At 33.8% G+C, this 141,781-nt stretch overlaps 15 protein-coding genes across 22 annotated transcripts in view; 4 read left to right on the forward strand and 11 right to left on the reverse strand.

Annotated features, from left to right (window-relative positions):
• The first annotated feature begins 367 nt into the window (after positions 1-367).
• LOC130613837 (endoplasmic reticulum aminopeptidase 1-like) lies at positions 368-12,157 on the forward strand. Its single transcript, XM_057435184.1, has 19 exons — positions 368-1,186; positions 1,687-1,837; positions 2,608-2,733; positions 3,800-3,920; positions 4,137-4,291; positions 4,367-4,615; positions 4,727-4,792; positions 5,183-5,248; positions 5,746-5,882; positions 6,167-6,246; positions 7,457-7,584; positions 7,787-7,842; positions 8,343-8,490; positions 8,901-8,974; positions 9,594-9,698; positions 10,662-10,835; positions 11,071-11,211; positions 11,497-11,578; positions 11,800-12,157. The coding sequence occupies exons 1-19, from the start codon at positions 372-374 to the stop codon at positions 11,947-11,949; spliced, it is 3,024 nt and encodes a 1,007-aa protein (XP_057291167.1). The 5' UTR covers positions 368-371; the 3' UTR covers positions 11,950-12,157.
• A 5,563-nt stretch (positions 12,158-17,720) lies between these two features.
• LOC130614503 (uncharacterized) lies at positions 17,721-26,973 on the forward strand. Of its 2 annotated transcripts, none has more exons than XM_057435930.1 (14): positions 17,721-17,855; positions 18,280-18,348; positions 18,653-18,823; positions 19,639-19,753; positions 20,402-20,586; positions 20,966-21,184; positions 22,171-22,341; positions 23,239-23,418; positions 23,579-23,713; positions 24,012-24,283; positions 25,045-25,135; positions 25,401-25,550; positions 25,957-26,102; positions 26,773-26,973. In XM_057435930.1, the coding sequence occupies exons 1-14, from the start codon at positions 17,789-17,791 to the stop codon at positions 26,911-26,913; spliced, it is 2,112 nt and encodes a 703-aa protein (XP_057291913.1). In that variant the 5' UTR covers positions 17,721-17,788; the 3' UTR covers positions 26,914-26,973. The 2 variants fall into 2 exon arrangements, with proteins under 2 accessions (XP_057291913.1, XP_057291914.1); XM_057435931.1 differs by having other exon boundaries at positions 18,662-18,823.
• Positions 26,974-30,870: 3,897 nt separating this feature from the next.
• On the reverse strand, positions 30,871-34,149 carry LOC130614654 (uncharacterized). Its single transcript, XM_057436089.1, has 2 exons — positions 32,450-34,149; positions 30,871-31,529 (listed from the first exon to the last, which is right to left on the reverse strand). The coding sequence occupies exons 1-2, from the start codon at positions 32,922-32,924 to the stop codon at positions 31,447-31,449; spliced, it is 558 nt and encodes a 185-aa protein (XP_057292072.1). The 5' UTR covers positions 32,925-34,149; the 3' UTR covers positions 30,871-31,446.
• Positions 34,150-41,687: 7,538 nt separating this feature from the next.
• LOC130614657 (sorting nexin-20-like) lies at positions 41,688-52,752 on the reverse strand. The gene is made up of 3 exons (XM_057436093.1): positions 52,454-52,752; positions 46,281-46,423; positions 41,688-43,399 (listed from the first exon to the last, which is right to left on the reverse strand). The coding sequence occupies exons 1-3, from the start codon at positions 52,608-52,610 to the stop codon at positions 42,731-42,733; spliced, it is 969 nt and encodes a 322-aa protein (XP_057292076.1). The 5' UTR covers positions 52,611-52,752; the 3' UTR covers positions 41,688-42,730.
• A 294-nt stretch (positions 52,753-53,046) lies between these two features.
• Positions 53,047-55,612, forward strand: LOC130614659 (tumor protein p53-inducible nuclear protein 1-like). The gene is made up of 3 exons (XM_057436094.1): positions 53,047-53,203; positions 53,659-53,881; positions 54,493-55,612. Exons 2-3 carry the CDS (start codon positions 53,755-53,757, stop codon positions 54,987-54,989), a joined length of 624 nt encoding a protein of 207 aa, XP_057292077.1. The 5' UTR covers positions 53,047-53,203; positions 53,659-53,754; the 3' UTR covers positions 54,990-55,612.
• Positions 55,613-58,342: 2,730 nt separating this feature from the next.
• Positions 58,343-70,431, reverse strand: LOC130614660 (transcription factor E2F5-like). 2 transcript variants are annotated; one of them, XM_057436095.1, is made up of 10 exons: positions 70,245-70,431; positions 65,179-65,288; positions 63,697-63,967; positions 63,132-63,384; positions 62,673-62,723; positions 62,393-62,452; positions 62,234-62,281; positions 60,064-62,122; positions 59,455-59,498; positions 58,343-58,462 (listed from the first exon to the last, which is right to left on the reverse strand). In XM_057436095.1, exons 1-8 carry the CDS (start codon positions 70,365-70,367, stop codon positions 62,007-62,009), a joined length of 1,032 nt encoding a protein of 343 aa, XP_057292078.1. In that variant the 5' UTR covers positions 70,368-70,431; the 3' UTR covers positions 58,343-58,462; positions 59,455-59,498; positions 60,064-62,006. The 2 variants fall into 2 exon arrangements, with proteins under 2 accessions (XP_057292078.1, XP_057292079.1); XM_057436096.1 differs by lacking the exon at positions 62,673-62,723 and having other exon boundaries at positions 70,245-70,430.
• Positions 70,432-72,673: 2,242 nt separating this feature from the next.
• Positions 72,674-77,022, reverse strand: LOC130614661 (regulator of MON1-CCZ1 complex-like). Its single transcript, XM_057436097.1, has 2 exons — positions 76,899-77,022; positions 72,674-76,461 (listed from the first exon to the last, which is right to left on the reverse strand). Exon 2 carries the CDS (start codon positions 76,411-76,413, stop codon positions 74,401-74,403), a length of 2,013 nt encoding a protein of 670 aa, XP_057292080.1. The 5' UTR covers positions 76,414-76,461; positions 76,899-77,022; the 3' UTR covers positions 72,674-74,400.
• On the reverse strand, positions 76,939-87,744 carry LOC130613402 (ABC-type oligopeptide transporter ABCB9-like). Its single transcript, XM_057434752.1, has 3 exons — positions 87,625-87,744; positions 86,149-86,267; positions 76,939-80,685 (listed from the first exon to the last, which is right to left on the reverse strand). Exons 1-3 carry the CDS (start codon positions 87,742-87,744, stop codon positions 78,249-78,251), a joined length of 2,676 nt encoding a protein of 891 aa, XP_057290735.1. The 3' UTR covers positions 76,939-78,248.
• An 8,857-nt stretch (positions 87,745-96,601) lies between these two features.
• LOC130614032 (putative oxidoreductase YteT) lies at positions 96,602-105,639 on the reverse strand. Of its 4 annotated transcripts, XM_057435424.1 has the most exons (7): positions 104,915-105,638; positions 104,745-104,828; positions 103,970-104,038; positions 101,314-101,477; positions 99,366-99,529; positions 97,773-98,028; positions 96,602-97,576 (listed from the first exon to the last, which is right to left on the reverse strand). In XM_057435424.1, the coding sequence occupies exons 4-7, from the start codon at positions 101,468-101,470 to the stop codon at positions 96,756-96,758; spliced, it is 1,398 nt and encodes a 465-aa protein (XP_057291407.1). In that variant the 5' UTR covers positions 101,471-101,477; positions 103,970-104,038; positions 104,745-104,828; positions 104,915-105,638; the 3' UTR covers positions 96,602-96,755. The 4 variants fall into 4 exon arrangements, with proteins under 4 accessions (XP_057291407.1, XP_057291406.1, XP_057291408.1 ...); XM_057435423.1 differs by having other exon boundaries at positions 102,195-104,038; positions 104,745-105,639; XM_057435425.1 differs by having other exon boundaries at positions 99,366-99,517; positions 103,970-105,633.
• Positions 105,640-111,430: 5,791 nt separating this feature from the next.
• Positions 111,431-113,733, reverse strand: LOC130613403 (nuclear receptor coactivator 5-like). The gene is made up of 7 exons (XM_057434753.1): positions 113,727-113,733; positions 113,596-113,666; positions 113,211-113,294; positions 112,841-112,898; positions 112,348-112,641; positions 111,995-112,254; positions 111,431-111,796 (listed from the first exon to the last, which is right to left on the reverse strand). Exons 1-7 carry the CDS (start codon positions 113,731-113,733, stop codon positions 111,791-111,793), a joined length of 780 nt encoding a protein of 259 aa, XP_057290736.1. The 3' UTR covers positions 111,431-111,790.
• Positions 112,408-117,596, reverse strand: LOC130614036 (rhodopsin-like). 2 transcript variants are annotated; one of them, XM_057435431.1, is made up of 6 exons: positions 116,886-117,596; positions 115,842-116,799; positions 115,067-115,135; positions 114,132-114,354; positions 113,800-114,012; positions 112,408-112,547 (listed from the first exon to the last, which is right to left on the reverse strand). In XM_057435431.1, exons 4-5 carry the CDS (start codon positions 114,335-114,337, stop codon positions 113,853-113,855), a joined length of 366 nt encoding a protein of 121 aa, XP_057291414.1. In that variant the 5' UTR covers positions 114,338-114,354; positions 115,067-115,135; positions 115,842-116,799; positions 116,886-117,596; the 3' UTR covers positions 112,408-112,547; positions 113,800-113,852. The 2 variants fall into 2 exon arrangements, with proteins under 2 accessions (XP_057291414.1, XP_057291413.1); XM_057435430.1 differs by having other exon boundaries at positions 115,842-115,925; positions 116,012-117,596.
• A 151-nt stretch (positions 117,597-117,747) lies between these two features.
• On the reverse strand, positions 117,748-120,158 carry LOC130613404 (nuclear receptor coactivator 5-like). Its single transcript, XM_057434754.1, has 7 exons — positions 120,152-120,158; positions 120,021-120,091; positions 119,636-119,719; positions 119,266-119,323; positions 118,773-119,066; positions 118,420-118,679; positions 117,748-118,221 (listed from the first exon to the last, which is right to left on the reverse strand). The coding sequence occupies exons 1-7, from the start codon at positions 120,156-120,158 to the stop codon at positions 118,216-118,218; spliced, it is 780 nt and encodes a 259-aa protein (XP_057290737.1). The 3' UTR covers positions 117,748-118,215.
• LOC130614035 (rhodopsin-like) lies at positions 118,833-123,146 on the reverse strand. Its single transcript, XM_057435429.1, has 5 exons — positions 122,266-123,146; positions 121,491-121,559; positions 120,557-120,779; positions 120,225-120,437; positions 118,833-118,972 (listed from the first exon to the last, which is right to left on the reverse strand). The coding sequence occupies exons 3-4, from the start codon at positions 120,760-120,762 to the stop codon at positions 120,278-120,280; spliced, it is 366 nt and encodes a 121-aa protein (XP_057291412.1). The 5' UTR covers positions 120,763-120,779; positions 121,491-121,559; positions 122,266-123,146; the 3' UTR covers positions 118,833-118,972; positions 120,225-120,277.
• A 151-nt stretch (positions 123,147-123,297) lies between these two features.
• Positions 123,298-127,218, reverse strand: LOC130614033 (nuclear receptor coactivator 5-like). Its single transcript, XM_057435427.1, has 6 exons — positions 126,898-127,218; positions 126,093-126,315; positions 125,776-125,988; positions 124,324-124,523; positions 123,970-124,230; positions 123,298-123,771 (listed from the first exon to the last, which is right to left on the reverse strand). Exons 1-6 carry the CDS (start codon positions 127,187-127,189, stop codon positions 123,587-123,589), a joined length of 1,374 nt encoding a protein of 457 aa, XP_057291410.1. The 5' UTR covers positions 127,190-127,218; the 3' UTR covers positions 123,298-123,586.
• A 6,120-nt stretch (positions 127,219-133,338) lies between these two features.
• Positions 133,339-141,781, forward strand: part of LOC130614028 (apoptotic chromatin condensation inducer in the nucleus-like) — a 14,164-nt gene continuing 5,721 nt past the window's right edge. Inside the window, exons 1-11 of one of the 2 annotated variants that reach the window (XM_057435415.1) lie at positions 133,339-133,497; positions 135,616-135,658; positions 136,242-136,448; positions 136,623-136,913; positions 137,724-137,862; positions 138,703-138,833; positions 140,031-140,221; positions 140,299-140,344; positions 140,770-140,873; positions 141,132-141,231; positions 141,460-141,588. In XM_057435415.1, coding sequence (XP_057291398.1) covers positions 133,369-133,497; positions 135,616-135,658; positions 136,242-136,448; positions 136,623-136,913; positions 137,724-137,862; positions 138,703-138,833; positions 140,031-140,221; positions 140,299-140,344; positions 140,770-140,873; positions 141,132-141,231; positions 141,460-141,588 — 1,510 coding nt within the window. In that variant the 5' untranslated portion in view covers positions 133,339-133,368. Of the gene's footprint in view, positions 133,498-134,329; positions 134,600-135,615; positions 135,659-136,241; positions 136,449-136,622; positions 136,914-137,723; positions 137,863-138,702; positions 138,834-140,030; positions 140,222-140,298; positions 140,345-140,769; positions 140,874-141,131; positions 141,232-141,459; positions 141,589-141,781 lie in introns of those variants that run through there. The other variant, XM_057435416.1, reaches the window with a different exon arrangement.

Here is a 141,781-nt window from a genome sequence, read left to right on the forward strand (position 1 = left end):
ATAGGTGAAAACTTAAACTTTAAAATTCTTTAAAAAGAATTTTACGCGTGATCATTTTCAAAGGGTGTAACCTGTTAAACTGAAATTTTGTTTTCTTTAAATTCTGTTAAGGCATAATTCTTATATTTCTGCGTACTTGTGACGTGCAGTTGGAACCTAAACCGATTTTACAAAAATTCTGTCTTTTTTTTCTTTAGTAATCTTTTTTACTTTCTTTTTTAATTTTATTAATAAAAATAGCAATATCTTAGATGTCGTAGTGTTTATGTTTGCAAAGGTTAAGTGTTAATGTATTGTCTCTTTAAATATTTTATTTGCATCTAAGTATTTAGTTCTAATGCTATCAATAATTTAGGTAAATTTTGTTGTTGATGCAAATATTTTCTAGAGTACAACATCTAAATGAAAAAACAGTAAAACCCACCATGCCATTTGCTCCAATTGGCTCAAGATTGTTTATGGACGAAATAATATTTCATAAACTCTGGTTGGAGAAGCAACAGAGAGATGAGGAGAGCGACAGCAGTAGAGAAGAGTATTCCGAAGATGAAGATTCCGATGTGAGGCAGCTTTTCCCGAAGTCGAAGAAATCACCGGAACATAAAGAACATCGTGGAATAAATAAAGTTTCTAAGAACGAACCCCCGGAATGGTTAGCCGTCTTTGTTGGAGTGTTCTTTGTTGCAGGGGTTGCCGGGATAGCGTCCTACCAAGCTTACAGCTTAGATTACAAAGATCAACTTTCAAATGTTGACATTCAGCTGAAAGACATGGCGCATGACGCTCCTCCGTACGTGCCCGTTTACGACGGAATTAAACTGCCAACGAATTTGACACCAAAAGCTTATGTTTTGTATATATACCCGAACTTAAAAAAACGAACGTACAGGGGTCTGGTGAAGATATCTCTGTTCTGTCATAACAGCACGAACAACATTGTATTGCATTCAAACAAACATAGAATTAGCAAGGTGGAGTTAAAAGCGAGCGGCAATGATAACGCCGATGTAAAGTTAAAAGATACACTACGCAATCGAAAGCGCGAAATGTTGATTCTGCAGGTGGAGAAAACACTTCAAGCGGGGCAGTCCTATGATTTGTTTATTTCGTTTGAAAGCAAACTGACGTTCGATCTCGGCCATGGAATCTACTTAAGTTATTACAAGGATGGAAATGGCAAACAGCGGTAAGTCGCGAATTGTTGATACACTATTGCCGAGTGTTGACGATTTGTTTAAGGAGTGTGATGGGATGCCACTGCGATTTTCCATCGCTATAAATGGCTAAATTATTAGGAATTTTTTTTATTTGGAAACTTGTTTTTGTTTTTGTTGTTACTGTTGTTGGTTGTTTTTTTGTTGTTGCCCAATAGTCGACCTTATCCTTGTCGCTAATTTCAGTTTAATCATGTTTGTTTTGTGAAAAAGTTTTTTTCTTAATTTTTATCCAGTTTTTGTTTAAAATTTTAACTTGGGCGCAACTCAAAGTTATGTATTTTAATGTGACAAATTCTCGCCAATCGTTTAAAAAAATTATCATATTTCTCGAAAGTGAATGCCGTAAAAATCACCAAGTGGTGCCAGGTGTAGTGGCGAGTACCTGTAATCTTTTTAGTTAGAGGCTAAACTTGCAGATGACTGAGGATTAGGACCACAAACCTAACCATTCATATAATTCATTTTTAAGTTTGATGGTATCAACCAATTTCGAGCCGACGTCTGCAAGAAATGCATTTCCATGTTTTGATGAACCAGAACTAAAAGCCACCTTCAAAACCATCATTCTGCACCAAAAGGAGGGCTACGCGGCAGTGTCGAATATGCCAATGGAAAAAGTGGTAAGGATATGTTTATCTGTAGCCTTTGTTGTCCTCAAGTGAAGACTAAATCTTGGTTTTTGTCAGTCAGTTTAGTATCACAGGGAAATATCAGGGAATTTTTAAAATTGACCATTTCTTTGTCAGGAAATTCGGGGAGACGTAATGGTAATCCTTTTTCGATTCTCGCTGTTACTATGTTTCTATTGATTCATAAGATGTATACATAAATTCTATTTAAGAATTGCTCGAATGTCAGATCATTCAATTATGGAAAATTTTTGATTATTAGGGGTAGATGTCATTAACAAGGTGCCGGGTGCCTGGTCCCTTATATCAGTTGCATTATAAAGAGCACTAATTTAGCGATTTTGTCATCGCTTAACAAAATGCATGAGATGCGCGCTGATAATTTTCGCCTCAATGTGTCGTGGGTCAAGAACAATGAGGAACAAAATAACAACAACAGGCTAAAATTTCCCTGAAAAAACACAAACCGCTTCGAGGAATATATTTCACGGGAGAAATTTGTTGTCACGATTTTGTAAAAAAAAATAATAAAAAAAATAAAAAATGTAAGAACAGAATAAATAAATAGAATAATGCAGCCAAATTTTCTGGTTCTTCTAAAATAAGTGTATATTATGCAATTTGAACTACATTTCCGTAACTTGCTTAAAATAGCGACGATTCGCCATTAAAAGCATTTTTCCTCAAGTACTTTGAACTGAGGTTTAGTGTAAAATCCAACAAGTTATTGAAGTAGCCATTTTAATTTTATTCTTTCTCAGGTAACTTATGGCGATGACAAGGTGGAGACACATTTTAAAGTTACACCAGTCATGAGTACGTATTTGGTCGTATTCGCCGTGACCGAGTATAATTATAGAGAAGTCAGAACGTCCCGAAACTTACCAGTAAGTAGCTGTTGTCCCGAAACCTACCTGTAAATAGCTGATGTGTCACGTATGAGTTAACATTGGTTTCATATCTGTCCTGGTGTTTTTTTGTTTTTTTTCCAAACAAGAGATTGAAATTTTAGATATATTTACCTTAAAGAGTCCATAATTGGTCTTGAGAGTCTATAATTGGTCTTGAGAGTCTATAATTGGTCTTGAGAGTCCAATATTGGTCTCAAGAGTCCTTAATTGATCTTGGGAGTCCATAATTGGTTTGAGAGTCATAATTCGTTTGAAAGTCCATAATTGGTCTTGAGAGTCCATAATTGGTTTAGAGTCATAATTGGTTTGAGAGTCCATAATTGGTCTTGAGAGTTCATAATTGGTTTTGAGAGTCCATATTTGGTCTTTAGGGACCATAATTAGTCTTGAGGGTCCATAATTGGTCTTGAGAGTCTATATTTGGTCTTTAGGGTCCATAATTGGTCTTGAGAGTCCATAATAGGTCTTGAGAGTCCATATTTGGTCTTTAGGGTCCATAATTGGTCTTGAGAGTCCATAATAGGTCTTGAGAGTCTATATTTGGTCTTCAGAGTCCATAATTGGTCTTGAGAGTCCATAATAGGTCTTGAGAGTCTATATTTGGTCTTTAGAGTCCATAATTGGTCTTGAGAGTCCATAATTAGTCTTGAGAATCCAGAAGAGATATAGAGAGTATTAGGGAGTGTCCACAGGACTTCTTCCTACTGCTTTGTTTTACTTGGCAAGTCAGTTATTAGTGATATTTATGTGTAATTTAAAACAGAGCCGCTTACGCTTGTTTATTTAAAATTACTTTTTATGAGGGGTGATAATTTTCTTTTTTATTTATGTTAAGTTGGTGACTATTTAGGACGAAATATACCGACTTGGGACTAACCTCAGAGCTGGAATTGATTGTTTTTGTTTTTGTTTTCGGTGTTTTTAGTAAAATTGCAAAATATTGCCACTACCTGAAACAACAGTGAAGATATTGTTAACTGCAAGTTCGAAACTTGATTGTTCTTTGTTCTTCAAAGACATCACAAAATTGTATTTTTTTTAGATTCGAGTGTACGCTCCCAGTGGTCGTTTGGCTGAAACTACATTCGCTGCCACAGTGGCTCCGCTCTGTATTGATTATTACGAAGAAAAGTTCGGTGTTAAATTTTCGTTGCCTAAATTAGGTAATAATTTGTTTTTTAAATGGCTAAAACACGTACGTCTTTCTTTTTTGAGTTTATTTTGTAAAGATTTATGTGAAGATTTATTGTCATTCTACAACGTGAAAAGGCTTTACAGATTTTGATTTACTAACATGGTACCAGCATATAATCAACTGAAAATTAAAAGTAGAATTTCTTCTTCTTGACGTAACTCCCCCAACCCTATCTACTCTGTAGACGTGGTTCCTATCGCAACACTGTCAGCTGCCGCCGACGAGACGTGGGGTATGAACATCTTCGAGGAGACGTACTTACTTTATAACGAAAACACGACAACAGTTTCCACTCTTGAGTACATCGCCAAAACCATCGCACATGAATTTTCACACCAGGTAAAAATTAAGAATGCCTCGCTTTTCATAACTTCCTTGCAATTCCTCGTTTAACATGTCTTGCTTATTTTTTAGTGGTTTGGAGATCTAGTCACGATGAAATGGTGGAACGATCTATGGCTGAAGGAATCTTTTGCTGCCTATCTCGAATATCTTCCCATTCAAAAATATTATCCATCTTGGGACTTGCAAACATCTTTTTATTCCGATAATATCCACACTGCACTAAACTTCGACTCCAGCAAGTTCACGCATCCTATAAATTCCGATGCACTAGATCCTGACGAATTGAGAACCACCTACGACGCGATTACTTATCAGAAGGTTGGTATATTCCCAGGTTTCGAAGTTGATGTTACTTCGCATGAACTTGAAATTGTCGCAAGGATTACTGAAATGGATTGATTGAATGAATGGATTTTTTTATTTCATCAGGGTGCGTCCGTGGTAGCCATGCTGGGTGACTTTCTTGGTGAAAAAACATTTTTGAAAGGTGTCAATGTAAGTATCTGTTTTGGACGTCAAATTGTGTTTTAGATATTTTGAAGTATACTTCTATTTTTTATTGGTGCAGAACATCACGTGGTGCCACGCGTCTGATTGTTTAAACATGCTTGTCTAAAATTTTATCCGCCATGACCAGAAGTTTACTTCTCTTGTGAAACGGTGCAAGCAAAGAAGTTTAGAATTTTCTTTGTGCTAATTAGTTCTTAAAAAACTTTGGGCCTTATCTTTTAAGTGCGAAGATACCTTTGTTGGACATTTACCTTTTTTTCGGTATAGCGATTAAAAAAAGAAAAAGAAAAAAAAGGAAACTCTAAAACCTCTTTAATACCTTTAATTGAAGTGCCATGTTAATCAAAATTAATCAACGTGAATTTACCTGTTTAGATCTTTCTTACAAAATATCAGTACAGCAACGCAGATGCAAATCAGTTTTGGCAAACAATGACTGAGGTAAGATCTATCAAGACTTTCTTTAATCTAATTTGTAACGTTAGTTTTGTTGACTCACTCGATGTCTAGTTGCATTCTAAAGTTGCATTCTGATCTCTGCTTGTTTAAATAGTTCCTGGAACTTGAATGCAATGTTGTGCACAATCTCCTTTAATGGTTGTACACGTGATGTATTTCTCGCATTTTTATTAGCTGGAAAAAAATATTTAAATATTTAGAAAAATTTTGAAAAAAATTAAAAGATTTAAACTTTCGGAATTCCGTCTAATCCATGAAAAAATTTCCGGATAATGCTGTAAGCTTTATTTAATGCACGTGCCCATGTTAGAAACTTGTATTGTCCGAGACTTAACATTCATGAGTAGCCATCTAACCATTGTTTTTGAACTGGTTGTCGTGTATATACAGCTTCTGTAGTTCAAATAGAACTTTATATACACTAGGAATCCTTTGAAAAGACCAGTAGGAATTGAAGATATTGTATTAATTATTTTTAGGCGACCAATTATACTGTCGATGTCGTCAATTTCATGAATGCATGGGTAAAGCAAAGTGGATTTCCGTTAGTAACGGTCAATCGGGATAAACGTGCGGGGAGATTTTCGCAACATCGTTTTGCAAGCACGAACAGCACGTAAGAATTGTTCGTCTTTATTGAAAGCGTTACTGTTATATGCAAACTCATTTTTGCATTTTAAAATTTCCGTCTTAACCACGAAAAAGTTTAGTGTCCAGTATGTCGACCAAGTTACAGAGCAAACTATAGGTGTTTATACCCTGAAGTTGTTTATACCATGTCCGTATCCCATCCTGAAAAACATAATATACAAAACACCCGCGAAATTATGCAATGATTATATTTTCGTTTTAATCATGATGCGTATGTTCATTTAGATGTTTTTATTCGATTTTTTTTAGAACGTTGTGGCATATTCCGATCAAAATGAAATGTGCAGAGAATAATGATATTTTTACTTACACTTTGTCTACAAGCGAAGGTATGTCAACTTCTACCATTTGTTTATTCTATTCCTTCATTCATTCATTTATACACTCATTCATTCTTCCATTCGTTCATTAATTCATTTGTTTACTCTTCCATTTATTCATTTATTTTTCCATTCATTTAACATTCTTCCATTCATTTATTTTTCCATTTATTTATTAATTCATTAATTTATTCATTCATTCATTCATCCATTCATTAGTTCATTCATTCATCATTTATTATTACTAACTTAAGAGTTTGCCACAATAGCCATCTTCTTGTATCTGAAAATGTTGTATTGTATCTGAAAAAATTCTGCAAAGAGTCTTAAGGTGAATTTTTTCCCTAAAAAAACGAAATGGAACGGATCAGAAGGGACAACTGTCGTTTCTGGAATCTCATCGGTTAATAAACTCGTTCTTTCCAATACAAACTGAAGCAAACAGGAACGGAAATAATTTCGGAACGGAACAGGAACGGAAATAATTTAGCAGATAGCCAACGAAATTGAATATAAATCTTCCACTTCTTTTTTTCCTCTAAAGTAACTGCAAAGGCGTGTCTTGTGACAGTCTTTTTGACTGTTACCTTGAATTAAATGTGAGAATGAATTCCCTGCCAACCTGTGCTCATGTCATCCCAATATAATAACCGTGTCTGATTGGTCACTAGGGAAAACTAAATGCACGCAAAATATGCCTTAATGGTGTGTTTCGAGTTAACATTCTGCATATGAAACACTATTTATTACCGCGATATCTACATTTTACAGACCAGGCCAGATCTGGTCAGACCAGATGTTGCATACCAGATCTCTCTACCAATTGTTACAAATATATCGAAAAACATCTAGCTTATACATTTCATTATCTGATTGATATAAAATTAAAACACCATCTTGAAAATATGTAGTTTGATTGACCTTAATTTTTCCCAACCTGATAAAAATGAAAAAAACTCTCTAAACTTCTCATCATCGTGGCATAGATATTTGGTGAGTATACTACGATGCCAAATTTCAGATCTGTACCACATACCACGGCGGAAAAATAAGTCGCTCAGAAGAGACAAGCAAGTGAATGTGGCTTGCATAGAGTCAGGATAACTTTCTCCGAGGGAGTTATTCAAAAACAAAATGCATTGTTCTTTAATAAGAGTCATTATGACTCTAGTCCTTACTGGTTTCAAAAAAGTTATTTTGACAGGTTTTTTATTTCTAGATTCAGTTGTCATGTGTCAACCCGGGGCGTGGTATAAATTAAACTATGGTGCAAGTGGGTTTTATCGTGTGAATTACGACGAGAACAACTGGAACAGTCTGTTAAAGCTTTTAAATGATAATCACGAGGTATTGTTTGTTTGTCAAAATAGAGATTGGGGAGGAACTGGAGGATTATGGATGAATTGGTTAAGAGTCGACGGTGGACAACGATCTAGATATCTGGAAAATTAATTTCCGGGCATTTCCTGAAGCTCGACAAAGGTCTTTACCTTGCGTATTGGATACGCAGTTTTGTAACAAAATAATCTCATCTGATTTTTTTTCTTAGACCCTTCCTGCAATTGACCGTGCTAATGTGTTATCGGACATCATAGAGCTCGCCATGTGAGTTTAATATTTACAGCATTTTTAGATTTAATTGATTTACTTTTTGAATTACTGACTTATTTGTATCGTGCCAATTTTGATTCATGTTGAGTGGATTCGATTTCCGCTTCAACCCCATTTTCAACACACCTTCGTTTTGCAGAAATTGACTTGGAAGGAGCATTTTTTTGGATCGGAATTCAGAACCTTTCTACTAAACCAACAACATTTTAGTCTGTTATTTCAGTCTTCTTTTTGTCACTTTGGCTCTTCGTTCTAATTTTTGACAGTTAGTTTTACAGTAAAAATAAACTGCCGAACTAGACAAGTCAAAAAAAAATTGTAAGTTGTTATAATCATCTAGTCTTGAAAGTTAAATTTTCGTGCTTTTGGCAGCTAGCTTCAGAAACGCGTGCATGAGTAATTTATGCAAATTTTAGCTGCCCAATACCAATCTTTAACAAGTTAAAAATAAAATGAACTCGCAGAATAATGACTGTTTATTCGTCTTTTGATAGGTATCGGTACCATAACATCAGCACTGCCTTGGACTTCACCCTGTACCTAAATAAAGAACAACACTATATACCATGGGGTATAGGAGCATCGATATTGTTTCACATACGTTCGATGTTTTATGAAACTAAGTTGAAAGATTGTGTGGAGGTAACGTGTTTATAATTTTTTGGGTTTCGAGTACTAATAAAACTAATAGTCATTCGTAAACAATTCCTATAGTGAGGCTTTCATAAGTTCAGATTAAATCGAATTAAAAACAGGGTGTTTGAAATGTTGATCAAAAAACTAAAGAACGGACTTCTGTGGCTTATCTTATTTTTATTTCAAGATCATTTTTAGGCCTTGATATGTTAAAAACGTAAAGAACTTTTAAGATAATCATAGATGTCGCAATCATCATCTTTTTTTCACAATTCGCCACTTCAGCTCAGTATTTGCTGCAAGCATAAGTCAATAATTTATTTAACTTCGCGTATTTCAACATGTCATTAACCATTGCCCAAAGTTGATGTATAAAGACGACTTGCTAATTATTTTTAACTTCTCGTTCTTTTTAGAGCTATCTTTTGAAGCAGGTCTCAACACCACTGGAATTTTTGAACACACAGAAGAAACATACACATGTGCAGAAGTGAGTTTTATATTCAGAGTTAAATCCTTTTTGGGATATCGAGACAGGGTCACTATCACTGTTGCCTCACTTTGTCACTATTTTCTTGATACTCTACTTTTGCTAAAACCAAGCTTTTTTAAACGGTTTATTTAGGTTTGTTGCGTCATTTGTTCTACGCAAGCATTATATTGGTTAAGACAGTATTCTCTTTAATTAACGGACACTCCAAAAGGCGGACACCGCTGATTAACGGATATTAACATCAGACCGACCGAATTTTGGTCAAAGTCTCATAGAAAACTTTCCTAAAAGCGGATAAGGAATTAACAGACATTTTTTTATACTCGAAATGTTTTAAACTTTTTCTTTTTAATTAGTGCAGAAAATGATGCAACTTTTATTGCCGTTGTTTTTTTAAACATTTCGATATAGAAATTTTTTTGCCTTAATTGACTAAAATGGACTAAAATTATTGATATCTCTTTTTGTTTAGTACAATCCCATAATCCACCAAAACCCGGAAAAAGACAAAATTATACTTGATATATAGAAAATAAGCTTATCGGACACCTCTAATTAGCGGACAGATTTTTTTGCACCAATGGTCTGTATCTCTTTTTATTATTTTTGTTGCCAGGCATCTTATTCGACTTTTGCTGGATGTTGCCATTTCGTTTCACAAGGAACCAATCACGTCAGAGATAAACAATATGTTTTTAAAATGGGTGGTCAGCGGTGGAACGTAAGTAATTGTTTGTGTGCAATCTATTGGTTAGTTTCTGTTAAATATTTTCTCAATGGGGCGTTTCTTTAACGTAAGTAATTGTTTGCGTGCAATCTATTGGTTAGTTTCTGTTAAATATTTTCTCAATGGGGTGTTTCTTTAACGTAAGTAATTGTTTGCGTGCAATCTATTGGTTAGTTTCTAAACGGGATGTTTCTTTAACGTAAAATGCGAATACCGTGAATAAGGTATGAAGCTCCGGGTGGGGGTTTATTTGTCACTAAAAATTTTGATGACGGTGGATTATTGGAACTGAGGACTTGTTGAAAAAGAAAGCTTACTAAATTGGTAACATTTTTTAAGACCATAATTTGTGGTATTGGAAATTAAAATTAAAAACAAAAGTACCGTAATGCTCGATTAACCGCCCACTCTCGAATAAACACCCTCCCATTTTCGTAATTTTATAAGCGCCCCTCTCGAATAAGGGCGCAGAGGTCGTCATTGGAATTTAAAGAGCCAAAGGGGGGCGCAAAACGACCCTCTACACAAAAACAAACGACCCTCTACACAAAAACAAGCTTTCTTCTTAAAATTACCCACAGCATGAAGTTTTAATGTAAGTCTATCTTTCGGTTTAACCAGTTCACTATTAAGACCACTTTATCATTTCTTTATGCTTGGAGGAAAGAATACGGATTCTTTCCTCCAAGCTTTATGCAAGCATTTACGCTTAGAAACATGTTTTATACCTGCCACATATACACCTTCTGTTTTTTATATTTTACAACTATTATGTTTTGTAAACTCACACGCCAGACATTATTTTTAGGGTGGGAGCCTATTTAAAGAGAGGGGGTAGGAGTTCAAATATGCTGTGTTTTTCACGCAAGACGAAACATTCTGCAAACATTTTGATCAAAACATTCTGCTCAGTGTTTCTTCTCTCTGCGTTTTCACTAGTATCTCTTTCACGTTTAGCAACCAGTTATCCGGGTCAATCCGCGGAGTCGCATTTAAAGCTGGTATAAAGTACGGTCAAGTTTATGAATGGGACTATCTCTTTAAAAGATATCAACAAGCTCACTCGAGTGAAGAACAGTTCTTGATTTTGAGAAGCTTAGCGCTGACGAAAGATAAACATATTCTCCAAAGGTTTTGTGTGTTTTTTTAACTTAACAATTTGCGCTAGGAATTTACAGTGTTGTTTCATGACAATTTTACACGGTGGCAGACTGTATGAGAAAGATCAAATTTTTTCACTGCGAATGATGTGCCAGACGTTCTATTTTGCTGCAAAGAAGCAACCTGTGTGAGATATAATATACGAATGGGAGAGATAACATACGAATGAGAGAGACAAGTGTTCTAAATAGTGTCTGTTGTCTAGATATGTGAACTTCACCTCGAATGCGACATTAATCAACCCTGCACATAAAGCAAAAGTGTTAACATATGTTTGTGAAAGCAAAGAAGGACGAGACATTGCATGGAGCGTAGCTAAGCGTGAATGGCATAACATATCAGCGAGGTACGGACACTTCAGTTGAAAAAAATGGTTGCATATTTATATTACTCTGTGTGAATGTTTTCAATTTTAACGCTCAACTCAACTGGAGTGAAATCCTGAGAGGCTTAGAGCAACCCTCAAATAATGTGCGATTTGATCCACCGAGATGCAATATGCAACGCTTTAAAAGCGATTTAATAGATCGATACAGTCAACGTTATATGCTTCTGATCTCTCGTTTGAGCGGAAAACTGGATTTATATATCGATAAGAATTATTTCTTTATCTTATTTTTGTTTTTTTTAGTCATAGCACCGATTTATCCGCCCTCAAGTTTTTGTTAAATGCTTGCCTGTTGTCTTGCAACACTGAAGCTGAACTAAAAGAGGTATGAAAGATCTTTTATTTGGTCCAGTACTAAATTTGGTGCATCGTCGCATAGTTAGAAAGAGGTTTTTTGAAAGCACCTTATCTCGAGAACAAACTTTGAAAACAAGGAAGTCTCTCACTAAAAGATTGATTGGGGTATTTTTTGCGTGAAAATCTAATTCTACTAATCCAGTATTTATTTATTTATTTATTTATTTATTTGTTGCTTTCATGTTTTAGACAAAGACATTCTTTGAGAGTATAGACACAAGTAAGATTCGATCGATTACTGAACGGATTTTGGAGAAAATCGAACGAAACATTGACTTCGTAAAACGAAAAGCAAATATCGAAAATTGGTTCCAAAAACACGTCCCAAAATGTCTATAACTCTTAAAAATTCGAAGTAAATATTTAGTTGGTAAATTTAACTTTTAATATTTTTTTGGAAATGATATTTTTTACGTTTACCTATTCCGGGATCTTTTTAAAGTCCACGATTTTTATACAGTATCACCTTCAACTCTTTGTAACTTATCTGATAATATTTACATCATTATTTTCTTTTTGTACTGTTTTTTAAATCAGTTGAAAAACACGTTTTTGTCTTTCTTTATAAGAAATTAGTACTCGCTCTGTAGTACTGGATTTTATAGACACTGCGAAATAAGAGTAATTTTTAGTAGAGTAGTTTTTAAGAGTAGTTTTTCAACTTTTATCCACAATTTATGGCGTGAGAGTGATTTCATTAGCGCGTTTAGCAGTTCTCAGAGTTTAAACATTGGCCCTCAATATACTCCCTTTCCATTACATTCAAGATGACAGCGTTTTCTGTGTTTTTATTGGTTATTAAAAATATTGTACTTCTGCAAATGTTTGAAAGCTGCTAAAACAAAGAAAAATTTAATTCGTATGCCCAGATACTGAACGCTGGGAACTGGGACCGAGTACGCTGAAAAGCGGCCTCTACTGATAAACGCGTTTAAAATCCACAAAATGTTCCGTCTCTTATGTTTTCTTTTTGTTACTAAAGTATAAAAACTGAATTTAATAAAAATTTATTAGTACTGGGGCAATTCGAGACTTTTTTTCAGAAGTATAAAATTAAGCCTAGTGAGGATAGAGATTAAATAGTGACGAAAAACAAAAGTTGCAACATCGCGTTACCTTTTCTTTTTTTTTCTGTTTAATTTTTCAGCTATTATTCGTCTCACCAAGAAAAGGGAGTTAGCAAAAAGGATGACTGAGAGTGATGTCACAAAGAAAAAATGGCTATTTGAATGGCTATTTCATGTCATATCAGGAAAGCAGACCACCCCACCCCGCCAATTTATAGCCCTACAACTCAATCTGTCAAACCTCCCTCTAATTTTTTGTCCTCTCTCCTCCCTCAACATACATCAGATTTCAACTTGATTAACTACTATCCCCTTTTCCAACTTACTTCCTCGCTAACTTCCTTTCTGACTCACTCTCATCATACCATCATAAAATTATACTTTTTAATATGCATCCATGTACATTTAAATGTCTGTCTCATAAATGACACAATGTAGGTTTAGACGGTTAGCTAATTTTGTAAACTAGTCGTTAGCCCGTGGAAAATCCACGGGTTCGCCCGTCGCAGCAAGCTATCATTTTGCGTGACATACAGACGGACGGACGGACAGACGTATACGGGCATTATAATATAAACGATTGATTTTCGGGTCTTATATTTGAATTCGCGTTTAACCATTAGTACTGTACATAAAAGATCTAATCGACTTCAAGTTTATAAATTAACACCTTCGAAACCGAAAAGAAATCCACCCACCAATATTTTTGTATTTTTGATATTAAAGCCATTAAAGGAATTAACCTTTCTAGGATTCTCCACGACCCATCTATCAGCTGTGTTCTCTCTTCGATTGTTAACTCTGATTGGTTTAAAAACTAGCACATACCACTGGTAACAGAATGTAAAATATTTGGTGGTATATTTAGCATCACATTTCAAAACGATCCGTCTATTTTACCTTGTAATTGCAAAGTATCTCCATTTTTTGATAGACATCACGGCAATGATATCATTAGTAATAACAATTTATGGCAATTATTTGTAAATGGTCCCAAATATAGAGAGCTCAAGCTTATTGAAAGTAGCCAGAAAAAGCAATCTGGTGGTGGGAGATCTTTCTAGAGACTGGTGTGCCAAAAGCAGAAAAGTTGCAGCTATAAAATAGTTGGAAGTAGCCAGAAAAACCAATCTCAGTGGTGTGAGATCTTTTTAGAGACTGATGTACAAAAAGCAGACACAAACGAAGAGGAAATAACATAGTGCAGTTGTTCGACGACAGAATTCGAATTTTAAAACATGGCGACACTTGTAAACAAGTTCTAAAGGATGCTGGGTCTTTTGAAACTCTCAAAGAACTACATGCTAACTTTGTTGTGACGCTTATTGAGAAAGCAACTGGTTACATAGCCATAGTTTGTTCTCGCTATTATGCAGATGTTTTGACTGAAGAATAATGGGAAGGATTATAACCAAATACATTCTTTGCCAATAGATATTATAGTATACTGTAATAATGAACTCAACGATAATTATAACGTGAAAGTAACCAGTGAAAATGAATGTCTTCCCTAAAACGCATTAAACGTTAACAAAATTCAGGTTCATCATTGGGCATTGGTTTTTCGACTTTATTGACTTACACAAAAGTCGAGCTGATGACAGTGGAAAGATTTATGATAACCGAGGACAAAAACAACAACTTAAATCATCTTAAATATCATTTTGAGCATCTAAATATAATTAAAGATGGCAGAAAAGTTCCTTACATATTTGGATATCCATAATTTCTTCGATATAAGTACTTACCTTGCTTTTAACTTAAACTTTCTAATAAAATAAACTTCAAAACTTTTAAACTAGCTAGCTAGCTATATCCTTTGAAATTTTGCATAGAAACATAAGCAGTAACAATGACTTTAAAATCTTTTTGGAGGTATTAGGTACCTTCTTAAAGCTAGTAACATTGTTTTTTAACAAAAAACATTTCCTCGCCTTGCCTCTGTTCCCTCGTCAAGATTTACTGATATTTAATACATTTTACAGACCGTAGCTTATTTTACCGCCAAAAATCAATATAGAAAGTGTTGTGGAGAGGTTGCCAAGGCAACGGCATTAAGCACGGCAAGGAAATTAATCGGTCACCTTCATTTTTTGTAAACGATTATATACATGTTTGTTTTTATAAGAAACCGTTTTAAAAGAAACCCTAGGCTCTGAAAGACCAAATTTTTAGAAATCTCCAACATTAAGAAACTTTTATACATATAGCTAATGTACAACAGAAAAAATAAGTACAAACATAGCTAGCAAATGTTGTTCATATATATCAAAACCATACTCCAAACGGTTGAGATCGAGACTTGCCGACTCAGGTTTTTATTACCACAAGCGAGTCAGTCTGTGGACGTGAACATAACATATTTTTTATTGGCGGCCCTAAGAGGTGTGAGTAATCTTTTGAAGGCTTTGCATTAGCTAGGTAGAGGATAAAAAGGGGTTCACTGCACGTAAAAAATAATGATATACTAGCTAATACATAGATAGCAAGCTAGCTAGGTTGTTAGCTAGGTATTTAATTCAATGAAAAATTTTCTTCAGCTTTCTTTACATAGCTAGCTAGCTACGCTAGACAAAGTTTCCATATATAACGAAAAAAAGTTAATAACGTAGGATAAAATATATCTAATGAGAATTAAATAAGGATATTACTACCCGAGATTGATAGATATAAAAGGTAAACTTTACCAGTAAAATTCTCATGGTCTTTCTTCAGTAAAATTCTCGTGGTCGCTCTCCTTTCGTCGCCATATTTAAATAACAACAAAAACTCCCCCATTGCCGTTGTTTTAAATTCATGTTTTCTCGCTTAATCAAAAATTTACGGAAAAATGACCAGATTAAATTGCTGGGAAACAAAACCAAAATGGACGAAATTGAAGCCGTGGGGAAGAGTGCTTGGTAATTTTGATGTATAGGGGCGGGACGCGGAAACCCTATACAGCCTTTATTTGGTTTATTTAATGAGGAAATGGGCTCCGCTACGCTCCGTGCGCTGGCGTCCACTCCGCTACTCTCCGCAAAAATACAGAAGAAAAATTCTCTTCTTTTAGAAAATAAAAATAAAAAAGTAGCAAATTCATCATAAACTAGTATAGAAAGTGTTGCGGAGCGTGGGACTGAGTCCCCTAGGTTCGCAAGCAAAAAATTTTAGATGCCCCTCTCAATTGAATCGTATAACGAATCGTATAAAAAACAAAGTTTCCACGTGCTTCATGGTAATCGATCAAACGGTTTCATCTTCGATTTGATGAAACATTTCCTGGACGTGCATACAATATATATATAACTACAATCATCCACAAAAATATGGCTCTACATTTCCCTCATGTTTAACACTGACCTTTGTGGCTCAGCAAGGTAAACGATTACACGTGACATACCTTTATGAACGTACTATCTGCAAAATATCTAGCTAGCTAGCTATGTTCTTTTTTTGCTGACTTTCTAAACTTTTTAGTTCTTGGTTTTTGGAATAAAATTGCCAGCAGAGATAAGAAATTTTGTGGATGATTGTAGCTAGAACAAGCTATGTGATGGGACATTCCTACAGAGTAGAATTATCTCACTCACTGTGTAGTATATGTATAGTTAGAAAATCTGTCCAAAAGAATTTTTCTATGCTGCTATTATGTAGCTAGCTGATTTTATGCTAGCAAAAATAGCTAATTTTATGTTAGCTATATACATTGGTAGATTTATCCCAGTTAAGTAGTTAATTCTATGCTAGCTTTGTAGCTAGTGTATTATGGTAGCTATATGGCACTGTTTGATCTTTTTTATGCTAGCTAGTAAGCATAAAAATGAGCAAACAAGAAGTAGCTAGGTAGCTATAGATATATGCTATCTAAGTTCTATTATTCCAGCTAAGTCGGCAGTTTTATGTTAGCTAGCTTTAGGTGTGAGAAAGGCGAAGAAGGGATCATTACATGTAAAAAAATAGTGATATATTAGCTAGCTAAACATACCCTTTCTTCGTTTCTTGGAAATGCCCTTCCGTCCATTACGACCAACAAGCCAATATGGCCATATCAACGTAATTTTCATTTCAAGCGCTATGTATCTGGAGAAATGTCACGTGATATTAGTAAGAGTGACCGTGGCTAAAGCTCTGTGATGACCCAATCTCAACTGAAAACGAGGTGTCTCGATCAACCAGATTTTCACGGAAGAAATGACCGAAAAAATATTTGGGTAAGTGGGTCAAAAATCGGACATTTTCAAAATTTGATGTACTAGGGGAAAACGCGGAAATTCGTCACGCTCTAATATATTTATGGGAACGAGGAAAATAGCTCCGCTGCGCTCGGCTCGCTGGCGCTCCCCTTCACTACGCTCCGCAAAAATTAAATATTCACAAACATGTTGTCTACACGTCTATAAAGTGTGCATATTTTCTTGTACATTGACCTTTTGAGTGGTCCGTTTATTACACGCCATTCTTTGAAAATTGCAGGGATTGAGGTTATTGAATCGTCTGTTTAAAGTTAAGTCAGGTGAAGGCTAGTTGTATCTAAAACATTGAAGTAAACTTGTTTAATTCTCTTTCCAATGTGTTTTTTACGTAATCAGTGTATATTTTTCAATGTTTACAATTTTTAGTGTTTCCACAGCTGGAAATTTAACATCAAAAATTTAAAAAAACAGTAATTTCATTTATAATTTGAATCTATTTCTTATTAAAACAGATCATGATTTTTTGAGAGCGGGTTTATGTAGCAGTTTATATTCTTTTGGTTTTTCAAATTCCCGCCAACTTTGTGTTAAGAGGCTTAAAACTATTTTAATACTTAAATTGTATAATTGTTAAGTGCATTATAATACTTAGGCCATTAAAAACTTTATAAAAATTGTTAGTTTAATATAAAAAAGTTAAAAAATTCATATTACCTTCTCGTTGCAAATATTTTTACATCAAATAAACACCTCCGCAATGTAAATAACGTTTAAACACAGCCGCTACCTTTGAAAATATATCAACCTTGTTTTCAGGTGCTTTTGCCTTTTTACAGCGCTTGAAAGCAAAAAAGATCCTGGTAATGAGATTGGAGTCTTCATATACATGTGCATGTAAAATATATTTCATTTGGAAGACGAAGATGAAAATAAAAGATGGTACCATACTTCATCGTTATAATTTTGTTATTAATAAGTCGTGTTTTGGAATGCAGAACTATAGGTAAGATTTTAAACCAACGTCGATTTTTTTAAACCCCTTCTCTAACGTGGGAAAAACTCCAACCCACTAAGGCGTCTCACGAGAGTTAGCAAATCCAATGCAAGTGGTGACATTATGGTAAAGCGTTCGCCTCAAATGCGGAAGGTCTTGAGTTCAATGCCCAGTCGAGTCATGCCAGAGACCATAATAGTGTGAATCTATCTGTTTTGCTTAACCTTTAGAATTAGAGTAGGATTAACATCTTAGGTGGTTGTCTAGCATAGAGAGTGCTGTTCTTACCGACTTCTGGAACTCAAATAGTATCTTTTCTCATGTAAAAAAGGCAAAAAGTCCTGGGGAGAAGGGTGCTTGTCATTATATATGTATATATAGCATCCCGTCAAGCAGTAATTTTTACTAAATTTGTTTTATTAAATTTTTTTAGGTAATATAGACAGCAGAGAGACCTGGGTAGAAGAGAATGTTCTTGACAGTATTTTAGAAGTCAACAAAGGTTTTTGATTTTTTTAAAATTTGCAAGAATTGAAGGGCGGTGGGTTGGGTTGGTGCTAATTTAGCTTACTGTCCAAATAATTGCCGTCACTTTTTGTGTGTTTTTAGTTGCACCTTGACATTTTGTTACTTTTCTTAACTTTTATTTAGCCTAAATTTCCAGGAACATTTTTTGAATAATATGCTGCTATAGTGTTTCCATGAAAAGTCCCCAAATAATAATCCGACAGGCAACGCGGAGGAAAACGCTTTTTAAAATATTTTGGATTTGACGTTTAGCAGTAAAGATCTAAGCCTTATTTTAGGTGTGTTAGGATCGACGGAAGATTTACTGGAAGGTGACATATTCTTCAAAGATGACGACCCTCACAAAGAACTGCATTATACGCCTGGCAAGCAAAAACGAAATGCACGACGGGATCGAAATTATCTTTGGCATAATAAAATTGTACCATATGAAATTATTCCTGATTTAGGTAAACTTTTATACATTTACCCTCTTTGACGGTTTCCTCCAAAGAATTTGTAACATTTGATTCGAAAATACGCCAGTAGACGGAACCTTATTGCCCGGCATAAATCTTTGAGTGAGAATATAGGCGTAGATTGTTATAGCCAGGATATAGCCACTTCAGTGTTGGAAACACTGTTATCAATGTGGGTCCTGTGTTCCCTCACATGGCATGGGTTGACCCGTAGCTGTGGTAAAGGCATTTGCTAAACATGCCCGCGCTTTGAACCGGACCACGGACCTTGTGATTACGAAGCGAACTCCATAACCACAAGGCCACGCGCCATCTCGACAGGTGGTTACGCCAGCAAAAATGAAAGCTCACAATGTGTTAAATGTTGCGATATTCACTTTTCAGGAAAGCTTTAAGTGGTAAAACCTTATTTTTCAATATGATATTTGAGTAGCTAAAAAAATTTCCTTAAAAAATATAAACCTGCTTTCGTCGAAAAGGACAATGTTATATGCATATTTGACGAACAGTATTGCAAAGCTGCAGAATGGTAAGAAAGAGTCGTTGTTCATAAGTTTTTGCAACCTCGTTCACAATGAATTTTGCCTTCTGATGAATGTAAGCTCAGAGGTCAAGAAATCCTGGGGACAAGGATGATGTTTCTTATATTAACTATAAATGTTGCGTCAAATTCATAGTACTGAATTTGACTAAAGTGTAATTCAAATATTTTTAAGAGAAATAGAGAGGTTAGAACGCGTTGGTAACAAAAAGCTTCTTTTTAGAAGAAGTGTAGACTTCTTAATCGTGATTCTTATTCTTTCTAGAGTTCCAAAGATCCCTGATAGAAGAAGCTTTGAAAACAATCTCAAACCAGAGTTGTATTACGTTTAAAAATCATACAACAGAAAAAGATTGGATCAAGTTTGTAAAAAGGGACGGGTTAGTGCATTTTACCAATACTGAGATATAAACACATGTATTTTAAGTCTCCCTTCCATTATGGCATGTACAATTTTTTATTTAAAATATCTTACAAAGCAGGCGTGCCCATTGTGCAGAATAAGTTTAATTTGTGTGATATAGCTGGATTCTTGTTTCAAGTCCAACAACAAAGAATCATTGGGCGAATGAACACACAAGCATGGAAGTGATTGTAGATGGTCGTAATCCTTATGTAAATAGAAATAGTTGCGTGCTGAAAAAAATATAGAACTCACAAGGAAATCCAAAAAAATGCACCCAACCCAATCCAATTTATTTAAAAATTAAAAATTTAAATTCTTTAGAAGAAAACGTACATTTCGTTGTCTATTTTCGTATCTCAAAAGTTTATGTTTTTGGCTCTTCAACTTCAAGTTCAGAAATTTAATTTCGGAAAATATTTTTCCGTTTGTCAAAAAGAGAGAGAAAATTGTAATAGTCAGAAGAATAGTCGCAACAAAAATATATTACACTAAATTTTTCTGGTTTTTTGAAAAATAACATCCAAAAATATACTCATCCGAGTTAAATAAGTGTCATAAGAGCAGAATCAGAAACGAATCCGCCATTTTCTCCTAACCTGTCAATTATGCTTAATTATTTTAGCTGTTGGTCATCTGTTGGAAGAACATATTGGACATCAGGGTCTCAGGAAGTTAGTCTCGCTGCCGGCTGTCACAAAAAAGGAATTATCGTGCACGAGGTGTTACATGCTCTTGGTTTTTGGCACGAACAATCGAGACCAGATCGGAATAAGTATGTTGAAATATTTTGGGAAAATATCATACCAGGTGAGTTTCTTCTTCTATTTTGTGAACACGGTGAATGTGACCTGTTAAAGCACGTTACACGTTACACGATAAACTATTCTTCTTCTTCTTCTTCTTCTTCTTCTTCTTCTTCTTCTTCTTCTTCTTCTTCTTCTTCTTCTTCTTCTTCTTCTTCTTCTTCTTCTTCTTCTTCTTCTTCTTCTTCTTCTTCTTCTTCTTCTTCTTCTTCTTCTTCTTCTTCTTCTTCTTCTTCTTCTTCTTCTTCTTCTTCTTCTTCTTCTTCTTCTTCTTCTTCTTCTTCTTCTTCTTCTTCTTCTTCTTCTTCTTCTTCTTCTTCTTCTTCTTCTTCTTCTTCTTCTTCTTCTTCTTCTTTAAATAAAACTCTATCAATTCTTTTCAGGCAACGAAAACAATTTTGAAAGGCATAGCCACAAAGTCATCGACATTCAACGAATTAACTACGATTATAGTTCCATCATGCACTACGGTCGTCGTGCTTTCAGTAAAAATGGCGAAAACACTATAGTGCCAATCAGAAGCATCAACGCGACAATAGGAAGGCGAGATGCGTTGAGTCCAAAAGATGTTATTGAACTTAACTTATTATACGATTGCGGAAGTAAGTTTTAAAATCAAGGTCGCGCTTAAAATTTAATTTTATTTCTATCACCTGTGAAGGAGAGTTTGCGTAATGATTTAACGAATGTAACCTCGTTTTTTAAGCAGGAATAGTTAAGCCTGTGTCACACTTATGAAGCAGATGCAGAAGCAAGTGAAGTAAGCATGCGCAGTTAGTGTGAAGGAAGAGGTGAAGCAAGTAGCTCACACTAGCGCAAGAAGATGACTTGCATTCTTTTGATAAACATGGGTGAAGAAGAGTATTTAGTTATGGTTTTGGGATATTTGTTGTTGAAAAAACGACGGTGCAATGCTCACATTTTTTAAGTATATAAGCTATAAAAATAGGATTTCTCAACTTACCATTCTGTAAACCTAACTCGGTCGCAACATCATTCCAAGGTCAGAATCTTTTGTTTTTATCTTTGTGGTCTTTATCCGATTTATCATACAAAATTGTATATTTCCTGAAAACTTCGGCAAGTTTTTCATCTGCCATATTTGTTGTTATGATAAGTTCTGTTTTTTTGTTTTTGTTTTTTACCATTTGCTTCACTTGTGCACCTTGCATTACTTGCTCACACCATAAAAAATCATAAAGCAAGCGTGAAGCAGATGCAGCAATGAAGCAAGAATATCAAAATTTTTTGATATACTTGCTTCAACGGTGGCTTCATGCTTCACGCTTGCTTCACTTGCTTCAGCCATGCTCACTTTGGTGTGACACAGGCTTCACTTTTGAAATATTCGAAATGGTTAAGCAAAATGCATAATTATGCATCCTGCATAATTATATGCATTCCGGGTAGTCCATTAAAATCTGGCTTACCGTAATATAAGCAATATAAGAATAGAGGTTAATTTTGTACGAAAATGTCTTCGGAAAAAGCCCAATTTTTGCTCAAAAGAATGAAGTGAAACATACGGAGTTGAACTAGAAAGACTTACTGTGAATACTGAAAGCTTTTGACTTCCGTTCACTTTTAGGTAATGTTCGCAATTTTTGGAGTATTTGGAGTGAGTTTGGTCCTTGTGATGAGCACTGCAACAAGATTAGGCAAAGATTTTGCACGCATCACGATTCCAGCAAGTGTCCACATGCCGACAGATTTGGTGTTGAAGAGGAAAAAGTAAAATGTCCTCATGCAGAGTGCTATGGTGAGGTTCTTCGGATGTGTAGTTGGAAAAATTTGTGTTTTAGAATTTAAAACCTTTTTAAGCCTGATTAGTTTCAAAGATATTGGGAGGAATTACCTTATTGGGCATAAAAAAAGACGAAAAATGTTTTTCCTTGGACAAAATTTTTAACACCCTTGAAAATTTTGTCCCACATTTTTTATCCGGTAGCGTAGGTGTCGTAGAAGTACTCAACGATGTCAGAGAATTAATACGAACAGTCAACAATGGAAGTATGGTATTGATATCATGCCTTGAAGGCTCGCTTTGCAGAATTTTTTTAACTGAGGGTTGATGTTGCATACTTCCTTTCTAATTTGGTCGAGACAGAAAACCAGTAGAAGTAAAATTGTTTGAGATAGAGAGGGGGTCCATTGTAATCGCAAGCATAAGAGAAGAAACCTCTCAAAAAATGTTATAATCCGTCATCAACCGTGGTTGTCTCATCTGCTCTCAGAACATACAGGTTCTTTTGCATGTCACCGAAACAGGTTATAGAGAAAATTCATATTTCATTTCAGCAAAATACTGTTTGCAACGGTTTTTATCTTCACGTTATTTTTATATTAGTAGTTTTTAGTTTTTGCAGCTCACGCCCACTACTTCCGCTTCATACTCCATTATCAAAATCCCATGAAATTTTGCGAAGAGGAAAATGTTTTTGCGGAACTTATTTTGGCGATTGATCAATTTTGTCTACTTTTGAGGAATTATTTCTGACATTGCCTTTTTAAAGTTCAATTTTGCGTAATTTAATTTTGCGAATAAGGTCCGAAAATAAAAACCGCAAAAATTTCTTTGTTTTTAAGGTACAGAAATATTTAAAAAGCTGAGAATAGGCAAAAAACTGTGTTATCTTCTATATTGCATGTAATATAGCACCCATCGATGGCCATTGGGGTAGATGGAGCAGTTGGACGAAATGTTCAGCTACATGTAATTGGGGAACAAAGACACGTCACAGAGAATGCACGAATCCCATGCCCAAACATAGTGGAAAAAATTGTTTCGGAGACAAAGTTTCATCTAGCCCGTGTGAAGAAAAATCGTGCTATTTAGGTATAATAATTTCGCAAGTAGGTCCTAAATATATATATTTTTTTGGAATTTCTGTTTTTGTACTGCCTTTGGAATAAAAAGTCGTTAGGGCAAAGAATTAATCAACGACAATTTTACACTGGTATGTGATTCTGACACTATGCTGACGTTTTTCTTTCAGGTCCAAACGACTGCGAGTTCTCATTTGATTTTTGCGGCGTATGGGTCGATAAATCTACTTCAACGTATAAATGGATTCGACACAAAGGAAAAACACCTAGTTCGAGGACTGGACCTGAGGGTGATCATACAAACCGTATGTACAATCACTTTCTTTTTATTTGTCTACAAATCCCAATAAGTGCAAAGGACGGTTGCAAATTCAAAAAATTGTACCAAAATTTCTGTTTTTATCAATACTTTATAAAAAGCACACAACTTTAAATGACTATCATGTGGCTGGCTACAAGATTTTTTAGTTGTTTTTTTTATTATCGGTTTCTCACGACAGCAAGTAAGTATTAGTTCATCTCATGGAGGTATAAGATGGAGGTCTTCATGGTTAGATGCAACTTCTTTAGGCTTGCTTAAAAAATCAAATTATTTAAATATAGAAAAAGGATTTTACATATACGCTGAAGCTTCATTTGTTCCAAAAAAAGCCACAGCGGTATTGGAGACTGAGCACGAGTATGACGTCACAAACGGACGATGTTTATCTTTTTGGTACCACATGTACGGCACGGGAATAGGAGATTTATTTGTTTATCTGCAAGAACGCAACCAATCAGGTTACGTACAGCGCACTTTATCATCACTACAGGGGGAGCAAGGAATGAAATGGAAGCATATGAATGTCACGTACAATAGTGCGTATAAACATAAAGTGAGATTTCATTCGTACTGATGTTCGCCATGTGGTTATTTGTGTCGTTTTTTTTCGTTTATGATGTCGTTGTCATCGCTAGATTCTCGTTAAATTGTCGTTATGTTGTTTTCCACTTCCATTTGTTTTGATACTTTCACTGCAATTTTTGCTAAATACAAGCACAAAGGAAGTTTTCTTGCCATTTTACAAAGATAACTAGAAGTATTAACTCGCCAATAGTTGGCAGTCGACAGTCTGTGGAAGTGCGAGCGGAGAATAACATTTAAAAAGAATTTAGCGACAAACGTCTGCAACTTCGCTAGTCTGGTACACAAGGTTAAGCATGAGCTAATCATGTTTTCTGTCATACTGGAATTAGCTACAAATTGATTTACGTTATCACCCACGAGCGCCTAAGATATCGGGAAAATTGTCGTGCGTTGGCAACAATTAGCAAAGCTTGAGTTTGGATCTAACCAAATAATCTAAGATTCTAATTCCAACGTCCGTTGTAAACATTGACAAGTGAACTTTAACAGTTCCAATGTTTCGTGAATCTAATATAGAAACAGCCTAAATAATATTGTAAGAAATTCGAAGTTAGAAGTCCTGTGCCCACATTTCCCGGATTTTAGCTCAATTTTTTTGTACGCGCCATAAGTTCTTTCTACGCTTTAGAAATCTAAGCCATCTAATCGGTAAAAATTGTAACAAACGCAAAGCAAGTATAGGAAACAAGCCTGTACAAGATTTGAAAAACAAGCATGCTAATTCTTTAGATTGTCTTCGAAGCAAGAATGGGCACCAGTTTCCTTGCCGATATAGCCTTAGATGACGTTTACATCAAAAATGGCACATGTGATTCAAACAGTAAGTTAAAAGTTAATCAACTTTTACTCCTTGTTTTTTTATTTTTGTTGTTTTTAGGAATTATGTTCCATGGCCAGGTAGGGTCAGATAAGGCCCTTCTAGTAATTATTTTCCCGCGCTCGAAATTTTTATTTCTTTTTGTGGAGGATGTTTCTACGTTGAACATTTCGATTCAAGGTAATATTTTAGTAGATTCGTGTAATGATAAAAATACGAACTATTTTAAAGCTTTTCAGTGTTTTGAAAAAACATTTTATTTTCGTAGAACACACAACCGCTACACAAACCACAACACTGGCCACACAAACAACAACGCTAGCCACACCAATCACAACACTGGCCACACAAACCACAACACTGGCCACACCAACCACAACAATGGCCACGCAAACCACAACAAAGAAAAAAGTAAATTGTGAGTTTTATTTCGATAAGTTGTAGATCTGAATCCTGAGCTTCTTCCCGTGCTAGTCTCTGAAATCAAACCAATTATATCTTGATACGATGCAAAATCTCCTTTTATTAATATTCACTCTAAGAAAAATCAAAGAGGGTAGATCATTGTCTTTATGATGTAAATTTCCCTCCCTCATTAAGGAAAGAAAAAATATCAGCTTCTTACCTGATTGATGTGGGTGCGTTGCAGATTTGATGATTTTTTAATAGCAGACAAAGCATACAGTGACTTTGTTCACTTGCTTTAACATGTCAAAAACTCATCTCAATCAAATTCTTTCACTGGATCCTTACTGTCAGCGACAGGAGGAAGGACAAAAAAGTTATCCTTAGTCCTTAGTCAAAAAAATGTATTTTATTTTCAGTTCAACAAATTGGATGCTTTAACGACAACCACACCAGTCCACATCCATTTCCTCATCATGTTAACATGCGACCATTTATCGAATGGAAAAATATATCAAAAATTGTAGTGCGATGTGCCAACCATGTGCGTTCGTTAGGATACACCGTAAGAAAACTATTTTTAGAACTCAGTTCTTAGTCTTTTTACCTTTTCTTTTAACGTAATCAATCACATTGAAACTTTGTTACAACATGACTGTTTCTTAACACTTCGTCAACTCGACCTTAGTTTTAATTGGCCCACTGTAGAAAAGAAGTTTAATCGGCTTTTACTTTAATAGACCTTTTGTTTTGAAATTCAAATCTCAGCCTGATATTCTTGTAAACCGTGCTCTTTTATAAAAAAGCGTGTATTCCACCCAACCCTCACTACCTTTTGGCATTGCACAAATAAGAAGTCTGTCTGATGATAATGAAAGGAAAATATGAAATAAATTTCGACGAAGAATCGAGAAAATACGTAAAGTAGATTTCCGCGAAAATGGGATCTCTATCATATAAAATTATTCAATTCAACCCTAAATAGTGAAAAAATATCTCTCCAAGCAAGATAATGCACCAGATGAGCCCAACGCAAGTTATGCTGCTGGGGATTTTTTCCACCCCAAACCCCGCCCAATCCCTGCCCCACCCCTACCATCACCCCAACCCCACCCCTGCACTCCACTTGTCTCCCTACACCTCAGCCTGAATAAGATTTATTTACGCTGGGAGAAATACTGTACCTACAAATATTCTTCAAAACCACAGAATAAGAAAGATCTCTATTCTTTTAGTATTTCGGTATTCAATTCTACGGCGAATGCTGGTACGGCCCTACACAGCAAGTCAAATATGACATGGATGGTCATTCTGATAACTGCTGGAAGCAGAAGGTTGGACGCGAACAATCACTGATGGTGTATAAAATTATTTAAAAAAAATCAAAAGAAATATATATTCTAATTGAAATTTTCTTTGAGAAAGTCATCCAAACGTAGCTATAGTTGTATCTTTTCATAAAAATCTGCCATATTTAAAAAAAATTGCGGATGTACTCTAGCTCACCGCCACCCCCCAACCATCACTACCCACCAACACCCTCCACCCCCATCCACCACCACCCTTTCTCTACCCATCTCGCCTATTTGGAACTACAGAGTAGACATTTCTTTTATCGCTGCCCTGCGAAATTTTTAATGTCTTAAATTAATGACGTAGTTGCCAATTGAACGAAGAAAAACTTTAGCAGCAGAGTTTGTTAGCCATGTCTGTGAATAATGGTCAATAAAGATATAACTTGGTATCCCATGTAAGGTATTTCTCTGTGTTTTATGATTGTAATACATCCGTATGGTTGCAACACAAAAGCAAAAGAAGTATAGACAGAATGTTTCCTCACTTTATTACCAAGGAATATAATATATATACAGCTACACCATAAGCTACAAATCTGAAATCATAGTCCTCTTCATCAAAAATAAGCTATTAAGATTTCTTAAAAAAAGTGTTGATTTCATGCTACGGAACATATTAACATAAACATCAGCCAGGTACAATTTTCAACAACAGAACCCTGGTAACGAAAATGCTAGTATATCTTTTTTCTTAAATTTTAGCAATAAAACACACACGTAATAAATGCTCCAAATACGTATTACCTTGATGTAATAACAACCACGATCCCACGCCCTGTACGTACGCATTTCACTCTCATATAAAAAAACGCTACAAGCGCTGGGATCGAGGTTGGATATAGCTATTGTATTTTAATGTCGAGAGATGCATAACATTTTACTTCGATAATTAATACATAAAAAATTGAGATTCGAAAATCTTAAAGTCACTTTTTTTCACACAGTAACTGTCGCTGGATTGACTCGTCTCGCGTGATGTAAACTCTTTGCACCAGTAAAAATAATATTATTTAGTATTTATTGCAATGAGAATGATTTATAAGGATCAATCAACAACTCCGTATCTGCTTTCGGCGACCGGTTGGGAACACTACATACCAAATTAATTTTAGCAATGGTTGATTCCTCTATAACTTTTACTCGCATTATTAGGTACACATTTTACAAATATAAAACCTGAACTCGACCACAGATTAACCAAAACGTGTTCTATCGCAGTGAAAAAAGGTTAATGTGGGTTGAAGTGGCTGTGCTATGACCCCCGGAAACATAAAGGGTAAAAATTTTTGGAAAGGGTAAAATGTCAAAAAAGTTTGTCTGAAGACTGGGTTTGTCTCAATTTTTTCGTCCAAGATTCTACTTCCATTAATTTATAAACACTTTTCTTTTAAGTTTACAAACCCAGGGCGAATACACCATATGTTTAAACACTTTACTAATAACCTCAAATCCAGGGACAGTAGTGTTTTATCAAAACAGTGCGATAGTCCCTGGGTATGAAGTAGCTTTTATATTACTGCAAACATCGCGATATAGATCGACCAGAAAGAAACAAGTTATTTCAATTTAAAAATTGCTTGACAAACTCATGTTTTCTTTTTATTCCGCCATGTTTCCTTTTTCTTAAATAATATCCGTTTGAAGTAAATTTATTCACTTCACAGCCGCTCAAATAAACAGGAAACAAAAGTTCAAAACAAAGTATTTTGAAGCATAAATAGTTTGACATTTAGGGGTTGGAACAGCAATTAGAAATAGTTGACCACGTAAGGCGGCTCAGTTCTGTTGACTGGTGTGGTTAAGTGTGGAATGATGTGGTTTTAACAGTTTCTTTTCCAGTCCCCCTGTCCTGTACAATTTTAATTAAACCATTCTTAAGTATCTGCCCGCGAATTAGGATTATATTTGACATGTCTTGATAAGACATCATTAGCTTATCTTCTTGCTTGAAGTAAACAAAAAATGATATTATCTTTAAATTTGGTGCAGCCCCAACTTGTATTTCGTCACCAGTCTATCGTACCTATTATACAAACTAGTAACATTACGCCTTTACAACCTCGTTCACAAGCCCTTTTCACTCGTTTCACTCCCAAAGCTTTATTTAATTCTTACTCACTCAAAATATAATCAAGGAGATGTTGTGAAAGAAAGATAACCTTGGACCTTATGCCTGAAGAGAAAGATAGGATCTCTTAGGTAGATTTTAATATCCAAGCTTATGGAATTAACAATGTAATTGTTCCTCACTTAACTTTGTTTAAACCGATAGATAACATGGTTTCTTTAAAATTTCCACCGCGTGTTGTTAATCATTCGACAGGGGTTTTGTATAATTGCTCTCTGTTTGACCTCTTCTTTAAAACGAGGCGTAATTGAACAGTTTGCAAGTTTGAAGCACTTTCCGGAGGTTGAAAAAGAAAATTTAATTTAAAATTCTTATGTCCACTGTTTTTGGATACTTTTAACAAAATTTAAAACGTAACAAAAATAATCAGAAATCCGACATTTTAAAACAAACTCGTTTTCGGGTTGATGATAAGAATGAAGCAGGTGAACTCTGAAATTTTAATACAGATACAAATGATTTGATAAAAGGCTGTGGGTGAAATTAGTGTATTTCTAAATAAAGAATCCGCTTCGCACCCACGCGCAAGTGACCAAGAAAGAACTACCAATAAATTTGCGTCAGAATGTGGAGAAAACAATTTGTAGAGAGAAACAGTTTTCTTATTTCAGTTCAAATGATTGATATATGATCATTCCAGGAATGAAGGGCAGACATTATAAGATGACACCAAGAAACTAATTCTATTTTTTACTTTTAATTACACTATTGCTAGTCTTCAAAATTGCTTTTTTGAATAATTTGATAGTGATCGCTCCGTAATAACGACTCGGGGGCCACAAGACCCTGAGGATAAGGTTGTCTTTTTTAGTGAAAGAAAAAGGGTATAAAATTTTTTGCTCGCAAAAAAAGACAAAAAGAGTTTCTAAATATCTGTTCGGCACATTAGTCTGTAATCCTTTTGTATTTTAGTGTGACCAAAACAGGGCCATATTCTCAACAAATCTATCGCTTTAAAAATATTATAAACAACCCGAGATTTAACCAAAGGTTTTCAGTTCTTTTGGCAACAGTCACTGTTCACCTTGTTAGGGGGGCTTTCAGACATTGTTGGCTAGTAACAATTTTTTAATGCTTGGTAGGAAATTTGAGGTTGACTTTCACCTGTAGAATAAAAAAATTGGGGGAGAGGGGGAAAGGTTCTCAATATTCTGACAATTTCCCTTACAAATGAAGTGTTTTTTTTTTGCGAAAATTTTAACGCGAATTTGTTACAAAATTACAATTCGCGAAAGTTTTTTGTCGCAAAATTTCACAACTTTCGCATCTTTTTACTTTCACTCTTCGACAGATTCTTAGTTACAATGCTCATCAGAGAGATTGCTTTATCTGGTTGGTCTGCCGCCTGAAGCCGTCTACTGTCAATTAATGACCCCAAAATATCAGTAGAATTAAACAAGCCTTGATCTTAAGCAGTTATTGTGTGAATTACTACCCATGCAGTGGACACTGTGTTTTGTGAGCAGGTGAAAAGTGTAAGGCTTAAGTTGATTTATTAACTAGCTGAGTTGAAATAAATTTTTTCAGGAAAATGAGACAGTTTAAAAATGGTAGCTTCCTTAAAAGTTCTTGCAGCAGCAGGTAATATAATAAAGGCTTTTAAGGTTCAAATCTTTTGTCTGCTACAATAAACAGAATCAAAAGTTTTAACGATAGACTACATTCTCCCTATAACATCAACATTGTTCAAAACCAGAAATACGCATCAAATAAACCGGAATAACATTCCCTGTTTTTTTCCTTTGGTTGATTGATAATCTAATTAGAAGGTGTATGATAGTAGTTATTCTGTTGATATAATGGTATGTTGTAAACACAACTGATAACATAATCATACACAAGTGAGCAAAACAGAACAGAATTGTCATTTTCTAAAAACGGCCATATACAGGAAATACAATGCATTTGTTTCCCAATAAAACTTCACATTTTCTAATAATTTCTTTTTTGACAACATAAATAAATTAATAAATAAATAATATCAACACAGAAAAGTATAAACAACAATTTGAAATAATTGAGCAGATGATTAAGCCACATCCGCTTTGTCTCTGCTGGAATTGCGACAATAAGGCGTCCGCCATTATTGTTAATGAGAGATGGTTTGTATCGAGACAAGCATTAACCAGTTTAATATTCATAACCTGCGGATCTAAGATACAAATTAACCAGATTTGATATTCTGTTTTCAGGTAGCTAGGGGGCTGCCTCAACGCTCATACCAAAGTATCACCTTGGTATTTTAAGTTGATTGAACATAGCATTTTTCATAGCAAAATGTGGTTCTTGCCAACGTTTTGAGATTCCACATCATTTAGATGTCTAATTGTTAAAATTTTTACCGATATTGTATGTCGATACAAAGCTTTATATTACTTTATTCACTGCACATGCGTTAATAAGTCTCCTGTAATATGTCCCGTGTTTTACGTCGATGAAATCACACTGTCGTATGCAGGAGGAGAAGTGTCCAAATAACCATATGATGGCAAAGAAGGAGAGTTCGCACCTAGAAACAAAATCAACATTATTTGTCAATTGCAAAATAACATAACAAACTATATTGAAATAGCCTGGTTACATTTCGAAACGAGGTTAAGAAATGACAATGAAGTTTAAACATTCGAGAATGCATTCTGGGAATCAATCACAGTCTTTGGCTGTGGGAAAGTGCCAGGTAAAAAAAAAAAATTTATAATGTGAAAAATTGCTCAACATTGTTCAGCGGAGACGACTAGACATTGCCAAAAGAAATAATCGCGGAAACTGACTTGTTTTTAAGCCACCATAAGTTGCGAAATTTTCACAAATCTTGCCAAAATGGATATTGCTAAAATCCTTAATATGTTTTTAAGCGTGTCCTTAAAGGATATTACAAAATGTTCCATGATCTTAAATCTTATATAATTTTGCAATTTTTAGCACTTCCAGAGCGCATCATTTTCTAGGTGCTTTAGGATATATTTACATGTGATAATTAGATATATTAAAATATTTTATTACCACGTATAATGGGGAAATTAGTCAGAAAAGACTTTTTTTATTACATATTATATAATTACGCCTTTGTTTAGAATGTACTTTTTGCTGGCATCAGTTAAATGAAAATGCGGTGGTTTCTTTGTGGATAGTAGTCTATATAGGTCGTTAATAAATTCTTGTTATTTTTGTGGTAATATTACTACGGGCTTTTCTAATGAGAACGCGGAAAGAATTGTTGTGGTAGATAAACATAAATATCAAGAAACAATATGAAACAGACTGTAATATGACCGCCATCCAAAATATTGCTACCACTAAGAAAATTTTTTTTACATTTACGACATTATAATCGAGTTGTTTATTAGAATGGCGTCAATTTCCCCGATGTCGTTATTATGTAACGACGTTTTAGGAGACGATGCCAAATACAAAATGATTTAAACTTACCTAAATAAACAACCGACTCTTCGTAGCTCGGTAGTATCGGTAAAATAGAATTTCTATGAGACAAGTCCATGACAGACATGGTTGAAAAACTATGTATTCTTTGTTGTCTAGCAACATGATTTCTGCTCATGATTTCAATATCGGTCAGTAAATCAAGTGCCCCCAGCTGAGCATTGTTCGTGTTGTCGCTGGTGTTATTGTTTTTAGGACTTTCATGGTATCGCCTTTCAAATACGATAGACACAATAATGAAAATAAACCCAACAATTATAACTACGGGTCCGATGTTTTTCGAGTATTTAATAACATCCGTGTTCACACTGCCTTTATTTTCGTATTCAATATCCTCTTCTTCTTTTTCAGCATCATCTTCGCAACAGCGTTGATCAGCGATGTGACCATAGATAGTGAAAATAAGTCCCAGTACTATAAATAGCAGTCCAATTGATTTAGAAATTGCTGGACACCTTAACATTTCTCTTTCAATCTTATGAGAACAAAATTATGTGATATAGTGGTGAGAAAGTTCTTCTTTGTAGAATATCTTTTCTAATTTAATCAAATCAACCAAAAAAATATCCACTTATACGCAATTTTTATGTATGTTTATATATATAATGTTGATTCTAATATATTAATTATTTGCTTCTCCTCTGCATCCAAGTGTGTTTTCCTAAAGCGCCGAGAAGCAACACACATTTGACCAATGGCGAATAAGTTATGAAATTATAATAATGTTAACATTCTTTTTAACGAGCTAATCATTTTCCTTGTTTTAATTGTGGTGCTTCCAGCAATGACTAATGGAGCGGTAATTATATGACAGTGTGTGATGTCATTAATTGTATTTCTGTTTATTTGATTATCTTTGTTTTGTTTCCCAGAGTTAAACCTAATTTACGTGAAGGCGTCATCAAACGTTTTTGAAAATAATAATGGTCGAAAAGATTGATTTGGGTGAGAGTAAGAATGCAGGTGATAAACACGAGATGAAGTCCGGTAAATCTCCACAACACCTCCTCCCCTCCTACCACATCTCTTGTATTCATTGAGGGATGTATAATGAATACAGACAATGATTCCGGCCGGACCACAAGGACTAAAAAATATGGGTAGCAATGATAACCATTAGAAATTTACTAACAAAAATGATTGTATGAATCCACGAGCTGCAATATTTCTGATAGGCTTTAATGGTTAAGTAAAGTTGTTGTTAAAAGACAGAAAACCGTAGGAACTAGACCGTTACAGGTACAGAAATTTATTTTGTTTCTTTGGCGCGCCTTAATCACATGTCCTAGTTTTTTTACGGGTGTATCATCTTACGACTCATCACAAGTCGATAGAATTGGCCCTTCCACCCACCCTTAGATTAGAATGATATTTGTAGGATATATATTGAGGAAAGAAATATATACGGTAGATATATAAGTGATAAAGAGATAAAGATAATAATAAATAAAGTTATTTTCGTTTGAGGTATGAATTAGAAAATTATAGAATTTAATTAGTCACAATGTGATTGTGGCAAACAAAGTCTTTTTTTCTATCAGGAGTCATTTTTTGCTATCATATGAGGTGTTAAAATACGGTCGAATTTTAATCAAGTATTTTGACAGGGTAACAGACGAAGAAAATACTTTCCCATACGTTCCCTTTTCTGAATACCGAAACTAGTGCTTCCATGCGTATTACAATCTACATTTGCGTGGAGTTTAAAAATAAATCTGATTCATAGTATTTACTCATTCCACTGTTTTGAAAAAAAAAGTAGGAAACTCACGGGGGTTAACGACTTCTATTTGACCTTTGCAGGAAGAAAGATATGGCGTTGGCTTCAAACAAACAGGTATATATGCTAAATAAACAATGAAACATTTAAAGGTTAATGATACTCAATTATTTTATTTGTAAAGTTTGTAACTTTTTTTAAAGGACAAGTTTTTAGTTTACAAACCATAGCTGGTACATATTAATTTAAAAACAATCTTCATATTAAATGTAAGAATATTGTTTTTAACTTATATGTATTAAAAGAAGCGTTAAAACTATAGACTAATAATTAAATATCTTCCATTTAATCATTTAATTTAACGAACGGCATATTTACCAAAAAGTAAACTGCAAAAAACATCTTCCCTGGACAAAGTTAAGTTGAAGAAGGTTATATAAAAAGTTTATTTAAAAGTAAGGGAAAAGTCGGGAAATTAAATTCTATAATTTTCTAATTCGTACCTCAAACGAAAATGCGAGATAGAAATGTAGAAACCTCTATAACAGCTCTCTTTATTTTTAGGTACTGTTTACACTGGTCAATGTTAGGGTTAATGAAAAACTTAATTTCAAAATTTATGAAACTACATGGACAGTGTTTAAAAACGCATTAAGAACACAAAAGATTGTTCTTTTCTTTACTCAACCTTCAGAAAGCCTAAAAATGGTTTGTATTGAAAATTTAGCCCACATGAATAGATTTGAAAGAGAAGTTTATTTAGGTCATAAACTGTATACTTCTTCGCAGAAAAATAAATGTACGTAAGTAATTAAAAGTATCAACATCCCAAAAAACACGACGAATTTTTAGAAATGTACCTGATATTAATTTATGACAAAAGTTAGTTTCAATGGTAAGATCAAAATTTTGTAGTGTAAAACTCTTGGTAGGTAATATCTCTTGGTAAATTAATTCTTAAAATGCGAACATCAATGGACAAAGCATGCAGTTTTGTGTACTTTTAGATTTTTAAGCTCTACCCTTGCCTTTACTCTCCCAAAACAAACCCTCTGCTTTTAGAACACCCAAAGCCCCGGTTTAAATAGGGTTAAGGAACTCAAAAACTTAAGAAAATCTGCGTCCACAAAAAAAAATTAAACTAAGTTTTTTGTTGACGTTGCAGCATCTGTCTTTTTGTTTTTGCAAAAATTGCACTTATGGCAATTTACGACCCCTGCTAATATTGCACGGGTTCATTTTATTTCTAAGGGTAATAATCACAATTTTTTGTTTATGTGTCTCCTGTATGTCCATGATGGTAATAACAAGGTTGAATGAATAATGATTATAATTGCGTTCTTTATTGTCACGTTATAATCAACTTATGAAAGTCTCAGTTAGTCTGAGTTAGAAAAGTCTAAAGCCTGCATATATGCGGTTCTATCAAGAGAATCTTTAATTTTAGATTGCGTGACGGTTAACTGGTTCCCTCTTCCGTTAACATTTTAATTTGATTCCGAAAGAAGTCTAATTAATCATTATTTTTAACAATTAATATGAAGGTAATTATATGCTCTGTTTGTTAGAGTGCCAAAATATTTGTGCGAAAATATGTTATTTGTTGCTATGACTTCGGAACTGTTATGAAAAACGATTTGTTTTTTGCAGGTATAACCCAATTTGATTGGTCCATGTTAATTTTTATGGTTCCTCAACTTACGCAATATTATTGAAAGAAAGTTCCCTATAAAGAATAAGAAATATGTTTCTTTTTTGTTAATTGTCTATCTGAATTGCTTCATTGTCCGATCAAAGTATATTGATTATTCGTCTAACAGTTGTTACTAATTTAAAACACGCCCTACACAAGAATGCTGGGAAACGGTATTTAAAATTACGGTTCCACTGCAACCTTGTTCCTAGGGCTCTTTAGAAAATGAAATTATGGTTCTAGTATGGGAGAGATTACCGTGGACTATCGAAATCTAGTTTTTAATTTTAGAAAAACAAAACAGAAACTCCAATTTTTAGACGGTTACGAGTTGACCATCAAGACAATTTTACTACTTGCTGTCAAGTCGGACTGTTTTAGCACTTCTTAGTTCTGTTGATTTATCCACAAAATCATTCGTCTCTTGTACGAAACTGTATGTTGAAACATCAATCCTCTTATCTCACACACGCGGGCCGTTTTTGTACTCATTTGGTCGCCATCAACTGGTTGACACGCGGGCCGTTTTTGTACTCATTTGGTCGCCATCAACTGGTTGACACGCGGGCCGTAGTTGTAGTCATTTGGTCGCCATCAACTGGTTAACACGCGGGTCGTAGTTGTACTTATTTGGTCGCTTTCAACCGGTGCACACGTCCAAGACCCTAAGTATTTTTGTTTTTGTTTTATCTTAATTTAGTTTGTTATTGATTGTACGTATTTAAGTTTATTTTGTTTTGATCATTTTGCATTGTCAATCAGGACATTCTGCACAATGCCACTCACTTTACTATAGATAGGCTCGCTGTCCACAATGATGTACTGTCCACAAGGATGTATTGTGCACAAAGATGTGCTGTCCACAAAGATGTGCTGTCCACAAAGATGTGCTGTCCACAAAGATGTGCTGTCCACAAAGATGCACTGTCCACAAGGATGTCCTGTCTACAAAGATGTACTGTCCACAAGGATGTACCGTACACAAGGATGTGATGTCCACAGGGATGCACAGTCAACAAGGATGTACTGTCAACAAGGATATACTGTCCACAAGGATGTACCGTCAACAAAGATGTACTGTCCACAAGGATGTGCTGTCCACAAGGATGTGTTGTCCACAAGGATATACTGTCCACAAGGATGTACCGTCAACAAGGATGTACTGTCCACAAGGATGTACTGTCCACAAGGATGTGCTGTCCACAAGGATGTACTGTCCACAAGGATGTGTTGTCCACAAGAATGTACAGTCTATAACGATGTACTGTCCACAAGGATGTACTGTCCACAAGGATGTACTGTCCACGAGGACATTTTACTAGTTTTGTCACAACACGTGAGACCACTTTATTGCTGGCTAAATTTGTTTATTAATTTTCATTGCGTTTTTATTTCTTGTTTTTACTAACAAGCGCCTTTAAAAGGGAACTCTAAAAGAGGGGGGACAGGGGCCCTTATTTAAATATTTTATAATCATAGAAGCTCGTCACAAAAACGAACTTTTGTAAACAAAACTAGCGTGATAACAATAAAATGATAGCTTAAAAGTTATTGATATCTTATCTACGACTATGCTTTTATGTTTATCATGATTTAAATCAAGTACATATTATTTATTTGTTGCTAAGTTGAACAAATCAATCAAAAAACACATGTAACATTTCCTTTTTAAAACTAGAGGCTTTTTAGATATTGATCGCGCTTATCAGACATATAAAGAAAGCCCCCACTAGAAGGGGTGGCATTTCTATCCTCCTACGTTTAATAAATTACTTTTAAAACAAGGCGAGCTTTTATTAGAGGGATGCTTAAAAGTGGGTGGGCGGTAATAGAGGAAACACGGTACTGTAATTTAATCATTATTATAGTATCATTTCATCACATCTTTGATCACAATGAGACGTTCTTATAGCATTATTTATAACGTCACCTCAACGGACAGTTACGGATGAAATGACGGTGATGGCTTTTAAACAATATAAACCAATTTGAAAGGAATCTTTTCGTACCGTATCCATACGGCGAAAGATCTTCTGAGAGCTCTATGGTGTCCGCTATAGAGAGATTTCACTGTATTTACCATATCAGTTTCACTATGTAGTGTTATCAAAGATGTGTGTGTTGAAATAAGTGATATCATGTTACCCTATAATCCTGTTCAAAATATTATTAGAAAACAGGTCAAATTTTAAGACCCATATCAGCCAATTTCGCTTTAACATATCACTTTTAACCTGTCGATGTTCACTTGGCGCTGTTCACAGATTTAGATTATTTCGTCAGATCCGAAATATTAAATGCAGCATATCGATATTTTCCCAATTTTCATAAACATTTGGACCTCAGTGTAAATAGGGTCGTGACAAGCGAATTTTACATTTTTCGTTTGAACACTGTTTCTCACAGTGTTTTTGTAATGCAGACTGTTGCGGATACAGATACTCCATTTTTATATATTTATTATTTTTAATATTGACGAAAAAACTTCCAACCTACACCTAGCTAAATAGACAAAGATTCGATTAGATTCTTAGTCCTGCCAATACATGCGAAACGCTGTGAAAGACCACTGGATTGCAATCGGCTGTTGGCTCAAGCAAAACCCTGAAGATGACACTATAGTTAATCTTCTTATTGTAGAGAGTGGGTGTACCACCAAATTTAGGAAATTTTACCACCCACTTAAATTTTTATTAAAACCTGCATATTAGAAAGTAAATCCACCCACTTCCTATAATTGAATTTTTTCAATTATTCAGTTTAAGAAGAATTGTCAATAGAATTGAAAAATAAAAGAAAAAAAATGTTTATATTTTTATAATAGTTCAAAACATAATAAGGAATACAAATATATACATTTAATATAAGAACAAACCAAACAAACAAAGTAAAGCGCTAGAGGCCGTGACATCAGGCAACAAATCCAGGGGAAGAGGGTTCTGGTAACGAAGGAGAGGGTGTGTTTAAAGGAGGTCTTAATACACAATTTAATGGGGTAAGAACTCTTTTACATCCTTCACCCATGCCCAGCTATTGTTGACCATAAGAATAAAAATCCACTACACTTTCATTTGTTAACGCTGTCCGAAGCTATAAATTTCTAGGGAATTAGCACCCCTCTTCCTCATCTCAAGCCTGCCCCTGAACAAGCTTCCCAATCCAAGACAATTATAGCACTTTTTGTACTTGCTTCTTCCCTCTAACTTTTCAGCTTTGATTTATCTTCGGTCAATTATTATTAGCTGCAACTTTAACAGCACCTTCACAGCAAAATGGGGAGCTCTACGGTTTCAGAATATGTTGTGTTTTACATACATAACATATTCTGACACAAAAATACTCTGATTATGTTAGGCGCAGGAAAAGATGCTAGATTATTATTATGAGTCGTAATTTATTATAGGAGAAATACAGTATCAAATTTTGTGACGCAACTAAGAATTGCATCAGAAACCTTGCCAACATTAAGAAAAAGAATTACTTTTTTTCTTCCTCAAAACAAATAATTCATGAATATGTTCCCCTCAAATAAACCATACCCCACCCCTTTCATCATCACTATGTTAGCACTTTGGTAGGCCAAAATACATCGTGTAGTGATGAAAGGGCATTCGAGATTATTATTAAAATATTTAATCTCGTTCCCAGGGATGGGGATATATAGTGACAATTTGTTAATTTTTATTCGATTTCATTTCCGTTCTTACAGATAGAATACACACTTTGTAATCATATGTCACAAATCGATTTTCGGAATCCATTGATCCTACACGTTTTGAAATTTCTCCAAAGCTGAACATGTAGGTGGAGAATGACAACATTTGATCTCGTTTAAGTTAAATGCAATCCTGTTTGCTATGATTGAACTTTTTTCTTTCTTTTTTATTAAAAAACTTATCTTGTTTATTCTCAAACGAAGGATCACGTAAATCTACGATAAAGGATTGGGCAAAAGGAGCCGCACAATGTGAGCACCATAACTTCTGAAGTGTATTTATGAAAGAGTGATCCATCTATGTCTTTTTCTGGGCCACTGATTGCAACTAAAGTTAGAAAGCTAACTATCCAACGTTTTAATCGCTATTTTCTCGTTAACAACTTTGCATTCTCGTCCCCAGGAGCTGTCTTTATTGCTTGCTCACCTTACAGCAAATATGGCAAGAAACTCTGGGAATGATGTTGGGTTTTGCGTGTTATGTTTTTTAGGTGATATAAATTTAGGTATTATGATCATACATCAGCATAAAATCTTAGATGCAACAAGTCACAACAAATCACAGACATGATATTTTTGCAAACAGCCGTTTTTAGACTTTTGATTAAATCTCCAAGTGGCTTGATCCGAAGTTTGTTTTAATATCTTGGATCTAACCAAATATTCGAAGACTTTAGTCCATTTACAGATAATGAAAAATGTCGTTTATCGATAGGGACAGTGTTTAAAATTGTTTAATAGGGAATTATAGATTTGGAGGAAGCAGCTTCATGTGTCAAAGAGAGAAAATTGATTGGCACTTTTTTTTCGTAACACTCCGCTAATAGTATATGCAAATAACCATTGTTGTGCTACTTAGAGCTAGAAAATTTGCGACTGCTATTTTTGTCCACATAATACGTACAGTATTTATGAATTTATGAAATTTTTAAGTTGACTAGGTGGCATTGGGGCATTTTGCAGAACAGAATATATGAAAATCAAATCCACATACTCCTCTAATCGCGCGTAATGTCACATGCACCGCGTATAATGTTACATGCACCGCCTATAATGTTACATGTACCGCCTATAATGTTACATGCGCCGTGCATAATGTTACATGCACCGCGTATAATAATACATGCACCACGTATAATGTTACATACACCAAGGATAATGTTACATGCTCCGCGTATAATGTTACATGCACCGCGTATAATGTTACATGCACCGCGTATAATGGTACATACACCACGTATAATGTTACATGTACCGTGCATAATGTCACATGTACCGCCTATAATGTTACATGTACCGCGTATAATATTACATGCACCGTGTATAATGTTAAATACACCACGTATAATGTTACATGCACCGCGTATAATGTTACATACACCGCGTATAATGTTACGTGTACCGTGCATAATGTTACATGCACCGCGTATAATGTTACATACACCGCGTGTAACAAATCACAGCATATGCGAAATGAAATATATCACTTAAGGCAGGTACGGCGTTCCATATTTATTTGCCAAAACCGATAATAAAAATGGGGGCTAAGTCGGCAGGGTTGGGGCAGGCTTATTCGGGTTCGGGGACCTATTCGATCATCTGCAGTATTAAAGTTTGTTAAGTTATTTGTTTCAGAACAATCTCTATTCGCAACTTGCACCCATGGTTTTAGTCCCCAAAAATGGCTGCAATTATTTCACAATTAATTTCCCTGGACCAATATTTTCCCTGCTATTTTTAGGCGAGGTTGACAATTCATAGCTTCTTTAGTTTCTATTGGTGCCGTTATCAATAACCTTTTAGAATTCAAAAAGAAAAAACAATTCTCTAAAAATGTTAATTTTCAAAATATGAGACGCCAAGTAAGTGTACTTAAATTTTTTTGTCTTTTTTCATTTACTTCGCTGTAACGTCTTAACAAGACTCTATATCAAAGGTAATTCTGTAAGGAACAACCGTTGCATTTCTTAACGCCTGCTTATATTGAACCTGTTAATATCACGGTCCTTGCAATCCCTACGTTAAATCGAAATTTAGCAAATGATCGCTCGAATAGAAAGTTTTCCAAAGAAATTCGGGAAGTTAAGAGTAAAACAGATAAGATATGTGCCAAAATATCATCCAAAAAACTTTTAAAATTAATATATATTTTACAGCTATATACAAAATATAAAAATATATATTTTGAAAAAAATTATTCCCCTATTTTATGAAGTCACGGTTAAGTCATTTTAATTGAAAACAAGAGAAATAACTGACTGCCACCGAAATTCAGAATGCTTAACAATCAGGGCGGACTGAAATAATTAACCCACCACTAAAAATCTTTTTTAAACTGAATGTTAAATAAATAGATCCCTAAATATTTTTCACACCATACACGAACGAACTTTAGATTGGTGCTCCATTTGTTTAAGAAACTTTAATATACATGGTCATTTTTTTAGGAATCATAAAAATTTGTCACTTAAAAAGTAAAAAAAGAAAAAAGAAAATTGACCGACTAAACGGCGTTTTTGAACATTTTCCCCACTTCAAATTTATGCTATCGTTGGTAACTAAGCAACAACACCTTGCTTTTACACGTGACAACGTAACTTGTAAAGCAATGAAAATTCCATCTTGTGTATCATTTGTAGTAACGCAACAAACGAAATAATTTAAAGACATTTCATCAAAATAGCGAGTTGTACGTTTCACGAAAGTCGTTCATAAAACAGTTTTATATTTTCTATAATGTTTCGACACGCCTTGGGCTGGTCCTTTTTCAAATTTGACAGTTAGATTTAAAAAGTCAATCCTGTGTCGAAACATCAAAAATATAAAACTTTAAGAACGACTTTCATAAAACAAAAAACAACTATTATTATGGCATCACACGTTATCATTCCAGATGAGATTTTAAGATTTGAAGACAATTGTTGTCTGTAAAGTCTTTCTGTGCCCGGTGAGTGAAAGAACACGCCAACATATTCCACATGCTGAACCAATGCACCCGCAGCCCAGGTGCACGCACGCCTTGCTATCGCGCTGATAAACACACAGACTGCAGGAAAACGCGTCAGCTATCGCACTGGTACACACAGCATGTGCAGAAAAACGCGTCAATATCGTTATGACACTACAACACTAAACAACGTGCTAGCACCACTCTACAGAAAGTTCTCTTAAAGTTTTGATCGATTCTAAATCGAACGCCGTAACTTTTTCACATTCTTTTAACTTTCTCTTTATACCATCAGTATTCATAAACAGTCTCTTTCTCGCGTCGATCACCGCATGCATTAGCGGTAACAAGTATGGATTTTGTACGTCGTATTGTAATAACTCCAAACACTCCGATCCTATTTCTTCTGCCTCTTCGTAATTCTTCAAATTTCGACACGTTTCAACAACGCCGCACATCGAGACAACCATTTCGTCTTGATTACTTCCGAGTTTTTTCTGCAACTGAAGCGCCAGTCTGTATTGATCGTAACTGTTTCGATATTCTTCGCATTTTAAGCGCTGTGTCGCTTCTTTTAAATGCGGCCGATAGAAAAACTTAAGAAAAGCTTTCGTTTCGGGCACGCCCGGTTGATGATATATATAGCGTAAATATTTTTCCAATTTACGAGAACGTTCTTCTATGAGCGTGTCGTCGAAATTTCTACTAAAAAACTTTTTTGACGGAAACGGCACGTTGGCCACTGTTTTAGGGCATTCTTTCTTGAGGCCGCTGTGCAATTTGCTAAACTCGCTGAAACGTCTTTCAATTATAGCTCGATCAGAGTCCATCTTTGGTACTTCCATCACAATGACGATGTACTTCTACGACAAAAATCGAGGCAAGAAAATACAGTTTACTTTCTTAAACGTGACAGCAAAAAAATATTTGGGCGTTGTCAATGTTGGTGGCCTGTTTTCGTCAATGTGATCAATCAATAACAATGTCTTATAGGCATCAAAGAAATTAAGCCTAAATATCATTAATTCTTAACAAATATAAGCGCCAATATCTTCATTAATTCTGGAACACCATTATTCGTACACCAAAAAAGTTGATCTCAGTATATAAGTGAACTAAACGCTTCTTGTATGAAGTGGGAAAAGTAATATGTTTGAGATTAGAACCAAGTTAAAAGAGTTAACATTGTGAAAATTTTAAGTTAGCCTCATCATGCTTACAAATACTTCAGAAATAAATTTTACTGGGAGCTGTGTTTCAAATTTTTCGAAGAATTTTCCAGAGTTTATTGTTCCCAAATTAGTCATCAGACCTTTTTCACGCAGTAGTTCTCTCTAATTAGCGGACACCGCTAATGCAAAAAAAATATGTCTGCTAATTAGTTCCCTTTTTTAGAAAGTGGGTAATTTCAGGCATTTTATATTTTCCATAATAAACATACTTTTTTTTTTTTGGTTGTTAAGGGGTAATAGAATTGTTCCAGTAAAAGAGATAATAATAATAATAATAATGTTAGTTAATTATACAGAAGATTTTTTATGAGTAAAAACAACAAAAAAACGTTGACCTATTTTTCAATAAAATTAACAAAATGATAAAAATATATTGGTTCTATTTTCTAACAAAATACTTAACATTCGTTTGTGTCGAGAAAAACAGAAGAATAACTAAACTGTACTATTTATAAATGTTTAAAATAGCAACTACAAGAACACGTCTAGTGAAAACACTTTTCGTTTGTTATTTATCTACAGAAAACAACTTAAAAAGTAGTTGCATCATTTTCTTCATGTGTTCTCTAATTAGAAATTCGTGTATAAAAACGTGTCCTGGAATCCCACCTAATTCCTTGTCCGCTCTCTAGAAGGTTTTCTATGAGATTTGCACCAAAATTCGCCTGTGTAATGAAATCTGTCCGTTTATCAGAGGTATCAATCAATAAGATAGAATACTGTATATTTCTGTTAAAAATTCGTTTGGGTGATGGTAGAAAAACAAAAAAACAGAGAGTCTGGATATCTAATAAGGCTGTCTTTTTTCTTACAAACTGAAAGAAAAAAAACATTGGGAGGCTTTGATGAATCCATAACAATTTTTTTGAGTTCTTCAAACGCGTCAAAAACATCAAAAATCTTCCGAGCCCAGTTGTGTTTGTTGTTATTTGCACGAAATACCCTAAGATCGTTAAAATCTACAAAATTTCGCGGAAAGATTTAACCAACAAAGTTCACTCCAGCGAAGCTTTGCTCCCTTTAAGTGAAAAATAACCATCCCCTTAGCAAGATAAATATACGTATCTTAAGGTAGCATCTTAAACGAGTCATTCCGATACATAAATCAAGGACAGAAAAAATCCGTTTGTTGACTACAACGGCATCAATCCAACAACAAACACAAAAGTTCTTACTTTCTTGTTTTTAGATCAACAATCTGCTTTTAACTATATTTGGAATAGAAACGTTCGCAATATCTTTTCTATTTTACGTTTAATAGGTCAATTTATCTAAAATAAAATTTTTTTGAGCTCACGTTGCCTTAATATTCATTTTGATGCGTTAAAGTTTATGTTGATGAAAAATAATCCTGTGGACGATTTTTTTTAACGCATCTTAGCTGGCAGATATTTTTGATAACCGTCGATATACTTTTAGGATGAAGTTTAAAGGGACTCATGCATTGAAAGTAATATCCTTATAGGTTGTGGAGAAAGAAAAGTTTTTGTTTATCAACTTCTAAGTTATTCAAGATTTTTTTTTGTTTATCAAAATCCTGGAAAATATGATGCCAAAAGTAAATTTTGAAAAATGCTGACATTACAATTCTACCCATAACTAAAGATGAGATCATTCTTAATTCCAAAACTTTACATATGTTAAGATATTATTAAGAGTATAAATCTTTTGATATTATGTAATTTTAAATACTAATTTATGCTTACTACCTTATTATCAATGATAATGTTTTAAGGTAAGATAGAAATTTTTTGTAAAATTCGAAAATACTTGATCAACAACTTTTTATTCTCTGTAACATACAAAAATATCATTTTCACTGCAGGAATCCCTCGACAAAATTTTTTGTAAAATTCTAAAAATCTTGATCAACAATTTTTTATTCTTTGTATCATACAAAAATATCATTTCCACTGCAGGAATCCCTCGACAAAATTTTTGTAAAATTCTAAAAAACTTGATCAACAACTTTTTATTTTCCGTAACATACAAAAATATCATTTTCACTGCAGGAATCCCTGGAAAATTTTTTGTAAAATTCTAAAAATCTTGATCAACAACTTTTTATTCTTTGTATCATACAAAAATATCATTTTCACTGCAGGGATCCCTGGACAAAATTTTTTGTAAAATTCTAAAAAACTTGATCAACAACTTTTTATTTTTTCGTAACATACAAAAATATCATTTTCACTGCAGGAATCCCTCGAAAATTTTTTGTAAAATTCTAAAAATCTTGATCAACGATTTTTTATTCTTTGTATCATACAAAAATATCATTTTCACTGCAGGAATCCCTCGACAAAATTTTTGTAAAATTCTAAAAAACTTGATCAACAACTTTTTATTTTCCGTAACATACAAAAATGTCATTTTCACTGCAGGAATCCCTCGACAAAATTTTTGTAAAATTCTAAAAAATTGATCAACAACTTTTTATTCTTTGTATCATACAAAAATATCATCCCTTTACGCAATTACGACAACAACAAATTATTATACAATGACTTACCACGTACTTTCCACTGGAATCGTGGACAATTTTTGTTGTGATTATATCAAATTGCACCTTCATTTTATCAGCAGCGATGGAAATGATACTGCTTGTATCACTAAATGACAATGCATCTTCACAGTTGCTTTCTGAATCAGAACCTAAAAAACAATGTTACTATTGGTTAAATGGTGGCAAACACATGTTTTAAAAAATTCAGAACAATTTAAGAATCTGCGAAGAAGATTTCTACATTTTCCATAGTACCATGCAAACGAAATACCAGCAAATATCAAATTGATATGGATATTTTAAATGTAATCTAAGAACTTGTTTGACAACAATTTCAGAACAAGGCTTAAAAAGTACTAAATATTCAGCCTGGCTAGTTGCTTAACATATGATCAAGTTATGATCCTATCTTAAGATAACTGTAATAATGTGATTTTTGGACTAATTTTACGGCAATTTTCTATAACCCCAATGCCAGTCATAAATAGCACAATCATTGTTTATTATCACCGTTGAACTAATCAAAAAAAAGCTAGTTCTTCAAATTGTTTCTTTCCATTACGTTAGCTATAAACAAGGACAGAAGGGTAAATATTTGCTTTAGTTTGACCACCAAGATATATCAGGTAATTTTTTGCTAGCTCAAAATGACAAACGTGTGCTACATTATCTAGCTCTGCCAGTTGGCTAGCTGGCTAGTTATTAAAAATAAAGGGGTGGAAAATATTAGGTAATGATTAGCTTACTTAAGTCAGCTCTTAGACAGTAGGATCCCCCTTTCAGCTAGAATTAAAAGTTTTTCAAGGCTTTTGATTAGCTGCTAACGGCCAGTTTGGGCAACATTTTGAATAAAATTTATTAAATTTTATTCAATGCTTAAATTAAGCCATATAAAACACTAACGAAATATATATTTATCTTCCTCTTTTAAATTTAAAATTCCGTAAAACTAGGAAAGTATAGTTAATGCAAATTACTTGTTACGCTAATTCCATCAGATAGGTCTAAAAACACCCTGTGATAAATCTTAATCCATAACTTTCTGTTTACCAGTGATATTTCACTTTTTACTTACAACTATTAAATGAGATATTAAAAGTCCTCAAACATAGGATAATTGCAAGGCCAACAAATATAACATCCTAGTATCGAAAGAGTTACGCCTGAACTGACTTGCTTTCCTTTTGCCCTGAGTGATAAAATAATTATGTATATATATATCGCTTGATTAAAAATAATAAAGGGCATTTAGCTTCTATATACTTTGTGCATCAAACGCCATATTGATTTGTCTTTTTCGTAACAATTTTCTTTAAACTGACAATAGTTTAAACACCAGTTTAAAGCTTGTGTTAAAATTGCATTTTTGCCTTCACAAAATATATGCGTATATTTTGGTTCACTAAACATATTGCTTTAGGAAAAAAAATCCTTTATTGGCCTCCATAGCCTTTATTTAGCTAACTAGCTCATATTGTGGAATCTGGCCATTATTCTTATCGCCAACAAGAAGACAAAGAATCAATAAACTGACGTTAAAGTTTCCATTTTTCTCAGAGGGAAACTCCAGTAAAAATCACTTTTTTCTTTTTTCTTTTATACGTACTCGAAAAGCATAAGAAATCAAAAAAACTTACTTCACTTGTTTTTCTTATTCAGAATTGTTGTATTAGTCTTCCCATATTATTAATTTTTTCTCACAGACAGGCGCAATTTCATTTAGAACTGGACCCAATTATAAATAATGACATCACATCGTGCAGAAAGTTTAAGCGAGCACAGAGAACGTCCATATTAAGACCTATAGCTTACATTTAAATCGCTTTTTGTATGGAATTTACGTTAAAATCTTTAAAATGGTTAGTTGCTCTGCGTTTCGATGTACTAATCGATAAGAAAAGTGTAAAGAAGTCAGTTTTCACAGAATCCCGTCTGAAAAAGAAAGAACTCGGACAAAAATGGCTAAACAAAATACGTCGTGCAGATGATCTACCAAGCAATCAAAGATTTTATATTTGTTTGTCGCACTTTACAGATAGTTCTCCAGGAAATAAACTTCCATATCAAAATATTATCACTTCGTAAAAATGCCATTTTAGCTAGTGAATGCAATCAAAGTTTCTCATTTCGTCTCATTTCATTATTTGTACTTGAATCCACAGAACACAACCAAATAACGTTTTGTACATTTTTATATTAAATAAAAGAACATTATACCTATTCCCAAAACAAACACAGTCAAAAAGGTTTTCTAGTTACACATGTATCTTTTCAATCTTCCACCTGTTCTACCAACATCAAAGCCCAGCTCCTTCTCCAAACTACACCAAACTTTCTTTTATCAAGCTCCAAGACTATTTAATGCTCTCCCTAAACATATTAGGGACACGTCTCAATGTTTAAAAGAATATTACATAAATTCCTGAGTTCCTTGTCCGATGAACCTTCTATACCAGGAAAACCCTCACCCTGTGACAACAGCATACCTTCCATTACAAAGTTTAACACTGCTTCTTCTCTCTTTCTCTGGTCGAGATGATGAAGTTGCAGTTGACGTCGGTCGTCCACGACAGACGTGAAGGGTTACCTCCTTAAAAACTATCAATAAGTATCAATAAGTAAGTAAGTAAGTATCTTTCGTAGCGCTCAAGTTTGTATTCTTTGTTTTTTAAAAAAGAAGCTTTTTTCATGGAAGGGCCTGCCAAATAATTTCAGGGGATAAATGTGCCCATTTTCTTTAATCTTTGTTACTGTTTAAGGCTGCATGTAATGCTGATAATGTTTCTAAAACAGCTTTGTCAAAACAACCACTTATAAATCAGTAGCTTTTGCAACACATTTATGACCTACCATAATCATAAGAATGATTTTTATTTATACAATATTAATTCCCCGCTTTACCAACTTATCACGACATGAACATTATTCTATCGCATTTCAATGGTCTTCCATCACAGAGAAAATGTCAACGTTACATAAATTTTTTTGCATTTGTGCGCTAAAAAGCGCGTGCGGAGGAAAGATATTGCTGAGCTGTGAAATAAATTGGCTTGTAAAGTAAGAAAGATTTTTTACTGAAGCAAATGATAAAGATTTTTGACAAAAAGAATGTAAAAAAAGGCGATTAAATACATTTTTTATTTCTTTAAAGAGAAAATATTTTGCTAAGAACGTTGCTGAGTCAATAAAAGACACCTCATCACTTTCCATCATTATTGAATTCTTCCTTGTGAGACACAAGAGGTTTGAAGTCGTATGGCTGTAGCTTTGTAAAGTCTGTTTAATGAAGAGAATTATTCGATTCTAAGTATTCTGAGTTATAATCTTCGTCATTATTACAAGACGTCTTATCAACGAACAATGTAAACAGTATGTAAACAAACTTTTAGAAGGTGTGATGCTGAGCTCACGGACTTTCTGCTCGATGTGTCGTATCCTCATTTATTTAGGCCTAGTCCTCTTGGCTTTCGCAATCTTCCAAATTTATTTGAAATTGAAGATGTTTACAGACCCAATTAAGGTATAAAAAAATATTTTAACGATTGTAATGTTTTAGATTTATGAAAGTTCCAGGAATAATTCTTAACCAACTTAAAAAGTTAGGATATTTGGAAAAAGAAAAAACAACACTTTAGAATTCTAAATTTAGCATGAAATAACAAGAAATTAAACCACTCAGCTATTAATCACTTGCACCGATAAAGTTAGTTTAGCAGCTATGCTTTGAGATGGCAGTTAGTCGGATGTCACTTAAAATTGCCACATAAAAAGTGATATCTGATCGACACCATAAGAAACGCAGATCAAACCATTTGATACAATCATTTAATACAATTTGCTTAAAAAATATAATTAATGAAGTCACATAATTTTGTAATATTTTAAAGACTGTCTTGTTTGTGGTGAGTCATTGAAATTAAAAGCACTGTTTTGCATTTCAGGAATAAAGCAGGCCAGTTGAGGAAAATTCAGGGGATTTGGAAATAATTAAGATGAGTTCTGGAGTTATCAGACAAAAAACGTCAATAAAATTACCCAAGCTCACCCTTATATATATATGTGTTTCCAGCAAGTTGGAATCACCATGAGTTTGGGATTTAAAAAAAAACTGGGAATGTTTTTAATAATTTAACTCAACTATCCTGTTGCATATGCAGACGCTTACGTTATATGTCGCTTACGTTAGGAGAAATTACATCACAGTTTCTTGTCCACCGCTCACATGTTTGAGCTGTTTCGAAATTTTTATAAAAATACTTACCAATGATAAATCATTAAACAGTCATTTTCATTATTTTTGCATGGACATTATCTTGCATAAATTTGCAGAATACATGTGACCTCTATCAGCATTGTTATCTGTTAAATACTTTTCAAAACAATTTTGGTTATGTTATATACTGTCCGTCTTCTCACATGCTTCTGGATATGTCTCAGACAAAACACTGTGATGTAATTTCCTTGGCCTTATCACTGTTCTGCCCAATCTTGGAACGCACCCTGCCTTAAGACTGGCATGGCCAATCTTCTGACTGTGACAAATGGGTGGCCAGTCTTAAGACTGGACTGCCCAATCTATGGACGTACATGTCCAATCTTAGAACAATTGTGAAAGACAAAGAGAAAAATAAAAATTTTGGACTGTAAATTGTAAATTGAAACTTTTCTTGGCAAACCAAAAGGCCAGAAAACATATATACACCATGTAAACTATTTAACCATATTAGCTAGCTATATCTAGCGTATGATCCGCCAACTCCGTGAATCCGCCAACTCCGTGAATCCGATAACTCCGTGAAACTGCTTTTGAAGCCTACAACAACTTACCACAGCTCTGTCTACCATTTTTAATGAATGAATTCGATTCAGGGGGTTTGATACTACAACTTAATCATTTTAGGGGTGTCGGAGCTCGCGCATGACGAAAATTTGGTTCAGCCAGCTATACGGTGGTCATTTTTGATATATTTTGTTATCTCAGTTAATTGATTATAATTATGGTCATGTTATACTTTTTCCGAGGGCCCAATGAGTCGAGAATGTTTTTTAATGAATATTTAAATTTTTAAATTATTTTTGCTAGTCATCAGAAAGCAAGAAAACGCGTTTTTCAAATTTCACAGAGTTGAAGAATCCATCATGGCTTTATCGGATGATAGTACATGTCGGAACTGGCTTATTTGTCCACTAATAAATGTTTTTTTTTTCTTGTCATACCTCCCGAACGGTTCGCGAAAGATAGCGCTACGATAATAAAAGTTTGAAATAACCAACATGTTGACGATATGGATATAAGGACGTTAAATGTGCTTTTTTCATGAAGTTGGCGGATTATACGCTGGCCAACTAGCTAAAACTTCTCATCCAATGAAGTTACCAGCTAGCTAGCTAACTAAAAATATGGTTGATATTTAAACATTTTATTTTTAAAATTTGGCTACTACAAACTATATAAAAATCCTATAAATGTAGAATACGTGCTAGCTACAGCTAGGTTTTACTGTGTACAAAAACTGGTCTTTTTTGTGGCGCCGTAGATTAGTGGTTATAGCTCTCGTACTCTGTGCGGGAGACCGGGGTTCGATTCCTCTTGACGGCGATTCAACATGGGCGAGTGAATGTTACCATAGCCCCGGGTTAACCCAAGCCATGTGAGGGAAATTGGGAAGATGGCACACTGTGTGCGCCGTTGGATGTTGCCGGGAGTTGTCTAGTAGAGCGCGGGCTCTAATTGGGTCTGCGTAGCTCAAAATGAGCATTAAATACTCTAGGACTCTCCATCTACGCCATGGCCCCTCCTGGAAATAATAGACAGGGTATATCCCTCGATATTTGTGAGGCTAGCCATGTAAAATATGCACATCTATCTATCTATCTTTTGTGTACATACCCCAAATATGATTTTTTTAATGTGCCTGAGAATGTTTGTCAGGTCATGCAAACAACAGAGCTTACGTGGTACCCCCTTCTTTAAAATCTAAAAGGCGTCTGAAGATGGGCCTATAATGGTCTCCTGCCCAATCTTGTGTGACGTCCTGCCCAGTCTTAAGGATAGGAGGGCATATTTATGTCCAAAGATTGGGCAGTGTCCTAAGATTGGGCAGAACATCACCACCTAAAAAACTCTCGGCATATTATCTATTTTTAACATTTGGTAGATCTTTGGCTATTTAACTTACTTTTTTCGTTGTCGAGTCTATTCTCAGCAAAAACTAACAGCCCTCGCCTCCCAATAGAATCAGCAACTCTGTCATCTAGTAAATTATCATCAACTTTAACTTCTGAAATATATCCCGGGATGTTGAGCTCTGCCTTTTTTTCTGTTTTGTCCGTCATACCTTTTTAATTCTATACAGTAGAAAATCAGACTCGCAGAAGAGGAAAGAACATGAATGAGAAAAACACGTTTTTACCCCTTTCCTGCTTGTCCCTGCTTTGCTGTGATCGATTTCATTAACAAAGTTTCCTGGGCTTACTTTCTATATCACAACTACCTAGAAGTTTGGTTAATTTAAACGCTGACAAACAGGCCATGAAAATTCTGGGAATTTGGTGTGTTTCCGCTGGCATCTAAGCCGTGGGCACAAAAACAAACGGCCCGTGCTTTCAACATTTTTTTTTTCACGTGATAACTTTATTTCTGTACAAAAATATATGAATGAAAACAAAGGGTGGTCGAACCTTTACCCACGTGATATCGCTTATTTACTTTCCATTTATGGGAATGCATTGTGTTATGAAGAAGCCTGATTGGCTTGCTCCAATAGAACATCGGTTCTTTCTTGCAGGATGTAAACAAACCGAAAAAAAAATTTTTTTCTGGGTTGAATTTTTTTTATAGCGCAAGAGAAGGTACGCCAGTGTTTTTGCTTATACACAGGAATCTTTTTCACTTGAGTTTATCTGTAATTTGTAATATCAAAGCAAAGGTAAGATAACTTTTCTCAGGTTCGGCAATTAGTTGTATTGAAAAATATTGCTTCCTTCCTTAAATCGTAAAAAGAATTAAAATTTTCAGAAATTTCTAGTTACGACAAATGCTACATCTGCTTTAAATATATAGGCCGTATTTTATTTTGTAAGGGTTATACTATTTGTTGTATATTTGACTTTTTAATTCCAAAAATAACAAACAAGAATCAGGCTGCCGGTCAAATGACAGCAACGACGATATTACGTTCATGCGACAGACAACCTGCACGCAGTACTAAGACATGCTTTTAGAGCTAGCTGAAGAAAGGCGACCGATGTGCATCATATAAGCTATCCCACATTTAAAAAAATTAGTCCTCTAGCTTTAGTCGGTGTGTTGTGGTATTTTTGATAAAAAATAAGGTATAAGATAAATAAGATATAATTCATTTTAACTTTTTTCTAATTTTAGGCAGAGAAATCATATAGACGACAAAGAAAGAATATACAAATTTCGGCTTAGTAATTCGAGTAATTATCAAATCAACCATTTTCAGAGTACGGGGATATGTTTTCTGCTTTGACTTCTTACATATGGGGCACAGAAGAAGAAGAAACATGCAAACCGGCCGAAGAAATGCACGCTGACGATCAAGTTGAACTTGAAAACGAATGGATATTTATACGCCCAAAAGGTAAGTTTCAAACTTTATTTGTGGAGTACCCCCTAGCAACGCAATGATTAATGTAGTTTTTATTTCAAATATCATCTGCTTAGTTACTTCAAAAACTCGAGGTCTTATTGAAGGGTTGAAAAATATAGCTTTTTATGAATACTTAACCAACAGCTGCCTGTTTAAAAATTAATAGTGTGAGATTTTTTTTTAGTCAAACTTTGAATGATTCAAAACATATAAAAACTGTCAATTGTTGCGGTTGTGTACGATTCATAATATTGTTATAGAGTAATGAATATTATATAAAAAAGAAAAACATTCAAAGCGTCCAACTTTAGGACAGCGCGTCGATAAATTATAAATTACGTCGAACTTTCGAAAATGTTTTGAAAGAACCCTCAATACAACACTTCAAAAGAATATTCGAAAATTTGTGTTAAAGCGATCCGGATCCTAGTCCCCATGGTTTGTTGCCTGATGTTAAAGCCGCTAGCGTTTATTTGACGGTAAGAAATTACTCACCGGTGACAAGAACCCGTGGACGAGGTTGAGCGGTCCGAGTCTTATTCCTAATTGAGGTTTTTAAAGAAGGGTAAACTTAATTAATTTGCGTATTTGTTGTTTCTTAGATCAAGCGAGCAATAAACGACGACACGCACATTTTATTGACGATGGAGCCTCGACAGCATCTGAATCAGCTGATAGTGCAATCTGCGGCATGGAGGAGAGCTGGTGCGTTACTCCACCCCAATGCTTCAACAGCAAAAGAAGGCGGAGTAAAAACGCCCATATGAGTCCATTGGAAAATCTTTTAATCGAACACCCAAGCATGTCAATTTATCAAGATAAACCCGATGATGAAACGGCCGACGAAAAACCGCCAATGGAACTTGGTTTGCAACGTCAAGAAACACACAAGCCAGTCGCTGGACGACTTCAGCTTCTTGAACAGCGAAAACCATTAAAAGATTCGAACCGAAAGCCGGAAGAAAGAAAGAAAAGCAGCCCTAAAAACATGAAACGAAAAAACATGGTCCATTCTCGAAGTCACAACACACGAACGAACAAGCAATACGGCCGCATGACAGGAAAGCACGTAGGTATGGTTGGGAAACGAGGTACCTAAATCCACAATCGCATCAATTTAAGATCCAGGCTCTTTCAAAACAACGTCGGATGTAGGATAACGCTCTCATTCTTCTCTTTACGCTTTTATGGTTTAGACAGTTTACAAAGTTCTTGATGTGGGTATGCATAAATAGTTTATAGCCTGTTGATCTGTAATTTTCTTTGTGCTGACTCAGGAAATAGGAAACACATTTTTTTGTTTAAAAAATTTTTTCTAAAAATGGATTGCTCAATATTTTAGATATTAATAACGGGTAATTCAATATTTTTGAAGTGTGTAGACCCTGGGTTCGCGTTACCACGTTCTTTTAAATTATTGTTATTATCATTATTTACTTATTTACTGTTTTCATATTTAGTGTATATTTATGTAATATTTACATGTGAGAAAACTAACTTCGTTTTGGTTTCTTTCTTGAAAAAAAAGTGGAAACGGGTTTCCGACTTTTTTTAATGTCAAGTTTGAAGACAGAAACCGAAGTTGGTTCGTTAGGAATTTTCAATTTTAAAACTTCAAAAAAAATCTGTATATGATGTATGTAGTGTAACACAAATGGTTTATAAGTTTTAAAAACTCCCAAAAAAAGATGAATAAATTATTATATAAAATTTTTAAAAAAAGACTGGCATATTTTTTCTCCCGCAATTTGTGACTGTTCTTGTTTTTTTCTTCACCCGTTCGATCAACCTTCCAGGACCTGTTGTTCCTTTTTGCAAACCTATCATAAGCGGAAAGACGATAGGAGACAAAAAGCCCTGGGAAGGAGGTTGCTGTTTGGTGTCAATATCTGTTATTCTTTCAGATTGCGCAAATATATACTTCGTTTTTAGGGTTTTCCCAATAAAAAGATGTCCTGGGAACGACATTGGCACATAAATTACTGTATAAACCAAAGCAATATTTGACCGCAACAAACTACTACCACATAAAGCATATTGTTGTTTACAAAATCCAATTGCACGATCTGAAAACTAAGTTGCTGAAAATTTAATTATAAAGCAATTTTAGTTCACTTAATATTGTATTGAAACGTAAAAAGAGTACCTGGGGCGTAGCGAATTACTATTATTCACTTTTAGGTATGCAAAAGACAGGCCCTTGCGCGCATGTTCACTCATTAAGGCGAACCGCTTTAACCTTTCAACACAAAGAGATGAAGCAGGAGTGTCGTCATAACCATTGGTTAATTTTTCTTATGGTAATTAAATCAAACCTAAAGTACAATCTCGTTCCGAACTAAATGCTTTTATCCGGGCTTCTTTTCTAACAATAGCATATCATTTTGTTCTCTAACTTGGGCTTGTTTGGGTTGGATAGGAAACTGTTTCACGATGTCCTTTGAATAAGACTGATTTAGAGATTAAGAAAACATTTAACGTTGTTACACATGCAATGTGCCAGCAATGTAATTAAATATTTTAACATTATATAATTTATAAAAATTTCTGGTAAATATAATAGTCGTGTGTTGACAACCAAGCTTTAGATATGACATTGATAGCTAAGTAGAGGCTTTAATGCGAGAGTTTGTTGATTTTAATGATATTTTTATTTTTATTTAACGGTTTTAACTTGTTTATATGTTTTTATTTTTAGACCTGGTGATGAAATACTTTTTCGAAATATATTGTCAAAGTATTTGTTCAGATTGTTGACACATTGGATGAGCATCATAATCCACAATGTTTTTTTCCAAAAAATACGCACGTTGATGTGAACTCTTTTAGGACCGACTGCTAGAATTTAGATCTCAAGGAAACTATGGTGTTTGGCAGTCATAAACCTCCAGTTAAGCAAAAAATTGAGGGATTAAGTTTACCACATGCTGCAACGTGTTACAGCGATTAGTTCTATTGCCTTGTCGGGTTCCAGGTTATGCGTGACAAAATTTGTGAAAAAAAATTATCCGAACTGGTTACTAAACGTTTCATATCCAAGGAATTTGTAGTCTAAATGTAGAGGGAGCCTCCGTATCTGCGTATATCAGCCCTGGGAACAAGATTGCTGAATACTAACGGTCGCAGAATTCAAATTAAACATGTAAAAACGTTTGTAAATAAAAACGTCTTGTAGAAACTAATTGTCATAGAAAAAGGCGCAAAGGGTTTTAATTGAAGCGGAACTTCTGTTGAAACCTGGGAAATTAGCAACCTCGACCTAAAGGTTCATTGTCTCATATTATACCAGGATGGTGAGAGAAAATTCCTTTTTTTCCCTCCGTCACGATATTAAAAAAAGAAAAAAGCTCTGGGTTTGTAATCAGTAGAACTTTGGTTTAGTGGAACACTTTCTTGTGCCGGCGTAAAACTACCGATAACGTAAAAAAATTCGTCCTTGAAAAGTTAACAAAGCTGAACCTCAACCCCTGGACTCTTTTTCTCTTTCTGACAATCTCGGACAATTCTCGCCGTCAGAGATTGTCAGAAATGGAAAAGAGCCCTGGGGAGCCCTGGAAAAGAGCCCTGAGGTTGAACAATACAAGCATTGTAGTCGTTTGGTTTTCTGTCTAACCTTCTTTTAAACTTCTTTAGCCTTTTCCGGAAAGAATACGGCATATTCTCTTTAGACTCTTCTTTTTCCAAAATTCGTCCCCTAACTCATCCTCGTTTCCAGGACCCCTTATCGCTATTTTATATCGAGGATGGCGCCGCCCCCAACATAAAAAAGAATGAAAAGGGGTCATGGGGATAACGTTGACTCTTGACTTTGTGGTCAATTTCACTTAACCTTGGTTTTGAAGCGATGATTCAATTTATTGGACGAACCTCTATTTAACGTACTACAGCGGACATATTTTGAGGTCCCGATGGTGTCCGCTATAGAGGTTTCAACGTATTTTAAAGTTTATGTCATTGACAAAAACGTGACACGAATAAAAATAGGCGAGAAAAAAACATCCAAGGAAGTATAAATATTGTATGAAGGCGTCTGAATTAAAATCTATTCATTCCCTCGGTTAGATTTTAAAAATTTAAAATATAACTCCTTTGAGTATCAACCTATCACGAAAGATGTTGCGAGAAGTACTTGATCACCAGTGCACTCAACCTCGTTTCCGGGACGGCGAGACGAACATGTTCGTATCGCCGTCCGATGTTAGAAAAGATACTAGATGCCCTGGGAACCAGGTTCCAGTGCACTTTTTTGTTGCTAAAAGCTAACCTTGCTTTTTGTTTGATAAAACACACTGCATCGAAATTACTAAGATGGTGTGTATTTATGACTTTATGACACATCAAATGCAGGTACAAACAGGGGGTGGATTTTTTTAAATAATTTTTTAGCCTAAAATGTCTTAACAATATAATATGTTCATGTTTGTAGAGGGGACAGAAATTACAACGTCCATATTTTACTTCATGATGTATATTTTTCTTTCGCTACAATACTTTGCAGCATTGTCCGAATTTTTCCTGACAAACTGACATCAGTGTTCCACTTTGAAGGCAAACATGATATTCCGAGATACACTAAATAATGAAAAGAAATACAGTTAGTATCCACGTTTTGTTTATAAGAAACATACTTTTCCAACCGCGTTCCCAGGACCTCTTTTCGCTATTTTGATATCAGGGACGGCTCGAAGAAAAGGTCCTGGGGAGGAGGTTTATACTTTTCTGGTCCAGTCTGAATGTTTAAAGGAGATTTTCTGGAAATTTATAATCTTAAATTGATTTTCAGCAAGGCTCTTGTCAGTTTATCGATTTGATCTTTCAATCAGAGAGTTAGCTGTTAAAAGTACCCTATAATCTTAACCTTCTTACCAGCCTTGTCCACAGGGATTCTTGCCTTATTTACATCGACATCTTATCCGTCGAGTAACCCCTGGGTACGAGGATGGTTTCTTACAAAAAAGCTATATTCCTAGAGTCTTTTTCCCATTTCCGATTCCCGATTTTACGTTACGCCCACTCATCTGAGAGAAAAAACACCATGGGATAAGGCTGGATATTTGGGAACAAAAAAAAGAAGAGTAAGCTATAGTAATGGTATGTGTAACACGAGTCAAAAAAATTGTAAATTTGTTCTGGAGTGTTTTTTTGTCCCTTACTTGTCAAATTAAGTTTTTAAATCTTGTGTATGTGTTATTCTCGAAATCTGGGCCTACTTAAACAAGGTTTGTTGCCTGATGTCAAAGCCGCTAGTGCTTACTTGACAGCGATGTCGATGTCAACAAGGGAAGAACCCCTGGGGACTTGTACTTTGACGTTAGGTTAGGAAAGTTAGCTTATTGACTTGAATAGAAACAAAGCTTTAAGCAACCCAAAACCTGAAAGAACAAAAATTTCAGAAACAGAGGCAAAAAGGCGAGGAAACGTGACTTTTCTTTGTTTTTTGAGAGCAAGGCAAGAACAAAGCGGGACATTCTTTACCATTTTCAAAAAATTATTAAATTTTCAAATGTTAAATAAAAACCTTTTATCGGCAAGGATGTTGTACGTAAATAACAAGATGATTTTACCTTACTGAGGAGGGGATTGGTAAACCCATTGAACATGATGTCACCTGAAATGCAAAAATTATAAAATGACGATCACACCGCCGTAGAAAAAGAATATGTTTAAATCTGTGGATGTAAGCTCGTTATTGAATTTTCTCAAAGATTGTCACATCCTGATTGGTTCTCGTGGTTTGAAAATTATTACGGTTTGCAAATGCCCCGTTCTTGTCCACAGAGCTCTTTGAGATTAAATGAGTTTATCTCAAAGACCTCTGGGGTCGAGAATACAATTGCTCCATTATTTAAAAACATGTTTGATGGTTCCAACATCAAAGTTATAATGTTAAATTTCTTAATTTTTTTTACGAAAATATAATGTAACTTAAAATTGTTGATTCTTTTAAAACCATACGGTAACATTTACAGATGGTGACGAAGAATGTCATAAGATTCGAAGACATGGATGGCGTTTAAGAATACATGTATTAGTAAAAACAGGGTTCATAAATAATTTCTTTGTAGCTATGAAGAAACTCGACTAAGTACGTACTTAATATGTTCTTAATTTTTTCCCATGTTTTTATACCCTGAATTCTTATATTATAAAAAAACGTGTACATAAAAACCTACCCAGCACTCCACATGACACCACAGACAAAGAACATACCAACAAAATGGCTGCCACTGCTAGTTTCAACATAATTTTTATACGATGTGTTACACGAACAAAAATAAAGTTATATTTATATTTGGTAAAGGAAAAAATGTTTTATTAGTCTAGAAAATCACATCCCGGGTAAAGATTTTTCACTTTTTTTTAATCCGTTTCCATAGCTACAACAAACCCTTATGTAGGCTCAAACTAAAATGGTAAACATGAAATTCTTTGACGCATACAATGAGACGTACTCTAACAAGATAGACAAATAAAAGACCTTCAAGATAAATTACTTCTTCGTATTACATCGAAATAAATCAACCTCGTTCCCAGGACGTCCTTTTTCTTAGAGATATTCGCAAACCTAAATGTATGCTAAGCCTCTTCGTCCCCAGATTTGTTTCCTGGATCTCAGTGAGGCTATAGGGAGAAAGACTTTAGAACAAGGTTGGCGAAAGTATTAAAGAGGCGGTAGAATAAATACTATATCTATCAAAAAGGAGAAAAGCAAAATCAAAAAAAAATAGTTTAACTTAGGAGGAAGATTCATCCTTCTTTTCCAGAAATATTGCATGTCAAGAAAGCTCTAAAGATTTTCAAGTTTATTTTTCGTTAGTAGTATTGTCTTAGTTGACAAATATTTTATCCAGACAAAAGGAGAAGCAGTATCTTTCTAGCTCATGAGCTATAATGGAACATAATTGATTCAAAACTCTGATTTACTAAAAGGCGTTTAAAGAAGTTGATATAGTATTTGTTTATTTTACCAATCTGTCTGTGTTTTTTTTAAAAAAACACAATTTTTTTAATATTAACCGGGTTTCTGCGTGTCTGTCTGAAACCTGCACGGGCAATTCAAATAATTTCTATTTAAAATAAATGAAAACAAAAACAAATGAAGGCATAAAAGGGGATATCCCTTTAGAGAACATCGTTCATATGTGACATATATAACCATACAGGACGAAAACCCTGAAAACAAGGCTAACTTTTAGTAACGTGTTGTTGTGAAAGCCTGGAATCACACACATGAAAATAAAAATACAAAAATTAGTAATATAAGATATTATTAACATCTTCATCATTTCATAAAGTTATTTCTTGTCCTACATACAAATCAAAACGTTCGAATAAATAAGCAAAAATTTCGTGAAGCGTTTACACAAGTCCACGTAACCCTCCTTTGCAGAGGATATATTTAAAAAACATACTGGAAAACATAACGAGAATCACGATGGATAAGAATCGTTGCGTGGAACAATGGTTGCGGATTTTGTTAACTTGATGAGAAGTAATTAACCTAAAACGTGCGGAAGACAGGGCGGAGGTTGGGGTAATGAGGGTGTTTCAATGTAGTACATAAGCGCAGTTAAAATTTTCGTGGTCAGTACTATATCCAAACAAAAACAAAATTATATTACTGAAATGGACGACCCCTAATTAATAAAACCTAAATCCTCATTGAAGGGAAGTTAATCAAAGACACTAAGAAAAATTTAGAAACAAAAAAAAATCTTAAAATAGATAAATAACTTAGCAGAATCACACAGGCTTCATTTCGACGTATGTTACGGAATAAATTTAGGTCGTCAAAACATGACCCGATCAAAAAAATCCCAATCAGTAGGGTAAAGCGAAAGCTCAAAGGCATCCCTAGGGATTATAAATACAAAAAAAGCGAACAGCAGTAACCGTGAAGGTAAGTTGAGCCGCCCCAACCGATTTATCGATGTAGCACAGGCACGAGACTGGTACGAAGAGTATAAATAACGTGAAAATATCGAGTAACAACGCTGGGTATCGCAATTCATTGTCGTGTGCAAACCGTGTTTATATTTTCTGAAAGGAATAATCCCTTGAACTGCAAACTAACTCTGTCACGTCCAACTTGGTGCCCATGCCCGGTAACAAACATTTACACTTTTAGTGGCGGTACATCGAATAAATCGCAAACTCCTTCGGAGTCATCGAGATTAAAATAATAGTCTTGATCACCTGGCGGTGGCGACAGTCTTAATAACGGCGTGAAAACTAAAATAAAAGCGAGGCACAGAATTAAAAAAAACATCCAGTTGAGATATAAATAAACGTTTTAAAGAATTGAAAAGGCGAAGAAAATAAAAAGTTTTAAAATTTCCTTACTTTCGTTTTCTTTGTAAAAATTGTCTAAGTTCATTTCTTCTAATTCGTCTAAGAGAAAACAACGCTAGGTTTAGAGGTATTAAAATAACGTAACAAAAAATAAAAAACGCAATCATACGTTTCACAGTTTGAGATACGAATGGCAGAAAACAAGGTTACCTGATATTCGCCTGGAATCTAGCAGGGATGGGTCATTGCTGTCAGATGTTAACAGAGGATCTAAAAGTTTACAATATGGGGAAAATATTGCTTAATAAAAGTATGCCTATATGCAGCTCTATGTGCCAACAAGTAAAACATCAGAGAAAAGTACGGTTCTTTGGATATGTGCATGGTTTTCAAGATGATGTCCCAGCAGTCACATAAACAAAATTATCATAAGAAAACATCTTCCTAATGATATTTCACTTTCTAAAAAAGGGTTCATCTCCACACATACCCTGCTGAATCTGTGATTTCTTTGGTACCCTGCTTCTAAATCGGTGGTCACCTTCAAATTTTAGAAAATTTTAGAGCTAAACAATAGGAGATTAGCGACAAAAACTAGTGAAAATGAAGTAAAAACTTTAAATTTTTTGAAAACACGCAGAAGTAAAGTTTATACGTATTTTAACAAAACTGATTATATACTGACATCAAATAACGTCTCATAAAAATAAACCATTTTGATAAAATTTTAGGCGAGTCTATAGGAATTTTAACCTTAAAAGAAGTGGCCACGCTGTTTCATAATATTATACGCAGAAGATAACAAAATAATAACAAAAATCTCTTTATAGGCTAACAAAATTCTACGTTTTTTTTTTCTTCTTCTCACATTGTTGCTCTACATGCATTGAAACAAGAAAACAAGATGGCTATTTATTTTGACATATTACAACAAAAAACCATAACAAACCTTTTAGCTGCTGTTCTGGCATCGGATTTGTTGGATTCTCACTTTTATCTTCCATTTTTATATCTGTACATAGATGTTTTGTTTTCACATCTATACTACTATTAGATTTTAAGCTCTCCTCATCGTTATCAGGTGGAGGCACTGACATAACTACCGGTGCGTCTGATTTTGCATCATGATTTACTAACAAGACACATATAGGTCCATTTTGACTGTTCAAATGTATTTGGTATTTTGGTTTCTGTCCAACTTGCTAATAAAGAAATAAAAATGAACTGTAAAAACTAGGTACGGGAAACAATTCAAATCCGGTTTGATATGTTTTCTTATTTTGTATCTCTTTTCCCCACAAAACCCAATAAAAAGCAGGACCTTATGGAATTCTAAAAAATTCAATTTTCTGCCTCTTTTTTTGTAACTTTAAACCAGCTAATTATTTTTACACACTTTAGCTCATTTTTATTTTTGATAAAAATTGGAAAAAATATACTATGAAAAAACTATGAAAAAAACTTAACAAAAAGTTAACAGTTACTATCAAAATAAAACGTATGCAAAAACTCACCAATTCTGGTGGCGGTACTTCGAGTTGGGTCCCAGACGGAGCTTGTATGGCTAACAACGTCTCTCCTTTGTAGCAACCACAAACATCATCATGCGATATGTAGGCATGCTGCTCATTTTCAGGATCTTCAGAAACATTCTTCAGACTTTGTTGAACCCACAATTTTTGTTCGTCAAGTATACGCTCTACTGAGTCTAAATGTTCTATTTCACTTTTTAGGTCGTTTAACTTTTCTGATATTTCTTGCGTGTTACAACCAGGACCTGCACCCCTAATATGTAACGTTGACTTTAAGTACCCTTTAATAAAACAGACAACAAAAACAAAACAAACAACTGGTAGATGTATATCAAAAGAGTATTAAACAAGAAATATTATTTTCATATTATTTTGTTGTTTGTTGTTTTTTTTAGAAAAACAGGAAAACATTGCAGCAAACATGGTTTGTTTTTATTGTTGGAAAAATTACTTTGCAGCAATGTATCTTCTTGTGTAATTGATGCAACAGATGTAGTCTAGTTGATATTTCAGATTTAAAACAGGTTCACGTCTTCGGTCACTTAAGAATTGGAGTGTTCATGTTGAACATAGACAAGAAATGCATTGAGGTAACAATTTCAAGAAATTGAAAAGTATGATTTTCCTGTTACTACACTACACACCTTTTCATTCCAACACAGGCAAGGCCTTTAGAAATACATACATGACCAGTGAAATACGGTATTCCTTTCCTTTACTTAACTTAACCCTATTCGAGTTTTTTTAAAACTCCTTAACACTATGATATACATGGCTATGATACTTACTGAGTTTCAACATTTATCTATTAGACACCTGCATGCCAAATTTTTAGGATTATCCTTAGAACTTGAAGCTTACAACACAACTTTGTTTCCTCAAGAACAATTATTTTCCATGTCTTGGACACGTGATTAATCTGATTTTCTGTTTTTTTAGGATTTTACCCGAAAATCGGAAGAGAACGAATTTTCAGTCAATTTTTGGCAACTTTTCATACAATGTATGTAAAAGCCAGAAAATATAGTAAATAACTTTTACATAGCTTTCAGAAACTTCAAACAGAATGTAAAAATTCGCTCAAGAACTAAAGTAATTGAATTTTAAGCAGATGGTGGCATTTTAAACAAATTTCAAGCTTTTGGTGATGTCACAAAAAATGTGCTGACGCAAGCAAATATTTATTGCAGCCATTTTGTTCCTTTTGTGACGTACTATAATTGTGCCAAGTTTGATTCAATTTGAATAAGTCTATGAAAAGTTATAAGGGGGGGGGGGGCATATATGTTATATGTTTGATATCAATATGTTTGAAAACCCCCAGACAGAATGGGTTAAGATAGATTTTAACATTTTTAAATTTGAAATATGGTTTTTTAACTTAAAATAGACAGAATGTGGGTATTATAAGATGTCACATAAGAATGGGAAGAAATCTGTGGAGGAAAAAAACTGAACACTTACTTCCATTGTATACTATTTTTCGATTTTTTTTCAATCAAACCTATACCTTCCAAGACATTGGTAATATCATATATTCTTCGCTTTTGTCGAACAGCTAGCTGGTCAGCAGCCTGGAAACAAAACAGAGGTTTTCAGATTAATAGTTGTATTTGCCACAAACTTAGTCCACGATTTTTAACCTTCATTGTATTATTTTTTCACTGCGGTCATCTTTAAAGGGATCCCAAGGTCAGGCCTGGAAATTTGTGGAGTCTAGGAAAACGATCCATTGGTAATGTGATTTGAAGCTGACGGAAACAATCAAAACGTTTTTTCGTTTCCGCGAAGTGGACCTTGCACAAACGATACAATAACGACGGTAACAATTAGCTTTAAACTGATAAATAAGTGGAGAACCATTTTATAATCGCCCTAGCTAGTGACAAGACCTACTCCATAGTAGAAAAATATTATAAGATAAATATATATATATATATGTTAATATAAAATTATTATAATTTGAAATATTGTACAAGGGAAACGATTTATCGTTACCGTCTTTATTGATTTGCGAAAACGAAACGATCGTTTCCGCCAAATTTTGAGGCCTGAAGGTATAAAACGACGTTGGGCTTGTATTATAAAGCTTAAAAAGTTGGTTAACAAGTCTTTTTTTAAATTTTTTAAAAAGTTCTTTTCGTTCTCAAGATTTTCACATTTAAAGAATTTCAGATTTAATTATGCTGCATAAATTATGATGTCATATTTAAGTAATAGCAAATTTTGATATTTATCAATGCATAGATATTATAAAGGTGAATTGATTAACATCACTTTTTTGACAAAATGACACTCGTTTGCTGGTCCCAGGCCTCTTAATTTTTGCTGCTGACCCAATAGCTTGGGATCTGTAACTTGGTTTGCAATAATATTTTTTCATAAAAATATGTTCTTTATAGCTGAAAAATTGAAAATAAATAAAATAAATAAATAAAAGCATTTCACAAATATTGTATGCCAAAATTAGATGTTTCAAAAATTGGCATACTGATGTCGAAATCCCATATCATTTCTCATTCTTCTGATGTTATCAACCTATTTTTTTTTCTAGAATGAGTTTGGACTTATTTTCAATTGTGACCCGATTTATAACTTAATCACAAGGAACTCAGGATATGTGGCATGTATATGTACTTTTTCCCTTGTGCTAGACAATACTAAAAATCTGTGAAAATAGGATTGAATGGAAAACGCTTCAAATTTTTTTTACATAACAAAGAATACATTTCTTAGATACAACATCCTCTTTCTCCTTGCTTCCTCATATAACTCTTCCTACTAGAATAACTAATTCCTCGAGCACCCTTATAGATAACATATTCTCTAATACATCTAACTTTGACACCATGTCTGGTAATATTTGTACTGCAATCTCTGACCACTTGCCTCAGTTTTTAATCTCCCAAAAGAAAGCTGTAATCTGCCCACCTGAGAATATACCATGGTCAGAGATTGGAAAAATTTGATCATGAAAATTTTATCCTCGAAATTATTGATACTAATTGGGAACATGCCCTTGAAATTGAATCTGATGATGTAAATCTCTCCTTTGATAAATTCATCACCAGGGATCTGGATCAGCATGTGCCCACAAGGTTATTGACAAGGCGTCAAAAAAATCGTGATTCCAATCCTTGGATCACTAAAAGTATCATTAGGTCTATTCAGCAACGTGATTGCCTTTATAAATCCCTTATAAAGGCTAAAGATCCTTTGATTAAATCCGCTCTTAATGATCAATATAAGCAGTATCGTAACTTAATCGTATCCTTATGTAGGCGGAGTAAGAAAATGTTTGATGCTTCCTATTTCAACAATAACCTTGTAAATATTCATAAGATATGGAAAGGCATCAATTCTATTATATCTACTAAACAATCCAAGCCATCCTTTCCTAACTGTTTAAACCTTGACAATGCTAATGTGACTGATCCTTCTGTAATATCCAATGCTTTTAATGATTACTTTTCTTCTATTGCTGATACTATTCAATCCAAGATTCCTTCTTCTTCAAAACACTTTTCCCAGTTCCTTCATAACAGAAATCCTGCATCTATTTTTCTATCTCCAACGGACACTGATAAATTAACCTCCAGCATTGCATCATTAAACAGCAAAAAAGCATCAGGTCCCTTCAGTATTCCTAGTTCAGTGCTATCTCTTCTGAAATCTGAATTTGCCAAACCTCCATCACTCCTGATTAATCTCTCTTTTTCTTCGGGTGTATTTCCATCCAATTTAAAAATTGCCAAAGTTATTCCTGTTTTTAAAAAAGGGTCCAAACTTGATTGTACAAATTATAGACCATTCTCTCTACTATCTAATATTGACAAAACCTTTGAAAAACTGATCTACAAACGTGTATATCATTTTTTATCACAACACCGAATTTTGTACTTTCAACAATTTGGATTCAGACAAAAACACTCCACTGCACAAGCCCTTCAAAATATATGCCAAAAAATAATGGATGCCCTTGATAATGGCAAGTTTGCTTGTGGTGTTTTTGTTGATCTCCAGAAGGCCTTTGACACTGTTGATCACAAAATTCTCCTGAAAAAACTTTTTCATTATGGTATCAGATAAACTCCTCTTAATCTGTTTTGTTCTTATATTTATCTAGCAGACAACAATTTGTATCAATTAATGGAACTGAATCTGAGTACAAACTTGTTAGACATGGTGTACCACAAGAATCTGTTTTAGGCCCTCTTCTCTTTCTTTTTTATATAAATGATTTAAATTGTGCCATAAAATTTTCCATGGTTCATCACTTTGCTCATGATACCAACCTAATATGTTTTGATAAGTCTTTAAAATCTCTTTCTAAAAGAATCAACATGGATCTAAAATTTCTTTTCCAATGGCTCAACGCCAACAAAATCTCTCTAAATGCAAGTAAAACTGAATATATCCTGTTTAAGCACAAGCTTAAACCAACAAACTAAAAAAATTTACGAGTGCTTTTTATCACACTCGTGAATTTTTTCCTTTTCTGAAATATCATATAGTAATAAAAAAGGCTATTACGCTGATTATGTAACATTCATTTCTTTGTTATTGATTTGTTTAAAAAATATAGAGAACATTAAAGTTGGCCCCTTTCCTTCATGCTGACACTCTTATACCCGAACTAAAGACGGAAGACTATTTGGAACCGAGCCACAAATCAGTCCGACCTTCATTGTCACAGAGAATACTGCAAGAAGAGTGCGCACCCATGCAAGTTAAATATAACCACAACATGGGAGAGGTTAGGTGTCCTGTACCCTAATACAGCTTTCGGACGAATGTTTTCATGATGTAATACCAAAGAAAAAACATGTCTAGAAATATATTTAATGCCAAAAACATGTAACAAATCTGCCAACACATCATCACGTTCAACATTGTTTCAACTTTGCACTTGTGGTTAACATGTTTTACAAAATTCATGTATGTACATCTTAAATAACATATAACGTTCCAGTAAAAAAAAAAAATAGTTAACTGTGAATCACACTTGCAAATATTCACATCGAAGTTGTAAATTTGGCTTACAAGTGCGATTTTTCGCACACCATAGCACTCGTAATTTTTTTAGCGGGTGCTTTTTGTAGCTCTGACATAGTTTTATTTAAGAAATGGCCTGCCTTCACAAAAACAAGTGGGGAGGGGTTCACACTATGTATAACTCATAGCCTTTAGGGACGAACAACAAGGTTTATCATGATTGCAATATTCTTTCTGCAAAGGGCTAGGGGAGTTGGGGTTGTAGAGTGGTTAAAGATATTCATTATGTGATGAAAATTTGTTCCTGAAATTTGTCCTGAACCTTTTCGAGTGTTTATAAACATTGAGAATTTATGGTATCACAAAAAACTTTGTCAATAAAGTTAGTTGGTGTAGAGTTTTCAGAAAGGCTTCATTTGATACAATTTGATCAATAGATATATAGTTTATAAAGTCACACAATTCTGTAATGCATCAAAGGTTCCCCTTTATGTGGCAGAGTCAAGGAAATTAATAGCGCTGTTTTGCATATGGGTATAATACTGACGAGTTTGAGAGTTACTGATAAAGGTTCAAATTTTATTCAAAAATTACCTTTTCCCCATATATAATGGCATTTTCGGGGAGTCAGCATCCCCGTTAAGGCCACCCCCCAAAATATAAATGGTTAGCGTCACCCGACCGACTCACTTTGCAAGGCGAAAGTCGAGTCAGGGAGTCGGTAAATTTGTAAAAAATAAACCAAACAATCCACAAACAATCTTCGACTTGCAACAAAATCCACCATTTACCTTCTCAGCAGTCCACCAAATTACGGTTGTTATGTCCGAATGTTATTTCGATAGGACACTGTGCTGTGCTACTCAGTGCTGTATTTTCCTGCTTCGCATTTTATACGGCAATACAAGCGAAAACCATGGGAACAATGTTGACTGACAAAAATCGAACTTTACACGGAGGCTAAAAATACAGCTGGCGTACATTTGAAACAAATAATAAAATATGGCTGCGAAAAATAGTATTTTTCGGGAAAAATTTTTATTCGACCAACCGACCGACTCACTTTCATAATTAGAAATGACGCTAACCAAACATATTTTCGACGGTGGCCTAAATGACAACACCAAGTAGTGCACATTTTTAAAGGCCAATTTACAAGTTCTAAGTGATTAACCAAGCACTGTTTAAACAAGTAAATATTGTTTTAATTAAACAACTTTGCATTTTGGGAATAATTTGGGTGTGTAGGAAAGGGTATGAGAGTTTGCTGGTCGACTGACTTTGCACAAAACAAGACATTAGCTACATATTTTGAAGGTTGACGCCTAGCTTTAGCTATATATTTCGAAGACTTCAAAGAGGGTAGTTCTGTAAAGGGTTCTCAAACGGATGAACAGATATTTATTGAAAAAGAAGCGCCAAAATTAGTTACAAAAAGAAAGCAAATAGTGTGGCAGCAACATATAAAAAAGCTTGCTTTAATTGAAAAGAGTTCCGCACAGTCTAAACCAAATAGAGACCGTAATCTTTATTACCACTTTTAAATCAAGTACTCCATCTTTAGCTTCCTGCAGTAATGCAACAAATTTCGCAGTTAATAAACCCAGTGATTTCTCGTGTCTACTTGGAGTACCAGGTGAATTGTAGTCGGCAGCCATGTTTATTTTTCATATTTCCAGCCACACGACCAATTCATGTTAGCGGCCAAGTTCGATATGAAATTTGCGTGGTCATGTGGCCTAAGATAATTTTTCCCGGAGGGGCCCCTCCTGGATAATAGCGTATAACCACATATAAAACATGCACGTCCTCTATAACAATTTTGGACTGATTTTTAAACGAAAGGAATCGCTCATATATGCCACTAATGATTAAACTATTTTTTCGCACGAGGCTGACCGTTGTTAAATGTCAAAAATCGCTGACGCACCCTCGTCCCAGAGATTTTTGTCTTTTTGAATTTGATATGAGACGTCATCTCTCATACCAAGAAGAAAAAAACCCTGGGAACGGGGGTGATCGCTGACGATTTTCTGTTAATTTGCGTATAATAAAAAGTTACATTAAAGCCTCGAAAGTGATAATTTTAAGGGGTCGAGAATGGACATAAATGATCTACAAGAGTTATAAAAATACGGGTACTATTTGCATGCACAATATGACAACAAGTTTGGGAGCACTAACCCCGTTTTTAAGGCATTTTGTGTCCACCAAAACTGTTGTACACGAATGTTCACATTAAGTTTAGTGCACACGAAACCTCGTGTGCATAAAATATTAGGCTTGAAATGTATTTTTGTGACGTCATAAGCACGTCTGTTCTAAAACGGGAGGGTTGACCAAAGTCTCGGAAATTGGTTATTTTTGGGTGCCAGGTGTATCCCTAGTTACCCACGCAGGCAATGACATCATTTATTTCCAGCCGTTTCCAAAATATGAGGCCTAAAAACTTAAAGCGCAATGTAATAATTTCACTATTTTTGTTTTAAGTTGACGTTAACCTAAAAGCATTGGCGTTGTACCGTCTAGGCAGTTAACAAATAAGTCATACTTTTTCGGCTACATCGGAGAGATAATTGATACGGATATTAATACGGAAACTCTGTCTGTTAAAGACAGAGTTTCCATATTAAAATAAGAGATTTTAAATGGTTTCCTGTGTGTAGGGAGAGGAAAATACAACGTGTAGCAAACGGATTAGGCTTGTTATAGCAAAATTACACGTCGTTTAGATAAAATTATTTTTTAATATTTCAAAAAAGTGTGCAACGGATAGTTAAAAGTGAGCGGTGTAATTCTAGGACCGCCATTGAATTTCTGCGTGGCGAATAGAAAGGCAACCCTTTTACGACAAGAACGGCAGAACAGACCAGTTGTCCTGCTGCTGGATTACCGTTTAACCTTAGAAATAAGCTTTTTAACTCCAGAGACGGAACTATTTTGTTAAAACAATGCAATTAATTAAAAAGAAAAAGAGAAACAAGAATTATGATGCGTTTGAAACATAAAACCACAAATAAATCTAGGACAAATTGTTCTGTGCAATAAAAAACGCAATTTCACAACTTTTAATTGGAATTCTAAAAAAATGATATGAAAAACATACCAGACTCGCTCGATAGAAATTACAGCGCTAATACAATGGGCGAGATTAGAGATGCGAGATTTTTTCAATCTTACATGACTAAGGGCTGAAATAGTAGACGTGCAACCTCGACCCCAGTGTATCTTGTATCTTTTTTGCATCCCGGATGTCAGAAAGATGCAAGATGCCCTGGGGACAAGGTTGAGAGACGCGGAAATACGGTATTTTCCAAAAAAATAAATACTGTTTTTTCAGGATTACTTGTTTCGGGGTTCTGGATCACTTGTTCCGGTGTTTCGCTGTTCAGCGTTTCACATAAAATCAAAATAAATTATGATGGCGTATCGAAAGACTGTGCTTACGCGCCCAAAATTGATATTTAGGTCATATAGATGATCGAAATAATTGAAGATATTAAGAAACACAACAGTCTGCTCTTAAACAGAGTGCAAAGATTTTTTTTTCAAAAGATTTTTAGCCTTTATCTGTATTGTGTGAAACTTGATCAAATTGTGTAAGAATTGCGCGGTTTTGGTCAATCTCTTAAATTAGTAGTTAGAATATACAAGAATTTTTCAACGGTAATGTATTTCCGGTTTAATGGGGACAAAATTTTAATATATATTTTCCCAACTCGTTCAAGAACTTGAAAATCGGTCGAGAATGATTGACAGCGCTCACGCATTAGCCCCAGCAACCGATAAAAAAGTGGTCAACCGCTTAATCAAACTATGCCACAACCTTTTCAGACCCACATATTTATTAATGTTTGTCCTTCAACTTCGCCTTAAAGCTAAATTTGTTTCTTTCGACTTAATCGTGACAACAGTGCCTATAGAACAAATCATCTCATTGATCAGAGAAAGTAAACAGTGTGGATTGTATAAAACATATTTAGATCGTATTTGGCAACATAAACATAACACACAAATTCGTTCCCAGGACTTTTTATTTTAATCGGCGCTGCGCGATATGCAAAAAGAGACAACAGGTCCTGGGATCGAGGTTGCATAATACATACAACATATTAAGTCGTGCGTAAACATGAAACAAAAATATAAAAAATAAGCTTGTTTGAAGTATTATTTTTACTTGGCATCAACCAGGGCGCATACAAAAAGATTGAATATATAAAATAGTCATTTTCACTGTGTAAAATCTGTTAACATAGTAACAAGACAAAGTAATAAAGAAAAACATGTTTAAAACCAGTAACAAAATAAAAAGGTCTATGATACACCCCCTTAACGAAATAAAAAATTAATTGATGCCTATCCGATTTCACTCGTTCGTTTGTCAGCTTTGTTCGCACATTTTAATAAGTTAACTCCAGCTCAGCCTACCTTATAAATTTGTTTATGTGGAAACACATAAATGCTATCATTAAAGTACCTTACACCGTAAAAATACACGTCTTTTTTTATAAAAAACACAATTTCTGGGTTCAACCTGGATGTTTCTTAATGTTAAGGACAATTTCTGTAAACGTATGTAGTCAGACTCCTGTTTTGTATACCCTTAAAACTATTTTCAGTGAGATCAATCTATCAATTTACTATCTCAGTTTTCCTGAGGTGTCATAGTTCTCGGGGTTTTTTTCGACAGTACCCGTTTTTATTTCGACAGTTCTCGTTTTCATTCGACAGTTCTTGTTTTCATTTCGACAGTTCTCGTTTTCATTCGACAGTTCTCGTTTTCATTTCGACAGTTATCGTTTTCATTTTGACAGTTCTCGATACCATTTCGACAGTATAACAACTATTTATACTGTATTTGTTATACAGTATAAAAACTGTATAACAAATTTGAATGAAAGTGTAGTTAACAAGTTTAAAAAAATAAAATAAAAAATAGATTATGAACAGGAATAAAATTTTGCATGGATTTAATTTGGCTACGGCAGAAATTAGGCGTGAATTTTTCTATGCGTTAAATTTTTTTACCTAATAAGGTGCGCCAAAATTAAATGCGCTAAAAAATACGAGAAAATATAGCGAACTATGGTATAGATGCGTTTTCGCAAACAAATTTGTTTTTTTGTAAAAGTCTAATGTCGCGCATCTGTACTAAAATCTGTACAGAAAATTTGAACATGCAAAGAAGATTTCTACAGAAATGACCATTTTATAGATTCAGAAATTTTTTTTTGCGAAATGAGAAAGTTAAACCATAACGTTCCCACGGAAGTTTCTCCTAATTAAGTGTGCCTAGAAAACAGCAACATACAAACATTATTTTTGGTGAAAAACATTTTTTGCACCTCGCCCCAAACAATGTTTAGCTACGTAAAAAAAATACCCTCAAAAATTGTTTAGTCATTGTTTACCTGGGTAAGATTGTCAGTGAAATACTACTACTTGTTCACTCCAAACACATTGTTTAGCAATTTTTTGGGGCAAATGCTTAAATTTGGTATTGTTTATAAAAAAATATAGTAAAGTTCCGATCTCATATCTGAATGACAATCATTGCACAAAAATTAACAAAACACGGGTACTCTAAAACGGAAACACCAAAATGAAATCCTTGACGAAACAAAATTCTCACACAAAAATATGCATTACAGTACTTGAAAGCAACCTTCCCGAAAGCTGTTGTTTTTGTTATCATACCATGTCTAGGTGGCCTAGACTTTCAATTAAACCATCCATGTCTTTTCGAGTTCCTCTACCAAACACATTTTCGAAATGTTTTTGATATATCTCGCATTGTTCGCCTCTCACAAACTTAGGATTCTTTCTTAATTTAATGTTTCTTTGTTGAAAGAAGGTGAACACGGTATAAAATAACATATCATCTCCTGTTTTCATAGCTGCGGCTAAGAATTTCCGTGGTGCAGCAGAATCAATCATGTCGAAATTCTGAAGCTGCTTTAAAGCTGACACAATAACACCTTTCAGAAGCAAAGTTTCAATAATTTCTTCTTGTGCAGTACCAAGTCTTTTCATCATATCCAACGCTAAATCATACGCGGGAGGGTATACCTGTTCTAGCGAAAGCAACAAACATGCTAGCGATTTGGAATCGCTTAAAACATGATATTGTATAAACTGATGCAGCTGATAAAATAATTTCTTTTTCACCAGAAGATTAATGATAAATTCGTTCAAATAATATTCTACGGGAATTTTATGGTGACTCAGCGATCGTAGATATTCGATTAACACAGCTACGACAAACTTGTGAGAAACTTGTTCCTGATCAACGAAAGAAGCAAACACGGCAGCGTACATGTCGTGTTGGTCTAAGACTGACTGCTTTTGAAACCAGTGACCAGTTAGTTCGTTTTCCTTCGTGGTATCTTGCACAGACGCCGTGCCAGTACTGTTTAGCTCCAAATATTCCGCATACACTGCGTTGATTTTGTCAAAAATCAAAGCAACGTTACCAAGACTAGTCTGTCTACCAGGAGTGAGAACTTCGTTACACACTGATATAATAACTGGCTTGCTACCAGATCGCAACAACAAAAAATCAATTAATTTGCCTTTATCTTCTATCATGTTGATCATATAAGAGAGTTTGACGTTCAGTTTCCATAAGCAACCAAGCTTTGCGTCAATTATTATGTTGGGCTGAAACACAACCCAGTTGGGCGAATAAGATTCGCATACAACTTCCCTTGTTTCACCTTCACCATTCTCTGTATGCTCGTTCAGTTTTACTTGCATCATATAAGGTTCAATTGGAAGGGGAGACAACACGGGATAATACTGTGTTACTTGACCATCAAACTCTCCTGGACAATTGATGTCAAATATCATGGATGTTTTCGAAGCCTGGTGGTGGACGGCAACTAAGTTATCGACGACATTAACAGCAAAACGACCGACCGCGCCCAGACGTAACACGGCTGTCTTTTTAGCTGGTGTATCCTTCTGAAGCTGATACAACACGATCTCAGCACCAACAGCATTAAAAGATCGTGGTTGGTTTCTTAACACGACAACGTATATGTTATTATAGATGTTAGCTACAGTTACATCTCGTTCGAGCAGACTTCCGGGTTGCGGGTTCCTTGTGGAAGGTGGATTTTCCACTTCAAATTTTGGTAGCCGCATAATATTTCCTGTTTTAAATAAATAAGGATGAATAATATTACCCATAATTCCAGAGGATAACAACAAAACGGAACTTTCTGGTAGAAACACGAACCAGTTAACAGTAGCGTTGTAGTGTTTCAGGAGCTTTAGAGAACACTTTTCGCCTTGAGCTTGATAAAATTCAATTCCTTGATTAGTGACAAAAACAATGTCGTTCAAACCAGTCCAACAGAAACCAATAATCTGGGTTGACCGTCCTTTACAACTTTGGCTATATTCCTCCGTGCTTGCACCTGCGTAAAAATTAATAAAATCGATCGATTTTGATGATCTCTGAACAGCCAAAATTCGTTGATCAGGAGAAAACTTAATTGAGATGACGTTTCCCTTTTCTTGCAAAAGAAAATTAGCATCAGACGCATCATTGGGACCCTTTACATGAACGCGTGTTTTATTCTTTTCTGTAGCAACAGCAAACACTTGCTTCTGACACTCGTCGAAAAATACATTGACATCACGTGATACAGGCGGGAAATTTAATGGATTCTTTAATAATTCCAAGTAATACAATGCCATTGCTGATGAATTTCAGACGAACATATTCTTCCACATTTATATCCTGACCTAAAAAAGAAAAGTTCCCAATGATAACAAATAATTAATAATGTTTTTTAAAATCCTCACAGGCAACCATGAAATTAGAGAAATCTCAGAAGCAACACAAGTCAGGAAAAAAATTTATAACTTATTATTTTTTTTTCTCTTCAGTGTGTGCACAATATACAAGTGTAACAAGTCACACCATCATGACAAAATATAATGAAGACACATCATGACAAAATGTAATGAAATGCCTTATACTGACCACTCTCCCCTTTCCCAGTAATGATTTTGAAACTAGTTCTTAACATGTTTTTCTTTTATTCAGGCTTACAAGGGGAGGTAATTTTTGTCACCGATAAGCATAATGTACGCATACTAAAGTCTGGTTTTGTTTTTCGCATAAGCATATCCCGGCCTGATTCCAAATTTTCAATTGCTTTTAAAAAACAAAATATAACCTGAACGAGCATCTTTAGGGTGACCAAAACAACCTTAAAATGGGATAGGTTAGTTCGGCAAGCGTTTCATTGATTTTCTCCATGATTGAAACTAGGATATAACACACACTACTGTTTCTAAAACCACAAGAATACATACATGTAAATTTAAAATATATAAATAAATAAATAGTGCAATTGATAACGTGCTGTTACTTGATTTGTCATGTTAACAAAAGTTCAATTTTATAGGAAACGGATATCATATTCCGCACAAGCTTTTCAGGATCAAAATTTTATACCTCCAACCAAACACTTTTTTTTTAATCTTCAAATATGTGCACACAGACAACAACCAAATAGGTTCAATATTATTAAGTTTTTTAGTCTGGAATACATGTTTTTTATAAGCAATTGAAACTCTAAAATGAGGCTTAAGGAAGCTTATGGAAAGTTATGCTTAATGGTAAAAATATTTATTGGAATATGCTTATAAAAAACACATAACCAGGCTCAAAATGTGCTTATTTAAGAAAAAATATTGTATTTGAATTTTAAACATCAGTAATTACAACTTAAAACTCACTATTTGGTGGTAATTCAGACATAAAGAATAAAAAGAAAAACTGCTAACGAAGCAAAAAACACAAAGACTCTTCATAACATCTTTTTAGGCTTCACATAATGCTTAGCACATGCTTAACAATGACCAAATTTAAGACTATGCTTATAGGAGTCATGCTTTTATATAAACAAAACAAAGTAGAATGTACACGGAATAGAAAGTTGTAGTTGAATTTGTAAACATAACAAACCTGAAATTATTACGCCCCAATTTCTGTTACCAAAATTTTAGTTATTTTGGACGTCAACTGTGAAACAACAATGCCAACTGATATTTATTTGGCGTTTAAGAAACTAATATAAAAGTTAAATTTTGGCGGTCAAGTCAATTTTCATAAATTTTGCGTCAAAATTCGAAAAAAACGAGAAATTTTATCCATGCAATGCTTTAGCCGCGGTACATAGTACAATTTTTTTTAAGTCTCAGCGTTGGTTTTAAGTGATTAGTTTCTAAGGTGTATCTAAAGAATTAGTTACATACACCTTTTTTAAAAAACAATGCCAAATTTAAACAATCATCGCAAAAATCGCCAAAATTTTAAACAACTACTAAAATGCCCGCTACATACATAGTCTCAGTTTTAGAGAGGTGTCCCCTATAAGGTTTCACCAGACGCTATTGGAGACCAGAGAATACTCTAAAAGTAGTTTTCAAGATATGTATCTGTGTATTTAACCTATTGCCTAGCAAAAATAAATAAATATTAGCCATGAATTATTTTAACTGAAATATATAAATGCTGATATTCAAATTTTAATGTTTGTCTTCGAATAACTAGATTTTGGATGACTACTAGCACTTTCAGGACAATTTGATTCTTCCGAACAAGGTATTTTAGGAGCGTTGTCTTCGTTGTCTTTTTCCTGATCCATACCAAGTAACTGTTTGCTCACCAAACTTGCATAGACACCTTCTTGATTGATCAAATACTCATGGTTTCCTTCTTCGACTACCTCTCCTTTACTGATAACAAGAATCTTATCAGCTTTCTCAATGGTACTTAAGCGATGAGCAATAACAATAACAGTTCTTCCAGATAGATTTCTATTGATTGCTTGTTGTACAATATATTCCGATTCCGCATCTAAAGCACTGGTGGCTTCATCTAGAATTAAAATAGAAGGCTTTCTAATTAGAGCTCTTGCAATAGCGATTCTTTGCTTCTGTCCACCAGATAATTGTAATCCTTTTTCGCCTGTTTCAGTGTCATAAGATTTGGGCATTTCCTGAATGAAATTATGTGCATTAGCCATAATTGCAGAATTTTTAATAGTTTCGAGGTTGGATCCAATTTTTAGGCCATATGCAATGTTTTCGGTGATCGTTCTAGCAAATAAAACTGGTTCTTGTTGCACTAAACTGATTTGCTTATGAATAAATGCATGCTCGTATTCTTCAATACTTTTTCCATCAATTAATACTTTTCCATGTGTTGGTTCATAGAAGTGCTCTAAAAGGTTTACCACTGATGTTTTGCCACCGCCACTAGGTCCAACTAATGCAACGATTTCACCTTTCTTAGCTGTAAAACTTAGATTGTTTAACACAGGTGTATCACTTCTAGATGGATATGCAAATGTGACATTTTCAAATCGTATTTCTCCTTCAATTCCAGATTCAGGACAAAGCTCGCCCTTATTTACCACAATGGGTTTCCTTTCAATATAAACCAACACATTTTTTGAGGCACCAACAGCCTCCATTAACCCAGTATACACATCACCAATCTCTTCAAACGCAAATCCCAGCTCAATACTGTAAAGAATAAAAGATACCAAATGTCCTCCAGATATATCGTTTTTCATCACAAGATGTCCACCATAGTAGAGAATAAGTAAAGTCATTGCTAAATCTGTAAGCTCAGTTGACCAACGATAACCACAAACAATCATACTTTCCTTTTTGCGCAGGCTATAAGTTACGTCCAATCTTTCGGAATAACGTTGGGTTTCATCTTTTTCAGCTGCAAAACTTCTGACAGTTCTCATAGACGATATGGCTTCTTCTGCACTCTCATTTGCATGAGCTAAGGAGTTTTGCACTTTTTCAGACAGTTTTCGATACTTTTCACCAAATGCTTCGGATATTATAGCTATGATTGGTATACTAATAAGCGTAACAATGCTGAGTTTCCAAGATATTTTGATCATAAAGAATAGAATACCAATAATTTTAACCACATTTCTTAAAAAGACATTCACATTCAGACCAACACCATCTCCAATCTTAGTGCAATCTGAAGTCAATCGAGAAGTTATTTCTCCAGTTTTACGAATGTCAAAAAAACCAATCTCCATCTCCATTATTTTTGTAAACAACAAATTTTGCAGGCGTAATATGTATCTAGCAAATACATAAGTAAACAAGCCAGCGCGCATTCCTGATGCAAACCCAGCAAAGAAAGTAATCAATGCCATATACAACATAGCTGTTTTGAACTTCTCAACAGACTTATCAATGACAATGTAATTTATAACTTCACCAGTATAAAAAGGAAGAAATATTTGAGCAACAGAACAAGCTACAAGAAATGCAAATGCCAATAGTATGTAAAAAATATCGTTTTTAGTCATTTTAAGTAACTTAATGACAGTTCTTCCAGTTGTAAACTTTTTAGCTTCTTCCCTATCAAATTTGTTTAGATTGTCTTCCTCTGGAATTCCATCACTTGCTTCACTGCTGTGGTCACTACTATTGTCAATAAGATATTCATCATTTATGGAAAGGGTAGCTCTTGTGCACTTACATTTTGAAAGCAATATCCAGCAGGGGTACATGAAAAGACATGAAGCTAATGTACTGCTCAGCAAGATCCAATCTTTGACTCCCATATCCTTTTTATCTTCCGTAAAATACAAAATCTTTAGGATACCATAGACTGAGATACCACAACCAAAGTAAACCATAAGTTTAGATGTTCTCTGAATTCTTTGAATTGCAACTACATTATTACACAACACTCCTATTGAAGCTCCAACTAAGACACAAAATCTTACTCCAGAAAGTATTACTACATCAAATAGTGATGTACCAAAGGAATATGCGAATATTTCACTGTTCGTTTTTCGTGAGTTTTGGTCATAAAACAAATAAACCAATGTAAATAACAGTATATCAACCAATGCTACAAGTAAAACCACTGCTACACCTACCAATGTGTTCATTATTTGTCTTGTTATGTAGCTAAATAACAAATTAATGCAATCAGTATCATTGAATGTTATCAGTAGCATGTGAAAATAAAAAAGTTGCCATCAAATCCTGTGTCAATCACTGTAAACTTGGGTAAAGAGGGTTGCTAATTATTTTTTTAAGTAGGAGCATAGTGGGAGGGTAAGCTTTAAGTCTTGCTAACGAAGATGATAGATAAGATAATTCTATTAATCAAAAATAGCTGTCAGTTCAAATAATTAAATAAATTGGTAGTATCAAGAGAAAAAAAACAAAAACTATTTTGAAGGGAGACCTTACCTAATAGCAGAAGCTAAGATGAGGATGAAGCCACCAAATGGTTGGACGTTCAGTAAATTACACACCTAAAACTATTTTTACAATGTCGCGTCGTAAATGCTTTTCATGTGTCGTATCTTTCTTCGTGGTGTGGTTTTTGTCGCGTCGTATCTTTATTTGTAGGGTGGTTTAACGTTTCGTCAAGTCATATTTGTGTTTGTCGCGGGGTATTTCACTTTGCGGCGTATTTCACTTCATGGCGTACTTTACTTCGCTGCGTATTTCACTTCGTAGCGAAAATTTTCATGCTTTTTTAACACGAAATTACTAAATTTGTGTAGCTCTTACAAGAAATCACATGAATAGTCACATGAATAAAGTGCAATAAAATAAACAAAACCTTTAGTTTAAATGTTTAAATGCTTTAGTTTAAATGCTTAAAATGTATAGCTAGCTAGCTAAATCTATAGCTAAGAATGTATCATTGATTAAAAGAAAATGACAAAAATAGTAGTTAGCTTTACCCAGTGGAAAGACCAAAGCCACTAGAAAGAAAGTGAAATATACTGTGTTAAAACTTCACGAAATTAGTAATTCCATGTAAAAAAAGCATAACTATTTCGCCTTAAAGTGAAATACCCCACGAATTGGCATACGACACGACAAAAACTATTACGAGTCAAAGAAAACCACGCCACAAAGAAAGATACGACATGACAAAAAGCATTACAACGCGACGAAAGCCATACACAAATATTGTCCCACATATAACTCCATAGATAGGGGGATCGGTGCCACTGTCCCACACAAAGTCAGGCCTTATATAAAGTCGGGCAAAAATATTTGTCTGCCTTAAGCTGCCAGACTTTGAAAGTTTTTGCCCTATATGTGGTACATGTATTTAACAGATACTGACCGGTTTTGATGTTGTACTGTAAAATACAAAGCACGAGGCCAAAAGTACAGACTGAGCTTGCGAGGTCTGTGCCCTTGACCGAGTATCTGATCTGCAAATAAATATTCCTTTGTGAACAAAACAAACAATGCTATATTTTAGTTGCTATTCCCAAGGCACCATGGAAAAAACACATGTTCGATTTTGATACTCTTCGAATTTAAGATCGCTCGATTTTAAAACTTTGTAAGTAAACAAAACAAATTCGAATCAGTGTTTATGTGAATTGAGACGAAAAGATGGTTTTAAGTGAGCCACTTTTATATTTTTTATGTGCTATCAAAATATTTTTCATTTGTTTATGTTTTATGTTGTCATTTTAATAATGGCTACCTAAACCGGTTAGTATGGCTTCATACAAAGACCTGTTAAAATAAGCCGTAAACCAATCAAATCATCAGATTTTTTCATCCTAACTGGTTTTTTGTATCAGTCAGGTAATAAGAAAAATTACAGTACTGATTATTTAAGTGTTTTAAGTGTTTTATTGGGAAGAAATTGTTCACAACAAAATAAAGTGAAACTTTTTACCATGTATAAGAAAACCACTGTATTGCAAAAAAATGCCTTTTGGTTAGCTTTGTGCTATTAAACCTAATTAGGCCCAGTCACAAAGTCGGTCAAAAATCGTCAATATTAAAATGTCCTACTTTGAGTGGTTGCTATTCCTGCCCAAAGTTAGTCAAAAATCGTCAATATTACAATGCCACACTATTAGCATGCTTTTGCTGAAATAGTTGTAGATTAAACGTTTAAATTTTGGTTATATGTGTGATCATAAGAACGTTTCAGTAAATCAAGGCATAAAAATAGTAAAGTAGTTTAATAAAGTTTTTTTAAGACGCAAGGAATGCAGTCTCAACTGATAAAAAAGACTGTGTTTTACTTTGCACAGTTTTGCCCTACTTGTTTATGATTTGAAATGCCTGACTCGGTGGACCTGCTGATGGACCCCGGCGATCGTTTTTAAATAGCGTTGTTTTTATGATCCGGCTGTGTTTTAGGTCGGTGTATCAATAACTGAGGTGTTCTTGGTATAATGAAGTCCGGGGGTGTTCTTCTTAGCGTTTTATTGCCTGGGCGGTCGTTTCAACCGGCTGGCTTTGCGTTTTCTCAAAGGTTGCACAACACGGAGAATCACTTGAGACAATGTAATACCGCGGTGGTTGGTGCTTGAATGGTCGTTTGGATGGAAACTGCCTAGAACTGAAAGAAATGCAGCGGTGGTCCAAAGTTCAGCGGCGGTCTAAAATCGGGCAGCAGTCAAAAATTTGTTTAAGCTTCGTTTTGTATAATTTGTATAATATTTTACAGAATGAAATGGGTTTAGTTATACAGTAGACGTCCGTTAATTCGAACACGCAAGGGACTAAATTATTTGTTCGAATTAACGAATGTTCGGATTATCGGAAGTTCAGAAAAAACAAAAACTTAATAAACATTTAAAAGTTTTATGCTAATATAACTTTATTACAACTTTACTACAACTTTTTATAAAAATCTATTAACGTTGTTTACTTAACGATGGGCAGGGCCTTCAAATTATTTGTAAACTTTATTTTATTGGAAATACCAATTTAATTGATAAATTACAAGAAATTTTGCCACCATTGATGCAATAAAAAAGAATAAAAATGAAAACGTTTTTTTTTTCCATAAGATGTTATTTATCGATACACAAAATTTCGAGTTAAAGAGCATAATGCAGCCTTGGGACTAAAAATTTATTTGAATGAGCGAAATGTTCGAACTAGCGGAGTTCGAATTAAGCAGCTCAAAATATAAGACTTTATTAAACCAAACTCAAGGGACTTGGCAATTTGTTCGAAATAACGGAAAGTTCCAATTAAGCGGCATTCGAATTAACGGACGTCTACTGTGTATGAAGAAAAAAGTAAAGCATTTCTGTGACGTTGGGTTGTTTAGTAAGTATTTTATATATTATATATGCCTCTTTGTACCCTCGTACAAAGGTACTTTGTACCTTTCACAGAATAAGTTATTTTACCAACGATCTGCACCGCCTCATCACAGCAGCTCTCTTTCACCTCCGCCGAATTATCTTTGACCTGGTTCCATATGGCACTTGAGTCGAGTACCTTGTCGGTTTCTCAGTCTAAAACTAAGGTGCCAGGAAGGAGCAAGGCTGTATTATCATAGGATTTATTGGATATAGCAATGTTCGACTGTCACTCACTCAAAAGGGAGGCACCGCCGGATCATGAATACAACGACCGAAATGACCCCCAACATCACGTAGCAACGCAGAAAAACGATCGCCGGCAACCTCGTACCCAGGACATTTTGCCTTGTTGACATAAAGCTGATAGCGGTGAAAAGGCCCTGGAACAGGCTGGTCACATGATCGCTTATAATTTTATGATAATTATACCCAAAAATTAATTTGTGAAGAAAAAATTCCTTCTACCTTTCCAAAACTTTAAATTGATAATACAGAGATTAAGAGAGATAAAGTTACAAAATTTTTAGGGTGTATATTGATGAAAATTTAACTTGGAAACATCATATTGATACAATATGTAGCAAAATTGTCAGGAACATAGGTATATCTTATATAAATCAAGAAACTTATTGCCAAAGTATCTGCTTAAACAAATTATATTTTTTCTTCGTCCATAGTCACTTATCATATGGTATTATAACCTGAGCAAGTACCAACAAAACTAATCTATTGAAACTTTACAAAAACAAAAAAATGCAATCCGAGTTATAACTTTTGAAGATCGTCTAACACCTTCTAAGCCACTGTTTGAAGAATTGAAAATCCAAACCCTAATGGAAATTAATATTTATATATCGAAACCTTTGTTTTATGTTTAAATGTAAAATAGGCCTATCTCCTCGTATATTTCATAACTTGTATACAGAAAAGTTATCAGGAAAATACAATACAAGATCAAATTTAACATCGAAAGGTCCTATTTTTATTTTTGGCCAGTAATTATGTTCCATCAGCATATTTTCACATATCGTAGCCAAGTACAAATAGCATTTTTGGAATTAATACCCTGCACGTATAAATAAGCAGCTTTAACTTAACTAATTATTTATATCGTTTAATGATATCAAATATCGACCCTTTTAAGAAATAAGAATTTGCAAAATCTCTAAATATTATTTTGCTGTAAAAAGAGGGTTTCTTGTCTTGGTGCGTACATACTAAAAAGGGGAACACCCTATAACAAGCTAGAACAACCTGGAACGATCTAGAACAACCTGAGAACAAGCTAGAACAAGCTAGAACAACCTAGAACAATCTAAGAATATAACAACCAAAAATATAAGACTATCTCTGTATCGATTCTGTAAACAAATCTGGGTTTCTAACACAAATATTTCTGCCATGTTTCCCGGTCGCAAAGTTATGGGGGGATTCCCTTAGTTTAGTACAACAACAGCATTAACCGTCCCGGTATTTTTACCCCTAAAGTCCAATATCAGCATTTAGCTAGAACAATAGCTAGTTTTTGCATTTCTTTATAATATTGAATTTTACCATTTTATGTGAACCCCTGGTCTTACGACAATATAGTTCGCTGCATCACGGAAATCGACTTCTTTCTGTCTCACCACATTGGAAATGTTTGAAATGAATGGAAACAAGAAGCCTTAAGGCCTTAAATCCTTAAATCTTTTCCAAGCTATAAGCAATGCAACTAGCTTTATATATAATTTTTTTTTTCAATTTCAATATGCATTCAAAATTGTTGTAAGAGCCTAACTTGCCAAGGGTACAAATTATTTGCACAATAAATTTTCCTGAAACTTATTTTTGTGGGTGATTGGTACACAAAAATGCTTCAATTTGCAGAATATATGTGAAATGTGCAGTATTAATTTTTGCGTGCCTAAAGTTGCCTAACATTCTTTATGTGAAATACAGTCTGTAGTTAGCTAGCTAGCTACATGACATGCAAATGTAGCTTAAATCGGTCAAACTTTCCTGAAAACTACTGCACCTTTTAGGATATTAATCATCAGTTTTGGTTCCCAAACTGTTAAGTCATTTGCTTGCTCACCTGATATTTGAAAAAGGGTAATGGGTTTGATCCCTAAGTATATATAAGGAAGGCCATGCCATTTTATAGTTGGACAGAAATGCTAGGGAATTACGTAGCTTAAAAAAGAGCTTTAAACACTCTGAAGAATCGCAAATGTAAATCACTTTAACATAGCTAAGTAACAAACTAGCTGGCTTAAAATATACAGCATTTTTTTACCTGAGAAGTCTCATCGACCATGCAAAACATTGATTTGGAGTTTCAAACATATCAAGAGGAACGGTAACCGATTGTTTTGGGCAAGAAACTTTGGCCTGTGGGACCTGAAACTCGAAGAACTTCGAGACAAAGCATCACGGAAGGCCACGAAATCAGATTCTGACAATCTGAGATCCTATTGGCTAAAAAATTAAATAACGCATTTCTATTGGCCTTTAAGAAATTGAACAATTTCCAGGCCCAGGTAAATAAAGTATTTACTTTATTCTGGACACCGCGCGTTCAGGCTATAGGTGGTTCCTATCTCTCTATCGTCCAAGGCGATTTTAAAGATTCCGCCTTAACGCGGCGAAAATCAAAAGGAACAAGTTGCAGGCGCTGCATAAACTATCTCGCTATTAAAAATGCACAACTATGAAACATCCACAATGCGGCCCAATTCTACAATTTCTGCTAACAAAAATACAGCCTATCATTCATGGTTATCGCGCGATTGAAACGTTTATGGTCTTAAACGGCATTTAGGTGACAAAATTTTGATGTCACCATCATGTTCAGCATACTTTTTTTGTTAACTGTGCCAAATTTTGTCGAAAATAAAGTAGTTTTAATCTCGGACCAATTTTGGCCTAAAATGACATTTAGGTGACAAAAAATCAAAATTTTGATGTCACCACCATGTTCGGCATACCAGTTACGAGTTGGAAACCTATCCTCGCGGGCGAGAAGTAAAAAGAAAAAAAAAAGTAAAAATAGTTACCAAGATGAGATTCGAACACACGACTACTCCCGTGTCGGTGCTCAGAGAGCCAAAAATTTCCATTTTGGGACGGACAGCTGTATTTAAATACCCTAGCATCTGCGAGCTAGTGTAAAAATATTATATTTTTCTCTTCATTCAAATCAGTTTTCAGAACACAGAGCGGTTTATTATTATTATTATTATTATTATTATTATTATTATTATTATTATTATTATTATTATTATTATTATTATTATTATTATTATTATTATTATTATTATTATTATTATTATTATTATTATTATTATTATTATTATTATTATTATTATTATTATTATTATTATTATTATTATTATTATTATTATTATTATTATTATTATTATTATTATTATTATTATTATTATTATTATTATTATTATTATTATTATTATTATTATTATTATTATTATTATTATTATTATTATTATTATTATTATTATTATTATTATTATTATTATTATTATTATTATTATTATTATTATTATTATTATTATTATTATTATTATTATTATTATTATTATTATTATTATTATTATTATTATTATTATTATTATTTTATTAGTAGTACTATTCTAACATTAGTAGTACTATTCTAACATAGTAGTACTATTCTACCTTTTAGTAGTACTATTCTAACAGAGTAGTATTATTCTATCAGCAGGACTATTCTAACATAAAGTAGTATTATTCTAACCTGTTGTGATAATAAGACCTCTCCGTCATCCATTTCAAAAGGGTAACTTTGACAGATTGTGAAGTACAAAATTGTGCCCTGAATTGTTTCTGGATCTGAATTAATGTCTGCTGTCGACATAATTTGGAATAGTAAACAAAAAAATGTGTTTTTTTTACCTAAGTATCGCTTTAAGCACTAATTGGTCGAAATAATTGAAAATGATTTTTTAGACAAAGATAAGCACAGCAAAAAAAAAGTATGCCGAACATGATGATGGCATTAAAAACTCCTTTTTTGTAACCTAAGTACCGCTTTCAGCAAAGTTTAAAAATCATTTTTCTTTTTTTCACAAATTATGCAGGAAACATAAACACAACAGACCTATATAAGTGTCACCTATCTTGAATTGTGATGTGTGGTTCTAATAGACCATTGTACTTATTCAGGTATTAGTTTTTAGGAGGTCACAGGAACACTGTTTGAAAAGAAAATTTTGTTTTTAAACATAGCAGTTGTAGGCTCTTTATTGGATGAATTGCTTGTGATTTTTTCAGGATTTATGTACTTTTTCACGGAGAATAAACTTTGTTATTTGGTGGGAAAATGGCGAAAAACGATGCGACAGACATATGAATTGCATAGAAGAAAGGGCTAGCGGTGCAATTTTTTTTTTTTTTTAGTCTGATAAACCAACTTGTTTTTCTAAAAAAAATGTTTTTTTAGAAAGAGAGAATTGGTTTGTCTATTTACAAGTAAAAATAATAGCCACACCACGTAATTAACACCAGCCCTATAATATTAATAAAGTACGTTAAGAGGATATGGACAGTATTGGGGTTTTGGGTTTAGAATTGAAAAGATAATTAGAAATTCAATCATAACGGTTAATGAAATAAATAAGCGTTGCTGCAACAAAAATTTATTTGTACCACAAAGCCACTAAAACAAAATATTTTTTAAACAGGGGTAAACATAAAAAGCATTAGTTCTTAATCGTTACTATTTGAATAGTATGTGACGCAACCTGAACTGGACCTAAATGTGGAAAGAACTTATTGTTTCCTTTCGTAATTAAGTCTTGTACGCGGTTGAGCAAATAAGTATTTTTCCAGCAATTCGGAACCTTCCAAGCTTTCTAAAACTCTATACTCTGTAATTGGCCTAAATCTTATTATTTTAGCACATTTGCTTGCAACTCTTTAATGTCACTACTTGAAAACATTTTTCTTCATGTATTGGATTTTTTCGCCTCGACCTCGCTGTCGGATAAGGTGTCATCGAAGTTATCGTGATGTTCAGGATCTACTTCTATTATTTCTCTTCCAGAATGTTTGGTATGGTGAAAATCTACATCACTTACATCGTTGGCGTTATCGTCGGCTTCAGTGTTTAGATCAAAGTATGTCTATAATATCTAATGTGTTTAAACAGAGGATGACACCTTTCCTGCACAGACAATTTATAATAAATTCTTTGTACGATGTTTCGACGTCTTTTTGGATACACTTTTTTACACACATTTGATTTTGCCATGCATTTTAGGCGAAAGGAACCGAGTGCTAAAAACTTCACAACTTTAGTAAAGGAGATCACTTTGTATTTTTCAATGCATATTAAACACAATCGTTGAACATACAAAACATACATATCGTATCACCTTTCCATTTATCTTACGTCAATGCAAGCTCTACCTAGCATACTTAAGGATTAGCTAACCCAACAACCCTGAATTTCTTAGTAGCTCATTTTTTTCATTTTGGAATTCAAGGTTAAAAAACGCCCTGGTGCGTTAATGTTTTTCTGCAGTCACACCCATTTACGACCAAAAATACACGAAATATCTCATTAAAAAATTGAATCAACCTTTTCGGACGTTTTGTCTGGCACCTGAGTAAATCGATAAATAGTGATTAAATAGTTGAATGTCATTAAAGTATCAAAATAATACTTTATTTGAATAATTTTAAACAAATCTTGATAAAAATATCTGTCGAACAATAGATCTTCTTTTTAAAAATATGCTGACGTCAGCAAGAAGTAATGCTGATAGCAATCATTTAAGGCATGGATTTTAATTTTCATATGACAGACATAATTTATACCAAGTGCGCGAGTCAAAAAACGCAAAATCAAGGGAAAAAACTTTAGCGAATGACACCCTTCAATTATTTTCGCGGGAAAAAATTTCGCGATCTGTCATTTCTATAATTTTTTCGTAAGAATTATCTTTTGCGATGGGCGGTGGTGTCGACAGCATTTGTCCTATTTTTGTTTCTTGTCTTTCAGTGAAGTACATGTTTCTACAAAAAAAATTAGCTACACAGCAAAAAAATTCGTGAGGATTAACTTTCTCGAATAGGCTGTGTCAACATATTTTGCGGGAATAAACTTTCGCGATTGGGGCCATAAATTTCTTTCGCTAAAGTTACTTTCTTTGAAGTAACATCATTTCTGCTTAGAAATAAATTACTAGATCTAAATTTTAACATTCTGTTTAAAGTTTCTGACAGCCAAATTAAAGTTGCTTAACAACATATCTTCGTTTTTTCATATTTCGTATTGCCCGAAAATGCAATTTTTCCTGATTTTTGGGTAAAATCCGAAAAATCCTGTTAACCACGTGTGAAAACTTTCTAGAATGATTTTTGTTAATAAAAAAAAGTTATGTTGTTAGTCACAAGTTTTAAGTATCATCATAGCGAAAGTTATTATATTTTACGGATCTTGAGGACCTCATAGAAATTTAGGGGTATTTAATATTTAAGGCTCTGGGAGGTATGTGACCTAAATATTTGGTAGGCAGGTGTCTAATAGATAAATACGAAAACTCATAAAGTATCATAGCTATGCTTCATAGCAAAAAAAGAGGGGGAAAGGGTGTTAAAAAGAGGGGGGGGCGGTGTTAGTCAGGGAGCGAACCGAATAGTGTTAATCCCAAAACTGACTGAAATGACACAAACAGCCATGCGAATACCTAAAAACTATTCTGAATGCTTACTTGATTGAATGAAGTTTTTTTTCTTAAGAAATATCATTGATAGTTAGTTCTAAATAACAAAATCACGTTGTCTTCAAACAGGGCTCTGTAACAAAAAAGGGTAAAAATTCATATAACTGATATAGAAAACGTAGCCGCAAAATAGCGCTAGCTGATCACGTGGCATTGTAACTTAGATTGTCGATTATTCTCCTGTCTCTGAACTCATCTGCAAAATAAGCTACACCTCCATTGCATAGCTTAACAGAGAAATATTACTGTACAAACTTTCGATTTTTTGAGTAGTATTATTCTAACATTAGAGATAAATGCGTCGCAGCAGGTACCTGTAAGGAAAAATAATATAAAAAAAAGTTTATCATTATACAGCTGCAGTCATGTTACTTCTATTTCCAACATTATTTTTTAATTATTTTACTATATTTCAACGTAGGAAGAATTTTCGCTGAAATGTTGAAACTTGCTTCCGTGATTTTGAGCATCGAGTAAGCTGAGATATGTTTTACTTGAATTTTCGGCAAATTGAAAAATAATAACAATAAAACAAAAGAGACTCCAAATCTTTATTGTAGTGTTAAAGGACATTTAAAACTTACCCCAAAAAATATAATCTGAGCGTGAAAGGGATTATGGGTAAGAATTTATTGCCAATTTAATGTAGTAGTACTATTCTAACATAGTATTAATTTTTTAGCGTTTAAATAAATTTTAGACAAATTCCCTTGGTATATGAAATAAATAACTTATAAGTACACCATATATGAAAGGTTACCACTTTTAATCAAATAGAAAGAAAATTATGGCAATTTAAATTTCATGATAGAATAGTACTACTCAATAAATATAATTATTATTATTATTATTATTATTATTATTATTATTATTATTATTATTATTATTATTATTATTATTATTATCAGAATATTTAAACAGGATACAAAGCGTCAGCTACGTAAAATTTTATATAAAATTTACTACTGTTATCAATGCTAGTCCTGTGAACATAAAAGTATAAAGTATAAAGTAAAACTTAAAAGGTTAGTGGGTAAAAACCAACCCTGCTCTCAGGGCCATTTTTCTCTTGAGATCTAGAGTAAGTGGGAAAAGGATTTCGGGATAGAGGATGGTAGGTATGGATAAAAAAAATCTAAAAATTTATTAACATATACATACAAAATCAGTTAAAATGTTTTCTTATTTCAATTGTAAATTGACTATAAGATTCCACTTTTCTAATACCTAGTGGAAGATCGTTAAATATTTTAGCTCCTGCATAAGCAAAAGACTGTTTTCCTAATTCAAGTTTGACTTTAGGTAACTTTATAAGATAACCAGAGTTTCTTGTCTTCCTGGAATGATTATTGATTTCGAAATAATCGTTAAAACTTGAACACAGAGTCTTATCCAGGGACTTCTTGACGAGACAGTACGCTTCCTTGTTAATAGCACTGATTATACACGGAACCTTTCGACCAACAATACGTTCAGCACGATTCATTAACGATTTCAATCTCCTTTGTTGGGTGTTAGTGTAGAGAAGCTTCAGTGCTGCGGTACGTCAGGATTGGTTGCACCATCATTGTAAATATATAATATGCAGAATCCGTCGTCAAGTAGTGTCGTAGGCGTTTTAATAACTTCAGACGTCCGCTGGCTTTCTTGTACACATGGTCAAAATTACTGTTGAAGTTCAGGTACTGGTCAACGATATTGCCGAGGTATTTGTCCACGGTAGGAAACGTCAAGATGATTGTCAGTTGTTGGTAATCTTTTTCCTGTTCCAAATATCATTGCCTCCGTCTTTCCTTTTTTCAGGTTGATAATTAGTTCGTTTTTCTCGAAGTAGACTGCAATCTTCTCCAGATCTTCTTCCAGATGTTGTTTCAATTTTTGCTTTATTTTTGTCAATGACATAAATAACCGTCTCATCCGCATACATGAGAACTCTGCTGTTTGTAAGACATTCTGGAAAGTCATTAAAACAATATGAACAACAATGGTCCAAGAATTGAACCTTGTGGAACTCCTGACAATAAGGGCTGTTTAGTTGAGTACTCCCTTCTACACATCCGACTTGTTCTCGATTAAAAAGATAATTAGTAATCCATTCTTGTTCATTTCCTTCGATCCCATACTCATAAAGTTAGTTTAACAGTATTCCATGCCCTACGGTGGCGAATGCTTTGGTTAAGTCTATGTAAACAGCTCCCACCATATTCCCCTTGTCGATAGATTTTCTGATGTTGTCGCAAAGTAGAGTTGATGCTAACTTTGTAGATCTATTACGTCTGTATCCAAACTGGAATTCTGTTGGTAACTCGTTATTTTCGAGATACATTGAGAGTTGTGTATGTAGGGCTCTCTCCAAAATCTTTGAGAACATTGGAAGAACTGATATTGGTCTATAGTTTTCAGGGTTTTTAGTGTCACCGCTTTTATGTATCGGAGTAACCTTTGCATGTTTCCAGATAGAGAGTACAATCCCACTTTTATAAGATAGATTGATTGATTATGTAAGTCAGGGGCTGCGAGATTTCATTTCGACAATCCTTAATCATCCCAGGTGGTAACTCATCAGTACCAGATGCTTTTCTTCTCTTTAATGATTTAAGCTGCCTCTCGACAAAGATCCTCGATACGTAGGAAAATCTGAAAGTGTAACTGGTTCGTCTGTTTCGTTTGGTATGATGTCTCCATATATAATTTGATAATGTAACGATTTTTGATTTGAGATCGGTGACAACGTACCTGAAGTACTTTGAGAAAGTGTTTGCGAGTGTCTGGTTTTCCGATGTTTTCGATGATGAATTTACTGATTCTTTTGATTTCGAGGGAAACACCGCTTTGATAGCATCCAAAAACTTCCGTTGGTTCGACTTATTTTCCCTTATTAGGTCCCAATGGTACTTTCGTTTTGCTTCTTTGACTTTCGCGTTGCATTTATTACGTGCACGTTTGTATTCCTCCCAGTCTTGGTCGTTGTTGGTTTTACGAGCTTTTCTTAAACATCTATCTTTAGTGTCTATATACCTTTTGAAGTCTCCTTTCAGCCAAGCCGCTGGTTTTCCCTTCACGGTTTTCGTCCTAATTGGAGCGTGTTCGTCAAAAACCTTTTTCAGGGAGTCTGTGGAATAATTTGTTGCGGTCTCGACGTTATACATTGGTATAATGGTTTCCAGTTTATCATCATCAGTTAGTTTTTCTGAGTTGTTTTATAATTTTTATAATCTCTAAATCGCGTTATTTTTGATTCATATTTAATGTGATTGAGTTTTAGTATGCATCCGATAGTTCGTGGTCCCCGAGGGAGAGTGGTTCGACAATTACCTTTGAGATTGTTGACGGGTTATTAGTCGCGATTATAACGATAAGTGTCTCTGTTGTTTGTGTGATACGGGTAGGTTTCTTGACGAGTTGATCAAAACCATTTGTTTCGATAATGGAAAGTTCTTTACAATCGTCTCTTTTTAAGTAATTCGCATTCAAGTCTCCCAGTAGAAATATTTCTTTCTGCTCGCATTGTGCCGCAATTAAACTGTCATTAGATGTAATGTTGAAATCTTTTGATAAATATTTCGATGTGTTTGGCGGTCTATAATAGCACGCTATAAAGAAAGATTTTGAGTGTTTGACAAAAAATTCCAGCCAAATACACTCGGTTGATTTATGTTCAAAATCCATCCTTCTTTTCCAGTTTAAACCATTTTTAACGTATACACCGACCCCTCCTCCTGAACCATTCTCACGATGTCTGGAAATAAACTCATATCCTGTGATCTCATAAACGTTCGCGTTAGCAGTATTTTCATCGATATGCGTTTCAGTTAATGCAAAAATATCAGCTTGTTTATATGTGTGAAGTAAATGTTGTAACAATGGAAAGTTGCACATTAAACCACCATTGTTCTGATGTAGTATCTTCAAACCTCTATTTTTAAAATAGTCATCTAAACAAGGCATACAAGATTCAGCTTCTTCCAGGTGTGCAAAAAATTAACAGCAAAAAGAGTATGACCGCTCGCCACGACGCCATTTTTGTTTTACGCTATTCCGCACAGAATTCCCATTTCATTCGCTGCCGGTTCTCCAGTTGTTTTCTTCGTTTACTGTCAGATCTCTGATTGTTCTGTGAAACGGGTGGTTATACCTGGTTTTGTCTTTGGGTAAAAAAACGCCCGTCGTTTAAAAACAACAACAATGAATGGAAACCATGTTACACATTTTGTAGCGAGATGTTGGAAACACACATTCGATACCCATTTCATTACTAAGCATCCAAGAAGGTTTTTTAAAACAGTTTTAGTTAAATGGCGTCTTCTGATGATGAAGATTTGAAGCCATTTCAAAGGTTTGTTTTTATTTTTGTCGCTTCTTTTATCAAAGTTTAATTTTCTTTCTTTGTTATTCTTTCATTCGTGACTTTAACTCGGAAAAACTTTCGCTAGAATTTTTTTCAACCTCAAATGTTCTTATTTGTTTTTTCCACAAAAAAGGCAAATTTATAGTCAGATTTAGGGATAATGCTAAATACAGGATTGACAGAAGTATGTCGAAGTTATTTAATTGTAAAACATGTCTGGTACACTTATTTTATAAGAACAATGAGGCCGAGATTTGCTGAAAAATAAGAACAAATTAAGAACAATGTTTCTTGTTCTTATAATTTAAAAGGGAATTCAGGTTGAGTACGTTGTTAATATGATCTTAACTTTTCACAGAATTGACAGTGATAAAGAAAATCAAAATTCGTGTGACATGAAGGCTGCGCCCGATGACATCAGTGATGGAGACCTCTCTGCTGAAACCATGATAAACATTCTTTTAATAAATCCTCAGGATTATGAACCGAAAGGGCGACCACGTGGTATCCGCAAGAACTATGTATGCACACTAGATGTGAACAAAGTATCAATTGCAGTTGCGAAGAGTTATGATAACGTAACTTATATTAAAAGAGGATCTCCAAAACAGTTGTATCATGTCAAGGTTACTGGTAACGAAATTTCAGTCGCACAAGTAAAAATCTGCAATGATGCATATTACGTAAACCATAGAACTACTGAAACACAGGATAATAAAAATGTAATTGGTGCTAGGTATAAGAAAGAATTTGTGAAAGTTGACGAAGTTTATGAACTGCAAAGACAATATAGAGTCAGTAAGATAAACAATGGATTTTCAAATATAATAGTAACTATTTGCAAAGTCGAACAAGAGAAAATAGAAGATTATCATCTTCTAATATACAGATGAAATGGTGACTGCAAAATCAACGAGGAAAAGTTTGTTCTTGAACAACATGGGAATGCCAAAAAGCCTCATGCTCCTACATATTTTCGCCAAAACCTATCTTTGATGGAAAAAGCAAAAGATGCGCTACAATCTGGAAGCTCTTGTTCTTATGTATACAATCGCTTGACAAAGGAAGCTAAGGTATGACATGGCGGAATGTTGTTTTAGCTTTTACATTCCATTCTTTATATTGTAACGCACGATAACTAGTTTTTCATTTCATTTCATTTCAGCAACATGATTATAACTCAAAAATTAAATTTTGCACTTTCAGGCCACCAATCTGGCATACTGATTAAAAGAACCTGGAACCAACCGTACATATGGAATCCCAGAATGTGAATTGATGGTACGTCAAATGCGCGAAAGTGACTACACACACAGTGTTGTAATTTTACCTCAACACTATCTTACCACAGTAAACCACTTAGAGAAGACCGCACCTTGTGTGCAGAAAAAAGTGGATTTTATCGCTATTTTATATTTTTATGCAATTTTATATTTCTGTGAAAAACTTAATAGCAAATGATTTTTTCCCGCAAAATTTCTTTTTCGGTAAAATGACTCTTCAAAGTCCTTGCCACATTTTTTTTGAAAAATGTGACAAAGCATTGTTGCTAAGATATGTTGAACTGTTTGAGAAATCTACCTAAAAAAAAATTCATATTTATATTATCTTAAAGACAATTCAATTTGATAATGTCATTTTTACTTTAAAGATATAAAACAACAACCAGTTTATTTAGTTTAATTATACAAAACATTTCATATGAAACTTATATATAACTTATATATAGTATACAAATTTTCATCAGAACTTAAATTCTTAAAAAATACCGTATACAAAGTCTTAAGTCGATTAAATGTTAACTTCCAACATGGTACCTCCGCTTCTACGTGATTTTTCCGCGGCAAAGACAAGACGGTGGCCCCTTAAACTATCTTCAGCACCCGACTCTATGACTAAAGGATTGTCTAAAGCGACAGCTTTTACAAAAGCTTTCATAAGATGGTAATCAGCGAAACCATGTCCCGTCATTCTGGTTGGCTCTTTTGGCGATGTCGATACGTATTCCGACGTTTGTTCACTTCTGAAATCAAACAATCTAAAACCTTTTGCATCGCATTCAATTTCTCCGTGAGTTCCCATTATTTGGATTTTGCGTACACATACTTCCTTCGTGAACGCCGACATTGTAAATGTTGCATACCTACCTCCATCGAACTCCATGTTTACTGTTTGGTAATCACAAACGTCATTATCAGAGTCGTACACGCATTTGCCGTACGGACCATTTCGTAAAGCATTCGTTAGGTTCTCCACCGTGGGATCCTCGCACACTGTATAACAAAATCGATCAGGACCATGCTCTTTTACACAGTCAATATAACGTCGTACAGCCGAGTAAGGGCATGAACGTTCGATTTTACAATCTAAACACCGACTACTAGCGTCTGACGGCTTATTATCGGAGTTAAAATGCGTCAAAGCGCCAAACGATTGTATCTTGCGACATTTAATATCACCCAAAAAGTATTTGATCAAGTCAAAATCGTGACAAGATTTTGCCATTAACGATCCGCTCTCTTGCAGTTCTTGCTTCCAATTTCCACGAACAAAAGAATGGGCAAAATGCCACCAACCGACGGGTTCCAGGTGGTGAATACCAACCACCTTTCCTAAATACAAAAAAAGAAAACTACATGTGAACAAATGCAAAGTAACTTTAAGGTATACAAATGAACTCGTTTGTAAGGCTAAAATCCCTAATTTTTTTTGATCGGATCAAAAAAATAAAACAAAGAACCAAAAAATTAGGGAGGCTAGGGTATATATAACATTGTATTCGTTCTTATTATTCATATTTTTACTTACCTATAGCTCCATCTGTTATCAACTTTTTCACAGTCATATACTCGTTTGTGTACCGCAACACGTGACCCAAACATAACATGACGCCGTTTCTTTTCGCTGCTCCCACCATCTCTTTGCACTCCTCCTCCGTGGGAGCCATTGGTTTTTCACACAAAATATGGTAACCTAACTCAGCAAAAACTAAGCATGGACCATGATGCATATCGTCCAACGTTGCTATAACAACAGCGTCGGCAAATTTTTCTCTTGAGGCAGCCTAAATACAATAGATGCGATACATATTGAAAATACCAGGAAAAAATATTAGGAAATATAAAACACGTCACCCAAGAGACGACAAGTGCAGCTTTGGGAATCATGCTCTATTTGTTGATTTTATGTCGGGATTACCAAATTTGGAACGCCACGCTCCCAATTTAGCATTGAAAGTCAAAGAAATTGCCATCATGTTCCGTTAATCAGTGTGTGTTCAAAGATTAATTATTTGCTAAATTAAATTTCGCGATTTTTCACTGCTTTTACGAAAAGTCTCTACAGGAACATTACAATAGGTACCATTAGCGAAAATAAATCTCCGTTAAAATTTACGACAATTTTCACAGTTATATTTGCGACATATTTTTGCCTGATCTGCAATTCTCCTAAGCATCCTATCATATTGTATACGATTTGCGACATGTATATTTTCGCTAGATCTGCAATTCTCCTAAGCACGGTATCATTTTGCAAATGATTTGCGACAATTTATCTCCGCAAAAAATCCAAGCAATATTCATTCGTAATTTTTTTTGCGATAATTAATCTTGTTACGATAGCAAGTATCGATAATTTAGTTAACAATGCTCACATCACTTTCCATTTAACAAATTATTTCTGCTACCATACATTCCATTTTATAATGTGTGTTTTATTCAAATATGTCATTTTTTGATTCTTCTAGCTAAGGATTATCTTTCAGAACATTCCAAATCAGAAAAAAGTGTTTTTATCGAGAAATAAAAAATTTTCGACTTTTTTCCGACTATTTCTTGTTTGTTTGTGATCAATTTCCTAATTGTTGTATCACCCTTCTTCTCTATCCCTGCGCCATGTTCGTTCACAGAAAGATGGTTGATTTGTTTATTTGCAGTTGGATCTTTTAAAAAACTTAATTTAATTTTCATGCACCTAAGGATTTGCGAAAAAGATGGTCTCTCACAAAAGTTTATGCCTTAAATGTTGTGGGTTCTTTTCTCGCAAAAAATTTCTACTCTACTCTACTCGGCAAACGCGTTTTGCGCAATGAACAGACCAGCGCACTTTGCTCGCAGGTTCAATATTTTTTTTCGAAAAGTTTTTCACAAAGAAATATTTCAGCAAGACTCATTCTGGATGAAAACATGACCAAGGCTGGAGAAGATAAAAATTCTAGATATATCTATATGTTTGAGTCTGTAAATTACATACATGCCGGAAAAATAGCAATCAGGTTGACTTTCGTGCAAGTCACTAAAGTCGAAAACCAACAGGCGTTCCGTAGCCCTTTTAAGTGTAATTAAGCGAGCTCAGCAGAATACAAATCTTAACCGTTACTTCCACTACCATAATACTCACCTCTTTCCAAGTAGTAAACACATTTTGGTCTTCTATTGAAAATCGCTTCTGGAACGAAAACCTTCGAACATCTTTAGGTTCGGCGACACCAACAACCTTCAAGCGGGAAGGGAAGTCCTTGGCGTACTGAGAATACATATTTCCCCGCATACCTATGTAAGAGACTATCAATCGAACAATGTACCATCCAATCGAAGAAATTAATAACATAAACGCCCTAAAGTGCAATACGCGCCCCATATTTTAAACGCCCATATTTTATAAGCCCCTCTTACATGGAAAGCAATCGAAAGAATAGATTGATAAAGATTTAATTTTTTTTAAAACCCATTTATAAGATAAAATCTTTTTTTTTTTTGTTTACTGAAAAATATTGAGAAGTTTCTATACAACGTTTCTCTTGTTTCTCATCTACTATGTCTATCAAAAAACTCTGCTATTTGTAGTAACTGTAGTTAAATTTTGTATTACCTACCGCCATTTCTCTTATTTACGCGTCCTCAATTAATGCGAATAGCCTTTTTTTGAATTTTAATTAATTTATTTCTTTATTTTTTTAGCCCGATATTCTTTTAACTAATTTTTTGCGACGAAAGTCGGATTTTCCTCTAATTTATTGCGACGAAAGTCGGATTTCCTCTAATTTAGTGCGACGAAAGTCGGATTTTTCTCTAATTTAGTGCGACGAAAGTCGGATTTTTGTGTAATTTAGTTGACGAAAGTCAGATTTTCCTCTAATTATAGCGCGAGGCAATCAGATTGGAAAAGATATTTTTATAAGTTTTAAAAAGGGGTGTACATCTTCTTCGTCTTCCATGCGTTGTTTGTTTGCGTTCTTTGTATGGAGAACAAAAACAAACGCATAGAAAAAAAGAAAAGAATGAAAAAAAAGTATTATAAAAAAAAATGTTATTTCTTTCCCTCTAATTTAGTGCGATGAAGGTCGGATTTCCATTAATTTTTAGCGCGAAATAAAATTTTAAAAAAAGAATAATTTATTTCCTCTAATACACCTTTCCCGAATTTGTATTTTGTAAAATATTGCGTGCATGAAAACGAGGCAAATCTTAGTAAACATTATTCGCATTCATGTAAACATGGAGGAAGACAATGCTTTGAGAGATATTTTGCTTAATAACATTGGGGGAAAAAAGATTTAGTCTCCAATGAAACTCAAGAAAAAGCGTGGGGAAAAACAGGGAGGGAATGCCACCGTTTACGATAAAAGAAATTGAAATGCATCGACAAAATAGTGGTAAACAAAATTATGATCAATTTCTTGCTCACTTTTCTGACTGCTAATCGCTATTACAAATACATATTCTTTTTTTAATGACAAGTATATTTTTGAAATACATTATAAGTAGTTTCGTTATGAAACACCTGCAATCCTTTAGAAAAATACACAATAAAAGATCATTCAGAACGCATAAAAGTATCACACTCACCAGCTGTATTTTTAATGTTTACAAAGTTTACTAAGAAGTGCCTCGTTTTCATGGCGATGATGTAATCGATAATTTAAATTCGGGAAAGGTGTATTATTAGTGCGACCCCTAAAAATAATTATTTTTTTGGTCGCATTAAATTAGAGAATGACGGTAGTTTTAAAAAAACATCTTTCTTTCTTTCAAGAGCTTCTCTCGAAGTACTCTTGTAAAAAAAAAAAAAAAAAAAAAATCAATAGCGCTTTGGGCGATACTTCACCATGAAACAAACACGAAAAGAAAATTTGTTGTCCCATGGAAAAGTGCTTGGAACACGCAAAAAATAAACAAATAACTTCTATGCAAAAGTTAAATAAATGAAATATTAAAATTTCCATAAAAAATAAAAATGTTGCATTTTGCATTGAAAATTAATTGAGTATTCTATAAGTGCAGTGTGCAATTTACTATAAATTTTGAATGTTTAGATCAAATGAGAGAGTATAAAAAAACAACGTTACCTGCACCAATGACTAATAAATGAACTTGTTTGTATTGTGTATCAACTTCATCGTGAACACCATGAATACTTTTCACTTCTTGTTGCCAACGTCCAACATAGGCGTGATTTTTGCAGAAATCAGTCGTATCCTCATCATCCAATTTGGATCTCTTCATTCTACTTCTATGAAAAGGGTTACCATAAATCAATCAGTCATTAGTAAATCAATCAATAAATACATAAATGAGACAAGGCTGATATACAAGGTACGCTGAAATAGTAACCTTGGATAAAATAATAAATCTTTTACGTGTTGTCGTTGAAAATAGTTTCTTGTACTGTCAGCTCTCGTATGGCATGGTATTAAAAACAAAATATGCGCATGCGCAAAATATATACCGAAGTGAAAACACAAAAAACGACATAAACGCTTTTTCGTTTCCCAAGATATCTTGTTTCTTACCCTGATTACCTGATTTTACAAAAATTGATTGGGTATTAAAGCAATACAGTGGGAGGCCGCTAAGCTGGGTACTGAATAAGTTGAATTTTTTTATGCGAGAAAAACTTCTTGTCCCCTAAAAATTGCCTTGTTCACTCAAATTAAAACGCCTTGCTTAACCATGAATGTCCTAGTTAACTGTCGCAAATCAAACAATCGCACTGAAACAGTTGGGCTCCTGTATTTTTTTTACTCATTAAATTGATGTTTATGGTGAGAAGAAAAACACAGAGAAAACCTTTTCGCGTCGTCACACACATAAATATTTTGCGCGTCGTCACATGACATTTAATCAAATAACCAATACATCTTTAACCTTGCTTAGTCTTTCAACAAAACTTTTTTTTAAAATTTATTAATTGTTTTCCAGCAAGTTCCTTGTCAATTTATTAACTCACTTTTTTAATCTGTTCAAAATATCACAAGTTGGTAATTTAAAGGACAAAAAATATGCAGCCTCCGCTGAGAATCCAAACACACATATTAACAGTACCACTAAATTACTTCAAATAATTTGCACACTTATTCGCCAACAACACTGCAGCTACGTTCAATATATCAAACTTTTCATTTATTTAAGAATCCACATGTTGACAAAAGTAAACCATTTATTGTTGTTCTAAACATCCATGTCCGAATATCACGCATTTAAACTTGTTTATCTTTTAAATATAATAATCCAAAGACCTGGTTCTTATTAGTTCATATTGCATGAGAACATGATAAGGTATTGGGACATACATCGTGACTTAAATTTCATAACATTGTGTTAATTCTTAATATTATGAGAATTTGATCCCAACCTTTTTACTACCCTCCTAGATTAAACATATGGGGTGCAGAGAATTTCGCTAATAATCGCACTCCATTGAAAAACTACATCATTAGTTAAGAGAAAATAACATTTGGAATTAGTAGTATTACTGTATCATTAATAAACCTTTATATTCTTATCTTACTGTTATGGAGTCGTGATATAGTGTACAGCAGAGAATGGAGGATAAAGGAGTCTGCTATACAAATAAACACCAGGATTGTTGAAGTGGATCAATAAGAGAAAGTAATGAGAAATTTCGAAAACATATTTGCATGGAGACGCGAAAAAAAGTGGCTAATCAACAAGTTAAACAGTTTATTCTTGTAAAATATGATTGAGCTCATTTTCGGCAAAAGATTTTGATTTCAAGTTATCCTGGCAAAAAATGCCTTGCCCTATTTTGATCAATTCGCAGAAAATTTTTTTGACCTCTCAAATCACGGACATGACCTTTCAGAAATGAGAAGAGATGATGATAACCAGTTTGACACAACTTTCTATGGAAAGCGCAAGTAACCCAAAAGTTATAATTTGCATAGTAACTGGTGCCTATGGCAATTAACCAAATATGCTTTCAGCTACATGTTGATACCGTAATCATTTCCCTATCTGACATATATTAGAGAAAATTCTTAACTGGGAAAAAAAAGTCAGTTCACAATAAATAAAGTTTTGTTTACCCCTTTCTTTTGCTAAACTACAAGAGATTGTTGACTTAAAATGAAAAAAACTTCCAAATATGGCTATATTTCACATTTCTTGTCTTTTGTGAAAATTTTGCAGATGCCTATTTTGTGAGACTTTGGTGGATAGCTATATTTCTTATATTTTGTGAAAGTTTGTACAGATGACTATATTTGTTGTACTTCACACGACTTTTTGCAGACGGCTATATTTCTAGTGTTTCACGACACTTGCAGAAGGATATATTTGTTGCATTATTCTCTTATTCTTTGCAAAAAGCAAATTTTACAGGTTGTACTAGGCTGTATCAGTAATCAATAAATTAAATACAGCAAAATTAAATTAGCTTACTCGCCACAAAAATATTAATTTTCTTAACTTGAAATAACTTGTGTAAAGTCATATAATCAGGACCCATTTGCAATGTTTCTGACGTGTTTAAAAGCGATGTTAAAAAATGTGAAACCTTTTACTTCTTCCTTATCGTGAAAATTTATTCTGTAAACTGGGTGGGATAGTAAAATTAATTACACGAAATTTGCAGCTTTTTTGCCTGAAAGGAATAATTTTGCCCTGCAGAAATACCAACCCTTGACTTACTAGTGACATGTCTTTAAAACAACTCTAAAGTCTCAAATATCTTAAGTTTCCACACTTAAAAATTAATTTTACCTTTTTCACTGCCATCTACTTCAGTTAACCAACACCAGGTATAACCACCGCTGCAACTTCTTCAGACAACTAAAAGTAAGGATAGCACAACATGAAAACCAAACCTAACATTTTTTAAATGAACAACATGAGATTCTATAACAAATCTTTTTTACTCATTTTAGGAGTTCCACAACCCGTTAATAAGATAGAACCCTTAAAAATTTTAACTTTGTAAACAACAGTCAACATACAACAATGCAGACACATTTCTATTTTTACTTTACAAAATAAAACTTAAATGATATTCCAAAATCCCTATTTTATACCAAAAAGTCAAATCTCATTTTTTAATTCACACAGACAACAACTTATAGCCGTTGTGATTTCAACAGCAAAACAATATTAAAAACATATTACATATTTGTAGCATTTGGGCTTTGTAACAGTTTTCAATTGTTGCAATTTCCGTGCCTAATATTATTACTACGTCAACATGAAACTGTTTTTAAAACCACATTAAAAATTTGCACATCCAAACCTGTGACGTATTTACATAGGATAAATGAATACATATAAAAATTGCTTTTTTGGTTTCTGGTCAACGGTGTCCATAACTAGTATAAATCCAAAAAAACCTGATTGAACTAGAAACGAGTTAGCAGGAACATTACTGTTATTGCGCAGCAAAAAAAAAATTGAAAAACCGCATAGCTACTGTCTGAGAAAACAGAAAAAAATTGCCAAAAAAAGGGCAATAAAAACTTTCGGCTAGGTTAAAAGGTTAAAAACATACCATACAATTCAAAATGATAGCACCAGAAAAGTCAGATTGCACGATCATCAAAAAGAAAACTTCGGTAAAAGTTCTTTCTTGTAGCTTGTAAAAAAAAGAAAACAAAATTTCGATAAAAACAAATCCACTTGACTGTTGAAACGGGGTAACACAAAAGTTGTCATACTAACCATCAAAAAAAAATGCTGACGTCAGCACATGTAAAACTCTTGCTTGTTAGTGTGTTGGTCACTTTCACTGATTCTTAATTTTCTTAAATATGGATTTAATAAATACATGGCGGTAGGTGTTTTTTTTGACCAATGACATTCAGAGCTCTTTAGAACAAACTGATACACAGGAGACTTCAAAAGAATATCATGAGCATGTTTTTAACTGATCGCATTGATTTCAATACTCTTCTTCTCTTCTTCACCCCCAAGATAGGCCGGAGCAAATTTTTGACTTGTTCCTCTTTTATTGATTGAACTACAAAGTCGCAAAATATTTCACTTTGTCTTTATTTTTAGTTGAAATAACTCAACAGAACTTTTTTATTTATTATTTTTATTAAGAACATATCTCTCTAATTAATTACACTCCAAAAAAGTAAACTTCTGCCATTAACAGGCAAAGTTTCTGCACAGACTGCTTTAATGTAAACATTCCCATGTGTCTTGTTACACCAGTATCAGTATTATTAGGCACATTTGAGCAATTTCTCTTTGTAAATTCAGCTGAATTCACCATGGGTTACCAAGTTTGTGTGCTAAGTGATTTAGAAATCCATTTTCTGTTGATTTGACATGAGAAAAATGACATTGCCTAAATAATAGACACCTCTAATTAGCAGACAATAGTAGCTAATTGCGCTGAAGATGTCCATTAGTTGACGAGAAGATTGTATTTAATTTTTATTTACTCATAGTTTTTTACGATTTGAATTTACTGAAGTTACAAATCTATTTTTGAAAAAACTGCATAAAATCAAAAAGTGCTCAAAAGCACCTGAGTATTATGAAATTTAGTTCTAAAAGCAGGATGACCTGGAGCCAGAAATTTATTAAATTATATCACTTTTTGTAAAGTCGTATACATATAATTATATTCAACTGAGCATACCAAAAATACTATTTACAAAAAAATAAAAACAAATCAGTTCTCAAATATGCTTTTTTTACTCAGTAAACAAGAAAAGTTCTCCATAAACTCCAAAAATTCGGTACAAGTAAAACAAGACTTCTATTTTCTCTTTCTGATCCTTTTTACCCCTTCTTGTTTGTGATTTTGCATGTCATAATTTCTGCAAACAAATATAACAGTTTCATCTAACTTGTCTATCTGTACGAATGCTGTTGCTGATTGTAATATTGTGACGCTCGTGTACCATCATGTTCACCTCTCGATGAATTTCCTTGAGAATATGGAGGGTAATTCATATCAGAAGCAGAAGTGTTATTTGACAGCTGCTCCGACTGTCCACCTTGTGCTAGTGCACCATTCTCATCATTCTTTCTCAAACCTGAAATATTTTTGTTAACAAGGTAAAATATAATACACAAGGCAAGTAAAAAAACCAACAACTAAACAAAACAAAAAAGGTCAAAGGTACAACTTTATGAATTTGTAAGCTGTGTTTTTAAAAAACAAACGATCATCTGCTTTTATTATTTTCCATTTCAATCTATTCTTGAGTTAAATACAGCTGAACTTTTTTTACCTGCTTCTCTTTGCTCTTTTTCTCTTTTTAGCTTTTCAATCATAGCATTGAGTTCATCGGTTGACATGGCTTTTTCTCTAGCCGGTGGTACTCCACCTACAGGTGGATTATGAGAGGGAGGTGGTGGGTATGCCCTATCATAAACAGGGTCATACGCACCTGGAGGTGGCCCTCGAAAAGGTTCACGCAAAACTTTTAAATATGTATCAAAATTTCTTGCCACAAAAGATATTGCATCATCGAGTGGCATATTTCGATGTTCTGTTAAAAAAGAAGGTAAAACAAAAACATATTCAAAATCACCACCGGATAAAAAAAATTTTCACAAAACTTAAAATAAAAATAAACCCAAACCTTGTCGAGCGCCATGAAGTATGTTCAGTGTACATGAACGATGAATCGCATTTTGCGCAGATACAACAATCACATAAAGTGTTCCAGCACGAGTAATACGATCAATTACTTCTGCCACTGGCAAATCAATGGGAGGATAACCTATGTTACAAACCAGTCCAATACTACGCAGCCGAGCTTCAACTTCCTCTGCATAACGGCTAAAAGGAGTGGAGTAAAACAAACATACCGTCCACCTACATTTGTGGTCAAACTTCCAAGATGATGGTACAAACACACACACAAAAACACATGCTTAAATAAACATCCCAGGTACGATCAAATTTCCAATATGCAAATACATGTTTATTTTTGCCCAGGAACATATTAGCTAAGAGTATTGGTCCAAAATTTAAAACAGGTCAAAAGCATTCCAGTTTTTATATTTTTGTTTACAGAACATTGAAAAACCTAAGCACTATTATGTAGTTATTCGTTTTGTTGTTTTTAAGACTTCCGTGAAGTGGAATGGAATTTGGAATTTTGGAATTTCTAAGATCTGAAAATTTTTCCTATTAAGAAAAATAAATATATTTTTTGCTAGTTATTTGCATTCTGTATTTGTCAATAAGAACAACTGAAAATTAATGCTGCAACTTTTCTCCACAAATTTTAAGTAGCCAATTTCTTATCATCTTTTAGAATGGAATATGTAAAAAATTGTTTAAATTATTATTTATTTATGTTGTTTATGGTTTATTTGTGGTACAAATAGTTGTAACACCCTTTGCAACTGCCTATCTAATTTCTGCTTAGGGTTACTGCCTATCTTTTATTTACTGAATTTTTATATACTTTATGCTGCACAGTATTTAAACTTATACAGTTAGAAGGCTGGTTTTATACAGCATGTCATTATTGTGCATAGTCCCAGCCCTGTTCCCACATAAAAACAAAGTTGCTGTACACTTTAACAGAAAGACAAATATTTCAGAATGGTGGATAATCTACTACTATATTGAGCTAATCAATAAGAAATATATAATAACACCCGAGCAATAAATTGCTCATCCAAGGTTACAATTTAGACTGGGCGAGCAATCTGAATAAATATAGAATAAGTTTTTAAATGCATATTATATCACAAGTCTTTTTTATCTATTTTTTTTTATCTTTTATTATATATTTTTGTTTTTCTTACTGTAAATAATAAGAAAGATAACATTGATTTCCATGTGAGATGAATTGATTTTGCTCAGCCAGACTAACTTTTTGTGGAATTGGGGGAGCAATTAATGGCTCAGCTAGTTTCTCCTTTTTCAGAATTGGGCGAGCCTTTGCTTGAGTGATCGCTCTCCCCTTATTGATAGGCCTGCTATATCAGATAATATGAAACAGACCTTTCATAAACTTTTGAAAAAAATTTCTGAAATTTTCTTAAAACGCATATTACTTAAATAAAAATGCCTTTACCTTTCCTCCTTAGATAAAGAGATGATTTCACAGTCTGTTGACGGCCTAAAGCGTTATGGAGGTGGTCTATGATCATCGTATGATCTACCGTATGGGTTACTTCTCGGTGGAAATTCCCTGCCACCATATGGAGGTGGGTAACCATCATCGTGAGGATGTGGTGCATATCCTCTACCAGGTGGAAAATCTCTCTGAGGATCATAGGCACCATATCTGTATAAACATATGGTAATTAAATTATCAAATTTTTTCACTGAGATGTTTTTTGGCTAGTTATTTTACACAATCTTTGTATGAACTTTCTTATGCATTTTTATTGCGTGTTGGCATACCTTCCAAATGGATCATCTTTCCTATAAAGTTCTTCGTATCTTGACATTGGTGACAAAGATCGACCATAATTTGAGCCGCTGTGAATGGGAGAGCGTGAACGCCTTCTAGGGGATCGTTTGCCTATATGCATCATGTTTTCAGGCACGACTTCTTCTTTTGGGGGAGGAGCTTCAAATTTGTCTTTCTCCTGAGCTTTGCGTCTCATTCCAGCCAAATTTACATCTGTTTTAAAAAAATCAAGCATGAAAACCATGAAATTGCTTCTTATAATAAAATTTAGTAACAATGACCTATACACCTGTGTAAAAGGTGTATGAATGGATGAAGATACAATTTCTTGTCTTTTGTGAAAATTTTGCAAATGCCTATTTTGTGAGACTTTGGTGGATAGCTATATTTCTTATATTTTGTGAAAGTTTGTACAGATGACTATATTTGTTGTACTTCACACGACTTTTTGCAGACGGCTATATTTCTAGTGTTTCACGACACTTGCAGAAGGATATATTTGTTGCATTATTCTCTTATTCTCTGCAAAAAGCAAATTTTACAGGTTGTACTAGGCTGTATCAGTAATCAATAAATTAAATACAGCAAAATTAAATTAGCTTACTCGCCACAAAAATATTAATTTTCTTAACTTGAAATAGCTTGTGTAGTAAAGTCATATAATCAGGACCCATTTGCAATGTTTCTGACGTGTTTAAAGGCGATGTTAAAAAATGTGAAACCTTTTACTTCTTCCTTATCGTGAAAATTTATTCTGTAAACTAGGTGGGATAGTAAAATTAATTACACGAAATTTGCAGCTTTTTTGCCAGAAAGGAATAATTTTGCCATGCAGAAATACCAACCCTTGACTTACTAGTGACATGTCTTCAAAACAACTCTAAAGTCTCAAATATCTTAAGTTTCCACACTTAAAAATTTTACCTTTTTCACTGCCATCTACTTCAGTTAACCAACACCAGGTATAACCACCGCTGCAACTTCTTCAGACAACTAAAAGTAAGGATAGCACAACATGAAAACCAAACCTAACATTTTTTAAATGAACAACATGAGATTCTATAACAAATCTTTTTTACTCATTTTAGGAGTTCCACAACCCGTTAATAAGATAGAACCCTTAAAAATTTTAACTTTGTAAACAACAGTCAACATACAACAATGCAGACACATTTCTATTTTTACTTTACAAAATAAAACTTAAATGATATTCCAAAATCCCTATTTTATACCAAAAAGTCAAATCTCATTTTTTAATTCACACAGACAACAACTTATAGCCGTTGTGATTTCAACAGCAAAACAATATTAAAAACATATTACATATTTGTAGCATTTGGGCTTTGTAACAGTTTTCAATTGTTGCAATTTCCGTGCCTAATATTATTACTACGTCAACATGAAACTGTTTTTAAAACCACATTAAAAATTTGCACATCCAAACCTGTGACGTATTTACATAGGATAAATGAATACATATAAAAATTGCTTTTTTGGTTTCTGGTCAACGGTGTCCATAACTAGTATAAATCCAAAAAAACCTGATTGAACTAGAAACGAGTTAGCAGGAACATTACTGTTATTGCGCAGCAAAAAAAAAATTGAAAAACCGCATAGCTACTGTCTGAGAAAACAGAAAAAAATTGCCAAAAAAAGGGCAATAAAAACTTTCGGCTAGGTTAAAAGGTTAAAAACATACCATACAATTCAAAATGATAGCACCAGAAAAGTCAGATTGCACGATCATCAAAAAGAAAACTTCGGTAAAAGTTCTTTCTTGTAGCTTGTAAAAAAAAGAAAACAAAATTTCGATAAAAACAAATCCACTTGACTGTTGAAACGGGGTAACACAAAAGTTGTCATACTAACCATCAAAAAAAAATGCTGACGTCAGCACATGTAAAACTCTTGCTTGTTAGTGTGTTGGTCACTTTCACTGATTCTTAATTTTCTTAAATATGGATTTAATAAATACATGGCGGTAGGTGTTTTTTTTGACCAATGACATTCAGAGCTCTTTAGAACAAACTGATACACAGGAGACTTCAAAAGAATATCATGAGCATGTTTTTAACTGATCGCATTGATTTCAATACTCTTCTTCTCTTCTTCACCCCCAAGATAGGCCGGAGCAAATTTTTGACTTGTTCCTCTTTTATTGATTGAACTACAAAGTCGCAAAATATTTCACTTTGTCTTTATTTTTAGTTGAAATAACTCAACAGAACTTTTTTATTTATTATTTTTATTAAGAACATATCTCTCTAATTAATTACACTCCAAAAAAGTAAACTTCTGCCATTAACAGGCAAAGTTTCTGCACAGACTGCTTTAATGTAAACATTCCCATGTGTCTTGTTACACCAGTATCAGTATTATTAGGCACATTTGAGCAATTTCTCTTTGTAAATTCAGCTGAATTCACCATGGGTTACCAAGTTTGTGTGCTAAGTGATTTAGAAATCCATTTTCTGTTGATTTGACATGAGAAAAATGACATTGCCTAAATAATAGACACCTCTAATTAGCAGACAATAGTAGCTAATTGCGCTGAAGATGTCCATTAGTTGACGAGAAGATTGTATTTAATTTTTATTTACTCACAGTTTTTTACGATTTGAATTTACTGAAGTTACAAATCTATTTTTGAAAAAACTGCATAAAATCAAAAAGTGCTCAAATAAGCACCTGAGTATTATGAAATTTAGTTCTAAAAGCAAGATGACCTGGAGCCAGAAATTTATTAAATTATATCACTTTTTGTAAAGTCGTATACATATAGTTATATTCAACTGAGCATACCAAAAATACTATTTATAAAAAAATAAAAACAAATCAGTTCTCAAATATGCTTTTTTTACTCAGTAAACATACAAGAAAAGTTCTCCATAAACTCCAAAAATTTGGTACAAGTAAAACAAGATTTCCATTTTCTCTTTCTGATCCTTTTTACCCCTTCTTGTTTGTGATTTTGCATGTCATAATTTCTGCAAACAAATATAACAGTTTATCTAACTTGTCTATCTGTACGAATGCTGTTGCTGATTGTAATATTGTGGCGCTCGTGTACCATCATGTTCACCTCTCGATGAATTTCCTTGAGAATATGGAGGGTAATTCATATCAGAAGCAGAAGTGTTATTTGACAGCTGCTCCGACTGTCCACCTTGTGCTAGTGCACCATTCTCATCATTCTTTCTCAAACCTGAAATATTTTTGTTAACAAGGTAAAATATAATACACAAGGCAAGTAAAAAAACCAACAACTAAACAAAACAAAAAAGGTCAAAGGTACAACTTTATGAATTTGTAAGCTGTGTTTTTAAAAAACAAACGATCATCTGCTTTTATTATTTTCTATTTCAATCTATTCTTGAGTTAAATACAGCTAAACTTTTTTTACCTGCTTCTCTTTGCTCTTTTCTCTTTTTAGCTTTTCAATCATAGCATTGAGTTCATCGGTTGACATGGCTTTTTCTCTAGCCGGTGGTACTCCACCTACAGGTGGATTATGAGAGGGAGGTGGTGGGTATGCCCTATCATAAACAGGGTCATACGCACCTGGAGGTGGCCCTCGAAAAGGTTCACGCAAAACTTTTAAATATGTATCAAAATTTCTTGCCACAAAAGATATTGCATCATCGAGTGGCATATTTCGATGTTCTGTTAAAAAAGAAGGTAAAACAAAAACATATTCAAAATCACCACCTGATAAAAAATTTTTTCACAAAACTTAAAATAAAAATAAACCCAAACCTTGTCGAGCGCCATGAAGTATGTTCAGTGTACAAGAACGATGAATCGCATTTTGCGCAGATACAACAATCACATAAAGTGTTCCAGCACGAGTAATACGATCAATTACTTCTGCCACTGGCAAATCAATGGGAGGATAACCTATGTTACAAACCAGTCCAATACTACGCAGCCGAGCTTCAACTTCCTCTGCATAACGGCTAAAAGGAGTGAAGTAAAACAAACATACCGACCACCTACATTTGTGGTCAAACTTCCAAGATGATGGTACAAACACACACACAAAAACACATGCTTAAATAAACATCCCAGGTACGATCAAATTTCCAATATGCAAATACATGTTTATTTTTGCCCAGGAACATATTAGCTAAGAGTATTGGTCGAAAATTTAAAACAGGTCAAGAGCATTCCAGTTTTTATATTTTTGTTTACAGAACATTGAAAAACCTAAGCACTATTATGTAGTTATTCGTTTTGTTGTTTTTAAGACTTCCGTGAAGTGGAATGGAATTTGGAATTTTGGAATTTCTAAGATCTGAAAATTTTTCCTATTAAGAAAAATAAATATATTTTTTGCTAGTTATTTGCATTCTGTATTTGTCAATAAGAACAACTGAAAATTAATGCTGCAACTTTTCTCCACAAATTTTAAGTAGCCAATTTCTTATCATCTTTTAGAATGGAATATGTAAAAAATTGTTTAAATTATTATTTATTTATGTTGTTTATGGTTTATTTGTGGTACAAATAGTTGTAACACCCTTTGCAACTGCCTATCTAATTTCTGCTTAGGGTTACTGCCTATCTTTTATTTACTGAATTTTTATATACTTTATGCTGCACAGTATTTAAACTTATACAGTTAGAAGGCTGGTTTTATACAGCATGTCATTATTGTGCATAGTCCCAGCCCTGTTCCCACATAAAAACAAAGTTGCTGTACACTTTAACAGAAAGACAAATATTTCAGAATGGTGGATAATCTACTACTATATTGAGCTAATCAATAAGAAATATATAATAACACCCGAGCAATAAATTGCTCATCCAAGGTTACAATTTAGACTGGGCGAGCAATCTGAATAAATATAGAATAAGTTTTTAAATGCATATTATATCACAAGTCTTTTTTATCTATTTTTTTTTATCTTTTATTATATATTTTTGTTTTTCTTACTGTAAATAATAAGAAAGATAACATTGATTTCCATGTGAGATGAATTGATTTTGCTCAGCCAGACTAACTTTTTGTGGAATTGGGGGAGCAATTAATGGCTCAGCTAGTTTCTCCTTTTTCAGAATTGGGCGAGCCTTTGCTTGAGTGATCGCTCTCCCCTTATTGATAGGCCTGCTATATCAGATAATATGAAACAGACCTTTCATAAACTTTTGAAAAAAATTTCTTAAATTTTCTTAAAACGCATATTACTTAAATAAAAATGCCTTTACCTTTCCTCCTTAGATAAAGAGATGATTTCACAGTCTGTTGACGGCCTAAAGCGTTATGGAGGTGGTCTATGATCATCGTATGATCTACCGTATGGGTTACTTCTCGGTGGAAATTCCCTGCCACCATATGGAGGTGGGTAACCATCATCGTGAGGATGTGGTGCATATCCTCTACCAGGTGGAAAATCTCTCTGAGGATCATAGGCACCATATCTGTATAAACATATGGTAATTAAATTATCAAATTTTTTCACTGAGATGTTTTTTGGCTAGTTATTTTACACAATCTTTGTATGAACTTTCTTATGCATTTTTATTGCGTGTTGGCATACCTTCCAAATGGATCATCTTTCCTATAAAGTTCTTCGTATCTTGACATTGGTGACAAAGATCGACCATAATTTGAGCCGCTGTGAATGGGAGAGCGTGAACGCCTTCTAGGGGATCGTTTGCCTATATGCATCATGTTTTCAGGCACGACTTCTTCTTTTGGGGGAGGAGCTTCAAATTTGTCTTTCTCCTGAGCTTTGCGTCTCATTCCAGCCAAATTTACATCTGTTTTAAAAAAATCAAGCATGAAAACCATGAAATTGCTTCTTATAATAAAATTTAGTAACAATGACCTATACACCTGTGTAAAAGGTGTATGAATGGATGAAGATACAATTTCTTGTCTTTTGTGAAAATTTTGCAAATGCCTATTTTGTGAGACTTTGGTGGATAGCTATATTTCTTATATTTTGTAAAAAGTTTGTACAGATGACTATATTTGTTGTACTTCACACGACTTTTTGCAGACGGCTATATTTCTAGTGTTTCACGACACTTGCAGAAGGATATATTTGTTGCATTATTCTCTTATTCTCTGCAAAAAGCAAATTTTACAGGTTGTACTAGGCTGTATCAGTAATCAATAAATTAAATACAGCAAAATTAAATTAGCTTACTCGCCACAAAAATATTAATTTTCTTAACTTGAAATAGCTTGTGTAGTAAAGTCATATAATCAGGACCCATTTGCAATGTTTCTGACGTGTTTAAAGGCGATGTTAAAAAATGTGAAACCTTTTACTTCTTCCTTATCGTGAAAATTTATTCTGTAAACTAGGTGGGATAGTAAAATTAATTACACGAAATTTGCAGCTTTTTTGCCAGAAAGGAATAATTTTGCCATGCAGAAATACCAACCCTTGACTTACTAGTGACATGTCTTCAAAACAACTCTAAAGTCTCAAATATCTTAAGTTTCCACACTTAAAAATTTTACCTTTTTCACTGCCATCTACTTCAGTTAACCAACACCAGGTATAACCACCGCTGCAACTTCTTCAGACAACTAAAAGTAAGGATAGCACAACATGAAAACCAAACCTAACATTTTTTAAATGAACAACATGAGATTCTATAACAAATCTTTTTTACTCATTTTAGGAGTTCCACAACCCGTTAATAAGATAGAACCCTTAAAAATTTTAACTTTGTAAACAACAGTCAACATACAACAATGCAGACACATTTCTATTTTTACTTTACAAAATAAAACTTAAATGATATTCCAAAATCCCTATTTTATACCAAAAAGTCAAATCTCATTTTTTAATTCACACAGACAACAACTTATAGCCGTTGTGATTTCAACAGCAAAACAATATTAAAAACATATTACATATTTGTAGCATTTGGGCTTTGTAACAGTTTTCAATTGTTGCAATTTCCGTGCCTAATATTATTACTACGTCAACATGAAACTGTTTTTAAAACCACATTAAAAATTTGCACATCCAAACCTGTGACGTATTTACATAGGATAAATGAATACATATAAAAATTGCTTTTTTGGTTTCTGGTCAACGGTGTCCATAACTAGTATAAATCCAAAAAAACCTGATTGAACTAGAAACGAGTTAGCAGGAACATTACTGTTATTGCGCAGCAAAAAAAAAATTGAAAAACCGCATAGCTACTGTCTGAGAAAACAGAAAAAAATTGCCAAAAAAAGGGCAATAAAAACTTTCGGCTAGGTTAAAAGGTTAAAAACATACCATACAATTCAAAATGATAGCACCAGAAAAGTCAGATTGCACGATCATCAAAAAGAAAACTTCGGTAAAAGTTCTTTCTTGTAGCTTGTAAAAAAAAGAAAACAAAATTTCGATAAAAACAAATCCACTTGACTGTTGAAACGGGGTAACACAAAAGTTGTCATACTAACCATCAAAAAAAAATGCTGACGTCAGCACATGTAAAACTCTTGCTTGTTAGTGTGTTGGTCACTTTCACTGATTCTTAATTTTCTTAAATATGGATTTAATAAATACATGGCGGTAGGTGTTTTTTTTAAAAATTTTAACTTTGTAAACAACAGTCAACATACAACAATGCAGACACATTTCTATTTTTACTTTACAAAATAAAACTTAAATGATATTCCAAAATCCCTATTTTATACCAAAAAGTCAAATCTCATTTTTTAATTCACACAGACAACAACTTATAGCCGTTGTGATTTCAACAGCAAAACAATATTAAAAACATATTACATATTTGTAGCATTTGGGCTTTGTAACAGTTTTCAATTGTTGCAATTTCCGTGCCTAATATTATTACTACGTCAACATGAAACTGTTTTTAAAACCACATTAAAAATTTGCACATCCAAACCTGTGACGTATTTACATAGGATAAATGAATACATATAAAAATTGCTTTTTTGGTTTCTGGTCAACGGTGTCCATAACTAGTATAAATCCAAAAAAACCTGATTGAACTAGAAACGAGTTAGCAGGAACATTACTGTTATTGCGCAGCAAAAAAAAAATTGAAAAACCGCATAGCTACTGTCTGAGAAAACAGAAAAAAATTGCCAAAAAAAGGGCAATAAAAACTTTCGGCTAGGTTAAAAGGTTAAAAACATACCATACAATTCAAAATGATAGCACCAGAAAAGTCAGATTGCACGATCATCAAAAAGAAAACTTCGGTAAAAGTTCTTTCTTGTAGCTTGTAAAAAAAAGAAAACAAAATTTCGATAAAAACAAATCCACTTGACTGTTGAAACGGGGTAACACAAAAGTTGTCATACTAACCATCAAAAAAAAATGCTGACGTCAGCACATGTAAAACTCTTGCTTGTTAGTGTGTTGGTCACTTTCACTGATTCTTAATTTTCTTAAATATGGATTTAATAAATACATGGCGGTAGGTGTTTTTTTTGACCAATGACATTCAGAGCTCTTTAGAACAAACTGATACACAGGAGACTTCAAAAGAATATCATGAGCATGTTTTTAACTGATCGCATTGATTTCAATACTCTTCTTCTCTTCTTCACCCCCAAGATAGGCCGGAGCAAATTTTTGACTTGTTCCTCTTTTATTGATTGAACTACAAAGTCGCAAAATATTTCACTTTGTCTTTATTTTTAGTTGAAATAACTCAACAGAACTTTTTTATTTATTATTTTTATTAAGAACATATCTCTCTAATTAATTACACTCCAAAAAAGTAAACTTCTGCCATTAACAGGCAAAGTTTCTGCACAGACTGCTTTAATGTAAACATTCCCATGTGTCTTGTTACACCAGTATCAGTATTATTAGGCACATTTGAGCAATTTCTCTTTGTAAATTCAGCTGAATTCACCATGGGTTACCAAGTTTGTGTGCTAAGTGATTTAGAAATCCATTTTCTGTTGATTTGACATGAGAAAAATGACATTGCCTAAATAATAGACACCTCTAATTAGCAGACAATAGTAGCTAATTGCGCTGAAGATGTCCATTAGTTGACGAGAAGATTGTATTTAATTTTTATTTACTCACAGTTTTTTACGATTTGAATTTACTGAAGTTACAAATCTATTTTTGAAAAAACTGCATAAAATCAAAAAGTGCTCAAATAAGCACCTGAGTATTATGAAATTTAGTTCTAAAAGCAAGATGACCTGGAGCCAGAAATTTATTAAATTATATCACTTTTTGTAAAGTCGTATACATATAGTTATATTCAACTGAGCATACCAAAAATACTATTTACAAAAAAATAAAAACAAATCAGTTCTCAAATATGCTTTTTTTACTCAGTAAACATACAAGAAAAGTTCTCCATAAACTCCAAAAATTTGGTACAAGTAAAACAAGATTTCCATTTTCTCTTTCTGATCCTTTTTACCCCTTCTTGTTTGTGATTTTGCATGTCATAATTTCTGCAAACAAATATAACAGTTTATCTAACTTGTCTATCTGTACGAATGCTGTTGCTGATTGTAATATTGTGGCGCTCGTGTACCATCATGTTCACCTCTCGATGAATTTCCTTGAGAATATGGAGGGTAATTCATATCAGAAGCAGAAGTGTTATTTGACAGCTGCTCCGACTGTCCACCTTGTGCTAGTGCACCATTCTCATCATTCTTTCTCAAACCTGAAATATTTTTGTTAACAAGGTAAAATATAATACACAAGGCAAGTAAAAAAACCAACAACTAAACAAAACAAAAAAGGTCAAAGGTACAACTTTATGAATTTGTAAGCTGTGTTTTTAAAAAACAAACGATCATCTGCTTTTATTATTTTCTATTTCAATCTATTCTTGAGTTAAATACAGCTAAACTTTTTTTACCTGCTTCTCTTTGCTCTTTTCTCTTTTTAGCTTTTCAATCATAGCATTGAGTTCATCGGTTGACATGGCTTTTTCTCTAGCCGGTGGTACTCCACCTACAGGTGGATTATGAGAGGGAGGTGGTGGGTATGCCCTATCATAAACAGGGTCATACGCACCTGGAGGTGGCCCTCGAAAAGGTTCACGCAAAACTTTTAAATATGTATCAAAATTTCTTGCCACAAAAGATATTGCATCATCGAGTGGCATATTTCGATGTTCTGTTAAAAAAGAAGGTAAAACAAAAACATATTCAAAATCACCACCTGATAAAAAATTTTTTCACAAAACTTAAAATAAAAATAAACCCAAACCTTGTCGAGCGCCATGAAGTATGTTCAGTGTACAAGAACGATGAATCGCATTTTGCGCAGATACAACAATCACATAAAGTGTTCCAGCACGAGTAATACGATCAATTACTTCTGCCACTGGCAAATCAATGGGAGGATAACCTATGTTACAAACCAGTCCAATACTACGCAGCCGAGCTTCAACTTCCTCTGCATAACGGCTAAAAGGAGTGAAGTAAAACAAACATACCGACCACCTACATTTGTGGTCAAACTTCCAAGATGATGGTACAAACACACACACAAAAACACATGCTTAAATAAACATCCCAGGTACGATCAAATTTCCAATATGCAAATACATGTTTATTTTTGCCCAGGAACATATTAGCTAAGAGTATTGGTCGAAAATTTAAAACAGGTCAAGAGCATTCCAGTTTTTATATTTTTGTTTACAGAACATTGAAAAACCTAAGCACTATTATGTAGTTATTCGTTTTGTTGTTTTTAAGACTTCCGTGAAGTGGAATGGAATTTGGAATTTTGGAATTTCTAAGATCTGAAAATTTTTCCTATTAAGAAAAATAAATATATTTTTTGCTAGTTATTTGCATTCTGTATTTGTCAATAAGAACAACTGAAAATTAATGCTGCAACTTTTCTCCACAAATTTTAAGTAGCCAATTTCTTATCATCTTTTAGAATGGAATATGTAAAAAATTGTTTAAATTATTATTTATTTATGTTGTTTATGGTTTATTTGTGGTACAAATAGTTGTAACACCCTTTGCAACTGCCTATCTAATTTCTGCTTAGGGTTACTGCCTATCTTTTATTTACTGAATTTTTATATACTTTATGCTGCACAGTATTTAAACTTATACAGTTAGAAGGCTGGTTTTATACAGCATGTCATTATTGTGCATAGTCCCAGCCCTGTTCCCACATAAAAACAAAGTTGCTGTACACTTTAACAGAAAGACAAATATTTCAGAATGGTGGATAATCTACTACTATATTGAGCTAATCAATAAGAAATATATAATAACACCCGAGCAATAAATTGCTCATCCAAGGTTACAATTTAGACTGGGCGAGCAATCTGAATAAATATAGAATAAGTTTTTAAATGCATATTATATCACAAGTCTTTTTTATCTATTTTTTTTTATCTTTTATTATATATTTTTGTTTTTCTTACTGTAAATAATAAGAAAGATAACATTGATTTCCATGTGAGATGAATTGATTTTGCTCAGCCAGACTAACTTTTTGTGGAATTGGGGGAGCAATTAATGGCTCAGCTAGTTTCTCCTTTTTCAGAATTGGGCGAGCCTTTGCTTGAGTGATCGCTCTCCCCTTATTGATAGGCCTGCTATATCAGATAATATGAAACAGACCTTTCATAAACTTTTGAAAAAAATTTCTGAAATTTTCTTAAAACGCATATTACTTAAATAAAAATGCCTTTACCTTTCCTCCTTAGATAAAGAGATGATTTCACAGTCTGTTGACGGCCTAAAGCGTTATGGAGGTGGTCTATGATCATCGTATGATCTACCGTATGGGTTACTTCTCGGTGGAAATTCCCTGCCACCATATGGAGGTGGGTAACCATCATCGTGAGGATGTGGTGCATATCCTCTACCAGGTGGAAAATCTCTCTGAGGATCATAGGCACCATATCTGTATAAACATATGGTAATTAAATTATCAAATTTTTTCACTGAGATGTTTTTTGGCTAGTTATTTTACACAATCTTTGTATGAACTTTCTTATGCATTTTTATTGCGTGTTGGCATACCTTCCAAATGGATCATCTTTCCTATAAAGTTCTTCGTATCTTGACATTGGTGACAAAGATCGACCATAATTTGAGCCGCTGTGAATGGGAGAGCGTGAACGCCTTCTAGGGGATCGTTTGCCTATATGCATCATGTTTTCAGGCACGACTTCTTCTTTTGGGGGAGGAGCTTCAAATTTGTCTTTCTCCTGAGCTTTGCGTCTCATTCCAGCCAAATTTACATCTGTTTTAAAAAAATCAAGCATGAAAACCATGAAATTGCTTCTTATAATAAAATTTAGTAACAATGACCTATACACCTGTGTAAAAGGTGTATGAATGGATGAAGATACAATTTCTTGTCTTTTGTGAAAATTTTGCAAATGCCTATTTTGTGAGACTTTGGTGGATAGCTATATTTCTTATATTTTGTGAAAGTTTGTACAGATGACTATATTTGTTGTACTTCACACGACTTTTTGCAGACGGCTATATTTCTAGTGTTTCACGACACTTGCAGAAGGATATATTTGTTGCATTATTCTCTTATTCTCTGCAAAAAGCAAATTTTACAGGTTGTACTAGGCTGTATCAGTAATCAATAAATTAAATACAGCAAAATTAAATTAGCTTACTCGCCACAAAAATATTAATTTTCTTAACTTGAAATAGCTTGTGTAGTAAAGTCATATAATCAGGACCCATTTGCAATGTTTCTGACGTGTTTAAAGGCGATGTTAAAAAATGTGAAACCTTTTACTTCTTCCTTATCGTGAAAATTTATTCTGTAAACTAGGTGGGATAGTAAAATTAATTACACGAAATTTGCAGCTTTTTTGCCAGAAAGGAATAATTTTGCCATGCAGAAATACCAACCCTTGACTTACTAGTGACATGTCTTCAAAACAACTCTAAAGTCTCAAATATCTTAAGTTTCCACACTTAAAAATTTTACCTTTTTCACTGCCATCTACTTCAGTTAACCAACACCAGGTATAACCACCGCTGCAACTTCTTCAGACAACTAAAAGTAAGGATAGCACAACATGAAAACCAAACCTAACATTTTTTAAATGAACAACATGAGATTCTATAACAAATCTTTTTTACTCATTTTAGGAGTTCCACAACCCGTTAATAAGATAGAACCCTTAAAAATTTTAACTTTGTAAACAACAGTCAACATACAACAATGCAGACACATTTCTATTTTTACTTTACAAAATAAAACTTAAATGATATTCCAAAATCCCTATTTTATACCAAAAAGTCAAATCTCATTTTTTAATTCACACAGACAACAACTTATAGCCGTTGTGATTTCAACAGCAAAACAATATTAAAAACATATTACATATTTGTAGCATTTGGGCTTTGTAACAGTTTTCAATTGTTGCAATTTCCGTGCCTAATATTATTACTACGTCAACATGAAACTGTTTTTAAAACCACATTAAAAATTTGCACATCCAAACCTGTGACGTATTTACATAGGATAAATGAATACATATAAAAATTGCTTTTTTGGTTTCTGGTCAACGGTGTCCATAACTAGTATAAATCCAAAAAAACCTGATTGAACTAGAAACGAGTTAGCAGGAACATTACTGTTATTGCGCAGCAAAAAAAATATTGAAAAACCGCATAGCTACTGTCTGAGAAAACAGAAAAAAATTGCCAAAAAAAGGGCAATAAAAACTTTCGGCTAGGTTAAAAGGTTAAAAACATACCATACAATTCAAAATGATAGCACCAGAAAAGTCAGATTGCACGATCATCAAAAAGAAAACTTCGGTAAAAGTTCTTTCTTGTAGCTTGTAAAAAAAAGAAAACAAAATTTCGATAAAAACAAATCCACTTGACTGTTGAAACGGGGTAACACAAAAGTTGTCATACTAACCATCAAAAAAAAATGCTGACGTCAGCACATGTAAAACTCTTGCTTGTTAGTGTGTTGGTCACTTTCACTGATTCTTAATTTTCTTAAATATGGATTTAATAAATACATGGCGGTAGGTGTTTTTTTTGACCAATGACATTCAGAGCTCTTTAGAACAAACTGATACACAGGAGACTTCAAAAGAATATCATGAGCATGTTTTTAACTGATCGCATTGATTTCAATACTCTTCTTCTCTTCTTCACCCCCAAGATAGGCCGGAGCAAATTTTTGACTTGTTCCTCTTTTATTGATTGAACTACAAAGTCGCAAAATATTTCACTTTGTCTTTATTTTTAGTTGAAATAACTCAACAGAACTTTTTTATTTATTATTTTTATTAAGAACATATCTCTCTAATTAATTACACTCCAAAAAAGTAAACTTCTGCCATTAACAGGCAAAGTTTCTGCACAGACTGCTTTAATGTAAACATTCCCATGTGTCTTGTTACACCAGTATCAGTATTATTAGGCACATTTGAGCAATTTCTCTTTGTAAATTCAGCTGAATTCACCATGGGTTACCAAGTTTGTGTGCTAAGTGATTTAGAAATCCATTTTCTGTTGATTTGACATGAGAAAAATGACATTGCCTAAATAATAGACACCTCTAATTAGCAGACAATAGTAGCTAATTGCGCTGAAGATGTCCATTAGTTGACGAGAAGATTGTATTTAATTTTTATTTACTCACAGTTTTTTACGATTTGAATTTACTGAAGTTACAAATCTATTTTTGAAAAAACTGCATAAAATCAAAAAGTGCTCAAATAAGCACCTGAGTATTATGAAATTTAGTTCTAAAAGCAAGATGACCTGGAGCCAGAAATTTATTAAATTATATCACTTTTTGTAAAGTCGTATACATATAGTTATATTCAACTGAGCATACCAAAAATACTATTTACAAAAAAATAAAAACAAATCAGTTCTCAAATATGCTTTTTTTACTCAGTAAACATACAAGAAAAGTTCTCCATAAACTCCAAAAATTTGGTACAAGTAAAACAAGATTTCCATTTTCTCTTTCTGATCCTTTTTACCCCTTCTTGTTTGTGATTTTGCATGTCATAATTTCTGCAAACAAATATAACAGTTTATCTAACTTGTCTATCTGTACGAATGCTGTTGCTGATTGTAATATTGTGGCGCTCGTGTACCATCATGTTCACCTCTCGATGAATTTCCTTGAGAATATGGAGGGTAATTCATATCAGAAGCAGAAGTGTTATTTGACAGCTGCTCCGACTGTCCACCTTGTGCTAGTGCACCATTCTCATCATTCTTTCTCAAACCTGAAATATTTTTGTTAACAAGGTAAAATATAATACACAAGGCAAGTAAAAAAACCAACAACTAAACAAAACAAAAAAGGTCAAAGGTACAACTTTATGAATTTGTAAGCTGTGTTTTTAAAAAACAAACGATCATCTGCTTTTATTATTTTCTATTTCAACCTATTCTTGAGTTAAATACAGCTAAACTTTTTTTACCTGCTTCTCTTTGCTCTTTTTCTCTTTTTAGCTTTTCAATCATAGCATTGAGTTCATCGGTTGACATGGCTTTTTCTCTAGCCGGTGGTACTCCACCTACAGGTGGATTATGAGAGGAAGGTGGTGGGTATGCCCTATCATAAACAGGGTCATACGCACCTGGAGGTGGCCCTCGAAAAGGTTCACGCAAAACTTTTAAATATGTATCAAAATTTCTTGCCACAAAAGATATTGCATCATCGAGTGGCATATTTCGATGTTCTGTTAAAAAAGAAGGTAAAACAAAAACATATTCAAAATCACCACCTGATAAAAAATTTTTTCACAAAACTTAAAATAAAAATAAACCCAAACCTTGTCGAGCGCCATGAAGTATGTTCAGTGTACAAGAACGATGAATCGCATTTTGCGCAGATACAACAATCACATAAAGTGTTCCAGCACGAGTAATACGATCAATTACTTCTGCCACTGGCAAATCAATGGGAGGATAACCTATGTTACAAACCAGTCCAATACTACGCAGCCGAGCTTCAACTTCCTCTGCATAACGGCTAAAAGGAGTGAAGTAAAACAAACATACCGACCACCTACATTTGTGGTCAAACTTCCAAGATGATGGTACAAACACACACACAAAAACACATGCTTAAATAAACATCCCAGGTACGATCAAATTTCCAATATGCAAATACATGTTTATTTTTGCCCAGGAACATATTAGCTAAGAGTATTGGTCGAAAATTTAAAACAGGTCAAGAGCATTCCAGTTTTTACATTTTTGTTTACAGAACATTGAAAAACCTAAGCACTATTATGTAGTTATTCGTTTTGTTGTTTTTAAGACTTCCGTGAAGTGGAATGGAATTTGGAATTTTGGAATTTCTAAGATCTGAAAATTTTTCCTATTAAGAAAAATAAATATATTTTTTGCGAGTTATTTGCATTCTGTATTTGTCAATAAGAACAACTGAAAATTAATGCTGCAACTTTTCTCCACAAATTTTAAGTAGCCAATTTCTTATCATCTTTTAGAATGGAATATGTAAAAAATTGTTTAAATTATTATTTATTTATGTTGTTTATGGTTTATTTGTGGTACAAATAGTTGTAACACCCTTTGCAACTGCCTATCTAATTTCTGCTTAGGGTTACTGCCTATCTTTTATTTACTGAATTTTTATATACTTTATGCTGCACAGTATTTAAACTTATACAGTTAGAAGGCTGGTTTTATACAGCATGTCATTATTGTGCATAGTCCCAGCCCTGTTCCCACATAAAAACGAAGTTGCTGTACACTTTAACAGAAAGACAAATATTTCAGAATGGTGGATAATCTACTACTATATTGAGCTAATCAATAAGAAATATATAATAACACCCAAGCAATAAATTGCTCTTCCAAGGTTACAATTTAGATTGGGCGAGCAATCTGAATAAATATAGAATAAGTTTTTAAATGCATATTATATCACAAGTCTTTTTTATCTATTTTTTTTTATCTTTTATTATATATTTTTGTTTTTCTTACTGTAAATAATAAAAAAAATAACATTGATTTCCATGTGAGATGAATTGATTTTGCTCAGCCAGACAAACTTTTTGTGGAATTGGGGGAGCAATTAATGGCTCAGCTAGTTTCTCATTTCTCAGAATTGGGCGAGCCTTTGCTTGAGTGATTGCTCTCCCCTTATTGATAGGCCTGCTATATCAGATAATATAAAACAGACCTTCCATAAACTTTTGAAAAAAATTTCTTAAATTTTCTTAAAACGCATATTACTTAAATAAAAATGCCTTTACCTTTCCTCCTTAGATAAAGAGATGATTTCACAGTCTGTTGACGGCCTAAAGCGTTGTGGAGGTGGTCTATGATCATCGTATGATCTACCGTATGGGTTACTTCTCGGTGGAAATTCCCTGCCACTATATGGAGGTGGGTAACCATCATCGTGAGGATGTGGTGCATATCCTCTACCAGGTGGAAAATCTCTTTGAGGATCATAGGCACCATATCTGTATAAACATATGGTAATTAAATTATCAAATTTTTTCACTGAGATGTTTTTTGGCTAGTTATTTTACACAATATTTGTTATTTTTACTGCGTGTTGGCATACCTTCCAAATGGATCATCTTTCCTATAAAGTTCTTCGTATCTTGACATTGGTGACAAAGATCGACCATAATTTGAGCCGCTGTGAACGGGAGAGCGTGAACGCCTTCTAGGGGATCGTTTGCCTATATGCATCATGTTTTCAGGCACGACTTCTTCTTTTGGGGGAGGAGCTTCAAATTTGTCTTTCTCCTGAGCTTTGCGTCTCATTCCAGCCAAATTTACATCTGTTTTAAAAAAATCAAGCATGAAAACCATGAAATTGCTTCTTATAATAAAATTTAGTAACAATGACCTATACACCTGTGTAAAAGGTGTATGAATGGATGAAGAAACAATGAAAACATCATATTGAAACGTGTTAGTTAGTACTAATTTTGTCTGTTAAACTGATGATTCCAGATTGAAAATACTAGTTGACCCTTCTTAATCATCAAACACCTTTACATTTTTTCTAATAACTTATTTTCCCTGTTATCTAGCTGTTAATCATCAATTACATATATTTTTTCATTTTAGCATATACAATGATAAAGCAACAGAAGGCTTGCAAGGATTTAATTTCACTACTGTTTTAAAGCTATTCATCTGTCCTTTAATTTTAGGTACTTGACAGCACCATCCTCACTCATTGGAATATGTTTGACTGCTTAACTCCTGGTTGGTGCCTTATGTGAACACCTATAAAACACCTTTACCAATGCTAAGAATACTATCAATATTTTCCAAACTGTAACTTATTGCATAAAAATCATAACTATTCAAATCTATACTCCACTACTACAACATAATAACTAAAACAAGCATACCAATTCTTTTTCCAAATATTGTTTTTCCATGCATTTCTAAAACAGCTGTATCTGCTCCTTTTTCATCGGTGAATTGAACAAACCCAAAGTTTTTGTGGATGGAAACACTATCGATGGTGCCATACTTTCCAAATATTTCTTCAATTTCTAATTTTGATGCTTTATCCACTGCTAAATTACCAACAAACACTCTGCAGCGCAGTGAACGTTGATCATTGCTGTTTGTGTCCCTACCAATTCTCCGCCTTTGCCTTGGGCTTCTGGAACGTCTTTCTTTGCTGTCACCACTCATTTTCTTATTTTTATTTTCTATGCAAGAAAACAATTTAAAAAAATTATACTTGAACTTTTTTCAATTTTTTTAAGATCTTTTTTTTCAAAATTGGTATCAGGTTTGGATTATTAGAAAAAAACTTGATGAAAACCACAGGTATAAACAAAACATTTATATTGCTATTAACACAGCAAAAATTCCAGCTTAGAGTATCAAATATGGGAAAACTATATTCATGCATAGAATAAGCACTCTGAAGACCACATGAAAAGTTTAAACGCTACTTCCACCCTTTCCCTACTTAAGTGTAGATTTTTGGCTTTGTTACACAAACTAGTCTATTGTCAAGGATAACTTTTGAAACTCATAATTTTGATGTACAATTTATACTCTGTATAAATTGTACTTTCTTTTATAAGCTAATGTATTAGGATTGTTTTTTTTAGTATAGAGCTCCTGAAGCTGCCACCTTGGTTGGTTGTGTTAGAGAAACGTTTTAAAAATTGTATTTATTAGATCAAAGTAAAATTCAATTTAGTTGTAAGGGCTAAAATACGTAAATAAAATGATGTCGGCCTTATATCATAGACTTTAAAAAGTTGGTTAACAAGTTATTTCTTAATTTTTTTCAAAAGCTCTTCAGCTCTAAAGATATCCACGTTAAAAAAAATTCAGATTTAACTTGTTTGCTAGTCCCAGGCCTCTTAAATTTTTTCCAATGACGTAATAAATCAGAATCTGCAACTTGGTTGGTCGTCAGAAAAAAATGAAGAGGCCTGGGACAAGCAAACAAGTGTCATTTTGGCAAAAAATTTTATGGTATATAATCAATTCACCTTTATAATATCTATGCATTGATAAGGGATCGTCTCCACAAATTATTGTTCTAATGCATATACTATTTTATTTCAAACGATCTCTATATATACTATTTTAGAACAGATTTTAAAAAACATTTTCGTTTCAAATCTGTTTCAATGTTTAAAACAGTTTCAAATCACTTTGTTGAATTGAAAATCATTATGTAATTGTTTGCAAATCGTTCGCATTTGTTTCCTATTTGTTTAAAAAATTGTCTAATTCGTTTTAGCACTTAGTTAAATTCGCTTCAGTTCAAATTGTTCAAGAGCCCTTCTAATATAACACTTGTATACATTGCATACATCATCGTATGCATCACCAATTTCTCAGATATTCAACTATCAAATTATGTAACTACGCTCAAGTTTCACACCTTTTTCTCGGATGCGGTAGTTGTTTGTCTTTTGTTCTTACTAATTATCTGGCGAGTCTTGTAAGTCATTAACTTGCGCGTAATAAACAAAAGATTATTGAAGAAAAATAGCTTATTATAACTGCTCGTACCTATTGTTAAGTAGTGTTAACATAACTATTCCCAATAGCATAATTGCAAATGTTATCAACTCTATCAATGTGACATGAAGAGTCATTGTTTAATATTTTTATTAAACAAAAGTTTTGTGTGGAAACTAAATAAACTTGAGAGAAGGCATTGTTGGTTGCGCAGGGTAAATAAAGCTTTTAAGTGATAGAAATTATATTTTAACAAAGATTGAAACTTAAATTTTGATAAAAGGCTATTTTAGATCGCATTATAAAAGTTTAAGAATGAAAAACGGTGATAGAAATGTTTTTTTAGATCGCATTTTGAAAGTTTAAAAACGAAAAACCGCTATAGAAAAGCTTTTTTAGATCGCATTTTAAAAGTTTAAAAACGAAAAACGGAGATAGAAATGTTTTTTTAGATCGCATTAAGTTTAAAAACGAAAATGTTTTTTTAGATCGCATTTTAAGTTTAAAAACGAAAAACAGCAATAGAAATGTTTTTTTAGATCGCATTTTAAAAGTTTAAAAACGAAAAGCGGCGATAGAAATATTTTTTTTAAATCGCAAATTAAAAGCTTAAGAACAAAGAACGGCGATAGAAAACAAACAAACAACAAAACAAAAAACAAAGACAATGTTTAAACAATAAAATGTAGCGTGATACTATAAAACGTCAAAAGTTATATTTTTAGATTTTTTTGGTAATAAAATTTAATTTTTTTTCAAAATCTTATCGCGAAGGGAAAAGTCCCGAACGTAGGGTTTTTCCGTTTTTCCGTTGCTAAACGTTGCTTTTTATAAAAAGAACTTTTAAAAGTTTGGCATGTTAAAAAATATGTTTCCACGATAAAGAAATATTACAAAAGTTTTAAAAGTAGCATTAGTTTTTTTTTTTACATATTTAGATCATTGGATTTGTTTTTTAAAAGAGCTTGTGTTTTTTAAATGTATCGAGATTAAAATCGCGTTATATAATTAGTTTCGTTGTTAAAAAAAAAAAAAATTCAATGGCCTTAGCGTTATTTTTTCTCGCGCAGAGTTTTGTTTTTAAACAATGTTTCTTGCTGTGCTTTTGTTTTTAACAGGAAGCAATTATTTTCGCGAAAATTTGAAAGGAACTTGCGAGCCTATTGTTTTTTTTAATGAAAGCAATTATTTTTGCAAGTTGACCGTACGCGTACGCTTACATCTGGACTGTACTGTATCTGCTTTCTTTGTCCCAAAAATAACAAAAAGGGGCCAGCGAAAGCGAAAATATCACTGCATATCGATCGTTTTAAAACAGTGAAAACCTGATCTTGGAAAGCTAAAAAATTGCTGTAGATCGTTTAAAAATCTAGGAAATCAGGATCATAAAAAGTAGCAGTCCTATTTTATCATCAAACTATTACCTCAATCGCAGCAAATGTGCCCTAGTTGCTGATTTCTCCAACTTGTTGTCAAAATCACCAACATCATGATTTTAGACTGCAGATTTAAAATTTTGACCCCTCTAGCTAGTTAGTATATTTATACTGTGACAGTATATTAAAAAAAGTTGCTTGTTCTGTTACCATACTGCTGGTTTGCTAATGGCTCTTTAGTCGTTCTGTATAGAATAGATGTTCACTGCTGGTTCTCTGGTCTTATGTAAAGACTGCTAGTGTAGTCCTTTATTAGAGCTGTATATATGCCAGTTTACCGCACAAACTAAAACTTAAAGGGAACCCGATGTATAAAATTATGTTGGACTTATATAATAGAGCTTAAAAAGATAGCTAACAAGTCTTTTGAAATTTTTCAAAAGCTCTTTTTGTTCCCAAACTAGCATTTTATACCTCAGGTACCCTTTAAAACGTACCTCCAATTTTAACAAAAGTGATCGAAAATCAACTCAAAATATTGTACTAATTACCAGAATTTGCACATCGCCTAATACAAAGACAAGTGGACAGAGATTTAGAATTGCCAAATCCTTTTTTGCCAGCGTTAATCAAACATTCTAGTGATCAAAACTTGACTTTGAAAGGGTATCGGCTCTGTTAAATGAGTGCATGTAGCTCGTTGTTCCTTGCATGGTAGAAGACTGGCAAAGGAATGCTTATCCAGCGCTGCTTCTATTATTCTTATTGCAAAAAGGCATAGCAAAAAACACATTTTATAATTATTACCAAAATTAATCTTAGTTGCAATAATTTACTCTTCTTCTTTTTTCTCAAGTTATCGTTTTACGGCAACTTGTTCAGGGGGCATTTTTTTGTCACCCGTGAGATGACATCAAAACTGGGTTTAATTCGAAAAAAAACTATCACAAAATGGCGGCTTTCGAGAAGGAAGCATAAAATTATATATATTAGCTTTATTATTTCGATTTTTACCTAATAAATGTTAAAATACAAATTCTCAACATAGTATAAACAGACAAGGTGACCACTAATAAAATGAGAACAGAAGTAAGGACATTAAGGAGAATTAAGAAGAAAAGTTGACATTTTTAGGGATATTTTGCTGTAAACGATAATAAAAAAATAAGGATAACTAAGGAGAAAACCCAATTTTAGTTCTCTTTCTTAATGTTACATACACATACTATGCTTTATGATAAGAAAATTATACATATTATACAAACATACATATAAACTATGCCTTGAAAGAGGGAAAATATAGGATTTCAGGTAACAGAGAAATGTCGTATTTCACTGGTGATGAACAATCCATGATGAACACATTTCCAAAAAAGTTACGATCATAAAATCAAGAAATAAGGAGAAAATAAGGAGAATAGCTAAAATTTCAATTTTTCCAAGCATATTTAAGTACTTTTAAGGAGATTTTCTTTTTCTAAGGTTATTTAAGGAATTTAAGGAGATGGTCACCATCCTGACAGAATAAAAGACAACAAAAGCCCAGGTATAAGGTTTTAGAGTTGGTTTTAGGGTTAACTCAAAAGTGCACGACAAAACAAAGAAAGATACACCTGAAAAAACTTGCAGATTTTCATACTGTTCGCCATTTCTGATTTGGTGACCGTCCTGGCCACACCGCCTAAAAATATAAAAAGATTCAAAGAAACCTTCATTTAGTGGGATTATAATGTACGAATGTTTAGTTAAATTAAACATTGTCTACCACCCTCCCCCCCTCCCTCGTGTGTGGTGTACCCTGGCTGTATTTGATCTGTTTTATTCTATTATTTACACTATTTCGTTAGAGAACCTGAATCTTATTTCTTTCCATATGAGACCTATTAATTCTGATTCAAGCTCAACCACAACACCTTTTTTTACAGTGACGGCGAATTTCGCTAGAACTATCAAAAAGCGCGTAGATTAGTGGTTATTGTGGCGCCGTAGATTAGTGGTTATAGCTCTCGTACTCTGTGCGGGAGACCAGGGTTCGATTCCTCTTGACGACGAACATGTGCTACCATAGCCCTGGGTTAACCCACGCCATGTGAGGGAGATTGTGAAGATGGCACACTGTGTGGGCCGTTGTGGATGTGTTGCGGGAGTTGTCTAGTAAAGCGCGGGCTCTAATTGGGTCTGCGTAGCTCAAAATGAGCTTTAAATACTCTAGGACTCTCCATCTAAGCCATGGCCCCTCCTGGAAATAATAGGCAGGGTATATCCTCGATACTTGTGAGGCTAGCCATGTAAAATATGCATATCTATCACACACAGGGCACGCACGGCACTATTTTTAAAGTGTACGGAGGGCTTAATCTTCTTAGGATATTATTTTGGCAATTATCCCAACGTATTTATTTTTAATTATCTACCGGCGTCGCCCACCTCTAAATCGCCCTTACACCATCACGAATATCCCAGGTTTTTCATCAAATCCTGCGCTTGGGCTCGCAAAAGATATTTTTGAGCGATTCCTATAATATTTAACTATTTAGACAACCTCGTCCCCAGAACTATTTGCTTCTCAACGGCGCTGCGTTTTCTGAGGTGCTGGATCCAACTAGACTCTTGGAATAAAAACATGTTTTTCTAACATTATCCTTAAAGTCACCTTGCGTGCCGTACCATATTTAAACGTAAAAAAATCTACGTATTTACATCTGGTTTGTAGTTCTCTCACAAAAGCTTATCGTCGACCTTCGCCCCATTGAATCTAAGGCATATATAGCATTTACGTACGCTCGAACCCAGCATCTTTTGTGGATTTTTAGAAAGCGCGGCAGCGCCATTAAAAAAGAAAATATACCACGAGGAAAATTATAAAGCTGTCCTTTCTGCTGGCTTGCGTATAGAAAGAATTATTTTGTTTTGTTTTGTTTGTTTAAAAAGATAAACTTTCTTTCCGTGCGTTAGAAATATAATTATAATACCTTCATCCTCCTAATATTCGTGCCTCCTTAAACCCGCCGCCGTTCATTGGCAAAAAGCGCTTTTGCCCAATCAACGGCGATCTTGTCCGCAATATCAAAAAGATACAAAATGCCCAGGGCAACGAGATTAAGTGGCGGGACTATAGACCACTTTCCGCGTAACGTAGTTGTTTTGATGTCATTTTGAGAACAATATGATGGGCATACGCGCACTTTTTTGCAGGTAAAAACGCAGGACTGAATGGCTGGTAATAAAGATTAATTGTTTTTGCTTGGGTAGCGTAAGTTCCAAGAGGATATAGAATTAAATTTAAAATATATTCTTTTAATTCTTCTTAGAAAAATTCACTAATTTTAGGCGAATATTTCTTTTTTTGGATGGATTTCTTTGATATTGCTGTGTGGTCCTGTTGTTTATATTCTCTGCGCATGTGCAAAGTACTACAAACTTTTTTAAATTTTGTAAAACATTGGCCATATTCCTACATTAAAATTCTACTAAATCGAGGATCAACCCTGGTAGTCCATTGATTATATGAACATGGCGGAGTTCGGAGCGGCTGAACTTCAAAAGCTTACAGTTTTAGAACTACAACAAGAACTAAAAAGAAGAGGGTTAAAAAAGACTGGTGTAAAAGCAAAACTTGTCCAAAGACTGCTCGAGGTAGAGAAATTCAAAATATATATACACAACCACATACAATACTATTTGCAAAATCTTTTCTATCCAATCAGCAGAACCTGTTTTACCGTCTAGCTAGCTATCCTCACAGTACAGTCAGGGATAATGCATAATTAAGGAATCCCTCTTTATAAATGTGTACATTTTTGGGGGTAAGCCCTTCTGGCTCTAACAACTGTGTGAAAGGCAGAAAAATGCAGGAGCTTGCTGAAGAAAGGCCTTTTTTAGCCCATTTCTTTCTAGCTACATTATTGTTGAGGATTTAAACTGTTATCGAGTGTAGACGAATAAATTCTAATTGACTTATATCTGTATGGAGTCATAATGATACCTTTGTGTGAAGAAAATGACTAAAAGTACCTTACTTAACGTAGAGTATGTATATACAGCAAATAATTGTGAATAAACTTCTAAGCTTTACGCTACCTTCATTCATCAGGTCATGTCATGAGTTTTTCAGCTGGTGTCTGGTGTGTACGTGATCATTTTCATGTACCTCAATTTTCTTTAGATACATGGTTTAAATCATATAATAAAAACAGATATCACCATTTAGCATTTTTAGTGAAGCAGAGTTACGCACTTCAGGGAATAATGATCATTTTTGTTCTATTGTGAAGAAATTAACTAATGAAATTCTATTCAAAGCCAACTTGTACATCCTAGCTAACCCATCGACTCCTAACACACTCATTAACATGGTCCCTTTATAGTTGATAACTGCCAATTACAGCTGATGTGATCCTGGTGCGGAGGTGGACACCAATGAGACATTAATGAAACAAGTCTGCATAATTGGCAATATATTGTTGGGCAATATATTTAATACAGCTTAACAGGCTTCAACTGGCGTAGTGATCAATCACATACACCAGTTGACAACGTCACGCGATTAGGTAGCGTACCTAATTTGCTCTGGGTACGCAATTTTTAAAATGGCTTTTTATTTGTTTAACAACGGAAGTGCAAAGGATGTTGCAAGTTTAAGACTCTCAGGTTAATCGTTGCTGCGCATTGATTTTGCGGTAGAAAAGTTGGGGATGTTTTGAATCGTGAACCGCAAACCCAATGATTGAGCTTCTAGGTATAGCGACTTTCAATCTTAACTTCCTTTTCTATTAGAAAGTAATCTGTCACGCGTAATTCAGGTTAGCGATAGGACATAGGAACGCAATTGCGTACCTCAAAATGAGAAGCCTGTCTTAACGATCATTCTGGAAAACTAACACTCCATCACAGCTTATTTTGCTATCGGAGGAGGTAAACATCGCACTTTTATAAGGGAAAACACATTCTTTTGTGATAACTTTTTTTGCTGTGTTTTGTTTTTAATCAAAAGTACACAAGTTGTATCTATTATTATTAATGTTTCCTGAAAATTTGAAAGAAATTGATACGAAGGAAGTTAAAAAACTAGAGAAAACACGCTTTTGTCTCTTATAAAAACATGTTTACCTCCTTTTTTTATAGCGATTGCCCAAATAGGAGATGATCTCCCAACTAGTTTATGGAAAATCACCTAAAGCTACTATCCTAATTTGGCGTGATAGTCTGATTTGCATTTCTCCCTGAAACTACACAATATGACAGGTTTAAAGTAAGAAAACAATTCTCCCTGAATGTATCTGCATCTATTTTTTCGTTGAAAAGTAGGTGTTTTAATTTGATTTATATATTTTGTTTATACCACTGCATATACCCTTTTTTATATAAAAATTTAATTAAATTTTCTAACTTTAGTGATTTATGTGTTTTGGTTATAAACAGAAAGGACTTTCTTTTCATGTGTTTAAATAAAAATGTTAATAAAGGCCAGATCTCCACTCTGGCAACTGTTGTATATTAAGTGATATCCAGAAAGAACAATTTCATTGATTTTCTTTTATATTCCACCCTTATCACCCCATGCATGCCCACCATACCATGCATACCCATTATATGCACTCCTTTACAGAGTAAGTATTATGTCTCATAAACAGCAACTTTAGAAAGTGAAAAAACACCTAGAAATTGAAATTTTGATATTTGCTGATCTTCAAGTTTGCTTGCTTGCTGATGATGTGGCTTGTATATTAAATGTGGTGTTGTTATACTTTTTAGAACATTCAGAAGAACAGCTCTGTAGAAGATGGAAAGCAAGAAGGTAAATGTATAAATGACCTAGTTAGTTTACCATCTTATTTCCATTTTCCCTAATAATTTATTGCCTCTTTTAATAAAAATCTTACAAATGTGTCTCAGTATGACAGCATTTCTTCATGCATATGACCACTATGAAGTTGACTTCAATGTGACTAGGAAAAACCATGTAAACTTTGCATTCCTTGATATTGGCATTTGAAATTCAGTTTATATTTCTTGGCAAGAAAAAATTGTCAGCATAAAATGCAATTTTCCATTTCACATTGGCAAATTTGTGTTTTACGTTAGTAATTTTTTATTTGTTTTTTGCCGTTACGCGCTTTCTTAACCCTTTTTTTCAAAGGCCACTGAGTAACTATTGCAAGGTTAGGTCATTTACGTTAAATAAAAAGCATGTCTGCAAACCTGGCCTAGAATTTTTGTTCACCTCGGCATTCACCTTAGCAATTGCTAAATGCCTACGTGATTTAGAAAGGTTCTATATGAAACCAATGTGATATTAATTGTTATTTCTTCTGTATAAAATATTTGTTTATGCATATAATTAATAATTGTAGCATTACACTGCTAATCAATTCATCTAGAAGCAGTCCCAGTTGTGAAACAGCCAGAAAAAGAAAAACGTACTCAGAACATTGAAGAACCTCACCCCTACATGGCAGAATATGAACAACAACTTGTTAACGATAGCAATATTTCTGTTGATGATTACATAAATCCTTCGTTTGCACAAAGCTTACACAACAGTAGCTTTCCAACAGACACTGGACATAAGCATGAAGAGTTAGCAGGTTCGTTATAGTTTTGAATTCTTTTGAGCAGTGATGAAACGTTTAATTTTTGTCAAAACAAAACCAAGTATTATTAGTTGTTGTTGTCTTGTGCAACTAAAAAATAAAAAAATGTAATTGATGTTTTGTGTAGCTCTTTTATTTGTTCTTGATATTGCTTGTTGTTGTTTTAAGCTGTTCAACCTAACTCCACTACCACTGAAATTTCAGAAGATTCTAGTGAAGTTACTGATGCCCGGGATTTTGCAGAGCAGTTTACAGAACCGATTCACCAGTCAAAAGATGAACAGCCTAACAATGAACGAGTTGTTGAGACTGAGCAGATGGAGGAAAAAACTGCTGATCTGGAAGATACAGAACCATCAAGTGGACAGTCTGAGGAAAACATAGAAAATGCAGCTTTTGCAGCACTACATAGCACTAATTTGACAGAAAATGAAGGAAGCAACTTGTCATTCTCCAACGGTATGTTAACTTTGGGTTTCTCATACAGTCCTCCTGTGAATCCAAAGTACTGAAAGTCAGCACAAAAAAGGCTGGCAAAATTTTGCTGACTTGCAACAAGAATGAGGTTGGCAAAGGTTATCTATAGGCACTTTAGGGGTTGGCACGTTATATTCTCATTTACTCTGGGAATTTAGATTAAACATTTATTTCAACTCGTACTTTTTTTCAGATGTGTTATTTTTTCTGTTTCATTGGCAACTTTTTACTTTGATTCCCTTATAGCGACAAAATCGATTTTTTAAGGTCTAAAATAATTTTAAATGTGGATTCTACACAACAGATTTAAATAGAGTGAAGTGGTTTTCTTTTGTCTACAACAAATATTTGCACACATATAGGGCACCAACGTGAATTTACAGGGCTGGTGATAATGACTATGGTAGACTTATTGTGCAAAAACTTCTCAATGTATTGTTTCGCCGTTGGTATTTTTTGTCATACCTTTCTGCCTAAAACAAACAATTGCTATTTTTTTGAACAAGTTTGCTTATTTGAACAAGTTCTTTTTTGGTTTATATATATTTTTATATATATATTTTTTGAGTTATAAGTTATAAACTTTTATGAGGTAATTCTGAAAAAGTAGAAGTTGTAAAATGTTCATATTAACTAATTTTATTTTATTTTTTTATTGCCTAAATAAAGCACCGCCTGGAATAAGCACACCATTAAATAACTGTTTTGGGTTTGACTAAATAAAATTTGAATAAACAGAAATGGCGTAAGACAAATTAAGCCAACAATATAACTAACTCTATATTGCATTAGATCAACCAAGCACAGACCTCACTGAAAAGACACTTGAAGAAAAAAACAGCATAAATACAGATGACCAGGTTGCTGTTGAAGATGTGCAAATGGATAACGAAAGAGAACCAGAAAATAGAGATGAAATGGACAATAACAGGTTTGAAATAAAAATTGTGGCAGTCACCATGTCCTCCCATTTTGAGCATTATCCATTTTATTTTATTTTTGGAAAATCTGAACAGTTACATGTTGTATGATAACAATGATGTAGAAATGTTGTTCTAAGCTACTGATAAATAAAGCAAATTTTTTGTAGTTTGTGAATTCTTAGGCACTTTTATTTTTAAAAGCAACAATAGAAAAAAGGGGTGCCGTCTGCCACTAAGAAAGGCATATGTGCAGATCCAGTAAACTCCAAAAAACAAAGTTGTTGTTCTCCCTTTGACACATAGAGAACCATATGAAGGTTGTGAGGAGAAAATTAAATATTTTTAATGAAGTGAAAATATATATGAACATACTAAACATGCAGAAGAAGTGAATTTTTTTTTAAAATTTCATGTGTTCAGTGACTTGTCAGTTTCGCTTTTTTTTTGCAACTTTGACAGTAGCCATATTTGTTTTGTTTTTATTTTTACCTTGACACTTTTGTTTAATTTTTCCTAATCAGTTTTTGGCATGTTTTTTGTATGACAGGCTTTTATGGAAAGTCATCTGCAATGTTCTTGCTTCATAAAGCCCTGAAATGGATGGATTTGATACAACTTTTAAGATGTTCAGTATTTTTTTTGTGCTTGTGTTTCCACTTTTCAAAGCAAACTGGCAAGAAATTTATTGCTTGAATTTTAAAAGAAAAATATTTTTCAGTCTATCTGTTAAATTAATTTTTTTCTTCAATTGGAAACACTAAAGAGGTCAGTCTTCAGGGCAACCCAACTTCTGTTTTTTGTCACATCATGTAAATTATTCAGCCCTTCAATTTTCTTTTCAACAATAGCAACAACAGTAAGACAGAAGAGGATATGAAGGCTGACGAAGTTGAAGATGAAAAAGAATCTGCTATAACTAATGTTTTGCATACTGATTTTAATGATGAAGCATTAGATTATAGTGAACAGGATATGAGGGGTAACATTTTTTTGTTTACATTTTGTAGTGAATTAGGTGCAATTCATTGATAATAACTTTTACTTATAACAATTTTGGTAGTTGCAACTCATTTAAAGCTTAGGTACAAGTTTTTTATTTTTTTGCAGCCTGTGTTATGGCACATGAGGCCAAGGAAGGTTGATCTTCCAGATAACATCTCTCTGTACACATACCTTTTTGCTTATGCATTGGAGCTAAACTATCTTTATGCACATCATGATTCTGAATTTTAACTTCTCACAACTGAGGGCCTCAGATTTTCAGGAAATATTCCATATTGGTACCTGAAGTTTTCTCTGTATCTCAAAATTAGTGGCAGCGGTTAAAAAAAGAAAGAGTAAAAAGATTTACAATATCAAAAGACTGAAAAAGTAAATATATCTAAATAGTTTAAAGTTACGAAAAGCATTTTATCAATTAAACACATGCTGCATCTATTTTTTGGTTGTGACACTAAACCAAAAGACCAACTTTTCTTGTCCACTTTTCTTGCAAGGGTGATGATATTGTTTTTGATGATGTAACGGTGATCACATCAGATTACTACACAAACTTCCTTACTCATCTGACTTGCATCTTCTGACATTTTTAATTTTTTTTTATATAATTATAATAATACGAAGCTTCTGTCTGTCTGTGTGTGACTTCTACAAAGTCGATTATATTTTTACAATTTTCTTTAACAAATTCTATAAAACATCACCTATAAAATTGTTGTAGTTTACTAAACTTTAAAGTCAAAGGAAAGTATATTAAGAATGGTAAATCCATTGCACTTTTAAATTTAAGGCTAATTAACTTTGAAACTGGTGGAAACTGACGTCATTTCCTGCTAGGGAATACATAGGATCAAATTGGGACCAAGTTCCTAAAGCTGGGTCAACCCACCCATTTTGGAACAGACGGGTTAATGACGTCATCAAAAGACTTTTAAATCCGTTTGTCAGATTTCCAAGCTCCACACAATACAGGTGACACCTAAAACACATTGTAAAAAAAATCTTTGTATTAATAACTGAAGTCGTTAAAATTCAAATGACAGATCTTCGTTATTTCTTTTTGCCGAAGTGGATTTTTCCATGTGCCTTATTGACTAGTATATATATTGTTGTCATTAAGCAGTCTGTTTTTTTTAATTACAATGGTTAAAACTAGTCTTCCTTCTTTATTTTGTAGACACTGCTAATGACAATAAATCTACGGAAGTGAATGATGAGACAACAAGAGAACAGCCAGCAGAAGAAGAAAAAAGTGAAGATGTAGAAGAAGGAGAACTACAGACAAATCTTAACGAGACAGTTGAAGACGAAAAAGTAACTTTACACGGGGCTGATGACGAATTCGTGGAGCATGTAAAACCTAAACCAGTAAGTAGAATTTATTTCCCATAATTTTGTTAGGGTGGATAGATTGTTTCATTGTAATTTTAAATATATATTTTTAGAAAGTGATTGTTCCTGTAACACTCAAGAAGAGAGTTTCCCTAACATGTATGGATTTTTAAGCATTGTTACTGTCAAGCACGCTGGCGATAGTTCTATGTGCCTTTTGCACAAACTAAAAAAAATTTCTATTGTTTGTATAAAATTAGATAGGATAAGAATGCAAAAATATGATGGAAAACTTGCACAGGTGTAAGATCTTTCTTCTTGATTATCTTTGATGGGTGTGTCTTTAACTTGCTACTCATATTTTTAACATTAGTCATTCTCACAAAACATATGTAAATATTCGATTCACAAAAATTTCTTTAGTGAAAATTTTCTTCCCATAAGATAATGTAAGATGCTATCCTTTCCACAAGAAAGCTAATAGTGGTCGTCTACCTTTAATGAAGTGATACTATAGCAAGCTAATCTGATTTGTTTTTTTTTTGTTTTTTTTGTCTATACAAATTGTGGATACTATACTATAGCATTGAATGAATCTGCTGAAGAGAAAGCTGCAAAACGAAAACGACGTTGGGGTTCCACATCGATTAATCAATCATCTGTCACCATCAGTACAGATTCTATAAAGGTGAAGTTTCTTTCCTTACTAGCTGTATTGCTTTTAGTTGGATTCTCACTAGTTGAGAATATAATTTCTTATATCAGTACAGAAAAAATCAAATATTTATTTGCACGGGCAGGGATTTATGTCCTTGTTCTTATTAGTTTCAGCAAAAAAAGCTAATATGATAATAAGAAAATTAAGGCCAGAAATGACGAGAGACATGCTTGCCATGGAAAACATTTCGTTCAGGCTAGCTAATAATGAAAAAGACTTGTTTTGTAGAAACTTATTCCTGACGTGAAGGTAGATGCATCTGCTCTTGAGAATGTTCCAGAGTTAGACTATCAAGAAGATGAAGAGGTGACAGAACAAGATAGCATGGGTATGTTGCGACTCTCTTTTTGAACGGTGTTTGTTGCTTACAATTTTTCCTACACCTCCAGTCCATTTGGACCATTCCTTTGTTCTTCTGCACTACATAAATTTGGCCTTCTCCCACTTGTAAAATTCCCTGTCTTATTAATCCTCAAGAATATAATAGGCACTAAGTGTTTGGGAAATTCGTTATATTATAACCATCCTTCGGTATATTGAAACCATCCATATTTAGAAATTGAGAATGTCGAAGGCAAAAATAAACAGTCAAGATCTGGAAGAACTGTAAAACTCGATTCTGCTAAGAAAGTTATTCTGGGAAAATCACTAAGTAGCAACACAGTTGTTATTGATTCTGACTCAGGTTAGTGATAGTGTTTAATTTGTTTGTTTGTTTTTGTTTGTTTGTTTGTTTGTTTGTTTGTTGGCTGTTAGTTTGTTTTCTTTTAACTCACTGTGAATGTATTTTTACCTTCTGATATCTGCTCTGTTGACAAGTCCTATTTTAAATACAGATTGTTTTCACTTTCATAAAGTTCCCGTTAATGGAGGTTGAG

The sequence above is a fragment of the Hydractinia symbiolongicarpus genome, chromosome 11 (assembly GCF_029227915.1).
Source record: "Hydractinia symbiolongicarpus strain clone_291-10 chromosome 11, HSymV2.1, whole genome shotgun sequence".
Taxonomy (NCBI): domain Eukaryota; kingdom Metazoa; phylum Cnidaria; class Hydrozoa; order Anthoathecata; family Hydractiniidae; genus Hydractinia; species Hydractinia symbiolongicarpus.

Excerpts from the sequence above, each read along its gene's own strand:
- LOC130613403 (XM_057434753.1), bottom strand. Across the intron at positions 112,899-113,210 it reads ATAAAACCAGCCTTCTAACT|GAAAAATTTTCAGATCTTAG; the intron begins GTATAAGTTTAA and ends TTTTCTTAATAG. Across the intron at positions 112,642-112,840 it reads TTCCATTCCACTTCACGGAA|CATGTGTTTTTGTGTGTGTG; the intron begins GTCTTAAAAACA and ends TGTTTATTTAAG.
- LOC130614654 (XM_057436089.1), bottom strand. The coding sequence starts at position 32,924 with ATGTTAAGGTGTCCAGCAATTTCTAAATCAATTGGACTGCTATTTATA. Across the intron at positions 31,530-32,449 it reads AGAGTCGGTTGTTTATTTAG|GTGCGAACTCTCCTTCTTTG; the intron begins GTAAGTTTAAAT and ends TTTTGTTTCTAG.
- LOC130614035 (XM_057435429.1), bottom strand. The coding sequence starts at position 120,762 with ATGAGACGCAAAGCTCAGGAGAAAGACAAATTTGAAGCTCCTCCCCCA. Across the intron at positions 120,438-120,556 it reads AAAGATGATCCATTTGGAAG|ATATGGTGCCTATGATCCTC; the intron begins GTATGCCAACAC and ends ATGTTTATACAG.
- LOC130614659 (XM_057436094.1), top strand. The coding sequence starts at position 53,755 with ATGTTTTCTGCTTTGACTTCTTACATATGGGGCACAGAAGAAGAAGAA. Across the intron at positions 53,882-54,492 it reads GATATTTATACGCCCAAAAG|ATCAAGCGAGCAATAAACGA; the intron begins GTAAGTTTCAAA and ends GTTGTTTCTTAG.
- LOC130614032 (XM_057435423.1), bottom strand. The coding sequence starts at position 101,470 with ATGAAGAGATCCAAATTGGATGATGAGGATACGACTGATTTCTGCAAA. Across the intron at positions 99,530-101,313 it reads TTTATTAGTCATTGGTGCAG|TCTCTTACATAGGTATGCGG; the intron begins GTAACGTTGTTT and ends TTCGATTGATAG. Across the intron at positions 97,577-97,772 it reads GATAACAGATGGAGCTATAG|GAAAGGTGGTTGGTATTCAC; the intron begins GTAAGTAAAAAT and ends TTTTGTATTTAG.
- LOC130614660 (XM_057436095.1), bottom strand. The coding sequence starts at position 70,367 with ATGGCTGCCGACTACAATTCACCTGGTACTCCAAGTAGACACGAGAAA. Across the intron at positions 62,453-62,672 it reads GAAATCACAGATTCAGCAGG|ATCCTCTGTTAACATCTGAC; the intron begins GTATGTGTGGAG and ends GTAAACTTTTAG. Across the intron at positions 62,282-62,392 it reads AGATTCCAGGCGAATATCAG|ACGAATTAGAAGAAATGAAC; the intron begins GTAACCTTGTTT and ends GTTTTCTCTTAG.
- LOC130613837 (XM_057435184.1), top strand. The coding sequence starts at position 372 with ATGCAAATATTTTCTAGAGTACAACATCTAAATGAAAAAACAGTAAAA. Across the intron at positions 1,187-1,686 it reads GATGGAAATGGCAAACAGCG|TTTGATGGTATCAACCAATT; the intron begins GTAAGTCGCGAA and ends TTCATTTTTAAG. Across the intron at positions 10,836-11,070 it reads GATAAACATATTCTCCAAAG|ATATGTGAACTTCACCTCGA; the intron begins GTTTTGTGTGTT and ends TCTGTTGTCTAG.
- LOC130613404 (XM_057434754.1), bottom strand. Across the intron at positions 119,720-120,020 it reads CTCCCCCAATTCCACAAAAA|TGTACAGCAACTTTGTTTTT; the intron begins GTTAGTCTGGCT and ends TTTCTGTTAAAG. Across the intron at positions 119,067-119,265 it reads TTCCATTCCACTTCACGGAA|CATGTGTTTTTGTGTGTGTG; the intron begins GTCTTAAAAACA and ends TGTTTATTTAAG.
- LOC130613402 (XM_057434752.1), bottom strand. The coding sequence starts at position 87,744 with ATGTCGACAGCAGACATTAATTCAGATCCAGAAACAATTCAGGGCACA. Across the intron at positions 86,268-87,624 it reads AGGTCTTATTATCACAACAG|TTCTTCGAGTTTCAGGTCCC; the intron begins GTTAGAATAATA and ends TTTGTCTCGAAG. Across the intron at positions 80,686-86,148 it reads TGGTCGATGAGACTTCTCAG|CTACATAACAAGACAAATAA; the intron begins GTAAAAAAATGC and ends TTTGTTATTTAG.
- LOC130614657 (XM_057436093.1), bottom strand. The coding sequence starts at position 52,610 with ATGACGGACAAAACAGAAAAAAAGGCAGAGCTCAACATCCCGGGATAT. Across the intron at positions 46,424-52,453 it reads TAGACTCGACAACGAAAAAA|GTTCTGATTCAGAAAGCAAC; the intron begins GTAAGTTAAATA and ends ATTGTTTTTTAG. Across the intron at positions 43,400-46,280 it reads ATTCCAGTGGAAAGTACGTG|AAGTACATCGTCATTGTGAT; the intron begins GTAAGTCATTGT and ends TTTTTGTCGTAG.
- LOC130614661 (XM_057436097.1), bottom strand. The coding sequence starts at position 76,413 with ATGGCATTGTATTACTTGGAATTATTAAAGAATCCATTAAATTTCCCG.
- LOC130614503 (XM_057435930.1), top strand. The coding sequence starts at position 17,789 with ATGGTACCATACTTCATCGTTATAATTTTGTTATTAATAAGTCGTGTT. Across the intron at positions 22,342-23,238 it reads TCCTCATGCAGAGTGCTATG|CACCCATCGATGGCCATTGG; the intron begins GTGAGGTTCTTC and ends CATGTAATATAG. Across the intron at positions 23,419-23,578 it reads AGAAAAATCGTGCTATTTAG|GTCCAAACGACTGCGAGTTC; the intron begins GTATAATAATTT and ends TTTTTCTTTCAG.
- LOC130614036 (XM_057435431.1), bottom strand. The coding sequence starts at position 114,337 with ATGAGACGCAAAGCTCAGGAGAAAGACAAATTTGAAGCTCCTCCCCCA. Across the intron at positions 114,013-114,131 it reads AAAGATGATCCATTTGGAAG|ATATGGTGCCTATGATCCTC; the intron begins GTATGCCAACAC and ends ATGTTTATACAG.
- LOC130614033 (XM_057435427.1), bottom strand. The coding sequence starts at position 127,189 with ATGAGTGGTGACAGCAAAGAAAGACGTTCCAGAAGCCCAAGGCAAAGG. Across the intron at positions 125,989-126,092 it reads AAAGATGATCCATTTGGAAG|ATATGGTGCCTATGATCCTC; the intron begins GTATGCCAACAC and ends ATGTTTATACAG. Across the intron at positions 124,231-124,323 it reads ACTTCATGGCGCTCGACAAG|AACATCGAAATATGCCACTC; the intron begins GTTTGGGTTTAT and ends CTTTTTTAACAG.